The sequence below is a fragment of the Leptodactylus fuscus genome, chromosome 1, assembly GCF_031893055.1.
Source record: "Leptodactylus fuscus isolate aLepFus1 chromosome 1, aLepFus1.hap2, whole genome shotgun sequence".
In the NCBI taxonomy this organism is placed as follows: domain Eukaryota; kingdom Metazoa; phylum Chordata; class Amphibia; order Anura; family Leptodactylidae; genus Leptodactylus; species Leptodactylus fuscus.
This window is the reverse complement of record NC_134265.1, coordinates 88,931,558-89,065,643: the sequence shown is the minus strand read 5'-3', so window position 1 is coordinate 89,065,643 and position 134,086 is coordinate 88,931,558. Positions and strand designations below refer to the sequence as shown.

The window sequence follows — 134,086 nt, the reverse complement described above, 5'->3', positions numbered from 1 at the left end:
AGTTACTTCCGGACTTGTCACGCCTCACCCTTGCTAAGCGGAGAGCGTTGAAGCCTCTTCTGGAGGTTCTCACCCAGCATCAAGTGCCATACACATGGGGCTTCCCTTTCCGCTTGCAGGTCCGTCATGGCGGTCGTGTTGTCTCCATGTCTCATCCGGATGAACTTTTCCATTTCGCCTCTGCCTTGGGCCTCCCGTCTGTTCCTGCCCTCTCTTGGCCTCCGTTCCCTGGTGATCTCCTGTCGGCCCCTCCTGCCCGTCCTCAGAGGCGCTCTGGGAGGCGCCGTAAGACCCGCTCCCCGGTGGAGGCGAATCCGTCTCAGGCTGTTTCTGGCACTCCTACCTGATGGCTCTGTTTGTTTGGACGGACTTTACTAGTTGTTTAGACTGGACCTCTTTTGCGTCCCTGTGATATGTGTTGGGGGGGATAGGGATGTGTGTCGCTTATCTCTCACTGCGGTCTTTCCATCCTCTCCACCGGCTGGCTCCTTCGGGTAGCTTGCTTCCTTTGATTGTTAAGTTCTTGTTGTTCTATTTTGTTGGTCAGTGTTTAATACTCTGTTAGAAGATTTTTTGTTTCGGTGTTTTCGCCTGGGGGCCCGGGATGGGGCACCGGCTGCTATATTTGGAAAAGCCCGTTTCCCACCGGGGTCTCCACGCTTTCTTTGCGCGTGGTCTTTGGCAATCCTTTTCTTTGCCGTTTCCCCACCTCTCTGTGTGGAGTTTCTCTCTCCACCCCACTTAGTTGGTTTTGTCTCTCTTTGTCTTTTGTCCTCTGTGTTTTGTTTGGTCTTTTCTTTGTCTTGTTGTTTCCTCTTTTCTTTTCCCTCCTTTTCTTGCTTTCCTTTGTCGTTCTTTGTCTGTCTCTTTGTTGCCTCGTCCCTTTCCTTCTCCCTTGGCCATGTCCTCTGTTAACTTTTGCACCCTCAATGCTAGGGGTTTAAATGTCCCTCAAAAACGTAATCAGATTTTGTATCAGTTGCATAAACAGCGCTCACATGTCCTTATTTTACAGGAAACCCATTTTAAGAGGGACCGCGTCCCGGACATTCGCAGTCGTTACTTCCCTAAGTGGTTCCACAGCGTCAACCCTAGTGCTAAGTCCAAGGGAGTCTCGATTGCTATCCACCGTTCCCTGCAGCATGAGGTTCTGGACACCTGTATCGACCCTGAGGGTAGGTTTCTCTTTTTGAAATTGCGTACGGAAGGCACGGTTCTTACCGTGGCCGGCTGCTACCTTCCGAATCAGGGTCAATTAGCATATTGTAGGTCCCTTATCCGCAGATTGGCAGACTTCAGTGAGGGGGTAGTAATTTTGGGTGGTGATTTCAATTTTGTCCTAGACCCCCTCGTTGACTCCTCCCGGACATTCGCAGTCGTTACTTCCCTAAGTGGTTCCACAGCGTCAACCCTAGTGCTAAGTCCAAGGGAGTCTCGATTGCTATCCACCGTTCCCTGCAGCATGAGGTTCTGGACACCTGTATCGACCCTGAGGGTAGGTTTCTCTTTTTGAAATTGCGTACGGAAGGCACGGTTCTTACCGTGGCCGGCTGCTACCTTCCGAATCAGGGTCAATTAGCATATTGTAGGTCCCTTATCCGCAGATTGGCAGACTTCAGTGAGGGGGTAGTAATTTTGGGTGGTGATTTCAATTTTGTCCTAGACCCCCTCGTTGACTCCTCCCCCCCGCGTCCCCCCCACGCTCCCTCGCAATTGCGCCGTTTGTTATCTGCCCTTCATAACTCCCAATTGGTGGATGTCTGGCGTATTTTACACCCTCAGGATAAGGATTATACATATTACTCCCCGGCCCATAACTCTTACAGTCGCATTGACTTTTTCCTGACCAGCCACCATGCCCTCTCTTGGTCGCCGGAAGTCCGTATCGACTCGGTCCTTTGGTCGGACCATGCTCCGGTTCATTTGTCCCTGGTCATCCCTGGTTTGTCGCGTCGTCCATTTAACTGGCGCTTAAACGAGGGCCTTTTGAAGGACATTTCCTGTAGGGAAGCTGTCGGGGAGGCTATTCGGAACTTTTGGCTTGATCATACCCATGACCCTACTCCCCTCCCGCTACAATGGGAGGCTATGAAGTGCGTGGTGAGGGGGATCCTCATTCAGCATGGCGCGCGTCTCAAGAAGGAGCGGGCTGTTGGGGTTACTGCCCTTCTGGGGCGGATCCACGATTTGGAGATGTCCCACAAACAGACTGGCTCCCGTACGACCTTCATGGAACTTATCAATGTGAGGGAGGAACTCCGTACCCTTTTGGACGGGAAGTATCTACACTTCAGGGATCGTGTTAAAAAACATTATTACGAGTTCGCTGATAAATGTGGTCGTTCGTTGGCTCGTCGTCTCCATCCGCGTGACTCCACCGCGTACGTCCCGCGCTTGCGTAAGGGTTCGGGCGGTTTGGTTCATAATCCTACTGATATTGCCGCGGAATTCCGCTTGTTTTATTCCAACTTATATAACATTCGCGGTCACTATGCGGACCTAGATCCGTCGGCGCTCGGGGATAGGATCCGTCGTTATGTCACGGAGACTGCCCTCCCCTCCCTTTCTGGTTCTGACGCGGAGGTTCTTGAGACACCCTTCTCGTTGGAAGAAGTCGTGGCGGCGATTCAGGCAACGCCCGCGGGTAAGGCGCCGGGCCCGGACGGGTTCACAGCTCGTTTTTATAAATGCTTCAGTTCCCTACTCTCCCCGGATCTGGCACGGGTGTTTAATAGTATAGGGGAGTCGTCTCCGTTTGCTACGCAATCTTTGTCGGCTCTGATCACTGTGATTCCTAAGCCTGGTAAGGATCCTGTGTGCCCGGCGAGTTACCGGCCTATTTCCCTAATCAATATCGATGTAAAACTGTATGCGAAATTGTTGGCGAATCGCCTTTCTCCTTTCATGCCTGCTTTGGTTCACAGTGATCAGGTCGGCTTTATTCCGGGTCGGGAGGCGCGGGATAATATTTGCAAAACTGTTCTTGCCATCTCCGTTGCCCGCTCCTCTAGGGTCCCTCTTTGCTTGCTTTCCATTGATGCCGAAAAGGCGTTTGATCACATCCACTGGGGGTTTCTTCGGGAGACCCTGGTGCAGATCGGTTTAGGTTCCGGATTTTTGGGCAAGATTCTGGCTCTCTACGGGAATGCGTCGGCGCGTGTCCGGGCGGACGGAGTGCTTTCGGATCCTTTTTCTGTTCGTAACGGTACCCGCCAGGGTTGCCCCCTCTCCCCGTTGCTATTTGCTTTGTTGATGGAGCACCTGGCGGTGGCGTTGCGCCGCTGTCCGGATGTGCACGGTATACCTCTGGGGTCTCGTGTGGTCAAAGCGGCGCTATATGCTGACGACCTTCTGCTTTATGTTTCCGAGCCGCGGGTGTCGTTTCCAGCTATTCAGCGTGAATTCTCCCGTTTTGGTGCCCTCAGTAATTTCAAGGTTAATCTATCTAAGAGTGAGGCCCTTAATGTCTCACTTCCACCTTCCGAGGTTGAATTTCTGGCGCAGACTTTTCCTTTCAGGTGGCAACCTTCCTCCTTCAAATACTTGGGGATTCATATCTCCTCTGATCCTGCTTCCCTGTTCCACCTTAATTACCTCCCACTTTTGGATGCCATTGCTTCGGACCTACGCTCTTATGGTGCTCGTCTTCCTTCTTGGTTCAGCCGAATCCATGCCCTTAAAATGGATGTCCTCCCCCGGTTTTTGTATTTGTTTCAGGCCCTTCCCATCCCTCTCCCACGCACTTTTTTGGCTAGAGTTCAATCCTTGTTTGGGAGGTTTGTATGGGGCTCCTCTCGGAGCAGACTTGGGTTTAGTACTCTTGTCAGGCGTAAGTCCAGGGGGGGTGTTGGCCTCCCGGATGTGCGCCTTTATTATCGCGCCTCGGTTTTGCTTCGTCTGTTTGACTGGCAATTCCGTCGCCAAGATAAGCAGTGGGTGTCCATTGAATTTGACCTGTTATCATCTTCGCTTTCCTCTTGGCCATGGATTCCACCGCACTTTCGTCCCAAACCTCCTGGCCTCTATGTTCTCCCTTCGCACTTCCTGAGGGTGTGGGATCTGGTCTGCTCTTCTGGTCGCTTGGCCCGTGTTCCGGGCCCTATGACTCCCCTCTTCGAGAATCCTATGTTCCCCCCTGGGTGCTCAGTGGATCGGTTCCTCTGCTGGGAGAGAGAGAATCGTACTCGTCTTCAGGAGGTGGCGGGTGATTCTCCGCGCCTTCCTTTTGCCCAGTTGTGTAGCTCTCACCCTGACCTACGCCTCTCGTGGCTGGAGTATGCCCAACTCCAATCCTTCTTGACGTGGTTCTCTCTCCCTTCTCACCTCTCTCCTCCGGCTTTAGCTTTCGAATCCCTTGCTGGGCGACGGACCTCTCCCCCCGTGCTCTTTCGCTGCTGTATGATACTCTCCTTTCGGATGCCACGGCCGGACTCCCCTCCTATGTTGCTGCTTGGAATTCTGACCTTCCTGTAAGTCTGTCTTCTGCGGATTGGGACAGATCCTTTCTGCTTTCTCATAAGATGGCCCTACCATGTAGTGCTCAGGAGAGGAATTTCAAGATTCTGTCCCGGTGGTACAGGTGTCCGGTGCTTCTTCATAGGATTTTCCCTGCAGTTTCGGACTTATGTTGGCGCTGTGGTTCCGCTAGGGGTACTATGCTACATATTTGGTGGGACTGTGATGTTCTGCGACCTTTCTGGGACGCGGTGTTTTCATTGTATTCTACGGTCAGTGGGCATTCTGTGACTGTTTCTCCTCAGTTGGCTCTTTTGTCAGTCATCCCTGGCAAGCTGTCGGCTATTAAGGAGGACCTTCTGAGACATTTTCTTACGGCCACCAGGACTGTTATTCCAAGGCACTGGCGCAGCTCTACTCCACCCTCCCTGCTTGAGTTCCTCCAGGAGCTCCTCCTTATACATAGGATGGAGACCTTGGTAGCGGAAGACTCTCCCGCTTATTCCAAGTTTGAGCTTAGCTGGCGTCCTTGGATTATGTTCCGGGAATCTTCCGCTTTTTCTACTGCCTTTGCTTGAGTGTAACGTGGCCGCCTGTTTTCTTTTCCCTTTTCTCTCTGGCTTTTCCTTTCCTCCGTCTACCGTTCTGGTTCTGTTTGTGGTCTCTCCGTTCTCGTCTTGTGTTTATTTGTTTGTTTCTTGTCCTTTCCTTATTCTCTTCTCCTTTCCTTGTTGAGCTATTTTATTTTTGGCGTTTATGTGCGGGGGGGTCCTTTTTATTTTTGGCCTCCCAGCCTACTGATTCGTATGTTTTATCATTGATGCTCTGCTTGTCTTCTTTTTACTTGTATTGTATTATTTTCTTTGAAAAATCCTTAATAAAACCCGTTTAAGTATAACATGAATTAGCAACCATGTAATGCATGAACAGGCCAAGTCCAGATGAGTAGGCAACATTTGTACATATATATTCTGACTCATAAGATAAGAGAGACAATCCTTTAATAGTCCCACCGTGAGGAAATTTCATGGTAATACAGATACAGGATAATAAACAATAATATATTACAGAAGGAGACACATAAGCTGAGAAAAATACTAGGAGTCCATAGCAGCTAAGGAAGAAAAAGAAAGAAGGAAGACTTCAGGATCATTTAGCTCTCTCTCTCTTCGCTTGGTCTGATGTACACTCACCGGCCACTTTATTAGGTACACCATGCTAGTAACGGGTTGGACCCCCTTTTGCCTTCAGAACTGCCTCAATTCTTCGTGGCATAGATTCAACAAGGTGCTGGAAGCATTCCTCAGAGATTTTGGTCCATATTGACATGATGGCATCACACAGTTGCCACAGATTTGTCGGCTGCACATCCATGATGCGAATCTCCCGTTCCACCACATCCCAAAGATGCTCTATTGGATTGAGATCTGGTGACTGTGGAGGCCATTGGAGTACAGTGAACTCATTGTCATGTTCAAGAAACCAGTCTGAGATGATTCCAGCTTTATGACATGGCGCATTATCCTGCTGAAAGTAGCCATCAGATGTTGGGTACATTGTGGTCATAAAGGGATGGACATGGTCAGCAACAATACTCAGGTAGGCTTTGGCGTTGCAACGATGCTCAATTGGTACCAAGGGGCCCAAAGAGTGCCAAGAAAATATTCCCCACACCATGACACCACCAGCCTGAACCGTTGATACAAGGCAGGATGGATCCATGCTTTCATGTTGTTGACGCCAAATTCTGACCCTACCATCCGAATGTCGCAGCAGAAATCGAGACTCATCAGACCAGGCAACGTTTTTCCAATCTTCAATTGTCCAATTTCGATGAGCTTGTGCAAATTGTAGCCTCAGTTTCCTGTTCTTAGCTGAAAGGAGTGGCACCCGGTGTGGTCTTCTGCTGCTGTAGCCCATCTGCCTCAAAGTTCGACGTACTGTGCGTTCAGAGATGCTCTTCTGGCTACCTTGGTTGTAACGGGTGGCTATTTGAGTCACTGTTGCCTTTCTATCAGCTCGAACCAGTCTGGCCATTCTCCTCTGACCTCTGGCATCAACAACGCATTTCCGCCCACAGAACTGCCGCTCACTGGATGTTTTTTCTTTTTCGGACCATTCTCTGTAAACCCTAGAGATGGTTGTGCGTGAAAATCCCAGTAGATCAGCAGTTTCTGAAATACTCAGACCAGCCCTTCTGGCACCAACAACCATGCCACGTTCAAAGGCACTCAAATCACCTTTCTTCCCCATACTGATGCTCGGTTTGAACTGCAGGAGATTGTCTTGACCATGTCTACATGCCTAAATGCACTGAGTTGCCGCCATGTGATTGGCTGATTAGAAATTAAGTGTTAACGAGCAGTTGGACAGGTGTACCTAATAAAGTGGCCGGTGAGTGTAGATTATACAGCCTGACTGTGGTTGGGAGGAAGGACTTGCGATAGCGCTCCTCCTTACACTTGGGGTGAAGCAGACGGTCACTTACAGTGCTACCAAGTGCCATCAAGGTCTCATACATGGGGTGGGATTTATTCTCCCGCATGGAGGTCACCATGGACAGTAGCCTTCTGTCACCCACCACCTGTACTGGGTCCAGGGGGCTCCCCAGGACAGAGCTGGCCTCATAAAGGGATAATAAGCAATAGAGCAATAGCAATATTCCCTAGTAAATTATATTGACATGGGTTGTCTTGATGACATAACTTCTATAACAAATAATTGTCAAAGTGTAAGTCCTGTTTTGTTTTGTTTTTTGTTGAGTGTGTTTGGTGAACATTATTGTAATATACATAATTATCCTATCTAACTTCCTTAAAATAGAAAACAAGCTCTAAAATTCTCCGTAGAAATCCTCTGAGCGGTTAACATGGAAAATCTGTGCACATTTGTATTACCAGTATGTTGAGCTGTAGTATTTTTCAGGATCACTATAAATAAAAAGTGACTCTAGTATCACCATGGTCATGTGATGGACACACAGATGCACAGCTCAATACTAGGCAGATGCTGAATTACTGTACTGTGACTGTAACAAGCCGTGCAGCTGAGTGTCCATCACATGACCACTGGAAGTAAGTAATGAATGACCACAGGTAGAAATCTAGAAAACCATGAGGAATTGACACAAAAATTTTAGTGGTAAATTGTGTAACAGTTTCTCTTCATACTGTTCATCGTGGCATATAACATGCTGTTGTGCAACAAAAAGCCCACGTCTAGCCCTAGGTGTAGGTACTTTAATTTATTAAAGGATATGCCACACAGATAAAAGAACTTGGTTTAGGGACCCCCATCGCATGACCACTGTGAATTAGGAGAAGGCCAAACATGCATGGCTCTCTCCAAACAGCAAAAAAACAGCCAATTACGTCAGCGGAGTTGTTTTTCAGAGCTCCCATAGATGTAACTACAGGACTGGGGTCCCCAACCCGTCCTGGACATAGGTGTGGCTCTGCCATATATGTTTGAGATGGGAACCCCTTTAACATCAGTCAAAAATTGCCAAGTTGTCCATACTGCAAGAGATTTTTAATATCCTCTTGAAGAGTTAATTTAGACCACCAAACCCTGCCAATTCTTTGTGTGCACTATTCTAATACACTATATCAGAAACAAATGCAATAAATTGTAGCTTTCTAGAAATAACATTTTATTGATCACATTGCATTTAGGATTCTGCTTTCTCCAATAGTTTATTGCTTTTCCTGTGTACACTATCCTTACTGACAGTTGTATTTACAGTGACCCCTGCTGGTTCTCCAAACCACCCTGTAGTTTTTGTAAAGAAGAGACATCTGCCCAATGTTGATTGGGAAGAATGACACGAGCAAGACACACAGATATCATATTACAGGGGCAGACAATACTAGGTTTTTTTTAATCATTAAAACCTTATAAATTATATAAAACATAGGAATGAAAGGAGAAATATATACGATGCTGTGTGGAGAGTGTTATTATTGGTCACATGACACCACTAAGGACCAGAGGGGTGAGGATAACGCGTATATACAATCACCGATAACATTACCTTTGCTACAGTTCACATTGTGTACTTTTTTAATGGTGGATGGTACAGTATTATACAATGCTGACCTGGCGGCAATGCCCAGAATTAATTCCTGCACTGATCATTGGCATTAACCCCTCCGATGCAAAGTCATCTCTGGCCAAGGCACCATTTTCCGGGAAGGATGGCCATTCTCTAGAACAAGATCCAGGGGTGAGGATCCATTAGGGTCCATTCACACAGAGGAAAATGGTGAGGAATTTGGTGTGGAATTTCAGCGCTGAAAAAAAAAAGCCTCCCATTGATTTCAATGGGTTCCTTTTTTCTGCTAGAATGGACCCTTACCATTCAGGCTTTTGTATATGTTATAGTACGGGCTGCCCTAGACAGCATGTAATAGAAGTACAGCAATTCTGCAATACATTACCAAGTTCAAATCATTGCCCCTAGATCACATGTAAAAATAAATGAACTATTTAAAACAGGCACATTAGGTATCCCCCATCTATAAACTTCAAAAATATTTTTTCCATACTTCAGGAAAAAAGTTGAACTGCCATTTCCTCGCCCATGAAAATTTTAAGAAAAAGTGATCAAAACATCAGTCATTCCCCAAAATGCTATCAATAAAATGTATACCTGGCCCTGCAGAAAAAAAAATCTCCCAAGAATTTTTTTTTTTTTTTTCACATACACTCACCGGCCACTTTATTAGGTACACCATGCTAGTAACGGGTTGGACCCCCTTTTGCCTTCAGAACTGCCTCAATTCTTCGTGGCATAGATTCAACAAGGTGCTGGAAGCATTCCTCAGAGATTTTGGTCCATATTGACATGATGGCATCACACAGTTGCCGCAGATTTGTCGGCTACACATCCATGATGCGAATCTCCCGTTCCACCACATCCCAAAGATGCTCTATTGGATTGAGATCTGGTGACTGTGGAGGCCATTGGAGTACAGTGAACTCATTGTCATGTTCAAGAAACCAGTCTGAGATGATTCCAGCTTTATGACATGGCGCATTATCCTGCTGAAAGTAGCCATCAGATGTTGGGTACATTGTGGTCATAAAGGGATGGACATGGTCAGCAACAATACTCAGGTAGGCTTTGGCATTGCAACGATGCTCAATTGGTACCAAGGGGCCCAAAGAGTGCCAAGGAAATATTCCCCACACCATGACACCACCACCACCAGCCTGAACCGTTACCGATACAAGGCAGGATGGATCCATGCTTTCATGTTGTTGACGCCAAATTCTGACCCTACCATCCGAATGTCGCAGCAGAAATCGAGACTCATCAGACCAGGCAACGTTTTTCCAATCTTCAATTGTCCAATTTCGATGAGCTTGTGCAAATTGTAGCCTCAGTTTCCTGTTCTTAGCTGAAAGGAGTGGCACCCGGTGTGGTCTTCTGCTGCTGTAGCCCATCTGCCTCAAAGTTCAACGTACTGTGCGTTCAGAGATGCTCTTCTGGCTACCTTGGTTGTAACGGGTGGCTAGTTGAGTCACTGTTGCCCTTCTATCAGCTCGAACCAGTCTGGCCATTCTCCTCTGACCTCTGGCATCAACAACGCATTTCCGCCCACAGAACTGCCGCTCACTGGATGTTTTTTCTTTTTCGGACCATTCTCTGTAAACCCTAGAGATGGTTGTGCGTGAAAATCCCAGTAGATCAGCAGTTTCTGAAATACTCAGACCAGCCCTTCTGGCACCAACAACCATGCCACGTTCAAAGGCACTCAAATCACCTTTCTTCCCCATACTGATGCTCAGTTTGAACTGCAGGAGATTGTCTTGACCATGTCTACATGCCTAAATGCACTGAGTTGCCGCCATGTGATTGGCTGATTAGAAATTAAAGGGATTCTACCACTAAAACACTTTTTTTTTCTAGTTACCACGTCGGAATAGCCTTTAAAAAGGCTATTCGTCTCTTACCTGTGGAAGTGCTCTCCGCCGTGCCGTTCGTTCAAAATACCAGTTTGTACCGGTATGCTAATGAGTTCTCTCGCAGCGATGGGGGCGTCCCCATCGCAGGAGCAGCGATGGGGGCGTCCCCATTTAAAGGCTATTCCGACGTGGTAACTAGAAAAAAAAGTGTTTTAGTGGTAGAATCCCTTTAAGTGTTAACGAGCAGTTGGACAGGTGTACCTAATAAAGTGGCCGGTGAGTATATATATATATATATATATATATATATATATATATATATACAGTCCTATGAAAAAGTTTGGGCACCCCTATTAATCTTAATCATTTTTAGTTCTAAATATTTTGGTATTTGCAACAGCCATTTCAGTTTGATATATCTAATAACTGATGGACACAGTAATATTTCAGGATTGAAATGAGGTTTATTGTACTAACAGAAAATGTGCAATATGCATTAAACCAAAATTTGACCGGTGCAAAAGTATGGGCACCTCAACAGAAAAGTGACATTAATATTTAGTAGATCCTCCTTTTGCAAAGATAACAGCATCTAGTCGCTTCCTGTAGCTTTTAATCAGTTCCTGGATCCTGGATAAAGGTATTTTGGACAAACAATTCAAGTTCAGTTAAGTTAGATGGTCGCCGAGCATGGACAGCCCGCTTCAAATCATCCCACAGATGTTCAATGATATTCAGGTCTGGGGACTGGGATGGCCATTCCAGAACATTGTAATTGTTCCTCTGCATGAATGCCTGAGGATTTGGAGCGGTGTTTTGGATCATTGTCTTGCTGAAATATCCATCCCCGGCGTAACTTCAACTTCGTCACTGATTCTTGAACATTATTCTCAAGAATCTGCTGATACTGAGTGGAATCCATGCGACCCTCAACTTTAACAAGATTCCCGATGCCGGCATTGGCCACACAGCCCCAAAGCATGATGGAACCTCCACCAAATTTTACAGTGGGTAGCATGTGTTTTTCTTGGAATGCTGTTTCTTTTTGGACGTCATGCATAATGCCTTTTTTTATAACCAAACAACTCAATTTTTGTTTCCAAAATGAAGCTGCCTTGTCCAAATGTGCTTTTTCATACCTCAGGCAACTCTATTTGTGGCGTACGTGCAGAAACGGCTTCTTTCTCATCACTCTCCCATACAGCTTCTATTTGTGCAAAGTGCGCTGTATAGTTGACCGATGCACAGTGACACCATCTGCAGCAAGATGATGCTGCAGCTCTTTGGAGGTGGTCTGTGGATTGTCCTTGACTGTTCTCACCATTCTTCTTCTCTGCCTTTCTGATATTTTTCTTGGCCTGCCACTTCTGGGCTTAACAAGAACTGTCTCACAGTGGAAACTGACAGGTTAAATCTCTCAGACAACGTTTTGTATCCTTCCCCTGAACAACTATGTTGAACAATCTTTGTTTTCAGATCATTTGAGAGCGGGCTGTCCATGTTCGGCGACCATCAAACTTAACTGAACTTGAATTGTTTTGTAGAAAGAAATGGTCCAAAATCCCTTCATCCAGGATCCAGGAACTGATTAAAAGCTACAGGAAGCGACTAGAGGCTGTTATCTTTGCAAAAGGAGGATGTACTAAATATTAATGTCACTTTTCTGTTGAGGTGCCCATATTTTTGCACTTGTCAAATTTTGGTTTAATGCATATTGCGCATTTTCTGTTAGTACATTAAACCTCATTTCAATCCTGAAATATTACTGTGTCCATCAGTTATTAGATATATCAAACTGAAATGGCTGTTGCAAACACCAAAATATTTAGAACTAAAAATGATTAATATTAATAGGGGTGCCCAAACTTTTTCATAGGACTGTATATATATAACAATATATGGTATTGCTGTAATCATACAGATCCACACAATACAAGTGGCACATCATTTTGGTTGCACAGTGAAGTCCGTAAGAAAGTTGCGCAAATGCAGTTTTCTCTAATTCCACTCCATTCTGTATTTTTTCCAGCTTTCACCCCATGGAATATTAATTTGTACCTTTACGAAGTGCAATTTAAAAAAATCTGTGAATGGGTCATCAGTATGAAATCTCCATTTGGGGACGGAAGGGCTGGTTTCTTCCAAAAGCAGTTCGACATTGACACTTGTTCACAAGTAGTTTCCAGTATTGCAGCTCATTCCCATGGAGAGGTATTCCGCTATTTCTGGAAGTAGGCTGCTATATTTTTCTAGTCTTTGACAGTCCCTTATAATAAGCCACTTTGGGGCAGATTTAATATGACACATTTTGAACTTAGTTTGAGATCAAAATTTTCAGACTCACCTGACAAGTGGGTGTGGCTTTGCTGGAGAGAAGTGTGACTTCATGATCAATAGGTGTGACTTACATTTGACAAAACACACTAAACTGCACCAAAGTAAGCCAAGTAATAAGTGGTGTACATTAAAACTATACATCATTCAGCATCATTCACTATAATAACTCTGACACATCTTCATACTACCCTGTTTCCCCGAAAATAAGTCATGCCCCGAAAGTAAGACATCCCTCAATAATAATAATCTTTCTGCACAAAAATTCTATGGCTGACGCCGCTGCGATACGTTGTATCCACTGTTCCTGCTGCTGTAGGATGAGCTGGGAGATGCCCGCTGTGCATACACTAAGCATCGTATGCGGCGGGGGTCCACTCTCCCATCTCATTCCACAGCAGTTCAGAGTTCAGGCGCTGGTGTGAACCCAGCGTCATCAGCTGTGTCATGTGACTATTACTCTGACCCTCCAACTCATACAATAATAAATATCTTATTTTTGGACAGGAAAAAGTTATTATCATTTGTATGAAACTAAAATCAAGGCTCTGATGGGACTAATTAGAGAAACTAATTTCCTACATGAGAAACTATGCCACTTGAAGAGTCAGGGTTCTGGTTACATGGCACAGCTGTGGGCTAGGAGGGAGTGGATATGGCACCAGGAAGAAGATTATCTGCAATCCATTTGACATCATGTATCTTTCTAATAGGCCAGAGAATTAATATTTTTTGAGTGTGTTGTTTTAACTTTTGATAATTGAAGATTTATTTGCTCCTTGAACCCTTTACATGTTTACCTGGAATCAGCTGGTACTGTACTGTATGCCTTTGACTTCATAGTACTGACATGGGTGGCTGACACTTTTCCATTGCAGTCAACAGCGGACGGGTGTAAATTTATATACATACAGATAACAATGACCAGGACAAGTGTACCGGATGATGGATCTCGAGTGGTGAAATCTATTGACACTACATTGACATTTTTGGTTAACAGCAGAGAATTTATTAGCAATTTTAAGTTTAAAGATTTTAAGACAATTCTTGAACTTCTGTTATTTTGAGTAGATCTTTTACATTCAGGATTATACGACCCTCTAGATACAGTACAGGTGACAATATCTCACATTAGATACTACAGAATACACAATTATTAGTTCTATTATTACTCTCACTCGGCAGTCTTATAGCTAATATAGCTTCAGTAAATGCTTAGCATATGATATTCCTTAGAATTTTTTTAAGCATGGACTTGCATAGAAGAACCTCCACCTCTCCTTTATAAGTGCCCATTCCACATCTGGCTGTAACTCCTGTTGCATATCCAGCAGTTACAGTGCCACTCTGTGACCCCTTCTCTAATGTAAGTGAATGGAGTCACATTATGACCTAGAAGATTATGTGACATGACTTCTAGTCTCAAAGAAAAGTAAGCAGTGTTCGATTTAATTTTTTTTGTGGCTTCAAGTCGCAGTTGCAGTGTGTCTCCATTCACTTATACTGGTGAAGGAATAACAGGGAGACATGGCGTTGTTTGGGCGTGCGTATGCCAAAGTCACCATGTAACCCTAGTGTGTAACAATTTCTCTAAATGGAATCTGTCAGGTCTATATGGGACAGTGAACCATCTATGGGTCTTATTGACCGGCAGTTTAGTGTCCAAAACAGTTTTCCGTGACCGGACACCAAAGTAATACACCGTGGCTTCAATGCCCATGTGCTTGACCTCAGGTGTTGGAAGTTCCAGAGATGAAGCCAATGAGACTCATTGGACTCATTTCTAGATAGGTATAAAAGTGCTTTGTTTTTTTTGGGGGGGGAGGGGGGTTACATTGCGGCCACATTGTTAGCATAGGGCTATTTGGGATATAGGAACATCAGCCCCAATAAAATGAAATAAATAAAAAAATAAAAAAAAACTTCCTGAGTTCAGATCTCTTGTGAAGTCTTTCAATGTTTGGATGTGAGAGCAGGCTTCCATTCTGTCATGTAGAGGGATGACCTCCCCCCCCCCCCCATCCCATTTATGGCGTCCATATGGCCTGAAAAGTCAAATGGACAGGATTGTCATCTATTTACAATACTTCACCTAAAAAGCCAGCTCATGAAGAAATTGAAAATGCTCCTAAAGTATTAAATATAAATGAACAATATAAACTGGTGAATTGCAAATGATCATGACAATATCCACTAAAAGACCCCGATTTCACCTTTATATAAACCGTTTACATGACACCCTGTCCAGCACAAGCTGACAAATATTCCTCAGCATCACATGACTCAGTGGCAGGAAGGTAACGTGTCCATGTTCAGGAATCTGACGTGCATTTTGGTTTCAATATCAATCCCCTCCCAGATCTACAAAGAAAAAATGAAGAATTGAGAATTCAGATATCAACTGGAACACATACAAGAATTACCCTGTCTCCCCAAAAATAAGTCATCCCCCGATAGTAAGACATAGCAGAGGTTTTGTTGAATTGCCTAATATAAGGCACCCCCCAAAAGTAAGAAATTCCCCAATACGGTAATCTTTCTGTGCAAAGATTGTATGAAGAAAAACACTGCAGCCAGCTAAACACTGCGCAATGTTCCGTGTGCACATGTATGCCGGCTGCTGACGCCGCTGCGATACGTTGTATCCACTGTTCCTGCTGCTGTAGGATGTGCTGGGAGAGGCCCACTGTACATACACTAAGCATCGTATGCGGCAGGGGTCCAATCTCCCAGCTCATCCCATAGCAGCAGGGACAGTGAATACAATATACGGTATCACAGCAGAGGCAGCAGCCAGCTTTCCTGTACACACGGAGCACCGCACACAGCGTTCAGCCAGCTGCAATGTTTTTCTTCATACAGTCTTTACGCAGCAAGCACATCTCAGCGTAGCGCAGTGGTGGCAACAGCATACAAAAATAAAATAAGACATCCTCTGAAAATAAGACATAGCATGTCTTTAGGACCAAAATTTAATATAAGACACTGTCTTATTTTCGGGGAAACACAGTATGAGCTATATATTAGGCCCAGTTCACATCTGAATTCGGGTTTCATTTTGGAAAGTCCACTTGGGGACCCCCCGAATGGAAACCTAATCTACATAAAAAAGCGGTTACCTCAGGAAACCCACGAACCCCATAGACTATAATGGGGTCCGAGTGCTTTGCACTCGGTTTCCGAAGGAACAAATGCGGAGAAAAAAGTGGATATGAACCAGGCCTGAGAAAGGTGTCAACCAATAGCAGACACACAACAAACACATTATATTGTGGCAACCCAAAACCAAGTGTTTATGCTGCAGGTTTTCAGTTTCCTCCTATCTGGCATACCGTACACTCTCTAGAAGAGTATTTTTATTGCAATTTTAAGTGGTTGTACCGCAGAAATGAAACCCATAAAAAGTATAACACCTTTTTTCTATTTGCTACTGAACACCAATATGAATATACAGTCCTATGAAAAAGTTTGGGCACCCCTATTAATCTTAAACATTTTTAGTTCTAAATATTTTGGTGTTTGCAACAGCCATTTCAGTTTGATATATCTAATAACTGATGGACACAGTAATATTTCAGGATTGAAATGAGGTTTATTGTACTAACAGAAAATGCGCAATATGCATTAAACCAAAATTTGACCGGTGCAAAAATATGGGCACCTCAACAGAAAAGTGACATTAATATTTAGTACATCCTCCTTTTGCAAAGATAACAGCCTCTAGTCGCTTCCTGTAGCTTTTAATCAGTTCCTGGATCCTGGATGAAGGGATTTTGGACCATTTCTTTCTACAAAACAATTCAAGTTCAGTTAAGTTTGATGGTCGCCGAACATGGACAGCCCGCTCTCAAATGATCTGAAAACAAAGATTGTTCAACATAGTTGTTCAGGGGAAGGATACAAAATGTTGTCTCAGAGATTTAACCTGTCAGTTTCCACTGTGAGGAACATAGTAAGGAAATGGAAGACCACAGGGACAGTTCTTGTTAAGCCCAGAAGTGGCAGGCCAAGAAAAATATCAGAAAGGCAGAGAAGAAGAATGGTGAGAACAGTCAAGGACAATCCACAGACCACCTCCAAAGAGCTGCAGCATCATCTTGCTGCAGATGGTGTCACTGTGCATCGGTCAACTATACAGCGCACTTTGCACAAATAGAAGCTGTATGGGAGAGTGATGAGAAAGAAGCCGTTTCTGCACGTACGCCACAAATAGAGTTGCCTGAGGTATGAAAAAGCACATTTGGACAAGGCAGCTTCATTTTGGAAACAAAAATTGAGTTGTTTGGTTATAAAAAAAGGCGTTATGCATGGCGTCCAAAAAGAAACAGCATTCCAAGAAAAACACATGCTACCCACTGTAAAATTTGGTGGAGGTTCCATCATGCTTTGGGGCTGTGTGGCCAATGCCGGCATCGGGAATCTTGTTAAAGTTGAGGGTCGCATGGATTCCACTCAGTATCAGCAGATTCTTGAGAATAATGTTCAAGAATCAGTGACGAAGTTGAAGTTACGCCGGGGATGGATATTTCAGCAAGACAATGATCCAAAACACCGCTCCAAATCCTCAGGCATTCATGCAGAGGAACAATTACAATGTTCTGGAATGGCCATCCCAGTCCCCAGACCTGAATATCATTGAACATCTGTGGGATGATTTGAAGCGGGCTGTCCATGCTCGGCCACCATCAAACTTAACTGAACTTGAATTGTTTGTCCAAAATACCTTTATCCAGGATCCAGGAACTGATTAAAAGCTACAGGAAGCGACTAGAGGCTGTTACCTTTGCAAAAGGAGGATGTACTAAATATTGTCACTTTTCTGTTGAGGTGCCCATACTTTTGCACCGGTCAAATTTTGGTTTAATGCATATTGCGCATTTTCTGTTAGTACAATAAACCTCATTTCAATCCTGAAATATTACTGTGTCCATCAGTTATTAGATACCGTATTTTACGGACTATAAGGCGCACTGGACTATAAGCCGCATTGCCCATGAGCGCCTTATAGTCCGTCTCGGTTCATATATAAGACGCACCGGACTATAAGCCGCAGTCCGGTGCGCATTATATCTTATTGAAAGCGGCGGCAGGCAGACTTTGCCAGCGGCCGCTTAACCCCCCGCGTGCCAGCCGCTTCTATTGGAAGCGCTCGGCAGGCGAGGAGGGGCTCTATCAGCAAAATCATGCTGATAGAGCCCAACCGTAAACGTTAGGTTAAACTACTACACACACACACACCCCCCCCCCCCCCCCCGTTACAGCAGGGCTGCCGGACACTTCCTATTCATTTCTATGGGAGCCGGCATGCGAGCGCTCCCTATAGAAATGAATGGAAAAAAGCAGTCCATTCATTTCTATGGGGAGCGCTCGCATGCCTGCTCCCATAGAAATGAATAGGAAGTGTCAGGCAGCCCTGCTGTGACACCGCCGTCCTGAAAGAGAACGTGAAACTTACCGAGCGGTGCAGGGTGGGCGGGCATTCAGGCCTCCTCTTCCTCCGATGTTCCGTCCTCCTCCGGCGCTCGCAAGCTGATAATGGCCAGGGCACATGCGCAGTAGAAGCATTATGCGCATGCGCCCCGGCCATTATCAGCGAGCGCCGGAGGAGAAGGACGGAACATCGGAGGCAGAGGAGGCCAGAATGCCCGCCCGCCCGCCCTGCACCGTTGGGTAAGTTTCACGTTCTCTTTCAGGACGGCGGTGTCACAGCAGGGCTGCCGGACACTTCCTATTCATTTCTATGGGAGCAGGCATGCGAGCGCTCCCCATAGAAATGAATGGACTGCTTTTTTCCATTCATTTCTATAGGGAGCGCTCGCATGCCGGCTCCCATAGAAATGAATAGGAAGTGTCCGGCAGCCCTGCTGTAACGCCGGCGTGTACGGCTGTGATACACGCCGGCGTTCGGTAGTGTGAATGCACCCTTACGGTGCCTTTTATGTATGTATGGAAGCGGCACGCAGTCTTTGCCGCCGCTTCCATCCATATATAAGCCGCACCGGACTATAAGCCGCACTTACGATTTCTGAGGAAATCGTAGGTTTTTATGTGCGGCTTATAGTCCGGAAAATACGGTATATCAAACTGAAATGGCTGTTGCAAATACCAAAATATTTAGAACTAAAAATGATTAAGATTAATAGGGGTGCCCAAACTTTTTCATAGGACTGTATGTATTCTAGTGTGGATATCATGATCTATCTCTGAATGGGTGTAGTGTCTTAATCAGTATGTGTAAGCAGGCCAGCCCTTAGTACATAGGCCCACCCTGCAAGAATAGCAAGTACTGTAGCCTGATAGCAATATCACATACGGTATATACAATACCATTTCATTGTCTGCCACTCAGAGGAATTTTTCAGTGTGGCCAGGTTATCTTATCATATATGTGATATCCCAGTCTGATAACCTGTCCATAATAAATCAAGGCTGAGTTTCTGACAAGTCAAAACCATAGAAAGTTTCTACATTCATGGTTGTATCCATTGCCAACTGATCAAGACAATAGACATCACCAATGGGGGGATTAAAAATCCTTAAAGCTCTGAAAATTTTTTAATTATTTATATTATCAAAAATATTTTACTTTTCATTGTCTACAAATGTAAATATTGTTATGTACCAGGAAAAACCCCTTTACCCATTGAAGAGGCTCTATCATTGGGGATAGGCATTTTAAACTAAGGATAAGTCAGAAAGGCTACTCTACTCCTACATTGGGTTCAGTCCTGAAGAAAGCTGTTGTTTTTTAAATAAATCACTTTTTATATCTATGCAAATGATGATCAGGGGGCGTTCCCCCTGTGCTCTGAACACAACTTCGTCATGTCTTAAATGCCGCCTCCTGGGCTGTTGCATTACGCTCCCTGAGCAGTCCTGGTCCTCCTTTTTGTTGCTTAAGCTTATTATAAGCTTCGTTGCTTATCTTCTGTGGGATCAAAATCCTGTGCATGTGCTGTACACGAGCGAAGTATGCTCATGTACGAATAGAATAAAGATGGCCGCCAAGCATGGCCACTTCCAGATTAAGGTTTATTCTATTCCTATACAAGCGAATTGCACTCTTGTACAGCGCATGCACAGGATTTTGATCCCACAGAAGATAGTGTCGCTGCTTATGCAACAAAGAGGAGGACCAGAACAGCTCAAGGGAGTGATGTAACAGCCCAGGAGGCAGCATTTAAAGGGATCCTACCATTCAAACTCATTTTTTTTCTCACTAACAAGTTGGAATAGCCTTAAGAAAGGCTATTCTTCTCCTACCTTTCGATGTCTTCTCTGCGCCGCCATTCGCTTGAAATCCCTTTTTTTTGTTGGTATGCAAATGACTTCTCTCATAGCACTGGAGGTGGGCCCAAGCGCTCAAACAGCACTGGGGTGTCCCCAATGCTGCGAGAGAACTCTCCAGCGCCACCTTCATCTTCTTCAGCAACGGCTTCTTCACACATGTGGGCCTTGGGCAGAGCCGACTTGCGCATGAGTTGAATTTTGACCCCCTGCACGCCATAAGAAGACGTGTGAAGAGGACGTTCCTGAAGAAGATCGAGGCGGCGCTGGAGATTTCTCTCACAGTATTTTGGATGCCCCCTGTTCTGTTTGAGTGCTGGGGCCCGCCCCCAATGCTGCGACAGAACTCATTTGCATACCAACAAAAAACGGGATTTCAAGCGAACAGCGGTGCAGAGAATACATCGAAAGGTAGGAGAAGAATCATTTTTCTTAATGCTATTCCAATGTGTTAGTGAGAAAAAAAAAGGAGTTTGAATGATAGGATCCCTTTAAGTCATGACAAAGCTGTGTTTGGAGCACAGAGGGAACTCTCCATGTGCTCTCTGAACATCATTTGTACAGATGGAAAAATTGATTTATTTAAAAAACTGAGGCATTCAGGACTGAACCAAAGGTAGGAGTCAACTTTCTAAAGGATATTCTGATGTGTCCTTAGCTTAAAATACATATCCCCAATGATAGATTCCCTTTAAATACTTAGGACAGTATATACATTCAGTCCTTTGATTCAGACAATTACATTTTAAGACCAAATAAGTGCAATGATTACATCTAATGTTATATGTAAGCAAATAGAGTTATCACAGAAAGTGGGCGATAGTGAGTCTATAGATCCTATAAGCACAGAGCATTTACCTTCTACTCTCAGGATGCAGTTACAGTAGATCTGTCATGTTTGATATTTTTGTTTTGACCAATTTTACAGATTTGGTATGTAGGATTTACAGAGATATTCATTCTGTAAATTTAGTCAAATCTAGTTTCACATAATGCAAGTTCATCGGCTCTCATGTTACAATGGCCTAAGGATGCAATAAGTTTTTAGAAATCTTTTGTCTTTTTTGGTCCACTATACCTTGGAACTAGACTCATCTAGTGTTGAGCGAATAGTATTCGTTAAATATCTCGCCGGCATAGGAATGCGTGTAATCGGCCGAGCCTCAAGGGGTTAAAGGCATTGAATCTTTGAAGCATTTAACCCCTTGGTGTTTGGCCGATTACACGCATTCCTATGCTGGCGAGGTATTCGACGAATACTATTCGCTCAACACTAGACTCAACATACAATCCTTAGCTGGAGGTTCCACCAAATTAGTATGGCCATTTCACTAGTAAAATCCCTGTGAAGTGAATGCAATGACTGAGCGCTAGCGCCTCTCTGCTTTATAGTACAGTACTACATGTTCTGCACATCTTTTTACATGTGCCAGGAAGAGTTGTTCCTTTAGACACCATGTAAGAGCAGGTCCATGTTATTTTCCAGGTGCAGTATATATAATTTTTAGGATCCTGGAAAAGTTTCTGTCACTGTCATAGAACGTGATTTACAGCTTCTAGCAGCAGTTTCTGACTTTTATGTACAATAATTTTCTATATCTATATTTTGCAGTCTTCGGAACCAATTACTAGTTTCCAATAGAGGACCCAAGTCACAATGGTTTCAACTTATAATAGTCCAAGGACCAATTAATATTGTAACTCATGGAACTAGTGTATTGTAGCATTCTAACAAAATCTTTAGCATGCCATATCTAGCAACACAACCACTAAGTGGCCACAAATAGAGGAACAGAGTACCACGTTTTATTTTGCAACTGGACATATTACGCCACTTGTCTCATCAAATGTACAACCTATAGGATGGGAAAGGAGGGATACATCTTTATATAGTAGCTAATCATATACGATGAGATATGGAGAATACGATGTGCCTTTTGTAAATCTACCTCCTCAACTTCCTTGATCCACTGGGTTCACAAGATCCTATTAATATTATAAATGTGAAAGTTTGTGGGTTTGTGAGTTTGGATGTTCGGATGTTTGTTCCTCAATCACGCAAAACCCGCTCGACCGATTTAGCTGAAATTTTCCACAAACATAGTTAATACACCCGATTGCGCAATAGGCTACTTTTTGTCACAATAGCGCACATACGTTTGTGCCAGGACCCCCACAAAACCCAAACTCACACCACCATCTCTGCAATCTCACACACTTTGGACCATAGCAAGCCACAAAATTCATATTGCCCTCTACAGCCTCGCCCCTAACCCCACACAATCACATATACATAGACTTTACCACTTTGCCCCTCACTTTACCGATACTCCAGGAGGCTCTCTTTAACGCCCCGGAGCAGCCATATTTGCCGACCCCCACCGCTCTGACAATCCGCGACACCGCCCACCCATGTCAATACCCCTAGGCGGTCTAATAAATGCAAAAAAAAAGTTTAAAAAAGTTAAAAAAAAAAATACAAACAAATAAAAAGGATTAAAAATTCAAATCACCCCCCTTTCCCTAGAACACATATAAAAATAGTTAAAAACTGTGAAACACATACATGTTAGGTATCGCCGCGTCCGAAATTGCCCGCTCTACAAAGCTATACAAATATTTTTCCTGTTCGGTAAACGCCGTAGCCGGAAAAATGGTCAAAAGTGCCAAACCGCCGTTTTTTCACTGTTTTGATTCTGATAAAAATTTGAATAAAAAGTGATCAAAGCAATAACATTTCCCGAAAATGGTAGAACTACAAAGTACACCTGGTCCCTCAAAAAAGACGCCCTATACATCCCCGTACACGCACGTATAAAAAAGTTACGGCTGTCGGAATATGGCGACTTTTCAAAAAAAAAATTTTTAACACAGTTTTGGATTTTTTTTAAGGGGTCAAAATGTAAATAAAACTATATAAATTTGGTATCCCCCGCATCATAACGAAACACAGAATACAGGGGACATGTCATTTTGGTTGCACAGTGAACGCCGTAAAACCAAAGCCCGTAAGAAAGTCGCAGAAATGCATTTTTTCTTCAAATCCACCCCATTCTGAATTTTTTCCCTGCTTCCCAGTAAAATATATAGAATAAATAATGGTGGCATCATGAAGAAAAATTTGTCCCGCAAAAACTAAGACCTCATATGGCTCTGGGAGCGGAGAAATAAAAAAGTTATGGGGTTTAGAAGGAGGGGAGTCAAAAACGAAAAACGAAAATCCAAAAATGCCATCGGCGGGAAAGGGTTAACTTCAAATACTTCTGTCCCAAAGTCACTATGTAAAGTTTCTCACAACACCGTATATATAGCAGCTCAAATACAAATTACCTTCAACATAAAAGTCTCACGTACTCTCTGAATCAAAAACGAGATACAAAGTTACATTTCATATCCCATCCCTTATACACACTACGAAAACCTTACCCGCGCCTGTATATACCCACTTCTACAATCACCGCAGACGAAGTCGCGGGTACCAGCTAGTAGACAATAACATGACAATAGAGAAAACATACTGTATCACTCCATTAAAGACAGCATTGCTTCATTTTCTCATGAAGGTCTTGTAATCTCTTCCAAAACTCACTTTGTCATTGCATTCTGCCAATTGCATTGTTTTTTTTTTTTTAATTTCCATCTTTCCTATTCCTTTCCATTATAAATGTTGATCAGTTTTAGTTTGTTGTTTCTTATTTATTATTTTATTGATTATTATGTTTTATATTCTATAAAAGATTTAAAAAATTGAAAAATAAAGAATTTAAAAAAGTTATAGATGAAGAGCAAGAAGTATGTGGCAGATAGCTTATCTTGTGATGTACGGGAACATCTGGATTGGTTGGAAAATGAAACATGAGAAATGTAATGCTCCTTGAGAGTAGAAACTGTCTACAAAGCAGCGCTCTTTTGGAAGCATCTGCTGACACATAACATAAGCATACAAGGCCAGCTTTTCAGAGGCTCATTCCTTCTAAACAGTGCCTTTCTTCACAGCAATAAAATATAATCACAGGGTTTTCATACGCTTCCCTTTCCACCACTCAAAGAACTTGAACCAGTGAATTTCTGCGGAACTGATGACAAGAATGAAAAATCTAATGACAAAGTTACCTTCAAAAAGTCCTCAAAGGTGATTCCTTCATATATTTGGTCGGGTTCCTGTTAAAGGGAGAAATAAAATAGCTTGAGTATAGAAACACATACAAGACGTGATTCGTGATTGGCAGTGTGACCTATATCTCCTAGGGTTTTTTATCTGTCTTTGTCAGTTTTTCTGTAGCACTCCTTTGCTGCTGACCTTAAGCTATGTAGCCAAACATTGTACTTGCGGTCTCTGCTCCCTGACTGCACTGTAGAGAGTTGGATTCTTTTCTTCTGAAGACCTGGCCATAAACATTTTCTATTGTAAGCACCCAGTCGTTATGACGTTGTAAGGATGTGAAAGTTAGCCTCCTTAGTTTAGCAACATAACCTATAGATGGCCATCCCCGCCGGTCCCGCGGGGAGCGCCATCTTCCTGTGGACTCGACTCCAAAACTGCTGACTCTCTGCGCAGTTAGTGATGATGCTGGTGCTCCCCGCGGGTCCGGACCGGCGGCAGCTGAAGGCGGAGAGCAAGGAGCAGCTGCAACTGAACCATCACCAGCCTGGAGCTGCCGCAGGAGCATCCCGCTGCACTCCCCGTGGACCTTCTGGCTGGAGTGCAACCTACACCGTGCAAACAATACAGTGTCTGGAGTGTATATAACAATATCCCCCCTGCGCTTGACTCGAGTATAAGCCGAGGGGGACTTTTTCAGCACAAAAACTGTGCTGAAAAACTCGGCTTATACTCGAGTATATACAGTACATAGGACTAACGCAAGTACAATAAACTCAAAGCCTACAATCTGTAAGGGAAGGTAGACAGAGACAACAAGTGAGAATATATTACTTATATGGTGGCATATTGGCATCAGGGTTAATGAGTGTTGTATACTAATCCAAAGAAGTGGATCTTTAGGTTGGACTGAGAGAGTCAGTCTAGTGCATTGTGGTACCAGTTCCATAACATGTGGATGCACATCAGAGATCATGGAGGTGGTTGTTTGAACAGGGGAATTAGAGAGAAAAAGAAGGTCTTGTGCTGACTGGAGATTATGTGTAGTGAGATAATGGGAGATTAGGTCCGATGTAGGAAACATGTGTGACTTTATATGACATAGCTAATATTTTCAATTCAATTCAATGGGCAATGGATGACTGTGACTTTTATCTGGACGTGCTACACATGTGGACAAAATTGTTGGTACCTCTCACTTAATGAAAGAAAACCCCACAATGGTCCCAGAAATAACTTGAATCTGATATAAGTAATAATAAAAATTCTATGAACAAATGAAAGTCAGACATTGCTTTTCGCTTCAACATAATTTTTTGGGGAATTTTTATTTATTATGACTTTGGTTAGATTTAAGTTATTTATGTGACCATTTTTTTTTATTAACCCCTTAACGACCGGCCCATAGGGAATCTACGTCAGCACTGACAGGTCCTTCCTGACTGCCCTATAGGAAAACTACGTCGGGCAGTCAGGGAAGGATTCCCTGTCAGTTCCGACGTAACTGGAGCGGATCTTAGCTGAATCTTACAGCTAAGACCCTGCTCCATAACCCCCCATCTGAGGGGTCTCCGATGGGGGGGTTTTAACCCCTTCAGTTCCGTGATCAAACATGATCACGGAACTGAAGCGGTTCCGTGATGGTGCCGGCGGTATCGGCACCCCCCGCGGCGAGATCGGAGGGTGCCGATATACAAAACATGCAGTCTGGGGTCTGGCCAGTGACCCCAGACTGCCTGAGCCCCCCGTTACCTGGTTGATCCTGCCCACGTTGTCAGGAAGCCAAGCGATGCGTCTACATCGCTTGGCTTCCTGTTACAGACTGGAGACAGGTGCAGCCTGTGTCTCCTGTGTCTCCAGCCTGTAACACTGATTCAGCAATGAAATCATTGCTGAATCAAGTGTCCTAAGAGGGACACATAAAAAAGTGAAATAAAAAGTGAAAAATAAATAAATAAAGCTTTTGAAAAAAATGAATAAAGTTATAAAGCCCCAAAAGTCTCCTTTTTTCTATAGAAAATGAGTTATGTAAAAAAAAAACTAAAAATTAATAAAAACAATACATATTTGGTATCGCCGCATCCGTAACGATCTGTACAATAAAACTGAAATAATATTTAATGTATACGGTAAACGTCGAGGGAAAAAAACGGAAAAAACCCGCCGGAAGTAGTGATTTTTCACCATCTCACCTTAGAAAATATGCTATAAAAAGTGATCAAAAAGTCATATACACCCCACAATAGTACCAATAAAAAGCGCAGGTTGTCCCGCAAAAAATAAGCCCCCAACCAACACTGTCCACGTAAAAATAAAAATGTTACGCCTCTCAGAAGGTGGCGATGCAAAAATCACTGATTTATGTCCCCAAATGTGTTTTTGTTCTGCAGAATTAGTATCGCATAAAAAAATACTATAAATGAGGTATCGCCGTAACCGTACCGACCCGCAGAATAAAGGCTACATGTTACTTATACTGTACGCTGCATGGCGCAAAATTTAAAAGGGAAAACTCAATGCCAGAATTGATTTTATTTTTTTAAATCCAGCAAAAAAGAGTTAATAAAATGTACTCAATAGATTGTAAGCACCCAAAAATGGTGTCATTACAAAATACACCTCATCCCGCAAACAACAAGCCCTTATATGGCCACGTCACCAGAAAAATTAAGAAAATATAGCATCTAGTAATGTGAAGACAAAAACCCGCAAAAATCGCCAAATCATTAGAATACAACTGGCTGCGGCAGGTAGGGAATATATAAGCTGTGCGAGCGAATATCAGGGGACACTCCATATTTACACCTTATGAGGGAACGGACACCAGAAATGACCCCCAAAGTGACCCCCAGAGTGACTCCCCCAATCATAGGAGCTACTGGGACATAGTAGGGAATTTGGTGTTTGCAATGTTCTTCGCACAGCTTATATATTCCCTCTTCGCCATCCGCTGTGCAGTCACGTCTGGGATACTAATACTCACTACACCCCCTGATAAATTCTTTGAGGGGTGCAGTTTTCAAAATGGGGTAACTCCTTTGGGGAATCCACTTTTCTGGTACTTTACAGGCTCTACAAACATGACATGGCGTCCAGATACCAAACATCTGAATCTGTACTCCAAAAGCCGCATCGCGCTCCTTCCCTTCTGCTCCCTGCTGTGGGCCCAAACTGCAGTTTATGCCACATGTATGACACATGTATGACACTGGTGTACCCGGGATAATGGACGTAATGTCATATGTGAGTATTAACTGATATTAGGGCACAGCTGGACACAGAAGGGAAGAAGGGTTATTGGGTTTTTGGAGCACAGACGGTTTGGTTTTTGGATGCCATGACACTTTTGTAGAGCTGAAACGCCAGTAATGTGGAATCCCCTGATATGAGACCTTATTTTGGAAACTACACCTCTGAAGGATTTATCCAGGGGTACAGAGAGCATTTTTAACCCCCATGTGTTACTATAACTTATTATCCATAAATGAATACGAAGCTGATTGTGAGAAGTGAAAATACCAATTTTTCCAGGAATCCGTCATTTCAGTGCATAATATGTGGTGCCCGCCTTGTATCAGAGATGAACGCTCTAAAAGCCGTTGTGCCCGGGATACCCACTTAACAATTTTTGGAGTGTGTATCTTTGCTGACATAAGTTGGGCACAACATATCAGATACTGAAATGGCGAATCTCTGGAAAAATTTCATTTTTAACTTCTCATTGTCAGTTGCAATTTCATTTCTGGAAACTAAATAAATGCAACCCTCAAGGGTTAAAAGCGCTCGCTACACCACTTGATAAATCCCATCAGTGGGCTAGTGTCCAAAATGGGGTGACATGTCTGCAGATTCCACTTTATTGGCAATTCAGGGTCTTTGCAAAAGTGATGTCCAAAAACCAAACTGTGCGCCAAAAAACAAAATAGCGCTCCTTCCCTTCTGTGCCCGGCTGTGCCCAAACAGCCGATTCTACCCACATATGGCATTAAGTCCGTTATCCGGGGTACACCAGTGTCATACATGTGGGCATACACCGCCATTTGGGTACACAGCAGGGTGCAGATGTGAAGGAGCGCTATGTGCTTTTGGAGTGCAGATTTACATTGTTGGTGTTTGGACACCATGTCATATTTGCCGAGACCCTAAAATTGCCCCTACAAAATGGGGTCACTTCTTAGGGAATTCCAGTTTACTGGAACCTCCAGGGCTCTGCAAAAACATCATGGCGCCCAGAGGGTCCCTCTAAATCTGTACCCCAAAAGCTAAAAAGCACAGTGCTCCTTCCCTTCTGAGCCCTGCTGTGTTCCCAAGCAGCAGTTTACACCCACATATATAATTTTTTGACCCTCGGGATGGCCCACTTAATAGTTTTAGGAGTGCTGGTCTCTGACAACACAAAGTGGGTGCAACGTATTGGGCACCGAAATGGCAGATTTCTTTCAAAATTTCAATTTTCATTTTGTACATTAATTTTTGGGAAGCATTTTTAGTAGAAAAATATTCCTTCAGCACAAGAGGTCTATAGTAAAACTTGACTTTTATTGGAAAAATATAAAAAATAGGTACCAGACATAGGAAAAAAGATGTAGAAAAACTTACATGGTCAATTCCAAGTATGCATGTATGGTTGAAGACAGACAAGCTTGTCCATACATGCATACTTGGAATTGACCATGTAAGTTTTTCTACATCTTTTTTCCTATGTCTGGTACCTATTTTTTATATTTTTCCAATAAAAGTCAAGTTTTACTATAGACCTCTTGTGCTGAAGGAATATTTTTCTACTGGGTTCTTGCATTGTTCCACCCCAGCCGGGGGTGTATTTTTTCGTGCACTCTTGGTCTAGCTGATTCTCTTTAAGATTTATGGTGAGCTGTGGACTGTGTTTTTTCTTAAGCATTTTTAGGCTCAGAGTGATAATACACCTTGATACATTCTTTGATGGGTGTAGTTTTTAAAATGGGGTCACATTTGAGGGGTTTCCATTGTATTGGTACTTTAGGGGTTCAGCAAATGTGACATGGCACCTGAAAACTATTCCAGGAAAATCTGCCCTCCAAAACCCAAATAACGCTCTTTCCATTCGGAGCCCCACCATGTCCCCATACAGCAGATTATGGCCACATATGGGGTATTGCCGTGTTCAGGAGAAATTGTGTAACAAACTGAGGGGGGCTTTTTCTCATTTAACCCCTTGTGAAAATGAAAACTTTGGGGATAAAGGGACATTTTAGTAATTTTTAACCTACACATCCCAAGGTTAGTAAAATCTGTGAAAAGGTTATAGGGTCAAAATACTCACTATACTCCTCAATGAATACCTTAAGGGGTCTAGTTTATAAAATGGGGTCATTTATGGGGGGTTTCAATTGTTTTGGTAACGTAAATCTTGTTTGAATGTGCAATGGGCCTAAAATATCTGCAAGCAAAATTTGAGTCTTGAAATCCAGTTGGTGATCCCATCTTTTTGGGCCCTACCGTGCGTCCGTACATAGGATTAAGGCCACAAAGTGTACATTTTTGAACACGGGAGAAATGGGGCCATCTATTTTGGGGTGTTTTCCTTTATTTTCATGCCTTGTGTGCAAAAAAACTGCCTTTAAAATGACTCTTTTGTGTAAAGAATATGACAATTTTTTGTTTGACACAAATTCTTTTAAAACCTATGGGGTCAAAATACTCACTATACCCCTCAATGAATACCTCAAGGGGTCTAGTTTATAAAATGGTGTCATTTATGGGGGGTTTCAATTGTTTAGGTAACTCAAATCTTGCTTGAATGCGCAATGGACCTGAAACATTTGGAAGCAAAAATTGTGTCTTGAAATCCAGTTGGTGCTCCCTTCTTTTTGGGCCCTACCGGGCGTCCGTACATAGAATTAAGGCCACAAAGTGTACATTTTTGAACACAGGAGAAATGGAGTCATCTATTTTGGAGTGTTTTTTCTTCATTTTCATGTGTTATGTGCAAAAAAACTGCCTATAAAATGACACTTTTGTGTAACAAAATGACATTTTTTTGTTTGACGCAAATTTTCTAAAAACATATGGGGTCAAAGTACTCACTTTACCCCTCAATGAATACCTTAAGGGGTCTAGTTTATAGAATGGTGTCATTTATGGGGGTTTTCAATTGCTTTGGTAACTCAAATCTTGTTCAAATGAGCAATGGGCCTAAAATATCTGCAAGCAAAATTTGTGCTTTGAAATCCATTTGGCCTTCCCTACCTCTTAGGCCCTACTGTACGTGCATATATAGGACTAAGGACACAAAGTGTACATTTTTTAACACGGGAGAAGTGGGGTGATATATTTTGGGGTGTGTTTCTTCTTTTTGATGTGTTGTGTGCAAAAAAACTGGTTTTAAAATGACACATATTTGAAGAAAATGAAAATGTAATTTTTTTCATCATTTGTAATAATTCTTGCAAAACAATATTTGTTTGATCAAAATGCTCACTATACCCCTCAAAGAATACCTGAAGGGGTCTAGTTTTACAAATTGAGTCATTTAATGGGAGGTTCTGTCATTATGTCACCAATTCCTGTCTGCAAACATAGCTTGGTACAGGAAAAAATCACAAACTCAAAATTTCCAAAATTTGCTTATAAACTTGATAAACTTCTAAATTGTCTAAATTACTCAAATATGCTAAAATTATTTCAAATATGCTTGAAACACAAAAGGAACATTTGGAAATATATAACTAGTAACTTTTTTGCCCTGTATTATTGTGCATATGTGAGATATCGCAGCTGAAAATGGAAAACATTGTAAAAATTTAAAAATTTTCAGCATTTGCGAGTTTTTTAAAAAATTTACACAAGTTATATCAGTCTAATTTTACCTTCTCAGTAAAGTAAAACATGTCACGAAAAAACAATATCAGAATCGCTTGGATGCGCTATACTGTTACAGAATTATTCACTGATAAAGTCACACAGGGCAAATTTCCAAAATTTGGCTTGGTCATTAAGGTCTAAAATAGGCTGGTCACTAAGGGGTTAAATGAGGGGTACCAACAATTTTGTCCACATGTCTATGTCACAAAAGACCAGAGGCCTAGTCTGTAAGTATGGTAGGAAGCATTGCCTATGAGAACAAAAGTGATGCCCTTTGACTGTAGAGTGTAAACTCTAGGTTACATTCATCTTGTTATCTGCAAGATAGTAAAGTTTATGTTCCAGTAATAAAACAATGATGACCTAACAAGGGATGTTTTTTTACTATAATGTTATTGATGAGCTGTGAACCTGTCATAACCGAAATGGACTTCAGATCAATGCCTATAAGCCTATGATGGCACAAGGTAGTGAGTATTTTGAGATTTATACATTGTTCACACCTAGGTGAGTCCATGTGTGTCACTGTACACCACCATAAGCCGTTGTATTCTTTCCTAGAATAAGGTATGAGTTGCCGGTCGCCACAATTTTCTTTTATTACAAATTTATAAAGACTTGACAAAGCAATTACTTTTATACCATTTCCTATATTTATAGATGTCTCCGCCATATGGTTTTATACTTATAAATAGTTGTACTAGGGCATATTTAGTCGTAAAATTGATGAATAGGGTGTTTCTGAAAGTTAAGGTAGTCAAATGAATCCTGAGTCTTTCGGGTTAAACGGTAGGACTTCTCCGAAAACACATGATGGTGTAGACTCAGACATTAAGCTCCATCTGCCCGTCCATTCACATGTATAATTGGCAATAAATGTCATTGCTAATTTGTGTGAGGGACTGGTGCTAGGCTGTGGGAGATGATGGAAACTGCACATCTATTTCTTATCAAAATAACCTCAAAATCCCTTTGGCGCTTAACAGAATGTTCCTGTGAAATACACAGCCAGTCTTTTTCTATGTACTTCACATATTGCAGGCCCCCCCCTGCGTAAACTATATTTCCATGCTTCCTATATCTATCAGCTTTACTGCTGCTGAAATATACTGCACTAAAATGAAAAATATGTCCTTCCAATCTTCCACATTTACCATTTGTCATAATATTGCAATTTACTTTGCCAATATGTCAATCGCTGAAATAGCGTTCCAGCTTGACTACATGCCCAAAACTGATATACTCTAAACTTATCAAATACTGAAAAGGGTTGAATCCCCAAAAAACTCGAGCCTATGAGAAAACATGGAGTTGGAAAGAGTTATATTTTGCGTCTTGAAATATAGAATACTTTGGCCTCGATTGAAAATATCCAACCACATTGTGCCTATAATTCCTTCGTAGACCTAGATGTCTCCATAGTTCCAGACTACAAGCAAATCGTTGACAGATTCTGCAATTATACTTTAGTTTTGTTTATCCGCAACACTTTTTAAGAGTGTATGGATGGAAGGAGAAACAGATGACTGCAAGATCGTCCAGCTTAGGGCCGGTTCACACATGGTGATGTGTTCTGTCCGTAAGGAGTCCGCATGAGGTCCCTCCCGGACGGAATACAAGTGCAACTGCAAGCGCTTTGGAGTTCAAGCGCACGGGCCCCATATACTATAATGTGTTCCGTGGGCTTGCCGCGCACTGCCCGCACGAACGATTCGTGCGGGCAGTGCACGGCAAGCCCACGGAACCCATTATAGTTTATGGGGCCTGTGCGCTTGAACTGCACAGCGCTTGCAGTTGCGCTTATGTTCCGTTCGTAGGGGTCCTCATGCGGACCCTTACGGATGGAGCACATCAGCATGTGTGAACCGGGCATTACTTAGAATTTGCAGGGTTCCATGTTTTTACATTTAAAACCAAATATACTTTAGCCATTATCACCTAGGGATCACCTAAGGAATGTGTATCCAACAAACAAGCAGAAGTACCCCAAAATCCAGCAACCAGGAGAGACTCCAATGAGTTGAATTAAATAATACAATTTTGCAGCAATTTTTTTCTATAAGGAATGTGTAGCCTGTGTGATGCAACACTAGTCACTGCTGATAGGGGGCACTAATGACCAGGGCACCAACGTTTCACATTCTCAATCCCGCACTTAATGCCAGAAATTTTGGAATTATAGCTTAAGGGAATGGCACTATATTCCTTTTTTCATTGATAGTATTATTTGGGTAGTATATAATTGTGTCATTTGAGCTCTATGTGGAAGTCTATAAGGAAATGGCGTATACACCAACCAATTTGACATCTGGCCCACTTAAGGATTTTACTTGGGAAAGGCTATTGCAATGGGCTTCAGTTCATTATGTATTACTTGTTTTTTGGCTACAATTTTTATATACACTATCTAAAGCTATTATTAGTATTACGCTTTCACAGTAGCAAAACCATTACATTTAATTGTCTGATTCTCTGAAACCTGAAAAAACGTCCTTGACAGATATTCCTGCTTGTCAGAAATCTCATGGCTATTGTCAATTTAACATAGAAAAAATATGATCTCTGGTTTGACCTTTTATTGCAAATGTTCAGGCTGCAAAACAGTGTTTTACTTGTTATTGGTATTATTAGTAGGGGAAATATATTCATATATATACAGTCCTATGAAAAAGTTTGGGCACCCCTATTAATCTTAATCATTTTTAGTTCTAAATATTTTGGTATTTGCAACAGCCATTTCAGTTTGATATATCTAATAACTGATGGACACAGTAATATTTCAGGATTGAAATGAGGTTTATTGTACTAACAGAAAATGCGCAATATGCATTAAACCAAAATTTGACCGGTGCAAAAGTATGGGCACCTCAACAGAAAAGTGACATTAATATTTAGTACATCCTCCTTTTGCAAAGATAACAGCCTCTAGTCGCTTCCTGTAGCTTTTAATCAGTTCCTGGATCCTGGATAAAGGTATTTTGGACAAACAATTCAAGTTCAGTTAAGTTAGATGGTCGCCGAGCATGGACAGCCCGCTTCAAATCATCCCACAGATGTTCAATGATATTCAGGTCTGGGGACTGGGATGGCCATTCCAGAACATTGTAATTGTTCCTCTGCATGAATGCCTGAGGATTTGGAGCGGTGTTTTGGATCATTGTCTTGCTGAAATATCCATCCCCGGCGTAACTTCAACTTCGTCACTGATTCTTGAACATTATTCTCAAGAATCTGCTGATACTGAGTGGAATCCATGCGACCCTCAACTTTAACAAGATTCCCAATGCCGGCATTGGCCACACAGCCCCAAAGCATGATGGAACCTCCACCAAATTTTACAGTGGGTAGCATGTGTTTTTCTTGGAATGCTGTTTCTTTTTGGACGCCATGCATAACGCCTTTTTTTTATAACCAAACAACTCAATTTTTGTTTCCAAAATGAAGCTGCCTTGTCCAAATGTGCTTTTTCATACCTCAGGCAACTCTATTTGTGGCGTACGTGCAGAAACGGCTTCTTTCTCATCACTCTCCCATACAGCTTCTATTTGTGCAAAGTGCGCTGTATAGTTGACCGATGCACAGTGACACCATCTGCAGCAAGATGATGCTGCAGCTCTTTGGAGGTGGTCTGTGGATTGTCCTTGACTGTTCTCACCATTCTTCTTCTCTGCCTTTCTGATATTTTTCTTGGCCTGCCACTTCTGGGCTTAACAAGAACTGTCCCTGTGGTCTTCCATTTCCTTACTATGTTCCTCACAGTGGAAACTGACAGGTTAAATCTCTGAGACAACGTTTTGTATCCTTCCCCTGAACAACTATGTTGAACAATCTTTGTTTTCAGATCATTTGAGAGTTGTTTTGAGTAGCCCATGATGCCACTCTTCAGAGGAGATTCAAATAGTAGAACAACTTGCAATTGGCCACCTTAAATACCTTTTCTCATGATTGGATACACCTGGCTATGAAGTTCAAAGCTCACTGAGGTTACAAAACCAATTTTGTGCTTCAGTAAGTCAGTAAAAAGTAGTTAGGAGTATTCAAATCAATAAAATGATAAGGGTGCCCATACTTTTGCACCGGTCAAATTTTGGTTTAATGCATATTGCGCATTTTCTGTTAGTACAATAAACCTCATTTCAATCCTGAAATATTACTGTGCCCATCAGTTATTAGATATATCAAACTGAAATGGCTGTTGCAAACACCAAAATATTTAGAACTAAAAATGATTAAGATTAATAGGGGTGCCCAAACTTTTTCATAGGACTGTATATATATATATATATATATATATATATATATATATATATATATTACACAAATGAAACACTGTACTGATAGAATGGAACAGAAGCCTCCAGTCAAAAATTACCTGATGTTATAGGATCCCCAAAGAACGGAGACAGGAGACTGAATATTCGAAAAGCTGTAGACTAGTATTGGCAGCACAGAGAAGAGTATCTGCCATATCTTATTATTCCACAAAACAACCCTGAAACCATGTTGGGTGGTCAAACATAGATTAGCCCTACTGAATAGTTAACCAGCATGTGATACAGCAGAATTCTGACACTGGTGTAGGTGCTTGACAAAAAGGCAAAGTATCAGTAATAGACTCAATGCAGAAAATTATACAAAGTGGTACCAAAGTCCAGGAAAGTTACAACTTTCTGTAGGAACTATATTACAACTCACACATTGACAGGGAAGGCCTCTTCACTCCATACCATTCATTTGAATGGGACCGAGCTGGAGCGAGACCATGTGACCAATAGACATAAGAACATGAGCCTGAAAAAAGAAAGTGGCCAAGAGCTCTTTAAACAGCTGATCAGTAGGGGCGCCAGGTGTCAGACCCTCTCCGATCTGATATTAATGATCAATCCTAAAGATAGGTCATCAATACCATTGTCATGAATTCCTTAAAATGTGATATTTTTGATTGAAATATATCTTCTAGGTGTAATACTATGTTCATGACTATAGTAAGAAGTATATTACCATTTGCCCCACACAAATGCCGGCTGCTTCCATCATAGCCCCATCTGCTATAGACCTTGCTGTTTCTTTCTCAATGTGCAGATTCCCAGATAGCAATTCTTCTACCACCTGCACAGGATGAAAAGAAAGGTTCATTTTATACAGTAAACATCAAATGCTATATCAGTAAAACGTCATATTTTATACCATTGCATACATACATTTCTATATTCATCCAAGGTGATCTTGCTGTCATTGTCGGTGTCATACATGTTGAACAGAACTGAAATAAAGAAGTCCACAGTTTACCATTTACTATAGTTTTTGCTGTATTATTTGTATGACTATTTAGGTATGAACACTTAGAAAGAAATGATAAAGCGAATCAGGATTTCTGAGCAAAAAGCAGAGTCAATTCTGACAGGACTCCTAGGATAGACAGAGAGAGTCCTGCTTACCCAGCTGACACAGAATGATTGACAGCTCTCCCTGTACCAGTGTGTGCACATAATGCTGTCAATCAGTCTGTGGGGCTGGTTAAAGGGAGGAGAAGACAACTGGGTGTGATTCTGAGATTTGACAGCATCTGATTTGCATCACGTCCTCTTGTCTGTTCCTGTCTGATACCAACCACCTGAGAATAGATAGCATAAGTAGCACATCAGGCACCAAAACTAACTGCTATCATTGCCTGTGAATGGTAAAGGCTGGATATTCCAACTGTGCCAGACTCAAATGTTCGCACCGCATTATTAAAGGATACAAGGAAGTGGATTTTGTATAAAATGATAATTTACATTAAAATAGGGCTCCAAAGCTGAGTAACAGAGGCATATTTAGAAAATGTAGAATCACCTCTTCAAGGTACGGGGATTAGATTTATAACCAATTTACTGTTGACAGACTCCCTTTGAGGTGTAATATATGCTTATTGAATGTCAGCTGAACCTGACAATTGTGGGGTTAGCCTGGCCATCTAATGTGTAAGGGAAGTCCTGGCAGATGTTAGGGATAAGAAGGATTGCGCAGTTGGATTTTACCATGCCTTACTCTTTGAGAATTTTTGCTTACTGCTATTATCTGGCCCAGAATCACATACTGTTTTGCTAAGCAATAATAATAATAATTAATAATAATAATAATAAATTTTAGTTCTATAGCGCCAACATATTCCGCAGCACTGTACAATTTGTAGGGTTCAAATACAGACAGAAAGATACATTACAAAGAAAGCCATTTCACACAATGGGACTGAGGGCCCTGCATGTCAGAGCAGGATACTATAAGGCTAATTCCTATATTCTGCTGCTGTCTTCTGGCAAACCCCTGATCAGGTCATGTGGTGCCTGCTTGGGAAACACTGCTCTAGAGACCGGTTCCTATGAAATTGCATAACTTGGGTTCTAAATTGGTTATTTCACAACCAATGCAGTATGCTGTAGACTTAGAATGCATTAACCCTAAAAGTGAGGATAGCACAAAGAACAAATCTAAATAAGTAAAGCAGTGTCTATACCTGAACATATAAAACATGGGATCACTGAACAGCAAAAACACTAGGAAGATTGTCTTCTTTGGAGAAATAAAAATCAGGGGTAATATGAGATTAGGAAAAATCTGTGCTCAGAATAACAGTTCTCTTGTCTCCGATTGAAGCTCAGACCCATTTACCTGAATGGTGGAGAGCAGTAATACAAGACAAAACCCCTTGACAAATTGGCGCTGTGTCTGGAAGAAATCAGACACTTTATCTAATCTCTTACAGCCCCTTTCAATAATATTTGTTGCAATACAAGTAGTATCATGTTGGGTTCAACAGCCAGTCACCATGTAATGCAAAGCATTGAAAAACAGGTTGAACTTGATGATCTTGTGTCTTCTACTTTATTAAGTCACATATAATTATACCTTTCCATATTGTCCAGGACGGCAATGATGCCTCCACATTTGTAACATACATAATAATGTATTATTAACTCCTCTGTAATTATAGCCTTATCCATGCTGAGAAGGTACGTTGCATCTTACATTTAGTGTTTCTCTAGCTCAAGTTATTTATAACGTCCTGAAACTGAAAAAGGTTTATAGTATTTGCATAAGTTGTACATAAAACTGTATAAGGCTCCATTCACACGGAGGAAACTGGTGAGGAATTTGGTGTGGAATTTCAGAAAAAGAAATTGCTTTTTTATTTTTTATTTTAAATTGCTAGCAGAAAAAGAAACCCATTGAAGTCAATGAGAGGCTTTTTTTTCAGTGCTGAAATTCCACACCAAATTCCTCACCATTTTCCTCCATGTGAATGGACCGTAAGGTTTCATGCACACAACCATGTGCTTTTTGAAACCATGGCTAGCACACTGACATTATTTTCTATGGCCCCATTCACAGACCTCTGTATTATCACAGGTCTGCGTAGGGGGCTGTGAACCCAGGCTAAATCTCAGGACCAGTCTTCCTACCCGTTTTGTGGCTCAGGCTCGCTGGAGGAAATGAATGGATCCATGGAGTGCATGGACAGCGCCAATATCATCCATGTGCTATCCATACCGTTTTCCCATGGACCCTAGGAAGTCTTAAACTTGCTTGAAAGTGCAAGATTATTTGTAGCTATATGATGTTGATAGTATTTTACATTAATTACACTTAAATCATCATATGCTTATTTCATTTGGGCCAAAATTTTAGCACTTTTTAGAGGCTGAGGCCCCAAGTGGTATTCCGCAACAAAAAGGCACTGTGGGAAAACTACAGCGACAATGCATCGCGGTTCTTCCCACTACGCTTTAGACAGAAAGATCACAGGGGTTTGCTCTGCGGAGTTTCTATTTCAATTATAACTATGGGGAAACCACCGGCATTTCCATAGGTATAAATGGTATATTGTGATTTCCAAAGCCACGCCGGTTTTGAAATCGCTGCATGTCTGCAGTGCGGTTTTTACCGAAAAGCGGGCATGGGATTTGCTAGAATCCCATACACTTTGCTCTGACTGTAAAAAGCCACGTTTACACCTTTAAGCCACACCTCTTCTCCTCTAAGACACTCCCTTTTCTAGACATATAGAAGTTAGGCCTGGTTCACATCAGCGTTTGGTATTCCATTAGGGGAGTCCGTATGGGGTCCCCGAACAGAATACTGAACGCATTGGCAAGCGGTGAGCAATGAAACACCACAGACTATAATTGGGTCGGTGTGCTTTCCGCGTGGTGTCCGGACGAAAAATGCGGATAGGAAACTAGTTCATGAAGCACTTCTCTGTCCACATGTTCTGTGCAGATACCGCGTGGAAAACACACGGACCCCATTCTAGTCTATGGGGTCCGTGTGCTGTCATAAGCTCACCGCTTGTCAATGCGTTCGGTTTTCCGTTCGGGGGGTCCCCATGTGAACTCCCTGAATTGGTTTACCGAACGCAGATGTGAACTGAGCCTAAGAAGAATGAACCTCAAACTTTCTGAAATGACTGAAGGGACCTCCAATGCAAGTCTCTATTACAGATGATAATATAATAAGTATAATACAGAGGTGAGATCATATAAATAATAATAATAGTAACAAAGTAATACACGCTTACATGGGTATGTAATGACTTACATTTATATAAGCATGACCTGCAAAAATATACTTACATCTCAGCTTGTCTTTACGACATGAACTTATGTTCTCCTCATCCATTTGCCCACCCATGGGGCGGAAGTAAGACATAATGATGAGAAATTGTTCAAAGTTAATCTCACTTTCATACCCCTGAGACCCCGTCTGTAGATTCCTGCAACAGAACAAAAATAATAGGACAACCTATGACTGCCTTATAGCGATGTACAACAATGAGGGCACAGTATGACAAGACAGAATCCAGCATCATTAAAATAGCACATACATTGGGAACAAGCTCCGTTCTGTCCCCAATCTCTGGAGCTCGGCGTGTCCTAACTAAATACCACATGGGAACTCTGATTAATTATTCATTTGGGTCAAAGCCACAAACTATCTCTAACTGATGAAAACTACTCTAAATAGTTCAATTTTGATAAACTGGGACATGAGTGAGTGACATCAATGGGGATACATCTATATTTATCATTGTTATGATCCATGACATATGCAGAGTACATGAGAGACACAATTACTTCTATCTATCTATCTATCTATCTATCTATCTATCTATCTATCTATCTATCTATCTATCTATCTATCTATCTCTATCTATCTATCTATCTATCTATCTATGTCTCTAATCATCAATCTATCTACATTATCCTATCTATCTATCTATCTATCTATCTATCTATCTATCTATCTATCTATCTACAGTATCTATCTATCTCTACAGGTCAAAACCGATATACTGGCAGCATGTTAGAGGCAACTATCAGCTGAGGGGTTAACTGAATGGATGTGGTGTTAAATGATAAATCCGTCTCTTCGTATTTTCTAAATTCTGCACATTTCCCAGCTATATGAGATTATAGCCTATGGCAATGTACTAGTGTATGCAGAACGGATTTGAATCGGTTGACAACAGGCCCGGATTTCCAGTTCTGTGGTCTTATGGCATGAATCAATTGGCTTGCTAAGCTTCTCCTATCTTTTTGCACAAAACATTTTGGAAATGTTTCTGTTTGTTAAGCAGAGAGTGCCGCCAGTCTCCTCTCATGGTATCTTATATCTCTCCCATCATGTATACCAGTATGTAGCCAAAATGTGTGTTTTTACTGCAAATGATCATAGCTTTTCAATGTGGATACACTTACAATAATTTTTCTATCAAGAATCTAAATATATGTCTATTAATTTATTGTATAAATGTATATATAGGACTGTCAGCAGCCTAATACTAGTCAGACAAAGCAGTAAAAAATGATATGACTATTTATTGGCCAGAGAATCATTCATGTGCAAGCCTCTTAAACGTACCTTCTGTCAAAAAATGCATTTTTTATTTTGCCTCTAATAGGATTCTGCTCCAAGTCTGCAATTTTTTCCAAGTCACTTTTTCTGGAAAAAGGTAAAAATTAAAATGATTACATTTAATCCATCATCTAATAATACAAAAAAAAAACCCACTGAGGCTAAAGCCCCAGATAGCGGAAACACAGCTTTTTATTATTGTCAATTTTTTTGCATTTTTTGGAGCCAAAGCCAGGAGTGGATTGGTCAGAAAGTAAAAGTATAAGAACTTCCTATATATATCCCAATCCATTTGTAGCCATTCCTGGCTTTGGCTCAAAAAAATATGCATAGCCATTACACACTGTCTACCATAAGTATTTGGACACCATGCTAATGAAGATATCTGCAGTTGTGATGTACGTCACACCTTCCACTGTTAAATAGGAAACAGCATTGGCATTAGTGTATTGGCATTAGTCGCATGCAAGATGCCACGGAGTGCAGAGTTGTCCGATTTTGAGAAAGCGGTAATTGTTGGGTGCCACAGAAATGGTCAAACCTTAAGGGACATAGCAAGCAAACTGAATTACCTAAAATTGACAGTGGCCTATGTGATTATGAATACGAAGGTGAACGGTGATTGTCGGAATTTGCCCCGAGTTGGCAGAACCCCGAAACTGGGAGATAGAGACTGATGTGTGCCAGCCAGAGAAACCATTCCCAACTGATGGCTCACATACACCAGGAGATTCACCAGGCACCCGGGAGTATTGTGTCGATCAATACCATCCGTAAGGAAGAATCTGCTGGCTTCTATGAACTACTGAATAGGAATAAATGTTTTTCTATTCTACCACCGGTGTCCAAATACTTATTGGTAGACAGTGTAGAACAGTATGAAGCTGTACTCAGAACACAATGAAGGGGACTGTGTGGCGTACTCTCAGCGGGTTAGTCTCTATGTTATGCTAACCTGCTGCAAAGTACTAGATCAATGAAGTGGATGGATCCTAAATAAATCCCATTTACACAAAGTTTCTTACGCTGTAGGTTCACCCACAGTTTTCAGCAATTACACTGCAAAACTTAAAAGCCAAGGCCACACATTGCAGAAACACAGCTGAAAAAATTCTGTGGGGTAAAACATCTTTAATTTTTTTTATTTGTTTTGTAGCTGCATTTTGTTATGTGTGGCCTTAGGCTAGAGTCACGTGACCAAGGGTTACCTGCCTTAAACTTTTTTTTCCCCACAGGTGGGTCTGTTGCAAGATGTCTGCAGTGAACACCAAGGAGAGTATTTGACTTGTAGCCCTAGGCCTTATTCACATACCATGGATGGATGACTGTATGTTTGTTTTATTGACAGAAAAAAAGGTCAGTAACAAAGGACTTGCTTTATCTTTGTCCATTTTGATGGATAAATGGATCCAATAGAAATTAATTGATCTATTTTTAATAGTTGTAAAATAGACTGACATCTGAGTCATGCTGTTAAATGAAATTCAACAGCTTTTTATTGTCCCTTTGAAAAACAGATGAAAAAACGGATTGGAACGGATGCAAACAGGTGTTAGAAACGTCAAAAATAGCATTGTTGTGTGAATCAGATCTTAAGCCTCGTTCACATCTGTGTTGGTATTCCGTTCGGGAGAGAACAGGACTACTGAATGCATTGGCAAGCGGTATGCAGTGAAAGCACACGGACCCCATTGACTATAATGGGGTCTTTTTCCTTTCCACACGGTCTCCGCACGAGTCATGTGGACAGAAAAGTAGTTCACAATCTACTTTCCTGTCCGCATGTTCCCTGCGGAGACCATGCGGAAAGCACAGAGACCCCATTATAGTCTATAGTCCGCATGGGGACCCCCCGAACGGATTACCGATACAAATGTGAATGAGGCCTCAGTCTTACAGGTGTCATTTGATCTCAGAGATAACTTATCAGTAGGATATGCCATCAACTTACAACTTGAGGGGAGCTGACATGAGGGACCCCAAAATTACTGATAATAACTAGACTTGATTCGGCACAACAGTTCCTTCAAAATCTTTTCAGACTTTTTGCTATCCATCTGTGAAGGAAACTGTGGCCGGCCTCATTCGCACTTTATCTCCATATTCGTATCTCATATACTTTCATCACTCATCTTTTTTACTGATATTTGATCACCGTACTTAAGAGAGAGAGAATGGCAGATCTAACCCAAAATTGGTGTCTACACCCACTTTGTGATAGGAAGTATAAAGCATCCCTCTAATGTACAGGTAACCGAGCTTAAACTTTGGTTGGGGGGGGGGGGGCACACGGTGGCTCAGTGGTTAGCCCTGCAGCGCTGGAGTCCTGGTGCTCAAATCCCGCCAAGGGCATAAAACCATCTGCAAGGAGTTTGTATGTTCTCCCCATGTTTGCATGGATTTCCATCCCATATTCCAAAGACATACTGATAGAGCTCACAATGCACATTTTTCTCTATGTGGGGCTCACAATCTACATAAAAAAAAAAAACAAGCAAAAAAACTTTCGTTAGGGAGGAAATAAAAAAATTTTCAGCACGGATGAATGAGCCTGACTCCATCTGCAAACAGTATGTGCCTCTTATCAATGAGTGCAGAGGCCTATGTATACACTGAGCAGAGAGACGGGTGGGAGCCTTCACTTGTGGCTTACTTCTTATTTATTAACTTGTAAACTCCTGCACTTACTAAACAACTTTGGGTCTACAAAAATTCCAGAAATGCTAACTATACAAGTGAAAGCATATACAGTATACTGTAAAATGCCACGACCTTGAGAAAAGAAAATGACATTCTGTATTAGTAGATTCACAATCCCAGTACTCATAGCATTGCAATATTATACATTTACTAGACAGAACAGCGTGGGCTATATGGATACCACATTCTTTTTGAGCTTCCATTTGTATTGAATCCAACATAAAAAATCTCTATATATCTCTGTATAAAATGGAGGTGCGATAGTCAGAGCTTTAAGCTGAGTCCCCACGTTGCGGAAACACAGCTTTTTTGTTGCAGATTTTGATGCTTTTTTTTTTTTTTTGAGCCAAAGCCAGGAGTGGATTGAGCAGAAGGTGGAAGTATAGGAGCTTCCTAAATGTTTCTCATTCCTTTTGTAGCCATTCTTGGCTTTGGCTCAAAAACATGCAGCAAAATCTGCAACAAAAAAGCTGCGTTTCTGCAATGTAGGGCTTCAGCTTTTGATAGACTTTCTATCGACCGGGGCAAGGTTAATTTCACTGCCTTTACTCTGTATCTAAATACATAACAGTTGCTTTTTGGCTCCCTACTGACAAGCAGTACTCAGGGCACATGTCCCGATTACCCCCCTGAAGTAGTGGCCTCATGTTACTATATGGCAATCCAAGTATCGATACAAATAAAATAACATTTCTTTAAACGTGATTTAGGGATTGCTCCAAATTAATATTGAGTAATTCATGGTAGGCGTTTAATAGAGCCACAAGTTCCCATATGGGAGTGAATAGGTTACTACATGCAGTGTGAAATCTGTATTAGCTGCATCTCTGAACATTCTGCTAATTAGCACACCAAGGGAGCAGGAACATGATTGAAATAATTAACATCTAATGAAGATCAGTCCAATCTTCCTGATGAGATGTAATTAGTTAAACATATGAGTGTGAGGAACATGCTCAAGATAAAATAGTGAGTTGCGAAATATTCCCATATATCCCCATAAATAAGACATATCACGGTCAATCCCCATGATATGACCGCAACATGCGAATATACTGTAATATATCATGAAGGCACTCTAGCTACAATAATACTTACTTTCCAAATGGATCTGGCTTAGTAACTGATGTTAAAAGTCATAATTGTAAGCAGAGATGCGGAGTTGGAGTCATGGAGTCAGAGTTTGAGTTGAAGTTAAGAACAATTTGGGTGGAACCAGAGATAGAAAAGTTTCTGTCACTGGCTTCAAACTCAATTATTATCAGTTATTTTTCAATTATATTATACAATTATTAATATTATATAATTGCTTAGATGCAAAGTTAGTTGTCTTATGGGAGTTAAGCTGTGGAAAAATAGATTTACCAATGCCACAGTCCTGATGGTAAGTGTCCCCATATTCTTATTCTTGATCTCACATGGCAAAGGCACAATGAGACGGAATCGACAAAAGTGGGTACATGAGTATATGTATAATTCCTGTAATATTCTCCCTAATGTCCCACACAATTTAATGCCTCCCTTAATGACCCCCACACAAAGTATACTGTGTCCCCCATCACTGACCCTGTACAGTAGAATGGCCCCAATCAGTGACCCCCATACAGTAAAATGGCCCCATCAGTGTCCCCATACGGTATAGTGACTCCCATCAGTATCCCAATACAGTATAATGGACCGCATCAGTGTCCCCACACAGTGGTGAGTATTAATTCAGTACTTGTCACTCATTGTTCCCAAACCCACACTTTCCACAATAGTGCAGGGAGGAGTTGGAGGAGTAGTCTGGAAAGGCAAGGTGAGTAATAAACTGACATTTACCTCTTACCCCCCTCCAAACATGTAGACCACAGGGTCAGAACTGATTCTGGACACATTTACTTCGTGATTCCCCAGCATTTTGAACAACCAGATTGCCAGAACTGGGGAGAACCAGCTTTATCCAAATCCTTGTTAACTAAAGTTGGTCTTACACGGCTGTAATGTAAGTCCACAAATGGTCCACAATTGAGGGTTTTCAATTGCGGACCATTTGCGGACACATTATATTCAATGTGGCCTCTTACACCACCGGATATTTTATCCGTGGTGTGGGCGGGCCGCAACTGTGGTCTGCAATTTATAGAACATGTCTGTAATGGCCGTGAATTGCGGCACTGCACGGACTCGCCCATAGAACTCTATGGGCGAGTGCGGCAGGACACGGACGTCTGCGGAGTCTATGTTACCGATCAGCAACTAGTGTTGCTGATCAGCAACTTGCGGACCGTACATTCAATATGGTCATGTAAGACCAGCCTAAAGCCTATAGAGTCTATGATGTAGCTCTTGGTTTTTTTTGCAATTTTTCTGAGCATTGCATGGAAAGTCCTGGGAAGGTCTTGAATGTTTTCCACTTGTGACAAATCTTTATTGTAGAATAATTCTAATTATGTGGGAATGGCCATATAACCCTCCCCAAATTAATGAGCTGCAACAATTACCTCTCTAAGAACATTGTTGATGTCTTTCCTCTTTTGTATTGTGTTAACACATTCCTGAATGCTCCAGACCAGCAACCTGCTGAAACTTCTGCTTTTATAAAGGTTGCTTATGATCAATTAATGAAGGACATTTGATTAGCAGCACCTGACTGCTATTTACCATCTTAATTCCTATGTAAGCAGTAAGGATGTACTTCATTTTTTTTTTTTACATGTGCTACTGCATTTTTGGCCTAAGTTTTGTAAACGCTATAATAAATGAAGACATTCCATAATAACAGTGGTATTTTTTTCCCAGGCACACAATATACATAAAGACAATTTTACTCTAGTATTGAAAGGGGTATTTCTGCATTCATGGTCGTATCCATTGACAACCATTCAAAACAAAAGACTGTCACCACTAAGATGGTTAGAGAAATTTTTCAAAACTCCACTAAATTTTTATTGACTTATAATTACAAAAAACATATTTACAAACAGAAATATGGTGAGGCTCCGGAATGCATACCTGAGGACTGGCTTGTCACCTGTTAGGTAGATGAAGCGCTTGTGTAGATGCTCAATTTGCTCTGCAGTGACTGAAAAGACAAAAGCATAAGATTAAAAGTTAAATTTACCACAGTCAGTCAGGCATTTAGATATTGTTGTGTCATGAGTTTCTTTGGCATCGGCAGTACCAGTATGTCACAATTTTACAGTTTCCAATATCAGCCGTAGGAGATGCTCAGTGGGGAATTAAATCAGTAATGACAATGCTGGCAAATTGCCTGAATTTAATAGAACTGCCACGCATTTCATGGCAAGTGCCCAAAAGAAGTCCCTAGAAAAAACCTCAAGTATTCAAATTCATTAGAAAACTTGCATTTGTCTATTATTTAGGCATTGAAAGAAGTATAAAAAATGTTAATCGCGTAGTATGTAGGAAATGTGCTCTATCTGAGAACACCGTAAAATGTTAAAATGTATTCCCAACTCAAGGATTCTGTTTATACTGATAGTTTATGCAAATTCAACAGTTTTCCTAAATACATTGCTTTAGAAATGCTGCTTCGTGTACCTGCTATGGTAGATTATTCCTCGCCATTGTTCACACAATGTTGTCAAGGAACCTGGCCTGTTATCTGATCTCAAGTCAGATGATTTGACTCAATGCTCTCCGAGGGGAGGGGGGGATGAGTTCTCAGAATCAGGCTTGCTCTCAGAACTGTTATTCCCTGCTATTAGGTCCTGGGGGAATCAGGTACGATAATTGCAGTTTGCTGATAAAGGCTTGGATAGTGTCTGTTATCTCTATATGTAAACAGAGAGAAAACACTGGGTGGATATGTGGTTTCTTGTTCCTCTATTTATGCATGTGTGTGTGTGTATAATATATAGGCATAGGAGACTGCAAATGTGACACTAAAAAAGCCAAAAAGCCTACATTTGTCTACCCCTGCCAAACATAATATCCGACCCTCTGATGGAGTAAAGAGCCACAATGAAATGAAGTGTTTCTATCCTCTTTGTAAAGAGAAAAAATGGACGGCACAGCTATATATAGACATTAGACTTAGGTCGTTTTCTTCATCCTCTATTAGACCCTCTATCTGGCAAAAAATTCCAGTTGCACACCGCTGACGGTGGTGCTCAACAACCCCTAGTTCATAGCAAAAAGCATTGGTTGAGCATTGGTCAAGCATTCTTTCATGCTTGAAAGAAGACCAATAGGAGGAGACCTTATAACCACGCCCATTTCCTCCGAGGACCAATAGAAAGAACGCCTATTCGTACCATTGTACGGCCGATGGAAAGGTGCATGATCGCCACGCCCACTTTTCTTCTCAAGCTAATAGGAAGAGCGCCTACTGACACCCCTCTTTAACATAGTTCTATCTATCATTACAGCCAGGTTTAGGTTCTAAAACCTGGTCGGACCTGAATGAAAACCTCTACCTGGAAAACGACCAATAGAAGGGGACTTCGTGACCACACCCATTTTTTCCTAAGGGCCAATAGAAAAGACGCCTATTCATACCATTATAAGACGTAAATCTGTCTATATTCAGCAACAGAACATGAGCCATAAAGGTCCTAGCAACTCGCTGGACCCGCCTATATTCCATAATAGCCAATAGAAAGAGCGCCTACCCAGGTAAATCTTAACCCATCACATACCTCCACCAGCCTATTACAACAGGCGTTTAAGGCGGGACCTGAACCACACCAAATTGCTAATGGGCCGGATTTCTGGTAATGCCGAACCTGATTGGCGTATTGTGTGACCGACATATGTGTTCTCAATAATAGTAATTAGTGGAATGTATTTAAAACCTGTTGTGTTTGATCTATGGTATTGCATTTCTGGCTTGAAAAAGCGTCAGATTAGACGCGAAACGGCTGTTGCCATTTTTTTGTGCCTATAATGCTTTTTCTCCCTCCCTGTATTACTATTTTTATTTACACTTAATAAAGGACTTTGTTTTTATATACGAGAAGTGTCAAGTACCATCTGCCGACTATGGAATGGTGAGTGCCCACCCCGATTTTTTTCTATTGTTTCTATCCTCTGTTTCAATGGCACAAAGCAGTATCAGAGGAATTAAAGTTGAATATGTAGTGATGGTAGGGATGATATTGTTGTGACCCTAAACTACACCTGCATAAGGACACACTGGTGGTCTGGGGGCACCCGAACCTGCTTACAGGTTCCTTTTAGCAATCTGTCTATAGAGGACAACGTAAACTTATTTATAGGTGATTTTCTTTTCAGGGGCACTGAAAACCAGGATATATAGGTCACCTATGCTGTAGAAAGTGCTGCAATTTTATATTTTTGTATTCTATCCGCATTCTGCCACTCATTCATCTTCATAGGAAAAAGATCACAATAAAAGCAGGAACAAAAGTGACGAGACACTGCTGGCATATTGAGGTCACCATTTTCAGATGCTCACACCATGTAAAATGTTGTAGCTATACAACACAGTAAGACTCCAGTTAAGGGCAGATGATGTTGAATAAAGTGTACAAGTACTATAGCCTCAGGAAAATATCTGTCAAGTATGTACGGAAGAGAAATTGGATCTTGCACAGTCACAGGTTGGTGAGTAAATGGCATGCACGCATGGAAGCAGTGAAAAGACGTCATCCACATCCTATCCTAACGTTGCAATTCTTTAAGCCCACGCCCTGCTCTAACAAAACACATACAAATAATGCATGGTGGGAGATGGTGAGCCCTGGAAACATTTATCTAAAATGCTGCTCATTCTCTGTGCTATGGCTCGGTTCAGACATTGGTGAATCTACACACATATATTTTAGGACTGTTCCCTAATATGGTGTTATTACAGTGAGAACGTTCTTATAAAAAAGCGTGAAACATTTTAATTGGCCTGTAAATTTCTTAGAATTTGGCCTTTTATTGTTAGACTCCACTAACATTCTGTTGAGCTGTAAAAGGAAATCTACATTTTTTGGAATCTCACAAGACTATGGGAAAATCCCAGGCGCGTGGAAGTGTCTGGGGAGGACACAGTGTATCGAGACCCAAGGCAAAGATGTTAAAAGATGTGCTAATCCCTCAAGGCATATGAAAAGTCATAACACTGCAAGGCCATGCAATTTCTATTTTAAGTCTAAGCTCTGAAATACATTTATCAATGGTCTTTAAAGTGACCTTCTAGGCTTGTATAAACTTTTCATTTGTTACAGAGAATTTTCATATGATAGGTTTAATGTATAAGGATATACACAGACTTCTAGAATGAAGGGGTCCCCATTACAATTCTGGATCTTCAGCTAATGTAGATGGCTGGGTAATAAACCTGAACTTCTAAACACAGCCGAGCCACTTTTACGGACCCAATATCTATAAAAAACAGCCATGTGTATCGATGCCAGTCCATGGATGGCACTTGTTTACGTGGCAGTGAATAATGATCACTGCTTACATTCACATAGTACTACTAATGTACGATTTGGAGTACAAAGGTAATGCATGTCAATTTTTTTGACGGTAGTGAAAAATGGACATCAAAAGAACAGACATTTGAATAGATACATTACAAGTCGGTTGTATGTGTGACATTGCAAAACCAGTTGTCACATGTTTTTCACTGTCATGTGAATACGCCATAGGCTAGTTACACATAACTGCACTAACAAATTGACGATGAAAAACTGTTGAAACATTTTGCATCTGTGCTGTACTCATTTCCCCTGATCCCTCATACATTCATTAGTCCTATATTTTGCTGGTGAGTATTAGCGGTCTGTTAAATAAGAATTGGATGTATGAATAATAATCTCACTCTTTCCTTGTTCTTAAAAATGGCGACCATTAAAAAAATGGCAATTGGATCTCAGCAAATGCAAACTTCTGACATGCCAGATATAAGAACTGAAGGGTTACTTTAATTATTCTGCTGTTTCACTATAGTTTTTTTAAAGACATTATTAAAGTTTCTAGTAACAATCAATATTTTTTTTTTTTTTTTTTTTTAAATGTAGATTGTGAGCCCCACATAGAGCTCACAATGTACGTTTTTCCCTATCAGTATGTCTTTGGAATATGGGATGGAAATCCATGCAAACACGGGGAGAACATACAAACTCCTTGCAGATGGTTTTTTGCCCTTGGAGGGATTTGAACACCAGGACTCCAGCGCTGCAAGGCTGCAGTGCTAACCACTGAGCCACCGTGTGGCCCCTCAATCAATACAGTCCTATGAAAAAGTTTGGGCACCCCTATTAATCTTAATCATTTTTTGTTCTAAATATTTTGGTGTTTGCAACAGCCATTTCAGTTTGATATATCTAATAACTGATGGACACAGTAATATTTCAGGATTGAAATGAGGTTTATTGTACTAACAGAAAATGTGCAATATGCATTAAACCAAAATTTGACCGGTGCAAAAGTATGGGCACCCTTATCATTTTATTGATTTGAATTCCCCTAACTACTTTTTACTGACTTACTGAAGCACAAAATTGGTTTTGTAACCTCAGTGAGCTTTGAACTTCATAGCCAGATATATCCAATCATGAGAAAAGATATTTAAGGTGGCCAATTGCAAGTTGATCTCCTATTTGAATCTCCTCTGAAGAGTGGCATCATGGGCTACTCAAAACAACTCTCAAATGATCTGAAAACAAAGATTGTTCAACATAGTTGTTCAGGGGAAGGATACAAAAAGTTGTCTCAGAGATTTAACCTGTCAGTTTCCACTGTGAGGAACATAGTAAGGAAATGGAAGACCACAGGGACAGTTCTTGTTAAGCTCAGAAGTGGCAGGCCAAGAAAAATATCAGAAAGGCAGAGAAGAAGAATGGTGAGAACAGTCAAGGACAATCCACAGACCACCTCCAAAGAGCTGCAGCATCATCTTGCTGCAGATGGTGTCACTGTGCATCGGTCAACTATACAGCGCACTTTGCACAAATAGAAGCTGTATGGGAGAGTGATGAGAAAGAAGCCGTTTCTGCACGTACGCCACAAATAGAGTTGCCTGAGGTATGAAAAAGCACATTTGGACAAGGCAGCTTCATTTTGGAAACAAAAATTGAGTTGTTTGGTTATAAAAAAAGGCGTTATGCATGGCGTCCAAAAAGAAACAGCATTCCAAGAAAAACACTTGCTACCCACTGTAAAATTTGGTGGAGGTTCCATTATGCTTTGGGGCTGTGTGGCCAATGCCGGCATCGGGAATCTTGTTAAAGTTGAGGGTCGCATGGATTCCACTCAGTATCAGCAGATTCTTGAGAATAATGTTCAAGAATCAGTGACGAAGTTGAAGTTACGCCGGGGATGGATATTTCAGCAAGACAATGATCCAAAACACCGCTCCAAATCCTCAGGCATTCATGCAGAGGAACAATTACAATGTTCTGGAATGGCCATCCCAGTCCCCAGACCTGAATATCATTGAACATCTGTGGGATGATTTGAAGCGGGCTGTCCATGCTCGGCGACCATCTAACTTAACTGAACTTGAATTGTTTGTCCAAAATACCTTTATCCAGGATCCAGGAACTGATTAAAAGCTACAGGAAGCGACTAAAGGCTGTTATCTTTGCAAAAGGAGGATGTACTAAATATTAATGTCACTTTTCTGTTGAGGTGCCCATACTTTTGCACCGGTCAAATTTTGGTTTAATGCATATTGCACATTTTCTGTTAGTACAATAAACCTCATTTCAATCCTGAAATATTACTGTGTCCATCAGTTATTAGATATATCAAACTGAAATGGCTGTTATAAACACCAAAATATTTAGAACTAAAAATGATTAAGATTAATAGGGGTGCCCAAACTTTTTCATAGGACTGTAAATTTGACACTACAGATTTATATGGGAAGGAAGAATACAAAGGAATCCCACAATTCACTTGTAAGGCACTTTTTTTCCAGGGCTGTGCATTCAGTAGGTAAAGTACCGACTCCGACTACTTTATTTTCCCATAACCTGGCTCCAACGTCTTCGCCAACTTCATAAATGGCTGACAGTTATTCTTAAAGGGATCCTATCATTAAAACACAATTTTTTCTTACTATAACGTAGGAATAGTCTTAAGAAATGCTATTCTTCTCCTACCTTTCGATATCTTCTCCCCACCGCTGTTCGGTAGAAATCCCGGTTTTCGTTGGTATGCAAATGAGTTCTCTAGCAACACTGGTGGTGGGCCCCAGCACTGAAACAGCACTGGGGGCGTCCCCAATGCTGCGAGAGAACTCTCCAGCGCTGCCTCCATCTTCTTCAGGAACGGCCTCTTCACACGTCTTCTTCTGGTGCTGGGAATCAAACTTGTAGGCCTCGGGCCTCAGGAAGAGCCGACTGCGCATGCCCGTGGCCACAAGAAAAATGTCCGCTTATACAGTAAGTAAGCGGGCATAATTCTTGTGGCCTGTGGGCATGGGCAGTCGGCTCTTCCTGAGGCCCGAGGCCTACAAGTTTGACTCCCAGCACCGGAAGAAGACGTGTGAAGAGGCCGTTCCTGAAGAAGATGGAGGCAGCACTGGAGAGTTCTTTTGCAGCATTGGGGACGCCCCCAGTACTGTTTGAGCACTAGGGCCCGCCCCAGTCCTGCAAGAGAACTCATCTGCATACTGACGAAAACTGTGATTTCTACCGAACAGCGGCGCGGAGAAGATATCGAAAGGTAGGAGAAGAATAGCCTTTCTTAAGGCTATTCCTACGTGTTAGTCACAAAAAATTGCGTTTTAATGATAGGATCTCTTTAAACAAGCCATACATCCAGTCTATTATACAATATTAATAATTGTATAATAACATTTAAAATAAGTAATAATTCAGTTTTTAAGCTGGCATCTGTAACTTTTTTCCAACTCTGACTCCATACAAATACATACATATAGCTTGAATTCTACTTCACGGCTCTGACTCCACACCTCTGCTTTTTTCATTGGCTTTCTGCTGGTTCAGTATTCAGGATAAGATCTTCAATGATTAATTCTCTGGAAAATCTAGGTAGTAACTATAGCGATAAAGACTTTCAGTAGTAAGTGGCTCTGACTGCAGCAAGGAACACAATCTTGAAAGGACGCTGAGGTCAAGTTGTAATGAAAAGACAGAATTGCATTGTCCTGGCAGCGCTAGGCCGCAAACAGCCAATGGCGTTAAGAATCATATTATGTCTAGTTGAAAAGAGGTGACTGGTCATAAGAATACAACAGTTTGGCAAGTGCATTACCTGAGAACGAGGCAGGAAAATAGAAGGACGAAACCATTACAGAAATGACATATAAAAGGTTAACATTCAGAAAGATATTAATACAGATTTTCCCACTACATCTGGTACTAGATGGTTGACTGGAAGTGAAATTTGTAAGGCAATATCAATTTTGACTGACCAGAAGGGAGAATAAAATGTATATATACCTCCTGATATAATGGCCTACTGTGTTCTTCTACAGGGCTATAGTACACAACAATACCAAACACTCTATATGAAGGATTCTTAGGACAAGATGTCTACGAGTCTACCTGTCTATTATAACTTGGGAACTTGGGAAAATATTGAGTTCACATACTGTTTTTGCACATAAGGTCACCTATGACCAACTCTGACTAGCGAAAATATTAAAAGTTCCACCAAGTCATCCTAATTCTTATTGACATACATAGTATTTTGTTACAATTGATTGATATATTATAGTGTTTAGGTGTATTTTGAGTGTATCGGTGTAAATTTAAACCTCCTTTTGCCCTGGCTATCAAACCATTGGCCCTAAGAATCCACCAAAATTCAATATTACATTCGAGTGGGTTTGGAAAGCAGGGAGAATAGAACGGGCCTATATACAGACAACCTGCTCCTTTTTATGTTTGAAGTTGACTCTAATCTACCCAGGGCCGGTGACTTGTGGTGAAACTTTTGGAGGAGCTTTTTGCTTAAAAGTTCAAGTCATGAAAGACTCTTTCACTGTTCACGGCTGGAGGACATAATTAAATTAAATTGATTTTACTTCCTATGGGGTTATATCAACTAAAGAATGCTAGTGACTCAATCCCTAAATTATTTTTTTTCGTAAAGAATTCTTTCTTATAGGCCAACTCCTTTAAGAAACTGGTTCTTCCTGTTCTCCAGCATCCCAAGTCCCATGGGGGAAGGTCCTCCCAGATATTTTCTTAGATTTTTTTTTTTTTGCCAGACAGCACATACATTTGGCCTTGTGAGTGGCGTTTGTCCTAAAGTCGCAGTCAGGATAATGGTGGGGTAGAGCTTTGGGTCTTGCCTTTTGGATCTGCTAAAGAGTTACAGGGTTATGAGGATCTGACTGGCCACATATTCAAGTGGGACACCCCATGTTCCCCCATTTGCATGTCGCATCGGGGGAGTGTTTTCCCTACCTGATTTGTATCTTGCTAACATTCTTATGTCCTTTGTGCAACTACAGGAAAGGTATGACTTGCTTTATGTCTATATCTTTAGATACCAAGTTCCAGAGTAACAGATGCCAAAATTTGAACCATGTCAAATGCTCACCTTGGGGCCCCGCCATTCCTAGTTATGCCACTGCATTTCATTATATGGTATGTTTTCCTGTGTTAGTTTCCATTACTTCTGTATATATGACTTGGTTTGTATTATTTCCCATAATAGCTTTGTAAGTCTCCATATGCCTGTAAAGGTGCTCTCTCCTTAAGGAGTAATATTATCCCCAGAACTTAATTTGTATGTTCAATTTCAAATGTAGAGTTCAATAAACTGAGTTTAAAAAAATGTAAACCCCCAAGTCAAGCATTCTTTAAAACCACAGAGAACAAATATTGGATCTAAGAGGTGACACAGACAATTGACTTTTATGTGCAGATGTTTGTAAGGTGATCCAGGGGACATTAAAATTCATGAATAAAGATGGGCCCTAGCTCAGGTGTGTGTTACCATAGCACAATAAAAGGAAGTCAAGCCATTCATGCCTAGAGGCTACGAGTCTACTCTGATTAACCCAAAGAACCTCGGCTTTTACATTACTCTCTAATACTAGCTTGTTTCTACTGTTAATATCAATTATTTTCAGTGATTTTTATATTCTATTTTACACAGACTATAATAAGATAATGTCTAATATGATTATTTTACCTGTTCTTTCTTTTATAACATGGCAAACATAACTTGCTCAGAAATAATGAGGATTTTCCCAGTTCAGATATTGTATTTCAATAGCATCTGCAAGCAAACAATTGTGATATAAATTAATCACGGCACCTTGTAGGATGGTTGCACAGCTTACACTGATGTGATTCTTACTCATGACTCCCTTTTGCTCTATGTAAATTAGCAGAAATGTCCTTTAGGGGCATTTCTTTACATCTCTAGGCTTTGCTATCTGCTGTTCTTATTCGGCTCCTAGCTCTGTCCCCCCGTTGATTAACATCTCTTTCCTTTGGGCTCATCTTCTGCCTAATCTTAAGACAGGCCTCTTTTCCTTCTAGGTACAATGTGACATCATCGGACATACACAGTACAGTTAGTAATGTATGTTGTGGCCAAGACAAAAGGTTAGCCCAAAGAAGAGAAATGTCAGTCTACTAGTAATGCTGGAGCTACACTTTGGTTAGGGACGGCAAATAGTGAAGCCCACAGTTGTAAAGAAATGCCCCTAAAGCCCATTTCTGCTCATCTGCATAGGAAAAAAAGTGTGGTGACTAGTGGTCATGAATAAGAAATACACCAGTGTAAACTATGCTAACAGCCCGACAAGGTACTATATCACAATTTCCTGCTGACAGGCTTCTTACCGATGCAAGTCCCACCTATCTCAAGAAAGTCTTATGGCAGGTGCCATACATGCGCAGCTCTCCCTATTCACATAAATGGAAGACATAAAAACGGTAAAGCATTCTTAGTCTGTTTTGGACAGCCCAATGAAAAGAAGAGAGCCAAACATGGCAACGCTCCATGGGGGAACTGTGGATATGTTATGAGTGTCTGTGATATGAAAGCCCTTTAAAGGGGGATTTCTATTTCATAAACTAATGCCATCATTTTATGACAAGCAATTGGATCTGAGAATAAAGGACCTCAATTATGTGATTTCAGTTTTACTGTAGTCCCCCATGATTCTGAATGGAAAATTCCTGTGGGGGCTCAGTGCTAAAGTTCCATTCTTGGGAGTGATGGGCGATCTGGGTAGTTGGGACCCCACCAATCAGAAAATGGCATATGTGCATGTAAAATTATAAATTGCCTATCATAGCTTTAATGCACACAAGCTGTAAAGCCTTTTACAGGTTTTTATGGTAGAGATATTGGGATAGGTGCACATTGTTCAGTGCTACAAAGATATGGCACAATTTTCTGTATCGTTGATGGGAAAGACTTACTCATAGTCATTGTACAATCAAACATGACAGAAGCTTTCAGAGCACTGTATTTTTGCTCCCATGGTTTTACCTATGAATGGTTTTGTACATCAAGGCTGTTTTTATCCCCGTATAATATGCTTTATTCATATCTCCGGGACTCACCTACTGTGTTTTAGGGAAATAGGGCCATGTCTCTCACAGCTCATGTAAGGTCTGCTCTGCACAATACAATCATTTACAATGTATGACAGGGTTGCCATTTACAGAAAGTACAATTATAGCTTTATAAATAGTAAAGTTGTTAAAGATCACATGCTATGAGGACTCATATATAACAATGGGATGCTGATGGTAAATGCGAATAATTACACAATACCACATGCTTCTGGCTAAGCATTTCTACAGAAAATGCAGGAATTCTGAAGGACGACTGAAGGAAATGTATTATACACATAATGGTGCAAGTCACATACCAAGGGGAACTAGTATAAAATGTTATTCATATACATATACAAACACCCTCAGCAGATCGGCATCCCCAGTTACCCTCAGACACAGTCATTAAATTGTATCACTTTATTGTTATAGTTACACCTGATTCATTGGGAGTTTTTTTCTAGCAAGTGTTTTTATGCACTGAACTTTATAGCACATTTAATACCATCACTCGCATTATTGTCTGGCTAATTTAGAAGAACTGAAATGTAATGACCGGTGAAGAACAAGGATATTGTCAGACTTAAAGTTAACCCATTGAGTGATTAATTCTGCCCTACTAAGAGTAGAATATCATAGTGGGAGAACAGCAGAACTTTTAATATATAGGATTATATGATTTTGATCAGATTAAATTCTTACAGGACACCTAGGAGAGACAGCAACAGTCCTGCTTAATCCGCCCACACACATAATGGTTGACAACCTCCCTTGTATTACATTGGGAAAGCTGACAACCATTGTGTGTGTCTGTGTGTATGTGGGGGGAGGGTATCAGGACTCTCAATGCCTCTTATAGGCATCTGAAATCTGAAATCCTGTTCCAAATCACATAAATCTATGTATCACATATCTCAGGTTCCCTCTCTGCACTTATATTCTCAGGCTAGATTGAAATCTGTGCCGAAGTCTCCATTGGAGATTCTGCCAAAGAAACCTCCAGAAATTCAGAGAAAACTGCAGCATGGAGGTCTTTTCTTTTTGCCAGCTTCAGTATATAAACAGTGGACCCTGTCTATGGGGTCCATGGGTAACTGCTGATTTAGCAGTTCGCCTCTCCGTTGGACCTCTGGATCCCCAGCGGATCCAAACAACTGAGACATATGCGCAGATGTGAACTTAGCCTCAGACGGCTCAGAACAGAACACCTAATAGTAATCTTATCAATATATTATGACTGTGTTAACACTCAACAAAAACCTCCGATATTGGTCTTTCATAGACTTTTAGTAACTTGTAGACTTAGGTACTAACCCAGTGAAAGCTAATATGTGACTACTCATGAAATAGCTTCTTCTATTGTTATAAAGTGATAAAGGTAAAGAGTAAATACATTTTCTGGACAAAGATTTGTGAAAAGACTTGGTAGTTATCACATAGCCCAGCAGGCAGTAGCTGTTATAGTGCCCTCCAACTGGGGAGGGGGGTGGATGGAGAGGGGGGTTCACATGGTAATCTTCTGTTAGTGATCAGTGTAAAATGCTTTAGAAAAAGAAAGAAAATAAAGACTTAAAATAGAATGTTAAGTAACGTCAAAAAATTAAGAAAAGATCTATGAAGTGTCACAATAAACAATAGCACAGTTGTGGTGCATTTTTCGGTCAGGGGGATGAATAGCTGGCATATTCTGGTTAGCTATGGGCCAGGATTTACAGTTGTTGTAGTAGACAATTCTATTATTATTAGGTGAGGCAGACATACGTTCCTACCAGCAATTATCTTAATGAATTTTATAATTTCTTGTAGAGATGGAGTGCGTTGCTCCTTCCAGTGAAATGCAATTTTCTTGCCTAGTTAGTGCAGTAATATAGAAAACTGCAGTACTGTAAAGACTAAAATAAGTCATCTAGGTTAACAGAAAGAAGAGCTAGACCTAGACCAGGCCCAAGCTGGGAGCCAATTCATTCTGATATTAAAAGGGGTATCCAAAATGAGAAAACATGGCTACTTCCTTTCAGAAAGAACTCTACTTCCTTTTCTCAGGAAGTGACAACACTCAGTAGACATGATATCACTTCCGGAGAAGAAGACGTGGACTGTTTTCCACTCGTTTGCTACTGGGTTACAAGTTCATCTTACAGGTAGGAGAGAACCCTCATGAGTTGCATATTCTGCATGTCAGGGTTGTATTTGGAAGAACTGAGGAAGTTTAGTAGGGTATAGGTGAAATCTATACAAGAGCTTCTCATATGCCAAATGGGACATTACACATGGCTTTTTCCTTAGGTCATATTTGCTAACCTTATGGTAAATGTCTTCCCTTTTCTTGACTAATACAAGGAAATAAAGTTGAAGGATTTGTCGATCTCCCTACATGTACATCCTCTCCTTGGCTCTGGTGAACTTGATAGAAATGTGTCTTTTTTCATCCATACTATCTACAGTAACTATCAATAAACTACTGCAACACATATATTAACTAAAGTCATTGCAAGATATTTAACATTACGCAACAAAATGTCCTTGTTCACAGGTGAGATCAACCTGCTGGACATGGTATATATCTCTGAATATACTCTCTGGTTGAAGGACACATCATGTCTTATCTGTTACATCAATAAAGCTAAATAATAAAAAATAAAGCTATACTTTGCACGTCGCTTCCCTGTAGTTCACCACTAATATTCTATATCTGACGATAAATGGGTTTTAACTCAAACCACAAAAATACAAAAGTTAACCTGAGATACTTTATAGAAAGACAGAAAGTGCTGATACATTATATGATCATAAGAAGATCATAGCTAAATAACTAATACTACAGTAAAGAATGTGCTGCAAAAGATGGCATCATAAGATAAGGTGAAGGTTTTCAGTTATCACCTTCAGTTGTTCATCTACTGGAGCGGTCCATGTTGGAGAAGACAGCACTGCATGTGTTAGGGGCTGATGTGATAAGTGCAGTTAAAGCATACATAATATTCCACTGAAAGTTTTTGACTGTTTCTTTCCCAGTCCCTATGTCTGATCCAACAAAGCAGTTCACATAGAAGTTTGTAATCCAGCAGACATACAGCCATTGTACTGCACCCCACATACACTATGTGATCAAAAGTATCTGGACACCTGGCTGAAAATGACTTACAAGTTGGTGGCGCCCTCCATCGGTAATGCTGGAATTCAATATGGTGCTGGCCCACCCTTAGCCTTGATGACAGCTTCCACTCTTGCAGGCATACGTTCAATCAGGTGCTGGAAGGTTTCTTGGGGAATGGCAGCCCATTCTTCACGGAGTGCTGCACTGATGAGAGGTATCGAAGAAGGTCGGTGAGGCCTGGCACGAAGTCGGCGTTCCAAAACATCCCAAAGGTGTTCTATAGGATTCAAGTCAGGACTCTGTGCAGGCCAGTCCATTACAGAGATGTTATTGTGGTGTAACCACTCCGCCACAGGCCATGCAGTATGAACAGGTACTCGATCGTGTTGAAAGATGCAATCGCCATCCTCGAATTGCTCTTCAACAGTGGGAGGCAGTGAGAAGTGTTTAAAACATCAATGTAGGCCTGTGCTGTGATAGTGCCACGCAAAACAACAAGGGGTGAAAGCCCCCTCCATGAAAAACAGGACCACACCATAACACCACCGCCTCCGAATTTTACTGTTGGCACTACATATGCTGGCAGATGACATTCAACGGGCATTCGCCATACCCACACCCTGCCATCGGATAGCCACATTGTGTACCGTGATTCATCACTCCACGCAACATTTTTCCACTGTTCAATAGTCCAATGTTTACGCTCCTTACACCAAGCGAGGCGTCGTTTGGCATTGACCTGCGTGATGTGTGGCACCCAATCACCTGACCACGTTCGAAGTCCGTGAGTTGCCCAGAGCGCCCCATTCTGCTCTCTCACGATGTCTAATGTCTACTGAGGTCACTGATAAGGAGTACCTGGCAGTAGGTGGCAGCACAATGCACCTAATATGAAAAACGTATGTTTTGGGGGGTGTCTGGATACTTTTTTTTTTTTTTATGTAGATTGTGAGCCCCACATAGAGCTCACAATGTACATTTTTCCCTAACATTATGTCTTTTTTGGAATATGGGATGGAAATCCATGCAAACACGGGGAGAACATACAAACTCCTTGCAGATGGTTTTATGCCTTTGGCGGGATTTGATCACCAGGACTCCAGCGCTGCAAGGCTGCAGTGCTAACTACTGAGCCACCGTGTGGCCCCGTGTCTGGATACTTTTGATCACATAGTGTATACAAGTGGCTGTATATGTATTGTATGTCTTATGGTAACAGTGAACATGCCACATAATACATACAGTGACAGTATGTGGCTTGTGGAGGTTTGTAATAAGATTGATCCAGCACACCTACAGCCAATTATATAGGAAATACACTACAAGTGGCTTACGACTGTAACTGCCACCCCCAACAAATGAATGGTATGACCACTGGAAACATTAAAAAAGCAGGTAGTAAACCAAAAGATTGCAAGAGAAATCAGAAGTTTATTTCACTACTTGAAGCAGAAGCTCAGGCTCTCTGAGCAGACAGGAACTGATAAGAATCGACATCTAGTCTGTCTCAGCCTCTCTGCTGCTAGAGACAGACTGGACGAAACAACAAGCAGCATACAGAAGACTGAGTGGTAGTGAAACCTCTTTTGGCCAGGACTTTAGACAACATTTTCAGATGGAGGATTTAAACTTTTTAAACACAGTGGCCCAAATTCAGTAATAGTTACACAGTGCAAAGTTAGATAAAACAGCCTTAATATACACTAGTTTTGTCATAGTAGCTGATTCTATATGGTAAATCTTGTGTGTAGTTACATGGTTAATTCAAGGTTTCTTCCACCCATTAGTTGGCCTATGCCAAAATGTTTGGCCAATCTTGCATATGTTGTCACATTAAAGCTATGCCTCTTTCCCACTGAAATGAGTCACACCCACTTGTCGAGCAAGCTTGAAAAAAAAAAAAAAATCGCTCCCAAACTATATGTGCCATTGTATACCAGGGCTGAGTTGAGTTAATCCCAATAGCAAATTTGACCCTGTGATTTACAACATTTGCTAGTAATGGCTCCTACTCCTACCAATTGTCTGAAGGTTATAGACCTTTGAAAACAGGAGTGAAATGTGAACTGAGCAGAGCTGTGAAACTTGCATGCTCATAGAGTTCAGATGAAATCTTTGTACTCAACTTATTTGCATGTCAAATGCAAAGCTCAACACCCACGAGCCACAAGTTTCATTTGACCTGACTTAACAATTAGGAATATGGGGTAGTAAGCACCTGGAAACTTGCCAGGGTTGTCAACACATCCCTTTAACCATGGACACATGCAAATTAAATGACTTTAACTGATAATTAAATCAATTACATAAAGAACAGCGCTATAATTTCTATCATATATCATTATATGTAAAGGGAAGGGGAAAGTATAGGATGGGAAGTCTGGTTTCTTCTACTGTATAGGCAACATTACTATTTTTTTTAATAGTTTTGTATTTTAGATTTTATTAATATTCGGCACATTTAGCATTCAGTTACAACTACAGTATCAAGAGCTGGCAATAATACCCATATATCACATGGTGTTGTGATGACACATTGGAGGTGTCATCTCCTAACTCCTACATATGCTGAAACTAAAGGGGTTGTTCTACTCACATGTTAACATAAGCCACAATCTACGCCAGATCTACTGTATAAGGAAACATTGTGGTTTCCATCACTTTGATCTGCAGGCTGTGGTATTCTTGCTGCTCATATGTAACAGGGCTCCACCAGTCACGGATGCCTGAGTATTGAGATGACTGTGCTTGCTTGTATCAGCCTTTTATATAGGGCAATATACAGTAGTGCAATCCTTCCAGTACCATTAAGTTGTATTGATATCGACTGCACATACCTCATGATAAAAGATACAGTCAGCGAACCAGCCAGTGTTTGCTCAATTATTGGATGATCCTTTTAATGGGCCAATTCATATTGTCCCTGTAAATGAACCTTAAGATAATCCCTTTGCCGCATGCAAAAACACAACAAACCTGCTAGAAATATAAGTTGTATTGTTGTATTTCTCCTGTATTATCTGATGTTAACTAGTTCCAGGTATCTTCTTACCTTGACCCTTATGATCTGAACACAGTATATTTATCATGTGCTGATCATGGGCGATGAGAAAAGAGTAATACATTATACAATGAAGGCATAAATTCAGGAAAGGGAAAAGTGTTTGGAACTTCTCTGCACAAAAACTTTTTACAAAGGTTTGTCAACGAATGAACTCTTATTATGTAACAGACAGGTATATAAAGATCATTAAAAGATGTCTGTGCTAAAAAATTGTACACATAACACAAATGGTTCACATCTAAAAAATGTTTCCAACGTTAAACCCTAAATATTCCTTTTTAATGTACAATCCCTTCCGCTTTCACCTATTGTTCCATTTTCCATATAACTCCATATGATTGCCCTCTGAAACACTGTCGGTCAAAACTTTAAACAGCATTTCTTATAGTATGTGGGCTATATAGTGATTTTTATAGAATGAAAACTACAAAATGATCTTATTGACCTTTAGCGCAGCTACCTGGCGTTGGTTGCTACAGTTCCACATTTCAAATAAGTTTTCATATTAAAATAATCCAATTTGAGTCGACTTAATACCTTTGTTTTTTATCCACGGAACAGAACATTACATTACTATAACAAAAGTATTTTGGGATATTCTCCAAACATTTTTAATACTGTATTTATTTTGCTTCTATCCTCAAGAGAAACTCATACTTAGTTTATACATTCCAAAGTCTGTGCTGTTTTTAATCTTTTTATGGACATCTCCAGGGAAAAAATGAATTTTCCACAATCACTTTCCAGTGCAGTTACCAAACGTTTGACCTTCTCATATCTTACAGGATAAAGCGTTTTCTCACAGAATCAGTGTTACCCCAACACCAAACTTAAGTCTAAAACTAGTTAAGGAAGACTTCAGTATGTAACTAGAGATGAGCGAGTAGTACTCGATCGAGTAGATATTCGATCGAATACTACGGTATTGGAAATACTCATACTCAATCGAGTACCACTCGCTGTTCGAATGTAAAAGTTCGATTCAGAACCAGCATTGATTGGCCGAATGCTATACAGTCAGCCAATCAACACTGGTTCTTCTCCTTCCTTCTCCTTCCCCATGAGTGAGGGTCGGGCTGGATCCTCCGAGAAGTCTTCTCCTTGCAGCGTCCCCACGGCGTCTTCCAGCTCTTCATTCACTCTGCCAGGCATCGGGCCTGCGCAGAGCCTACTGCGCATGACCACTTGTAGTGCCGGCATGCGCAGTCGGCTCTGCCCAGGCCCGATGCCCGGCAGAGTGAATGAAGAGCCGGAAGATGCCGCGGGGACGCTGCAAGGAGAAGACTTCTCGGAGGATCCAGCCCGACCCTCACTCATGGACTTGGTAAGTATAATTTGATGGAACGTTGCCTACCCCTGAAACGAGCATTTTCCCCCCATAGACTATAATAGGGTTCGATATTCGATTCGAGCAGTCGAATATTGAGGGGCTACTCGAAACGAATATCGAACCTCGAACATTTTACTGTTCGCTCATCTCTATATGTAACCTTACAATTCATCATATTTCACATAGCCATATTTGTTATCTACTGGTAAATAATAAGATTTGGCAATGGGCTATGCCATGAGGAAGAGTTTATTTCTCTAAGGCACAGTTTCCACCAGGTTTGCCAATTCCACTCATCATACACAATGGTAATATAGATTGAGGTATTTATTATGTTTCCATAGATTTCTATAGACCAAATGTATGCCAAGACAGTGTCCTCTTAGCATGGGCTGTATTGTTTATTCCTTTTTTTAAAAACTTTACTGCAAATTTAGTTGTCTACAATTTATAGTACAAGACTTCCATCTTCGCTCTAATCTTATCCACTCTTCACACAACTGTCCCCAAGACTTCTCCTGTGCATCCCCCATACTCTGGAACTGTCTACCATGATACATAAGATTGCCCCACACAATCACAACCTTCAATAGGACCCTGAATACTCGTCTATTCAGTACGCATCCCCAATGAATGTTTTACTGAAAATGTTACAAATATATTTTTCCATTCAGCTTCTACTCAGGATTTTGGAAGTCCTTGAATTGTGAGATATGACATATGGTACATTGATCAGGGTAGTCATCAGTCAATCATATCCCCATAACAGAGCCTTAGGCCTGGTTCACATCTGCGTTCGGTATTCTGTTTGAGGAGTCTGCATGGGGACCCCCCGAACGGAATACCAAGCACATTGACAAGTGGTTAGCTTATGAAAGCATGCGGACCCATAGACTATAATGGGGTCCATGTGTTTTCATTGCTCGCCACTTTCTAATGCGTTCGGTAATCTTTTTTGGGAGTCTGAAGGAAGATCCCCCGAACAGAATACCAAACACATTGACAAGTGGTTAGCTTATGAAAGCACGCGGACCCATAGACTATAATGGGGTCCATGTGTTTTCATTGCTCGCCGCTTTCTAATGCGTTCGGTAATCCGTTTGGGGAGTCTGCATGAGGACCCCCCGAACAGAATACCAAACACATTGACAAGGGGTTAGCTTATGAAAGCACACGGACCCCATTATAGTCTATGAGTTTTCATTTCTCGCCGCTTTCTAATGCGTTCGGTATTTCGTTTGGGGCGGTTTCTCATGTGGACTCCCCAAACAGAATACTGAACACTGATGTGAACCAGGCCTTAGAAGAAGATTATTCTTTCTACTACAATGGAGAAACCGGTCTGAGACACGGTATTATATCACATTACTATTACTATTTAGCCACACGATTTCAAACAACCAGTTTGTTTCTGTCTCGTGTCAAAGAATTTAAGATTTTCTGTTAAACCAACTTCATAAATTCAGAAAACATGAATGATAACAGTAGAAAAAGAAAAAAAATGGCCAATGCCTTATACAGAACTGTACAATAAATTGTGAGGGAAAGAAAATACAAAATCCACGCAGAAAAGATATACATGAAGAGAAGCCTTCCCTAATCTTACTTCCCCTTTAAGACAAGGATTACAAAAGGAAATAAACTGTTATTAAGGAAGAAGCGAACAATAGGCCTGACCGCAGATACACTTCTCCTGGACAGTAGAAGCACGCAGGTTTTTGTAACTCTCAAACATTAATGTGTTATTTTGTCAAGAACCTGGGCTGTCTTTTCCTACTCTTCATCTGATACATGTCCTACAGTTTTGACAGGCACCAAATAAGCTGAACTTAGTCAAACAGAAGTATATAAATGTAATGGTGTTGATCAATAAGAGCTATAAAAGTGAGCTATATGGCTGATTCCTGCAAGAAACATTACCAATCTGGTTGTACAGATGAGTCTACCTATAATTTGGCTCCAGTTTAGATAAGAATGGAAATGGGACTGGGATTCCGCATGGCCAAGGGACTCACATATGTGATATTACTGCCTAAGAAGAGGAAGTCAAACTTTTTTCAAAGAACACAACATGTTTTCTATCTAATCCTGGATAACTCCTTTATGGATTTCAATTTCTCCTGAACCCAAATCAATAATAATGTGACAATGCTATCAAGACCCTTGAAAGGCTGCAGTTCACATCTCCACCACTAGGTGTGTGCATAATTGCATATACAGCAGTTCACTTCTTGAAACAATATCGCATATCAACATTGTCTTGTAAAGTTAATAATCTTGTGATTCTCATATCTGAACATTTGTAGCCAAGAGGGAGGGTAAGGGAGGACACATCTATGGTGCCCCTCTAATTCATATAGCCCCTTATTTATTTCACACACAGTATGATACCCCCTTTACTGGTCCTCACAATATATTATTCCCTTTTCTCACCCCCTCACAGTATAGCATCCCTTTATTAACACTTACACAGTATATTGTCCTCTTTACTGGTCCCCACGCAGTACATTGCCCCCTTTTTTGGTTCCATTACAGTATATTGTTCCTTTTTTAGGCCCCCACATGTAACACTGCCCTCTTTTTTTGGCCTCTACATAGTATATTGTATATTGTACTATATTGTACTCTTTTAAAGCCCCACACATAATATTGCTTTCTTTTTTCGCCTTCACACAGTATACTGCCCCCGTTTTGGCCCCCAGTCTTAGGTTTGTAAATTCTCAAAACATTTTGAGCTTGGGCTACATCCAAAACTTTTGGGGTTCTTCACCTATGAAGCGCTATTATACTCTGGGGTTTCCTCAGACCCTAGAGTATAATAAGATGTGGCACACCTTACTTCATCTCTCCTTGGCATCTTGGCATGGCCAGCAGTATCCAATGTCTTCTTTAGGCTTCTGTCTGACATAACATACAGCAGGGGTCACTGCTGAGGCCTGTGGTTAAGCCTCTGTGGTCACATGGGGTGTGGTGAAGTCTGCGGCCAGCCAGGAGAAACCAGAAGAAGATGCTGTGGGACCACTGGATTCCCAGGAGAGGTGAGTATAACTGTTGTTTTCACTCTTCTACCGCTGCAAAGGTTCAGCTGCTACCTATTCAATTATTCCAACAGGTAGCGGCCAATGCTTTACTCACTGATCCTCGCTTCTGTTATGCCTGGCCTCTACTTCTGACTCCAAGGGGCAGACACTGAAGAACGCTGCAACACCCTCTGGAGAAAGAAGTAGAAATCGGAATGGACAGTGGCAGGGATTGCTGAGTAAAATATAGGCCTCTATATACTCTATATACCTCTTGGAATAATCGAAGAGGTAGCAGCAGATTAAAGAAAATGCCATCTCTCAGATTGTGCCAGGTGGCGCCGCTGTACCAGGCCCCCAACCATAATGTATTGTTTATAGTACTGATCTCCTCATATGGGAAAAGAGACATCTTATGGGCCCTCTAAGTCTCCAGGACCTGGGTGCATTTGCACCCACTCAAGTAAACTATAATACTGTATTATTAATGTTTAGGAATGAGAGTGAAAGTCATTTAAATCATTATACCAATCTGTAACAAGAAACAGCCCAGGTTTTACAAATGCAGTAGCCGTGGCCAAAGTCCTCTGCCCTTCACTGCACAATAGCGGACATCCAAGGAAGTATTGTCTTCATTTAATACTTATGCTGCTTTTCTAAATGTTACTCGCTCAAGGACTGAGGCTAAAGGCAGACAGTACGGGTATCCAAGGACATTATCTCTACTACTTAGAAAAATGTGGTACATTGGAGGGCTCCCCAATATGATCATCAATCGCACCCCACACCATTCCTGCAAACTAAACAGGGAAATACATCTGTGAAAAGAAAGCGACTGTAACATTATCTTGATGCAGAAAATGGAGAGCTAGGAATGAACAGAAGCTTGTCCTGTCAGTGTTCTTTTGGTGAATACTTCATAGTCCTCAATTAACATTTTCATGGCCAGGTACAGGTGAGTAAACTATGAATGGGGCACTGAGAATGTCACTGATGGAGATCTATATTGGTGATGATGAGATTATTGAGGACGTTATTTATGGGGGTGTAATATCTGCACACGTTGATGGTAGTTTAGTTATGCAGAAAATAACCATCCAATAACTTGTATACTGGAACCATACACAGTAACTGGTACTGATCAAGAAAACAACCACCCAAGTACTCTTCTAGACTGTCGAGCACAACACATTACAGCACTCCAAAACAACCATTGCATTTACTAAGAATTTACAGTACATGAGGCGACAGGTAACACCCCTGTTCCACACTTATACTCACAGACTCTGTTTTTTCCATGTTTTGTAACACGGTAAGTTGTTTCCTTGGATGATACAGACTGCACAGACAGGGGCAGAACTAAGAATGACTTGGCTCCATAGCAAACTTTTGACGGCTTTCTCCCCATTACACCCCGTTTACCGGTGCCCACACAGTATAATACTCATTATATTGGCTCCCACATACAAGAACGCCCCCTGTACTGATCTCCACATGATATAACATCTTTGATACAACACCTAGGTTCCACAGCCACAGTTCCACCTAACACATTACATCGCATTACCAAGCGATGATACCATACTTCTGAACATCAGTACAGCAATAAAATATTGGTCAGTGTACTAAGCATAACACCAAGCATATATTGGTAAACAAGGGGTGTTAACATTTTTTAAAGTAGGGACACAGTATATGGACAGCAACAGTCATTCACCTAAGATCCAGGGGAATAATGTGAGAGAGTGAAGTTGTATCCAGGCATAGGAGCCTTCAGGGGCCCATAAAGTGTCTCTTCCCAACATAAGGAGACCAGTTCTTTAAATTTTACATTATAGTTGGGAGGGCTGGTACAGATTTTGCACTGGGGTCCAAGAGCTTCTTATTATGTCTTTGCTGAATGTCTTAAACCCTTATATATTGGCACTGTGGCTGGTGTTTGTTGGGGATTGTGCTTATATGTGCCTAGTGGCAGGAACTCACAGGAGTACAGTGACTGTCATGGTTTGGGAGCATTGAGAAGTGCTGCAGAATATGATAGCGCTATATAAATATAATTAGAATTATTGCGGTTGTCATTGTTCATGGTTTTCACTATTTGGAGGCTTTGTAGCTGCCAATTCGTTTGACAGTATTTTGACACTGCAATGGATAACTTCAACAAAAAGACATTATTCTAAACCGGGTTCTCACAGTAATTAAAGATAATATTGAGATGGCGCAGGACCAACTTCAGCAGCCCTTCAGGGGAAATACAGTCATACATACCATTCAAATGTAATACATGGAAGAGGCAGAAAAACATTGCCCAGTGAGGGATGTTCCATGTAAATGGAAATTCTAACCATATACCAAAGTAAGGCCTATGTCAAGAAATTATGATAACACTTTAATATTTTATCTGCAAATTTTGTTTCTGGGGATTATTTTAACCCTTGTTATGTTGACCCTGTAGCAATGTAAAACTAGAAAGGAAGCTGAAGCTTTCTGTTTATCAACAAAGCTTCATTCTTGCTGCTTCTCTTTGATAGTGTTGGATTATTTCTATAAATATGATGAGCAGATACTGGAAGCCTTGAAAAATATGTTTTCTGTTGGCAAATAAAACTATAAATAGACATTGCTTTGTAGAGCTGAAGCAAGCATCTACAGCAGGTAACAAACAAACTGCAGACATATACAGAATACAGATACTGCCTATAGACACTAAGCATTGTTGCTCTGTTTTGTTAGTGGGCTTATGATATTTTATATTTTAAGGAAACAGGGTGATGGTTTTCTATATTGCACTTTGAAAAGCTTAACCAAGAAGCTCAAAAAGGTTGTGTTTGTTACTCTACCCAAAAGTAAAACAAATCTAGATAATGCACTGCAAGACAAATTATTCCAATCTGTATTCAAGATCTCATCCATTATCTCATCCAGTTTCCTCCTATTAGTTATCCTAGAAATAAAATATGCTAATGGATATCTTCTAGAAAAAAGAAATTTATATATATATATGACTTCACAGATTTTTGCTCTGTATTCATAAGCTCCAAAATATGAAAGAAATTTGTTCTTTGATAAGTATATAGGTTTTCTTCCTTCTATACTGAAGCATTAAACATCTTTTCCCCATGGAGCATTGTCTGAGGACTTCATACTTTTCAGCTAATTCTTCTCCTATATTAAACTTTCTGTCCCACAGATGCACCAAAATAAACCTATTGCACAATCTACTAAGTGGATGAGTAAAGCTCCAGGGCCAGGCACAGCCACCTATGGGGATGAGATGGTGTGACTATTTTAACAATGAATAGGAGGAGACTGAACCACCACTGATCAAACAGGTTTGACTAAGATATGTTGTAATAACCACAAATCTCTCACATGATTCAGAAGTGTATAAATATAAAGAATATATAAAGTTTTAAATATATAATATAAAATGTATAAAGAAAGTTTTACTGTTACATTACATGCTAGTAATGTGTGTGATCTCTCTTGGTCACCGCTCTTTCCTTTGATCTAAGATGAGCTGTCTAAATTATAAATCTTATAAATGGATCTAGTCATCTCTGCACTTTACATCTCCCATATGGTGAAATGATGGTGTAGTTCACAAAACTTTCCCCTTCGTCACCAGAGGGAATCGGTCACCTGGTTTTTGACTGACTTGGCGAGTAGCCAGGAAAGAAATCTAGGCAGTTCAGCAAGGTACAAGGAAGACGGTGTCCTATAATGCTCCAAGATACTGAAGGAGAACCCAGAGAGCAAGCACTGATTTTGTATCAGAGTATTGTGAGCCATTGAGCAGGTCCGGGCAGAGTGCAAAAGACAGAGAGAGTACCTGTCAGTGGTTGTGTCAGGCTTTGGTTAGGCCATGTAGACAGGAACGGTGCCATCTTGGCCCATCACGATGTGCAGACTAAGCAGCAACAAATGACAAGTGAGAAGACAGAAATACCAGAACCCAGAAGGATCATAGTGAGATAGTAATTTGAGAGTGGCATCCTTGTTAAACAATGTCTTACAGATAACAACTGCCTTATTTCATGTGTGTTGCTGCTTGAATTTCTGAGGGTTTAATAGTCATCCTTGTTCACTCTGTTAAGAGAAAGGCTGTTGCTATTGTTGAGAATCATTATTTGCAAACCGCTGAATTAAGCAGACTCGGCCAACAACGGTGACCCCGGGAGATGAGGGGTGATAGGGAGGCTCCTTCCCCACTGGTGTTGACTCTTGAGTAACTACACAGTGTAAGTTATTTGTGTTGGTTGCTCAGCCTTGTCTGCTGTTCAAGACATTTCAGTACTCAGGAGTTTATCACTAGTTTTACACACTATTACAAGGATACTATTTCACTTTCTGCTTCAAAGAGCAGAAATGATTACATCAATCAGATTTACCCAAAATGTAGACTAATAGCTGGTGTTCACTGACTCAGTTGCAAGGAAACATGAAAATGTAATGAGAATTGAAAAAAAAAAATCACTGCAGCAGCTTGTCTGGGACATTTCAAGCACATTGGTGTCTGGGGAAACAAATATGTCTATTAACTTGTAAGGTGGAAGTACATGATGGCTTTGGCCAAGGTTTTTGTATTGATTGTGAAATGCGAGGAAGTGACTGTTCCTCGATGCTTTATAAATAAGAGATGAGTGTCAAAGCAGCGAGGATGTAACTGCTATCTATTTAGTAGATCTGACATGGTACCAATGTAAATCCTCATTGCATAATGCTGGTCATAATGAAGAAGTCAAAGGGTTATTGAAAAGGAAACTTTACCCAAATGTATCAAGTGCACTTCTTTCTAACTTTGCATATCAGGTATAGATATCTAATTGTTGGGAATTTTCCACATTCCCAGTATTGTCATTTCAAAAGAGAACGTAGTGCCGAAATGTGTGTCAGAAGCGGTGTCAAGCCCGCTCCGGCAGGGGTCTCTCTCTCATGAGTATGTTTACTGAGGATATGTCATAAACTTTCTTTATATTGAGGATATGCATTTAGGGTATAGACAATGGCACTTTAATGTATTCTCTATGCATTGTTACTACATCTCTTTGGAGTCCACATATATTACATAAGAATATGCACGTGTCCGGTTGCACACAAGGTACTATAGTGACCAGTCATAGTGAATGTATACATATGTGCAATATTGTACTGTTTATTAAGCATGGTGCATTTTCAGCACACTCGGCTTATACTCGAGTCAAGCAAATATAAAATGTTTTGGTTTTTTGGGGGTGGGGGGGGGACTATGACCAGCCTCAATAGTAATGTATAGAATCTCCCGTAAAATTGTGAAAAAAAGAAACTTTAAAAGAATATAATAAAAAAAAATAAAGTAAATAAAAGTTGTAAATTACTCCTTTCCCTAGAATACATATAAAAGTAGAAAATGACTGTGAAACACATACACATTAGGTATCCCTGTGTCTGAAAGTGCCCGGTCTACTGAATATAGGGGATCTGCAGCGCTCCTGTTCCAGCGGGAAGGGGTTAATAGGAGCACTGCAGATACCCTATATTCAGCCAGGCTGAATTCCAAGTGGGGGAAACAGTATATGACTTCATTGACTCCCTGGCTTGGTTTTGACATCTACATGTATTGTCTGATTCATCTTGTAGTTTATCTACAGCAATTTTATATTATTTATTTGTAATAAAATTATATTTTTTATACTTTGGTAATATGTTGAGTGTATAGGCTCCATTTTTGATTTTGGTCTTTTTTTTGCTAACATAGATTGATGTTGCCAACAGGGGGCAGCCCTGACGAAGCCATTTTCTGTCTGGGGAAACGCGCGTCGAGGTGTTTGCGTGCCCTGTTTTGCAGTGACTTTCTGTTATATGTTCTTCCTCTTTGATATGTATTCATATTGTTATATTGTTATTTATTGACATATATTTTCAATAAACTTTTTTATATTTTTCCATATATGGTATTCTGCATAATTCTGCACCTTGAATAGTGGCAGAGCTACTTCCATTCCAACCCTGTCCTGGGTCGTGGCTTCTAATCCAGACGCATCCGGAGTCGGTGTCGGTATCGGACTCCATTGTTTGCACACTGATGACCTATCCTGTTGATAGGTCATCAATATAAAAAAAACTACCTAAGGGCCGCAACGGCTTTGCAAATCGCAGCGTGTTCGCGCTGCGATTTCTTCCGCAAAGTGGGCATGGGATTTGCATGAATCCCATCCCCTTTGCTTGCACTGTAAACGCAGCGATTTTTCCCGCAGCGTCTCCGCAAATCGTGGCATTTACGTCCCGTGGGGCCCCGGGCTTAACTGGTCTTATCTTAACTGGTTTTATCTGTCGACAACTTAGATGTACAAGAACTCCCTACCCGGAGGGTTGAGGTGAAAAGACCTAATGGCTAAATAAAGTTAACTAAAAACTGGATTTGCTACATTTTTTTTCATCATCTGTCTTAGTTGCATATGAATGTGATCTGTCTCTGCTTGCACAAACTCCATCTACGCCATTGCTTGCTCTTTTTAATTATTGAGAAATTCACAATTGTTTGAGTGTTAAGCGGGACTACCTGAGGCCAATGTTATCTAAAACCGTACACATGACACCTTCTCTAGCAAGCCCCCATCTCTAACACATGAATAATGAAAACCCCTAATTGTTATATACCAGAAGGCATCACCTCCAGCACTTCACATGATATTGACCTTATATTCTAATAAATATTGTATAAGTGCGGAGGGCAAAATCTACACTTAAAAGACTGACACACAGGAGTTTAAGGCCAGGTTCACACCCGCTCACACACCGTATGTCAAAATGTACTAATCTTTAAGTTATACAAATAAATGTACCAAAAAAGGTTATGTACTTGTTGCATGGTTGGTATCTGTTTACTTGAGATACTTTTTTTTAAAGGGTAGCACAGTTTTTTCCTTTATCTTTAAGGCTAAGGCCCCACATTGTGGAAACCCAGCTTTTTTTGTTTTAGATTTTGCTGCTTTTTTTTTTTTCAAGCCAAAGTCAAGAATGGTTACAAAACAAATGGAAATATATAAGAAGTTCTTATACTTCTACCTTCTCTTCAATCCACACCTGGCATTGGTTCAATAAACCGCAGAAAACTCTGCAACAGGCTGAGGCCACACATTGCGAAAATACAACAATTTGGCAGCGTCGGAAATGCAGTGGCAAAAAACATGGTGTTTTACAATACCTATAAAGTGAATGGGATTTTGGCTAATGCCATCCACACATTGCTGCAATTACAAAAACCGCCATGTTTTTGTAAATCGCAGCATGTCAATTATGTCTGTGAAACACTGACAAAAATAAGGCAAAAAACGCAATGCGTTTACCAGTGGTCTTTTCCGCAGTGCTTTTTGGCTGCACCTCACTACGTGGGGCCCATAGAGTTTTCCCTCAAACATAATAATACTTAAATTTTTACACAAATAAAAAAAATAAACATTTTTGCAAATATAAGTTATTCAAAAGTTAACTGTTTTAAAGATTTCCTCTAAACATCTCAGCGGTGACAGTCTGTTGTCGTGATAGCGTATCAGTGGATATGAATGATGAATTCAGGAACTTTCAATAGTTTGGCACTTTCCAGAAGACCAGTCATGATTTCCTTATTTTGGCTGGGTTATCTCCTTATACATGTCACTGTCTGATAAGCTGTCCTCAATAAGGAGATCATGACTAAGTTTCTGACAAGTGCCAGACCATAGAAAGTTCCTATATTCATGGTCGTATCCACCATGAATGCAAAATCTTTAAAGGGATGATCTTACTTTTTTTAAATGCTTATATGTGCTGCATATGTGACCAGTAAAATAAAGTCCTCCGTTTTCAGCGGTCCATACAGTTTTCTTTACAAATTTTTGGGGTTCGCCAATCACAAACCACTATTGTATTCTGGGGTCTCTTCAAACTCCAGAGTATAATAATAGAATTCTCCAGAGAGGTGTTTATACATAATAAACAGTGTTACTCACCTCTCCTGAGTTCCAGCATAATTCTTTCAGCTTCTTCTGTTCACATTAATGTCATGAGTAATGTCAAAGACCACTGAGAACTGTCACTGGGCCTCAGCGGCCACATGAACATCATGACGCCAGCACCATTTTGCATGAAGGTGCCAACGTCATTCATGACGCCACTGTGATCAGAAGCCAGAAGACCCACACCAGAGCCCAGGAGAGGTGAGTAACACTGTGTATTATATTTACTTCCCCTGGACCTCTGCTTATTATATGCTGGGGTCTGAAGAGACCCCAGAATATAGTAAAAGTTTATGGGTGGTGAGCCTGCAATAGTGCCAGCTTGATTTTCACTTTCTAAGACACACTGACTTTTTACCCCCACTTTGGATGGAAAAAAAAAGTATGTCTTATAAAATATGAAAAATATGGAATGTTATTTTTGTGTAGCTTAAAATATATAGTAAAATTGAAAAATTGTAAAACTGAACATAATGTACATATTGGGGAGAATTTATCAATCCCTGTTCGCCAGTTTTCTGGCATAGAGGTGATATTGTGGCGCATATTTGGCACAAGGCCCATAAAACGACAGCCTTAATAAATCTGCCCCAATTAATTTGTCGTAATGAGAACTCCCCAAAGAAGAGGCCAAAAGAACAGTGAATGAAAAAGCTGAAAATACTTGTATGAGAACATCAGCAGCATTTACTGTGAACTGTAAAATTCTGATAAATGCAATAATCTGCACAGACTTCTCCAGCTTCAGAAATAATCAAAGACTCATCTATTTTTATCTATTTTTGCATTATGACAAAATTCCATTATTTTTACAGTCTGTTAATAAACCGCTGGTAACGCTGGTTTATGAAGTATTGCTTCTCTTAACAGCATAATATCATTCATGGTATCTGGGTCAGGGTAGAGTTGGGAAATGCTATGTCCACCTTTATAATATCCGACTGAATTTAAAATAAAAAATAAGCAGCTCAGAGTTTGCTTGTTGTCTGTTAGGCCCAGTTCACATCTGCGTTTGGGATTCCGTTTGGGGAGTCCGCAAGCAGCACTTTTCTCTCCACATGTTTCATGCGGAAACAATGTGGAAACTACACGGACCCATTATAATCTATAGGGTCTGTGTGATTTCTTAGCTAATTGAGCAATGGTGGACATAGCCATTATATTATTTTATTTATTCCAAGTTATATTTGTTTTGCTTTTACTTTCATTTTTAAATTGCAAATTGCAGTGCATTGGATGAGTAAGACCTTCAGGTCTTAAAGGGGGTCCAAAATGTTTCCCAACCCAAAAATGCTACTATATACAGGCTTTTAATAGGAGCAGATGGCCACAAAGGTATGTTTATCCTTGTTTTACGGATATGAAAATCAGCCTGCAAGTGCAATGTGAGCAAGTGTGACTTGCCAAATTTACCCATAGGCAACAGCAAGTGCTCTGGCTCTTCTCTGGAATCACCGCCCCTTTACCTGTGAATGATGTCAGTTTCATGTACATTCAGAAAAGCAGAAAGACCCAACAGATTTAGCCATTAGAGAGCTATCCTGACAGATTTAAGACAGAATGGCATTCTGCAGCTTGCTATGTGTTGTAAGGGTGCATTCACACGGAGTAACGTGCCGCGTGATGTGGCACGTATATGGTGTGTGAGACTTTGCGCACCGTAAAAGCTCCCATTGATTTCAATGGGAGCCTGGATCGTATACGCCGCGGTATTTTGCGGCCGTGATCTTGTGGCCGTGATCACGGCCGCAAAATAACGCGGCGTATACGATCCAGGCTGAAATCAATGGGAGCTTTTACGGTGCGCAAAGTCTCACACGCCGTATACCACATCACGCGGCACGTTACTCCGTGTGAATGCACCCTAATACATGTATAATACCATTCAAGATTTTTAATTTAAAAAAAATTACAAAAATATTTTTTTGGCGCATGAAACATACAATTCAATAAGGAAGTGATACAAATGTATCCATAGTCTTTCAATTAAAAAAAATGCAAGGGATAACATTGGTCTTAAAGTGTTAAAGGAATTGTAAGGCTAAGGCACCATGGGACGGTGTGCAGCTAAAAAGCACTACGGGAAAAAAAGCGGCAGCAACACATCACGGTTCTTCACGCAGCTCTTTAAACAGAAAGTTTGTGGAGTTTTCCTCCACAGACTTTCTGTTGCAGTTACACCTATGGGGAAACAGCTGGCGTCTCCATAGGTATAATTGACATGCTTCGATTTCCAAAACTGCGCCATTCTTGGAAATTGCGGTGTGTCCGCACGGCGGTTTTTACCGCAAAATGAGCATGGGATTTGTTAGAATCCCATCCACTTTACCTGTACTGTAAAACGCCACGATTTTTCCCTTGGCAATCGCGGCATTTCCGTCCTGCGGGGCCTCGGCTTAAAGGGGTTTTCCCTTCTCACTTTTTCAGCAGTCTGGCTGCAGTTTCTTCTTCTCACTTCCTGTGTTAACCCCCAGCCCTACTCTTGCTGAATCACAAGACTTATACAGATCAGATAATATGCACATACTATTACAGAATGGACTCAGTGTTATCTGTGTGATTACATAGAGAGATAACAGACTGTATCTTTCTTTATCTATCTTTATTAGCAAACTGCAATTAGCTGAACTGATTGTCCTGCAGCACTGAGTGATGTCACTTGTCCTATCTCACAGGTCTGTGGTTATAGCAATGCTGTGTAAACAATGGGAGGAATAAGTTAACATAACAGGCAAACAAAGCAGAATTTATAAAGCAATACATTTACGAAAAGTTTTCAATTTACATAAGCTACCAGTATAGACAGGATCCTTGAGATGGGAGAATCCCTTTAAGGTTTCAAATTTTCCTATCTGCAATATTTGGATTTTAAAGTAAAGAACTGTCACCAGCTTTAAAAAGTCTGTTCATAACTTGATTTATTTTCACCTGTCAACGCAAATATATAGTTATGTACAGAGACACATCCCCTGTCCCAAAATGGTTGTATAACAAGGCAGATTTGTAGATGAATGACTAGTGGTTTTTAACAACGCAAAAGATTTCTGTAAAAAATGGAAAATTTATATAATATCCCTTCTAGACTACAGTGTAATTGCAGCAAGATGGTATATGACTATACAGTAGCATGTTACTAAAATCAATCACGAGGTCATATGACCAAAGGTAGGCAGTATCTTAGTGAATGAGTACAATTTTAACTAAATTTATAATAAATATATGACATTTTTCTTTCTTTTTATTTCTTACAGATTTGAGGCATTTGGGGGAAATATACAGTACCTCTAGCATTTAACGGGTTGCATAGTCTTGTATACATTATTCCTTTAAAGGGGACCTTTTATGTTCTCAGGCACATGTGGTTTTACATACTGCTAGAAAGCCGACAGTGCGCTGAATTGTGCACATTGTCAGCTTTCTTGTTATGTGCCCCGGGCCAAGAGATATCGGTCCATTACCGATGTCTGCCCACTGTCAGAACGGGGTTCCTGACAGTCTTGCAGGGCTGTGAGGAATGCCCCTGCTGACAGTACTCGTCCATAGCTCTGTACTGTCAGAGGGGGCATTCCTTACTGCTCATCTGTGACACTAAACTGTGAGGAACACCACCCCCTCCCCGACTGTACTGGTTCATAGACTAGTACCGAAGGGGCGTTCTTCACAGATTAGCATCATGGCTGGGCAGTAAAGCATGCCCCCTCTGACAGTACACGGCTATGGACAGTACTGTCAGGGGGAGCATTCCTTACAGCCCTGCTAGACTGTCAGGAATGCCCTTCTGACAGTGGGCAGAGATCGGTAATGGCACAATATCTCTTGCCCTAGTGTCAGCTTTCTAACAGTATATAAAACCGTGTGTGCCCGAGGACATGAAAGGTATAGTATCAAATTATCACCTATATTACTGCTTGCGTATTTCACTTTCTTTTAGCAGTTCTTAGCAGGTCTAGCAGTGTTGACAAAAAGGTCTTAAAATACAGACTGGAATGCTTTTGTTTCATGTCTGCAAGCAGAGATCTTGAAACTGGTAAATACAAAGTCTACTGTAACTATTAACTATGCAATATTATAGTAATATATATAAGCATTAACAAAATCTTTAGTTCTCATTAGAGAAAACCGCCCAAAGCAACCCACAAACTAATAATTGGGACTTTTATTTTTAGCACTTTAAAGCAGTTGGCAGGCTTTTCCTTAAATTTGGAAATGCCAAAGCATGGAAAGGAAACAGTAGCTTTGCTTATATCTTGCTTTCAAGCATCAAGGTCTGAAAAAAATCATCTCTTGTGTATTGTAAATATTGTATTGTAACAAGTACTAGTATGTGCTAATAAGGGGGCGTTCACACTACCGTCGGTCTCCGACATGTAGTGTCCGCTCCTAGTGTCCGCTCAAAATCTGTCACGGACACTAGGAGCGGACACTAGATGTGTCCGTGACACCTGTCATTCAAATGAATGGGCATCGGGTGCGTTCTTTTGCACTCCGTGCCCGTCCTTCCCTGTCCGCAAGAGAAGATGTCCGACTTCTCAAGCGGACAGAAAAGCCCTGCATGCAGGGTTCCTCTGTCCGCTTGAGAAGTCGGACATCTTCTCTTGCGGACAGGGAAGGACGGGCACGGAGTGCAAAAGAACGCACCCGATGCCCATTCATTTGAATGACAGGTGTCACGGACACATCTAGTGTCCGCTCCTAGTGTCCGTGACAGATTTTGAGCGGACACTAGGAGCGGACACTACATGTCGGACACCGACGGTAGTGTGAACGCTCCCTAAGACTTGTTTTAATAAATTGTTGTACAATATAACAGCTGGTGATTATTATAGAGAGCTTAGATGCCATATTCTGACTATTCATTGTATCGTAAATGAGTAAATATGGTCAAATATAATACAAATATTTATAGAAGCCATAACAAAATAAATGTTAAAATAATAGTAAATTGTTAAGGCGTTATTAAAGCCTTGGACGTTTGTGTTTCCCCATGACATCATGGCAGCTAATTTATTAAGACTGGTGTTTCCTACTTCAGTCTGAATCAACTCCCTGTCTGGTGCAAGAGGAACCTGAATTATTAAGAGGCTTCGGTTGTTTAATAATTGTGGCATGCTCCAAAGTGACAGTAGGGACAGCTACACCAGTTTTCTGGCGAGTTATAATAAATTTATTGGGACATCCTGGCCTGCCCTGGTCTCCACAAACTTTTGTAAAAAGTGGTAAGTGGGATGCAGATATAAGGTCCGTGTGCCACAAATGCGCAACAACTATTCCCATGACACCAGATATCTGATGTAGAGGGAATAGTAAATCCTCCCCGAGATCTTTGAGAAGGAAATTACATTTTAGCACCTAAAACTACCAAACTAGTCCACCCACTAAGTGCAATGTCACCCATCAGGTTACATAATATAACAGATTCATTCAGTAATATTGTATAACCCTGCTCAGACTGTCTGCTTATATGGGAGGGTTATACTGGAGAGCTAAGCACTAGGCTGAATGCTGTGGGTGTGTGCTGATGATTGCTACATGCCATATCTCAGCCACTGGACCATGTGTGCTACTTACAGCCCGTCTTCTCGATAAGTTCCGGACTCACTGGAGATCTAGACTGTGACAGCCCCATGATATGGTCCAATGAGGAGAGCCCTGGCCTCAGGATTTCCTTCACTAGTTTCCAAAGACAGGTGCCTTTTGGTGCAGTTCAATAGAGATTCCCAACTTCCCAGGAGAGGAGACAGGACATCATTTGTTTTATTATCTCAGTATGCCAGAGATAAATGTGAAGTTCTTCTGTGCAATAGAGGTGACACACCTGGGGCAATCTTGTGTTACTATATTCAGCACAGTAGGAGCTACTGGTATAGTAACTCTAGTACAACCTGGTGTAATCCTATCCTTTACAACAGCATATCCAGTAGAAGAGGTGCTCCAGGATACCTTCTTGTGTTATTATATTCAGCAGGACAGATGCTCCAGGTATAGGTCAGGTATTACTACCTAGTAGAGGAGTTGCTCCTGACTACAGTCACTGGGTGAATATTTACAGCAGAGGAAAAGATCCATGTGCAGCCCTTGTCTTACTGTGTCCAGAAGAGGAGAGTCTGGTGCAGATGATGAGTTACTATATCCAGCAGATGAGTTACTATACCCAGCAGGATAGCAGCTCCTGGTGCAGATGAGGAGTTACTATATATATGAGCATCAGACCCTGGTGCAACAGATGAGTTACTATACCCAGCAGACCATCAGACCCTGGTGCAACAGATGAGTTACTATACCCAGCAGAGCAGAAGTTCCTAGTCCAGCAGTTGAGTTACTTTACCCATCAGTTCCTAGTCCAGTAGATAAGTTACTATATCCAGCAGGCAGCAGTACCTGGAGCAGCAGATGAGTTACTATACCCAGCAGAGGAGAAGTTCTTAGTCTAGCAGATGAGTTACTTCACCCTTCAGTTCCTAGTCCGGCAGATGAGTTACTATATCTAGTACAGCAGCAGCCCCTGGTGCAGCAGATGAGTTACTATACCCAGCAGTCCCTGGTGCAGCAGATGAGTTACTATACCCAGCAGCAGACTATCACCCCTGGTGCAGCTGCTGAGCTCCTTTGCCCTGTACACTAGCAGGCGCTCGGAGCGGTGCTGCTGCAGTTCCTCTCTGTTATTCTATAGGTTTCTGTGTCCAGGAAGCTTGCTGTACTAATTAGAAGAGACAGATAACACGTCCCCTGGGTCCCTGTGCCTGCCGTGTTACATGGCTCCTTCTCCAGACACCTGCCTGCCTAAATCCACCCGAAACGAGTGTTGTGCTGAAGGACTAGTTACAGGGAGGGGGTGACAGGCAAGTACACAGCAGGTCTATACACGCCGGCTATACGGCATGTCCGGAGCTATAGGCGAAATACTGTCAGCTTCAGTCTGTGTGTCAGGGGATTGTCTCATACAGTATTATATTCCAGCGATGACAGGCTGTGGGACCACATAGCCAGTGTCACTACCCGTATGCATAGATGTAACGTGCTGGGTCTATAGGGCCGTATATTCCTTTAAAGAAACAGTGTGTCAAGTATGGAAAGTCATCGTGTGACACACAGAAATATCTATGAGGAATCCTCACCCAGCCACAAGAGAATGCATTCAGCATAGCTGGGCACTCCTACATGAAGATTACCCGGAGATTCGGAAGAAAATGAAGTTTGTTTCACCAAAAGTCTACAGAAGTAAAATGTATATCAGTGACCCCCAAAAGGAAACCAGTGCCCCCCCCCAAAGAAAATGTATATCAGTGACCCCCAAACGAAAACCAGTGGCCCCCCCAAAAGAAAATGTATATCAGTGACCCCCAAAAGAAAACCAGTGACCCCCCAAAAGAAAATGTATATCAGTGACCCCCAAACGAAAACCAGTGCCCCCCAAAAGAAAATGTATATCAGTGACCCCCAAAAGAAAACCAGTGACCCCCAAAAGGAAATGTATATCAGTGACCCCCAAAAGAAAACCAGTGTCCCCCCAAAATAAAATGTATATCAGTGCCCCCAAAAGAAAACTGGTGCTCCCCAAAAAGAAAATGTATATCAGTGACCCCCAAAAGGAAACGTATATCAGTGACCCCCAAAAGAAAATGTATATCACCAACATAAGGTACGAAAGAAACAAATCACACTGAGTGTATACAAATACAGTAGAAGTTCTCATGTCAGGGAGCACATAAGGGGTTTCTAAGGACAATGTGAATGAGGGGGTAGTTAAAGGGGCTCTATCAGCAAAATCATGCTGCATGAGCCCCACATATGTGTGAATAGCCTTTAAAAAGGCTATTCAGGCACCGCTAATGATATTCTAACCCCCCGTTTTGAAATAAAACCGTAAAAACATATATGCAAATTATACTTATCATCATGCACGGTGGGTGGTGATGCACGGTCCAACGTCATCTTCTGGCACGCCTTCCTCTTCTTCCTCTTCTTTCTTCTTTCGCCGACGCCCTCCGGTCCTGGCTCTTCCCTGGCTTCATCGTCCTCTACTTCTGGCGGGATTGGTACAAATCCAGCGCGTGCGCAGTAGCACTCCCTCCAGAGCGCTACTGCACACGCTTCGGCGCCATTTTTCTCAATGGCAGTACGCTCACGTCCTTGAGGCAAGCGATAATGCGCATGCACCGGATTTGAACCAATCCCGCCGGAAGAAGAGGACGATGAAGCCGGGGAAGAGCCAGGACCAGAGGGCGTCGACAAAAGAAGAAGAAAGAGGAAGGCGTGTCAGAAGATGACGTCGGACCGTGCATGACTGCCCACCGTGCACGAAAGGCTATTCACGCATATGTGGGGCTCATACAGCATAATTTTGCTGATAGAGCCCCTTTAATGGTATTTATTCTTTTATGTGGGGAAGGGGACTCTGTGGTCTGCTGTCACTATTCAGGTACTGTAAGAGCTATATGGACGCCATAATCCACTATTTATATGTGGCAATCAGTGGACTACTCTGCAGAGTCCGAGCTTTCAGTGGCACTTTGGCACTATAGACTATAGAGGCACAGGCAGTAATAAATGGCACTATGTGTTCATACATGGATACTCCAGGGTTCTACTTAAAGAGGACCTTTCATGTCCTCAGGCACTTGCGGTTTTATATATCGCTAGAAAGCAAACAGTGCACTTCTACTTTCTAGCGGTATATAAAACAGCATGTGCCTGAGGACATGAAAGGTCCTCTTTAAGTGACTTATGTTGGTTGGTAAATCTGGTGTATTTTTACAATGTCTAACTTTATTTATAGCACCTTTTAGGGCTAGTTCACACGTGATTACATCGCAGCTTTCCGCTCTGGATTAGGCTCAAATGAATGGGCCTAGTCTGGAAGGTGCTGCGTCTGAATCAGCCGCGGAATCCGCCTGAAGAAAGGGCAGCTCGCTAGCAGTCTACATAAACCACCATTGTGAGGGGGCGGATTATGACGTGGATTCTGCGCCTCATGCCCTGTGTAACTGGTGAACCTTAGGCCTCGTTCACATCTGCGTCGGTAATCCATTCGGGGGAGTTGATGGGCACCCCCCGAACGGACTACCGAACGCATTGGCAAGCGGTGTACAGTGAAAGCACACGGACCCCATAGACTATAATGGGATCTGTGTGCTTTCTGCACAGTCTCCACATGGAAAGCACACGGACCCCATTGTAGTCTATAGGGTGCATGTGCTTTCACTGTACACCGCTTGTCAATGCGTTTGGTAGTCCGTTCGGGGGTCCCCATGCAGACTCCCCCGAACAGATTACCGATGCAGATGTGAACGAAACCTTAGTCTGACATGGTGGTAGACCATTACAAGGTATGACTAGTAGTAAGATCCTTATCCTATAATGATGGAACCCCTTTCCTTCCTTTTATAAATGACTAGCCTCTGCCCACGACTTCGTCTACGGGTTGTTGGCGTTGATGATCGGTCTATATTCAGCAAATTGCTGCCATCGATGGTTTGCCTGCTCCGCCATTTTGGCAGCTCTCAAGCTGTTCTGCTGCTTACCTTGTTCCTCACAGCGTGCCTGTGATTGTTCCAATCTCAGCAGCTCGCTGGGACGCCACATAATGAGCGTGCTGTTGGTTTTGATGATCCACCTGCTCCGGCGTTTTGACAGCTGTAAAGCTGGCTTGCTGCTGAACTCGTTCCTCACGCTGTGCCCGTGATTGTTGCGGTATCTCAGCAGGTCGCTGGGACGCCATATAATGAGCATGTTGTTGGTGTTGATGATCCGCATGTTCCTGCGTTTTGTCAGCTCTCAAGCTGGCCTGCCACTGAACTTGTTTCTTGCACCGTGCCTCTGATTGTTCCGGCATCTCAGCAGCTCACTGGAATGTTATATAATGAGCGTGTTGTTGGCGTTGATGATCGGCCTGCTTCGGTGTTTCGGGAGCTGTCAAGCTGGCCTGCCGCTGAACTCATTCCTCGAGCTGTGACCATGACTGTTCCGGTATCTCAGCAGCTCACTGGGACACCATATAATGACCGTGTTGTTGGCTTTGATGATCCCCCTGAGCGCCGATTGAGGAGAACTCTGTGACTACTGGCTACCTTCATAACTCTCGTATGCAACAAATTAGATTTTCTTTTTCCAGGCATGTTGAAAATTGGCAAACTGCCAATTTGGATTAAAGGTGTTTGGCCATGTCAGTTTTTCAGCAGTGCCTGGAGCAGATCAGATAATATGCAAATGCATGAACACTAACCACTGAGGGTTAAGATAAGATAAGATAAGATAAGATAATCCTTTAATAGTCCCACCTTGGGGAAATTTCAGCGTGTTACAGCAGCATAGTAATACAGATACAGGATAATACAGAGTAATATGTTACAGACGTAGACACAGATAAGCTGAGAAGAGAAGATATACTAGGAGTCCATGGCAGCTAAGGAAAAACAGAAGAGAAAGAGGAAGACCTCATGGTCATCCTCATAATCATTAGTTCTCTGTGCGGAGAGCTCTTCGTTTGGTCTTATGTAGATTATACAGCCTGGTCGCGGTTGGAAGGAAGGACCTGCGATAGCGCTCCTTCTCACACTTGGGGTGAAGCAGACGGTCGCTTACAGTGCTGCCAAGTCCCATCAGGGTCCCATACATGGGGTGGGATTTGTTCCCCCGCATGGAGGTCACCACAGACAGTATCCTTCTGTCACCCACCACCTGTACTGGGTCCAAGGGGCTCCCCAGGACAGAGCCGGCCCTCCTGATCAGCCTGTCAAGTCTATTTCTGTCCCTGGTTGATATACTGCTTCCCCAGCAGGCCACACCGAAAAAGATGGCTGAGGCAACCACAGAGTTGAAGAAGGCCCTAAGAAGTGTCCCCTGGACTCCGAAGGCCCTCAGCCTCCTGAGCAGGTAGAGTCTGCTGTGGCCCTTTCTGTGCAGCGCCTCCAGGTGATCAGCCCAGTCTAGTTTGTTATTGAGGAGCACGCCCAGGTACTTATAGGTCCTGACTATCTCAATACATGTTCCTTGGATCTCCACCGGGGTCGGAGCACCTCTCCGTTTACTAAAGTCCACCACCATCTCCTTGGTCTTCCCAGCATTAATCCTGAGCTGGTTCTGCTGGCACCATTCAACAAAATCCCGGTTTAAGTCTCTGTATTCCCTATCATCGCCATCAGTGATAAGGCCGACTATAGCAGAGTCATCGGAGTACTTCTGTAAGTAACAGCTGGATGAGTTGTGCCTGAAGTCAGCAGTGTACAGTGTGAAGAGGAATGGGGCAAGAACTGTACCTTGAGGTGCCCCCGTACTACAGATCACAGTGTCAGACACACAGTCCTGGGCTCTCACATACTGAGGGCGGTTTGTCAGGTAGTCTAGGATCCAGTTGGACAGGTGATGGTCCACACCACCAAGGTTCAGCTTCTCCCTCAGTAGCCCTGGCTGAATGGTGTTGAACGCACTGGAGAAATCAAAGAACATTATTCTCACAGTGTTCCCGGGTTTCTCCAGGTGAGAGAGAGCTCTGTGAAGAAGGTGGATGATGGCGTCATCTACCCCAATGCCTGGCCGGTAGGCAAACTGGAGGGGGTCCAGAGCGGAGCTCACTAGGGGGCGTAGGTGTGTCAGGACCAGTCTCTCTAGGACCTTCATTAGGTGTGATGTCAGTGCTACAGGTCGGTAGTCATTGTAGCCCATCGGGTTGGGTTTCTTTGGGACTGGTACCACGCAAGATGTTTTCCACAGTTGAGGTACCACCCCCAGCTTCAGGCTCATATTGTACATGTGCGTTATAATACCACACAGCTGGTCACTGCACATTTTAAGAACTCTTGCGCTTATACCATCAGGTCCCCCCGCTTTGTTCGCTGTAATATTCTTCATTTCCTTACACACCTGAGACTCCTGCAGGATCAGATAGTCAGATTGCAGTTGACCGCAGGTCGGTGGGGGTTGGGTCTTGGTGTGTGAGGGGAGGGCGGTTAGCTGACATGCTGGTGGAGGGAGCATTTGCTTGGAGTCGAATCTATTGAAGAATAGATTAAGCTCGTTAAGCCACTTCCTGTCCCCTACTGTTCGGTGCCTTGTCTTTTCCTTGTGTCCTGAAATTGCCTTAAGGCTGTCCCACACCTCAGAGATTCTACCCTCCCCCATCTGTAGCTCCATCTTCCGTCTGTAGTTGGCTTTCCCTTCCCTGATCAATTGTCTCAGCTGTTTCTGAACCGCCCCCAGGCCATCTTTGTCCCCAGACCTAAAAATTCTCTTTTTTTGCTTGAGGAGAGTTTTAATCTCAGAGTTAATCCATGGTTTGTTATTGGAGAAACACCTCACCTTCCTAGTTGGTACCGTGCTGTCCACACAGAAATTAATGTAGTCCGTTATGCAATGTGTGAGTCCCTCAATGTCCTCTGGAAATGAGTCTTGAAACACTTCCCATAAAGTTATATCAAAGCAGTCCCTTAGAGACTCGACACTTCCCTCTGACCAAATCTTCACGGTACGGGTAACCGCCGGTTCTCTGCGCACCAGTGGAATGTATGTGGGTCGCAGATGTACCAGGTTGTGATCTGATCTGCCTAGGGGTGGTAGGGCAGATGAGTTATATGCATCCCTTACATTGGCAAAGAGCAAGTCCAGCGTCTTGTTGTCTCTTGTATGGCAGGTTACATACTGTGTGAAGCCTGGTAGAGTGGATGCTGAGACATGGTTGAAGTCTCCAGACACTAGGAGCAGGGCATGGGGGTGAGATGATTGCAGCTCACTCACAACAGCATGGAGGACTTCACAGGCAGCGTCAGCTTTAGCAGAGGGGGGGACATAGGCAGCTAGTACAATAACATGTGATAGTTCCCTTGGCAGGTAAAAAGGTCTCATGCCCACGGCTAGCAGTTCAATATCCTTTCCACACAATTGTTTCTTAACCACAATATGTCCTGGATTACACCATCTCTCATTGACAAATATTGCAATTCCTCCGCCTATTCGCTTACCGCTCTCCAGTGTTCTGTCCGCCCGAAGAAGTTTGAAGCCCTCCACGGAGGCAAGTATGTCCGGAGTGATTTCAGTAAGCCAAGTCTCTGTAAACAGCATCATACTGCACTCACGAAACTCCTGTTGATGTCTGGTCAGTGCTGTCAGTTCATCCATCTTATTCACAATTGATCTCACATTCCCCATAATGATGGACGGGATCACATGCTTTTTGCGTTTTCTTCCTTCGCGTCTCAGTATGCCGGCTAGTTTTCCGCGTTTTCTGCGTTTTCTAAGTCTCCTTATTAGTTCGTGGGGGATGGTAAGAGCATGCTTGTCCAGCTTGTCCTGCAGCATGCTTCTAAGGTGTAATAGTGTCTCCTTAGTGTAAACCAGTCTTCCTTGTCTGTGTGGAGGCATGCTTCAGACAAAAAGGCTCAAAAAGGATTTCTTTATAAGAGTTTCTGCATCAAATTCCAGCCCATGGTAAGTTCTTATACTAATACTCCTTATAGTAATAGAAAAAAGTGAACAAAAAAGGACGGGATAGAGAAAGATCAGTTTAGTTTCAGCAGCTGTAAACACATGCAGCCACACTCTAGGCAGGCGCAGGGTGAAAAAAAAAAAAAAAAAAAAAAGGAGTTAGTGTGTGTTTACACAAAGAGATAACAGCCCTGGCTTTATCAGAAGGTAGGATAAGAGCAGTGTAATATAGTATGTGAACAAAAATTCATAACAGTCGTGAAGCCATGTCACTTACTGGGATAAAAAGTAGCCTATATTTTATTCGAGGTTACAATCTATCTATGTTCAGAATTTCATTCAAATCCGTTCAGCTGTTTTTTGCGTGATTGACACGCAAACATGCAAATACACAAACTTTTTTTTATAATATAAAGTAGTATATGTCCTATTGTACAGTACATGGCTAGTTCATGTGCCAGGGAATCTCTTTACCATGACTAACAAAACCAGTCTTTCCAGCTTTTCCGTAATTGAAAATACTATAGTCTGAGATCTCACTAAGGCAACATTTTCTAAGGAAGACATAGTGTAAGGGTATATTCACATACCGCAGATTCCTGTAAATCAATTCTGTATATCTGAATGTTGCTGTGTCTGCTGCCAGTGCATGGATTTCTGCAAACCTTATTCAGATACGTGAGAAATTTCTGCAAAAATGTTTCATTTTTATGAACCTACCTGAACATAATTTGATTCAAAAAGTGAAGCTTCTCCTGAGCTAGGTGATGGACTGTGACTTCGTATAACAGTCTTAATAGATTTTCCCCGCCGATGCATGTTGTGACTGAATTATTAAGAAGCTTCAATCTCCTCTACCACATCTTGCGAGGTCCTATGTGCAAAAATTGAAATCTAGATTTTGGGTATAACTCACCCCAGTTTTCTGGTGTGAGTTATAGTAAATCTTTTGGGCTGTGGAGCCCTAATAATCCAAATGTGAAAGATAATGATGTTGAATTCTATTCAAACTAATACATCAGCCACCAAAAGGAATAGAAAAATAGAAAAGCTAAAAAATTTGGGCAGATTCCCACTCTCCTTACTCTTATCCCCCTGTCTAAGCCATGACCATGTGGGATGAATGGTTAGACTATGTATGAGTGAGTATGAGTGGTTTATTGCTCAGTGTTACATCTAAACCTCTTGCCTATATAAGGCCTGTCTGTTTTGAGCACCATTAACCCCTGAGGAGTCAGTGTGGTTTGTTTAAGCTTTATCCCGACGAAACAAGCATGTTGGGTGGCATGCTCAATTTCTTTACTCTATTTTAAACTTTTCCTGAGTGTCTCACAGGTTTTTCCATACCTCCCAACTTTTGAAGAGCCGAAAGAGGGACAGAATATGCGGCACACACCACGCGGCAAATTTAGCTCTGTCCACTTTTATGTTGACTCCGCCCATTCTCATTCATTTTTCATGTGCCCCCACACAGTATAATCTTCCTACAGTCATCTGTAAATTATATTCCCCCTCCATCTCTCCCAGTTTCATATAACCCCTTTATCTGCCCCCAGTTTCATGTCCCCCCATCTCTGCCCCCAGTTTCATGTCCCCCCATCTCTGCCCCCAGATTCATGTCCCCCCATTTCTGCCCTCAGATTCATGTCTCCCCCCTTCATCTGCCCCAGTGTCATGCCTTTCTCCCCCCTTCATCTGCCCCAGTGTCATGCCGTTCTCCCCCCCTTCATTGCCCCAGTGTCATGCCGTTCTCCCCCCCATATGCCCCAAGTTTCATAGGCCCCCTACATTACGTTCCCCTCAATGTTTAACACAAATACTTATACTCACCTTCCAATGCTCCCCCGCCGTTCTCTCACTCCACTCACATAGTTGTAGGCCCGATGTGATGTCATCACATCGTGCCTACACACGCCGAAGCCGGAGCGCAGCAGTAAGGCAGGAGCTGAGCTGTGACAGCTTCTGCTTTACTCGCTTATATGTTCAACTCATCGGCGTCAGTTGAAATCGGGACGGTTGGGAGGTATGGGTTTTCCTACAGGTTGGCCACAATATAGGGATAGGTTCCCGTCAGGTCATTCACCATTAGGGTAATGTTCCTGAGTTAGGTATATAGGGTTTTTATAGGATTACATCCCCTTTATCATCCTCTTTAGTACCCTGTATCTCTCCCCCCCCCCCCCCCTTTTGCCTATTTACCCTTGGCCTCCACCACGTTTGGTCTAACCTGTTTGTGTACTAGTGTGTTACCAGTAGCTACCTCCTTTATGCAACTTCATGCAACTTCATCTGACTGGTGAGTGCAACTGGTTTATTTTTCATGGAGGCCGCCATGCCAGTGTAATATGATCATTTGATTATACAGTATGCACTGGTCCACTTACTTACCTTCCCCGCCTATTTTATAGATGGATATTAATGCATTTTTATTAAAAGTTATATTGTAGCTTTTCTATTTTTCTATTCCTTTTGGTGGCTGCTGTGGAGCCCTTCCCGGGCCGGGCCCACCTTTATATTTGTCCTGTTCTGCTCATTTTTTGAAAAAGTGGTGGTAGGTTGGAAAATGGAGAAGGTGGAACATTTCCAGCACAGTTTTTGGTGCAAAGAGTCATGCACCCAAAATATCGCTTTTGCTTCAATAAACTGACTAGTCTATTTTAGAAATCCCCCCCACTATGCTTCTCTTTGAGGGGACAACCTTTTTATCATCTCCTCTCTAGGAGCCTCACAGCAATACTTGATGAGCATCACAAGATGGAAACAGGATTCTGCTTTTAGTAGGCCGAGGATCTACTCACTTGCCGGGTTATAGTAACCACTTCCAGTTTTATTGTGATTGCTGTGGGTGAACACCATTGATATACATAACAATGAGGTTAATATGGTATTTATATTTCATAACAACATCAATAGCACTACTAGGAGCTTCAGTGCCAGGAAGTAAAAGAAGATCAGATTAGATGAAAAGGTGCCAGTCTGCAGAGTTGTTCTAAAGGAGGCGGAGGAGGCATCATGCCCATGACTGATAGCACTGCCATGCCAGATGTTATCTAACTTCATGTCAGGAAATACATTCTTTGCTGTTTTTTCTCTACAGGCAAAAAGTTGATGACAATCTGTAAAACCCAGCAGAGGAATTTGCAATAAAAGGAGGAATGTGTTCAATACCAGGCAAACATTTAGTGTACTCAAATGGGTATTTTCAGTAGGTAAGTTGGTCATTGTGGCAAGTTTGTCGTCCAGGAACAAAATGTTAAAGTATTAAAAGCTGAGCTAAAGTCAGACTTTATCCCTATAAAATGGTTGAGAATTTTTTGAAGATCTGCACCTCTCCTGAAATGTCAACTGTTTTGAACACACTGATTTTTCTAATAAAATAATGACACTGGGTCATCCTTCTTATAATTCTGCATTGTGATGTATTAATAGATTGACAACTGGGTATTACCATTGCCCTTGTCAAAGAGGTGTATTCCTATATAGACATTAGCAGTTTCTGCAGGGACACAACCACTGGTAATATCCAAATGGCAATGTATTCCTAAATATCTGCAAGGAATAATAGAGGAACAGCACAGAGTTAGGAGGATCACTAATAGGTTCACCTCCAGGACTAGATCACTGCTTTGAATCCCAGAATGAGTAGAGATTAAAATGAATAAATACAAGTTGTATCAAATCTTTTACTAGAAAACTATATATTAGTTGGCTTATCTCCTGCATGTTCATAGTGACAGGCTTCCTTTAAGGACAGGACCCCAAGTAGCTCAAACACAGTGATTTGGTTAGAAGTAAAACAAGGAAACCTTTGTGAACTGGGATGCACCAAAAAAGGTGTAGGTTCTCATGACAAGAACATAGTTATGCATCTATACAAATCACTAGTACGGCCACACATAGACAATTGCACACAATTTTGGGCCCCAATATACAAGAAGAACATATCTGAACTAGAGAGAGTGCAGAGAAGGGAGATCAAAATGATTAGGGGAATGGGTGGACTGGAGTACAACGATAGATTAACAAACTTGGGGTTATTCAGCTTAGAGAAAAGATGTCTACGGGGAGATCTAATAACAATGTACAAATACATGAAGGGACAATACAAAGAACTTTCTAAGGATATTTTTACTCCTAGGCCAGTGACAGTGACAAGAGGACATCCTCTACGTCTGGAGGAGAGAAAGTTTCACCTGAAACATAGAAGGGGATTCTTCACAGTAAGAACAGCGAGGCTCTGGAACTCTCTGCCCAAGGAAGTGGTGATGGTGGATTCATTAAACAAGTTCAAAGAGGGCCTGGATGCCTTTCTTGAAGAGAACAATATTACAGGTTGTAGACTCTAGAATTTAAGGACACGCTGATCCAGGGTTTTTATACTGACTGCCAGATTTGGAGTCGGGAAGGAATTTTTCCCACAAAATGGGGCAATTGGCAAAGGTGGGGTTTTTTGCCTTCCTCTGGATCAACACTGTATAGGGATTGTATTGTTATAGGTTGGACTTGATGGACTGGTGTCTTCATCCAACCTCATCTACTATGTGGTGTCAGCACAGCAGAGACTTTAAGTGGTTTTACTACATTGCTGATATGGGTATGTAACGCTTTATATCGTGTGCTGTGATTACACGTAGGAGTTATATTTGTGCAATAGCAGAGGTTACATGATCTGCATTACTGTTGTCCTTGTGATATATGTATTTAACCACCTGTAACACTACTCCCCGTTTACTCTACCACACATCATGATGTTTTTGATGTATTATTTCCTGCACGAATAGCATATCCATCCAGACTCTACCTTTTATATGCTGACACCAAGTTTTTGTACTGTTGTTTCTGTCTTGTCTTTCTATGCTTATATGTTTTTTAATCATGTATTCAATAAATTTTAGCTATTATTATTATTTTGAGTGCTTCCTTATCCTCCTTTTTTGTTCTTCTGTAAATTTCCAGTAGTAAGAGCATGCATATATAGGGCTTTTATATATATATTTGGAGATAACACTTGTTCTAAGAACCCTCTGTGAGTTATCTCTCCTCTGTGTTGTACTATGTATTTTTCTAAGTTGTAACTTTCTGTGAAAAGCATTTAGTAAAAACATGTTGTTTTTTTTTCCACAGCTCTTTTTGGCAGTGGCTCGCTTTATGGGGCCTTAACCCAAAGAGGTTTTCCAGGCATTTGATATTGATATCAGATTGATAAATGTCTGACAATTGACAAACCCACCGATCAGATGTTCTCAGCAACCACTGGCACCAGAACTATACAGTGGACAGAGCTTGAAGTAGATGGCTCATTGAACTGGATAATAGTTGCAGATTTCCCAAAACCCTGGAAAACCCTCTGTAAGTAATTCTCTTTTGTTCTACTGTATTTGTACAGATTCTAAATGACCCACAGATTGTAAGCTATCACAAGTAGGGCGCGCACTCCTATTGTTTGACATTTTTTGTCACCTTGTAATATCAAATATTGTCTGTTCATGTGTCCTCTGATTTTATCAAGTGCTGTGGAATATGTTGGTGCGATATAAATAAAGTTATTATTATTTTATTGCACTCCTGCAGACTCCATATTTATAAACTTTGGCAAGAAATGTTTCAAACTCATATGAACATATTCTTTATGACACCTAATAAACTATATGGAGAAAAGTATTGGACGCATTTCTTAATCAATGGATTAAGGTGTTTCGTTCAGTCCCATTGCCACAGTTGTACTGTATAAGGTCTATCACCTAGTCATGCAGTCTGCCCTTAGACGGGGCTTACGGTTTTTATTTTTTTAGTTAAAGGGATTGTCCAAGAAGATTTATTTTATATACAAGCACCAACATGTTCTCTCTTCTCCAATTTTCACAAATACTTACGTATATTATGGGGCTGGTAGACTGTAGTAAAACAGGAGTAGGTGAAAACAGGAGAGGAGGTAGGAAGCGCTAGTCCCAAATAAGTGACCTGGGATCAGATCTAGTCCGGACCCGCGAAACATGTCCTATATGTGTCTATTTTTCTGCCCTACTGGACACAATACAAGTCTATGGGTTCATATTTAACCCTTTAAGGACACAGGGTAGTTTGGGCATTAATGCTTGGCAACTTATTTCATATTTTCCATCTACACCTTCAAAAATTCATAACTTTTTATTTTTCTGGTGACCTAGCTATGTGATGCTTATTCTAGCAGTGACAGGTTGTTTATTTGGCACCATGTTGGGGAACATATAATGATTTGATTCACTTTTATTAATGTTTTTGAAGGGGTCTGTGTGAAAAAAAAACCTACAACTTTATTTTTTGCATTTTGTTTTTACTAAGTTTACCCTCCATTAACAATGATATGGTAGCTTTTTGTGGCAGGTCATTACAATTATGATGATAGCATATTTATATTGGTTTTATTATATTTATGTTATTATTATTCAAATGAAGACATCCATTAACTAATCCGCCTGTAAATACAGAATTGAGTATCCGCTGTGTAACCGTTTGGATTCAGTTTTTGGATCAATACGCTTTTTAAAACGGTTCAGCAGCAGACAGATAATAGGTGCCGGTGTGAACCTAGCGCGACCTGGTATGGGATCTTAACTACAGGTTGGAATTTCTCTTCTTCACAATTAATACCTCCTTTTTTTTTTTTTTTTTTACATCTGGTTAGAACAGAAAACTTTTATTACACAATCTTTTTGAGCTGCTCAGCTTTCCAGTAAAGGGAGTCTACCACCACAAAACCACTTTCAAACCACGTATATACTGTTATAGGGGATTTTACTGACATACTGCCCATACCATCCTTGTGTCAAAGTGTAGTCTGTTGTTCTGAAGGCAAGTATGGTGAATTTGTAGCAAGCATGAGAAATGAGTGTTGCGCACAAACCCCTATACGAACTGAGCTGTCAAGGAGCATCATGATATTATCATTCTCACGCTATGGAAGTGTTCTTTTCCTGTTGAATGGACAGCTGATGTTGATCCTGGCTGTTTCCTATTTTTGAGTAACTGATGTTAAGCTGTGTTGTGCTAAACATCATCTACCTTGCGTAGAGTATTTCTTAGCTGCAACATTACTACACTCAAGAAGTGGGAATCTGGATGTCCTGTCCTTGGGTAAGTCAGAGTAGAGGACGGTGAACCCAGCCTAGAGTTACTTAGTTGATGTAGACGGAGTGAGCTGCAGACCCCTGGCCTCTACACTACTTAAATAGAGTTGGCCTTCCACTCACATACTTTAAGTTCACATAGAAAGATAACTGTCAAGTTAGACAAGGAAGGAAACTATAACAACAATCCATTTATTAGCTTGAAACAACCGAGATACTGAAGGAAACCAGGCTGAGAAACCATGATAAGAGCTCTAAACAAAGCTCCCTCATATGTTAAAGAATATGACACATATATTAACAAAGGTACCCATGCGGTAAGGATAGAAATTCTTTCCATAGAACTAACGTGGAAGTCAGGGCATTCAGATTTATACATTTCATGAACGCATCAGACATATTGGGTAAATTTCTATGGCAATTTCTTTATGATGAAGTAGCACAAATACACTTCTAATTCACCATACAAACCACATATATAGACACAAAGTATAATGACCAATATCTATAACATATAAGATACTTCACCCAACCTAGTTCAGCAAGAGCCTCACACTCCACTTGTATCGCCCACATCCTTAGGCTTCCGCAGGGGACATAGTATCTGCTATTACTGCTTATAAGATCATATAGAACAATAAGATAACTCCTGCAATACAGACACACTCATATTCATTAAAGGGGTTGTCCCATCACAAGGATCCTATCTATACTGCTTGTTAATGTGGATGTAAGACTTTTCCTAAATACACTACTTCAGCAAAACTGCTTTGTTTGTCCACTATCTTACTTTATTCAATTCTTTGTGGCCACAGCCCTGACTTAGCTGCTCATGAGTCAAGTGATGTATCAGCTGCTCTCATGGGGGAGGGAGGAGGGGCTAAGTGCAGGGAGCGAGCCTGTGTATCTAGCTATTCCTGTGTCTACACCACATGACCTAGCTTCCTGTTAGCAGATAGAGGAGAGGAGCTGCTTTCATTTCTTCTGTTCTCCCAGTTATCAGGCTAGCTAATTCAATTGTGTTCATTATGGCAGAGACAGGCAGTCTCTGTATGTAACACAGAATGGAGTTGCTGCTGCCTGTACTTCATAGTCCAATACAGGTGGGCGGAGCTACACACGAATTTGGGGGCGGAGCTAAACGGCAGGTTGCCTGTGAAACCCCGCCCTCCAAATGATGCAAGAAACCAGGAAGAAAGAAGATTTTACAGCAGTAAAGACTGTTGAGTATGTGAGGTGGGAATACCCCTTTAAGTCATATACTCATTAATACACTTATTAGTCTAGCAGATGATATCTTCTCAGTTATACAACAAACATGGCATAACATTCCTACAGAGCAGCATAAGTCTGCGTTCACATCTGTGTTGGAGGCCTCTTTGCAAGACTCTGTCACACAGTCCATCTAAATTTGTAGGTAAAAAAAAAGTCATGCTTGCAGGTCTTTTTCTTCCAGTGAAATGATGGAAAGCATAGTAGATACCCAACAGAGCCCATTTTAGTCAATTTGGTTCTGGTGGTGTCCATGGGTAGTAGGATCTGTCTTTTCTTTTTTCGGTCCATCCTTGTGTTCCTATAACACAACAGAAGAACGGACTTATAAACATGGCCTAACACAGCATACCATGATAATAGTAGTAATAAGAAGAACATATTTAATACAATAATACATACATATGCCCTGACACACTGGAAGGACTAGGTAGGATGGGTTGCCAAGCATATGTATGCTGAATGTGAAATAATTGCAAATGATATTGCCTTGGGCATTAAATGGGAGACAACACAATGTTTTAAATATTAAAAATGTCACGATCTGCCAACATCTGAAAAATATATTTGTTAATGTCACAGGGAGCAGCTTATCCTGTATAATCTGGCGGCCTAGTTGGGGTCTGGTGACAGCATTGCTGAATCACTGTGACTGTCACTACATGTTGTCGCCAGACTCACTGATGCCCTTCTATTAATCTTAGTGCTTTATACTTACTATCATTTTATTAATTATCTGCTTTTTTTCACAACTTGACAGTTCTCAAATACAAATCACTTCTTGCAGTGACTTTCATTCTGACAATCTGCTACTATGTCAAGCTGATGTCAACACCAACTGCAATAATACATTGCTGAAGGGAAAAAGTACACAATACCATTATTTAATATGTCACTTGTAAAGAGTTTCATTCTGCATCAACGCTCTTTGATATTATAATGATTATTGAATGTAGAAGGTGTGATTATGTTTAAGTGCCTGACCTTACAATGTAGCAAGGACAACTTCTGAAACTATCCCATGCTTGGCATTCTAGCTGTGAACATAGGGATCAGTGCTTGAAGCTGATCTGCAATCCTCTGACACCTGCTGGTACAAGCATGTATATCTAATATAATAACACAGAATAACACGGTGGATAACCAAAGGAAATCTTACTGATCTATACTTAATCCTAAATGTATGGTTATTATGCCTGAACATAATCTATAGTGCTATATGTAGATGGCGATCAGTCCTTTTTACATTGGGGGATCACTATCTAGATTCTAGATGTAATACAACTGTATGCATGAGGCCTAATGTTCATATTGACTACTTCCTCTTGTTACTCATACAGTTTCAGGAGGGGTAATGCTATAGTGGTGCAGAGGTAGTAGTCACATGGCTGAACCCACTGCCAGAGCGAACTCGAAAGGGCACTGCGCCACATGCGATGATACCGGTTTTACAAATGACACCTGAAAATCTTTGAAGGAATTCCCTGAATTTGGAATGAAGATTTTTATGCACATATACCATTCATGTATTTATTGTGTCCCAATTTATTTTTAGAAACTCTCCTGCAGGAAGCCACATATTACCAATAAGATAATTGATTTCTTTATTATTTTTCAGGGAATATTGAAGTCTTAATGATATTTCCGGCAAGTGATTTCACTGAGTTTACATATAGGGAAAACCATTTATAGTTTTGACAGAAATAACTTGTTATACATCAGTACATTCCAGTCAGTGACTTATATTGATGGATATAAGACTTAGTTTTACTGTACGCCAGTGTTTCCCTTAAAGGGGTATTTCCACCTCACATACTTATCAGTCTTTACTGCTGTAAAATCTTCTTTCTTCCTGGTTTCTTGCATCATTTGGTGGGCGGGGTTTCACATGCAACCTGTCGTTTAGCCCCACCCCCAAATCCGTGTGTAGCTCCGCCCACCCATATTGGACTATGAAGTACAGGCAGCAGCAACTCCATTCTGTGTTACATACAGAGACTGACTGTCTCTGCCATAATGAACACAATTGAATTAGCTAACCTGATAACTGGGAGAACAGAAGACGAGTTCAGAAATGAAAGCAGCTCCTCTCCCCTATCTGCTAACAGGGAGCTAGGTCACGTGGTGCAGACACAGGAATAGCTAGATACACAGGATCACTCCCTGCACTTAGCCCCTCCTCCCTCCCCCCTGAGAGCAGCAGATACATCACTTGACTCATGAGCAGCTAAGTCAGGGCTGTGGCCACAAAGAATTGAATAAAGTAAGATAATGGACAAATAAAGCAGTTTTGCTGAAGCAATGTATTTAGGAAAAGTCTTAAATCCACATTAATAAGCAGTATAGATAGGATCCTTGTGATGGGACAACCCCTTTAATATATAATATGTAGATCACTACCTATAAGCAGAGATGTAACTTGAAGCTCCTGGGCACCAATACAAAATCTGTAATGGTGGTGTCAATATTGGACATTGCTTATTTGTAAGATTGTTCTCTTTTCACTGCTTAAATAAGGATTTGAAAAAAAAAATCTGTAATGCATACCTCCCAACTTTAGAAGAACTGAAAGAGGGACCCACTTTTATGTTGACTCCGCCCATTCTCATTAATTTTTCATATCCCCCACATAGTATAATCCTCCTACAGTTACCCGTAAATGATATGTCCCCCCCTTCATCTGCCCCCAGTTTTATGTCCCCCTCAATCTCTGTCCCCAGTTTCATGTCCCCCCATCTCTGCCCACAGTTTCATGTCCACCCATCTCTGCCCACAGTTTCAAGTCCCCCATCTCTGCCCAGTTTCATGCCATTCTCCCCCCCATTCATCTGCCCCAAGTTTCATGGGCCCCCTTCATTATGTTCCACCTCAATGTTTAGCACACAAAAAACACTTATACTCACCTTCCAACGTCATCACATCACGCCTACACATCCACTAGCCGGAGCGCAGCGGCTAGTGGATATATTCAACTTGCGTATGTATTCAACTCAGATCTGCGTCCTCTGGACGCAGATCTGAGTTGAAATCGGGACATACCCCCCAACGACCAGGACCATGGGACAGGACATCGAATCCGTGAATGTCCCGTGGAATCCAAGACGGTTGAGAGGTATGGTAATGGCGCCCCCACTTATCATACTGGTGTTTACATATGTTGTAGAGAGGTCTTGGGCCCCCTGAAGCTCCGGGCCCAGTAGCAATTGCTACCTCTGTATAACCTAGAGCTACACCCCTGCTTTTTATTTCCTTCGTAACACTGCTGCTTTAGGACACAGCTTTGATCAGTGACTGCAGCTTTTCATTGCATTGTATGGAAGGCGTCTGATATTCTGTCTTGGTTTTATAAGTCAAATAAAAGCAGTCGGCTGACCTATAATGATTAAGGGCCCCCAAGAGCTATTAGCCTGGGTGAGCTGACTGAGGTGCTATTTTGGGGTGAGTTGCCGCCTGCCAGCGCTTTTTTTTTTTTTGCCATGACAGGCAGGAGCCTATTGAAGGCTCCCTGGTTTGTCTGGAATTAACATCTATTACAGGCAATGGAAGTGCTGTCTTTTTGCAATGCATTGTGTTAGTGATCAGACCCCATGGGGTGGGTTTATGAGTGAAAATAAAAAAAAAAAGTCCAAAAAAAGGTAATATATATATATATATATATATATATATATATATATTTTAAAAAAAAAACTGAAAAAAAATTTAAAATATATGCACTTTGGGCACTTATGTGTTTCTTAATAAACCATATGTAACTTCAGCTTTTGCAATAAGCATGTGCTGTGTTTTTTTACTATACTGATATTCGGGTTGGAGAACGTGTCCACAGAGCACAACAGTGTATAAGAACGCGGCACCAGGTCTATGACAAAATCTTGTCACAATCTGATTCTTCAGGTTCCCACATATATAGCAGCCATTGACAGAACAGTGACAAGAGGTGACTGAATCACTAATCCTATTCACAGGTATATTTGCGTTTCTGAACATGGGTGTGTGTTTGACATACATACATTGGTATTATTAAATATCTAGCTTTACTTTATCTATATGTTTGTCAAAGCTCTTTCTATATATTCGTTATTATTTCTATCATGTTCAACTTTTATTTAGTTCTAGATTTTCTATTGGGAAACCATCAACAAGCAGCTGCTGATGGATTTTTTTTTAATCAATGTTCATGTAAATAAAGGCAATCCAGCTCATAAGAGCGCTGGAAGCTTAGTATCTACAGCGTTACATCGAGTGCAAAGTATAGCTATGCACAAACTCTTATACTTCCCCTAGTGGTCACTGCATAATGTTCAATGCAGCGATGCACTCAGTACTAGTATGAATGCCACAGCCCCCTCAAACAGCTGATCAGCAGGGGTCTCAAATGTTTGACCCCCACTGATCTCTTATCTCTCCTATCCTTAAAATAGGTCATCAATGAAAATGCATTGTCCATCCCCTTTAAGGAGAATTTAGAACCTATTTAGAAAAACAGTAGGCGGAAATTTACTTTAAGGTTAATACACCAATCATAAGAATACCTGATTCACAACAGCACATTATACAAAGGACGCCAGACCCTTTCTTGCGCCAAATATTAGCCTGAAGCCCCGATCCCTGCCTTGCCCAGCACATTCAGCTACTGTATGCACAAGATAGCTGATTTACTAAAACTCACCCTAGTTTCCTAGTGTCAGTAAAATAGAAATCTACAGTTTCTATGTGTCATAGATTCCCATTCTGGCTTCCGGAACTCAGGCAGATTTATGAAGAGGCCTCTTCATGAATCTCTCACTCCTTGCACCAGTCAGGGCCTATATTAAGACAGGTGTACGATAAGTCTTAATAAATTTGCCCTAAAGTGTCAAAAACTAATCCATCAGCACTAACTGGTTGTCAGGTTTTATGTACCAACAGAAGATTGGAAAACAAAAAATTGCAATGTACAGCACTACAGAATGATGACAGGTCCATGGAAATAAAAACCTTAAGGGTGCCTTCACACGAAGTTTACGCTCTGTGTATTCTGTCTACGCTCCGTGTATTCTGTCCATTTTACACATGTAAAAATACATGCGTAAAATGTAGTTAGCCATTGAGTTCAATGGCTTTTTCATATAATGCGCTTCTTTGTGCGCTTTATACGAACAAGCCATTGAACTCAATGGCTATTTTTACACGTGTAAAATGGACAGAATACACGGAGCGTAAACTCCTTGTGACGGCACCCTAAAAGTGCCGACACCCTAAAAGTTCTATCACTTACAAACTGTAATACATAGCCTTAATCCCCTGCTATCTCTATATGTACAGGTTAATCTAAATATTCACTTTAATAGTAAAATCCTAAAAGATCTGGCATGTACACTACAGCTTCGCTCTAGTGCAGCCTGTTTCAGCAGGTAGCAGCATTCATCGCAGTTACGACTACCTATTTAGCAGCATGGATAGGCAGCTATAATGGCATAGAGCCCCACATAAACAGGCTTTAAAGCCGGTTGCACACGACCATATGCTAATCGGCAGCTATCAATGCATGAGAGACACGCGGATGTCACCCGCTTGCTGCCTGTGCACTGGCCGTGGTTCCGCGGCCCCCTTCATTAAATGAATAGGAGCCGCGGAAGCAAGGCCGCAAAATCGGACAGCAATAGGACCTGTTCTATATTTTGCAGCCGAGACTGTCGGTCCACACATGTGACCGTATCATTCACGGTCATGTGTACGGGCCCATAGAAATGAATAGGTCAGTGTGTTATCCGGGTAAAACCCAGACAGCACACTGACCATCCATGCAGTTGTCTGCAAGGGGGCTTAGTCTTACTGGAATATTGCACAGGTTACTAAGCTTTTCTTAACTTATATAACCATCCAGTAGCTGAGGCATTGAAGTGAAAAACTGTAACTTCCGCAGAGTGTGTTTTGAGCCTAACCACCACTTGATTTCATCACTTTTTTCACAATCCAGCTATAATTTTGACACTATTAATCCTTATACAGTATATGGACAAATAGGTTACACATTTAATGTGAGAAATAGGAAGTCTTTGCAGAGACAAGTAAGCTATACAGAAACCTCAGTCTCAGCTGAAAACTTGTCTCAACTTCCCGATACGCGGATGACTACTTTTTAACATAAGTGCTGCAGCAACTCCAACCTCAAAGGCTTGCAGCTGTAATTGCAACGAAAGGTGGTTTTACAAAGTATTAATATAGGGGGCTGAAGACTTTTGCACGTCACACTTTTGAGATTTTTATTTGCTTAAAGTATTGAAAACCATTTGTCATTTACCTATAACTTCACAATTAGCTGCTACTTTGTGTTGGTCTATCACTTAAAATCTCAAGAAAAGACATTTAGGTTTGTGGTTGTAATGTGAGAAAATGTGATAAAGTTTAAGGGTTTTGAATACTTTTGCAAGCCACTGTATAATCGAAAAGCTATATGGTTCTCCAATGTACTTAGGCATCTGCTTCAAGTGGATAAAAATCAGGCCATGGTCATATGATGGACAGACAGGTGCACAGCTTGTTACAGTCACATTATAGCAATCACAGCCATGCGCCAGTGTGTCCATCACATGACATTGGTCCGACCAGAACATGACCATGGACTCATTTCTATCCATTTGAAGTAAACAAAGAATGACAGCAGAGATCTAGAAAATCGTGAGGAACTGATATAGAAAGTATATTGGGAAATAGGATTTTCATTATACAGACAATAACATTTATTTGCTGAAATGGACAACCCCTTTAAATCTAGGGAGATGTATATATGATAAAACAAGACATAAAACAAGTGCAATAAACATGAACTAATTCAGTGACTGAAGACTAAAAAAAGCTAAGTGCTTATTCACATGACAGTGAAAACGGCCATGACTTATTTTAAAATAAGGGCTCGTTCACACGGGGCAAGAGGGGGCGGATTTTGGCGCTGAATCCTCCTCAAAATCCGCACCCTCACAATAGAGGGCTATGCAGACCGCTAGCATTCTTTTTTCTGCTAGCGGTTTGTTCCCGCTAGCGGAAAAAAGAAGTGAGCTGCCCTTTCTTCAAGCAGATTCCAAGGCTGATTCAGCCGCGGCGTCCGCCTTGCAGCAGCGCCCTCCGGACTAGGCGCATTCATTTGGGCCTACTTTGGAGCGGGAGGCCGCGACTGTTGGAAGCCACAACAGTCGTGGCAGGCGCCTTTTGGTCCTATTCTGACGCGGCTTCCTGTGTCAAAATCAGGACCAAAATACACGATCCCATGCCCCGTGTGAACAGGGCCTAAGGGACAGAAGAAAAGTCAGTTACATAATCAGACATGTTCTTATTTTTCCCATTGAGGGACACATGAACCCAATAGAAATCAATGGGTCTGTTTTTTTAATGGACATAAAAAATGGATTGACATCCAAGTAATGTCTGTTAAAAATGGACCAGTGGGTTGGGTCAAAAAGGACCAATGAAGTTAATCATTTTTTAATGGTTCAACAAAAACATATGCAAAAGAGACAACATTAAATGCAGACAAACAAGTACAGAACACATGCAAAATTGGTATAAAACGGCTGTTAAAACAGATTGGTTTGGGCATTTTTCACAGGCAGGGTAATGTGAATACAGCTTTACAATTTAGAAGGGAGAGATAGGTGACATAGAAGCTGCTCATGTGATAGTGTACTGGGAGCAGGGTTATCTTAGGTTGTAACTTATTCAGAAGGGATGGGTTTTTAGGTTGCTATGTGGTTGCGTTCACACGGAGTAACTCGCCGCTCATTCTGACATGTAAACACGTGTCAGAGTGAGCGCAGTAAAACAAAATCCCTTTGACTTCAATGGGTTTGGTCTTACGCACGCTACCCATTGAACACAATACGCGCGTATCATATTGAAAGCAATAGTTAAAAAAGCCTCCCATTGAGTTCAATGGGTAGTGCGCATAAGACCGAACCCATTGAAGTAAATGGGATTCTGTTTTACTGCGCTCACTCTGATACGTCTTTATGTGTTAGAATGAGCAGGGCGTTACTCCGTGTGAACGCAGCCTGAATGTACACCAGAGCAGGAAATACAGTCCAGCAGACGTCACCTATGGTCACTCTTGAACCTATAACCTAATGCTGTAAGGCAGAAGTAACCATTGCTTTCCACAACTAAATTGTTGCAAACTCCCATCAGACCACAATAAAGTAGCTTACCAAGTATTTTGTATTTACATGAACACACTTTTTTGCCTAGGATGACCAAGTATTTTGTTTCACAATAAAGTAGTGTTCCAGTTCCTCTTTTAACCTTAGTGAAGTTTAAAATAATAAACACTATATACTCACCTCTCTGGGCTGGGGATCAGTGCTTCATCCCCTCAGTGGCTGAGAGGTGATGTTCCATTGACTGATGCGCTCTCTTGCGGGCCAAAGAAGATCAGAGACTTGAACAGAGACTTCCCCTAAATCCCCAGCCTAGAAATGAAAACCGGTTCAGCCCTTTAATCTATCCTTCTCAATTGCTCCAATTATAAAAATCTACCTAAGGCCCCGTTCCCACGGAGTAACATGGCGCTCAATCTGACACGTAGACTCGTATCAGAGTGAGTGCTTCAAAACAGAATCCCATTGACTTCAATGGGTTCCGTTTAACGCGCGTAACACATTGAAATCAATGTGATTCTGTTTTGAAACACTCACTCTGACACGAGTTTACGTGTCAGATTGAGCGCCGTGTTACTCTATGGTAACGGGGCCTTAGTCTGGGGCCTGTGACAGGAATACTGCTGAAAAAACCCTGCAGTTTACAGCGTATCTCACCCCCACATTGTGAAAAAATGCACAGTAGCAATTTTGGAAATTGCAGCATGTCAATTATGGAAATGCTGGTGGTTTCCCTGTATCAAAAACCAATAATATGATAACTAGAGAGTGCCCTTCTTGAATATGAAAACAACAACAGATTAGCTGAGAAATTCATCTAGAGGGAACAGCCTAAATAGCTATTATTTCTCAGCTAATCTGTTTTGGATATAGAGAAAGATGGCAATTTGTAGGGAATAGCCAGCATATGGCCTCTTATCTTTCCTCCTATAAATACCCTTTGTTAGACATCCATGATTAAGGGATAAGTTTCTAGCTGAGTTTCCATATAGGAAGAATAGGTTTTGAGTTGGTTTGATGAAACTAGTAACCACCTCATCACTCCTGACTAAAGAGTCTGAATTTGTTTGCCCCCTGTTCATATACCTTGGGTTGGGTTTTTGATAAAATTTCCCTGTTTCTGTGTTTGCTGGGGATACCTGGCTTTGCTAAGGGAATAATTCAGGCCATTGTTTTTGTCCACTGGCTCACCTAAAGGGTAAGTTCACACAGAGATTTTTGGTCCTGAACCTGAGGCAGAGTCTGGCTCAAGTTCTGGACCAAAAGCCAGGTAGTCGCGACTGAAAGCCGGTGCACTGCACCAACATCCAGCCGCACACTCCACTCCAGATTAGGCCCAATGAATGGGCCTAGTCCGGAGGAAGGAGTGTCTTCAGGCCGAATCACGAGGCAACTCAGAAACTTCAGTCCTGAAGAATGAGCATCTGGCTTCTTTTTTCCGGGAGCCGTTTCTTCCGGCTCCCGGAAAAAACTCCTGAGCAGCTCCCGTTGATTTCAATGAGAGCTGTCTTTTTGGTCAGGATTTTGAGGCGGATACGGCCTCAAAATCCTGACCAAAAAACTCTGTGTGAACTTACCCAAATACATTTCAACATAGTGTAGTGGGACCGCTGTTATATGTTAATGTGTATTCAAGTCTATGTGATAGGTGTGAACAGTGTTTTACTATTATTCACCAGGGTGCACATTTTTTACGTCTTTGGGGACTACTTTGAAATAAACATTTTTAACTGGTAGACACATAAAGTTATTGGTTTTAATATATGCCCTTGTTAGTGGTTTTCAGACTTATCCAACCATTTTTGTTGGTTTTCCTATATGTACAAAGTCCTCTGCGGAAAAGCACTGCGGGTAAAACTGTGATGCATTGCCGTCGTGATTTTTCCCTCAGTGCTCTTTTGCTGCGGCCCACTATGTGGGTCCTTAGCCTTCGACCTGAAGTGCCTGTGTGGGACTGAAATTCTTGATGTGCCAACCATCTTATGCTGGAGAGGGTACTAAGCCCCATCAGTATATAATTGATAGCTCACAGAATCCTCTATGAGACAAATAATTTTATGCGATCATGTTCACCATCTAAAGGGTTAACCTCAGTGAGAAGTGAGCTGGCGGTATTTGACAGCTGCAGGTTTTTAAATCATTATTTGACTTCTTTGTTCTCAGAAAATTGCAAGAACTGCGGCTGATCAGCTGGCGACTGGAGCATGATGACAAAAACATGACAGGCTGCGAAGAGAGGAAGCGATACCGACGAAACATCACAAAGATAGTCAGGATGCTCTGACAGCATTTAGGAGAAGTCAAGGGTTAAACTGGCATAATGTGCCACCATGTGACAGTCACAAAATACACTTGACTCACAGCACCTATCTTTTGTCATTTCATCCTATTTTTAGTACTTCATAATTTTCTTTAAGAATGATCAGTATTGTACAGTAACTATTTCCAGCTCACATACTTAAAACCGAAAAGCAGATTAAAATCTGAATTTTTTGGGATTTACTGTTTACCATATTATATAAAAATCTTGTATTAACGGACTTTATAAACCTCAGACATAAATTATTTCAATCTAATTTAAAGGGGCTCTATCATTGGGAAAAGTCATTTTTAACTAATCACATCCTTGCATAGGCTTTAGAAAGGCTATCCCACACCTACCTTTAGTATGTAGATTGCCTCAGTGGTTTCTGAATAAGTCAGTTTTTATTCATATTCTAATTAGTCTGGTGCACGATACATCGTGCACTCCTCTCATATTGTTTCCTATGGGAGGCTGATGAGTATGATGACTCAGCTTCCTGTTTGCACACAGACATAGGAGATAATAGCATAGACGAGTGCTGCTGGGAACTTCCTGTGCTGACTGGAAGCTCATTAGCATATGAACAGTGCCGCACCTCCCATGAGGTGACCTGAAGCGAGCGCTTCAGGCGGCACTATGCCAGGGCCTCAGGGAGGGCGGCATTTTTGCTTCCCTAAGCCAGTCCAGGACAAGCTGTCCTGGACTGGCTTATCACCGAGCGGTGGTTTGGGGAGGCCACTGGAGCAGCGCTGCTCCAGCAGCCTCCCCTCACGCTCAGGCAGAGAGCAGGCAGTCTCCGGGCCTACTCTCTGCCGGCGAACGGGGCTAAGCCCCACCCCTTCACTCGGCCATGCCCCCGATCCGCCCAGCCACGCCCCTGATCCGCCCCCTCCTCCGGCGGGGGGGGGGCGGCTTTCTGCAGTTAGCCTCGGGCGGCGAAAGGAGCAGGCTCACCCCTGCATATGAATAAAAACGGACTTATTCATAAACCACTGAGGCAATCTACATACTAAAGGTAGGTGTGGAATGGCATTTCTAAAGGCTATGCAATGATGTGATTAGTTAAAAATTACTTTTCCCAGTGATAGAGCCCCTTTAAAAAGTTATTTCAGATGACATGTCCACCTGAAAATCACTGGAGGAAAAATCCCTGCTTGGAGATGACCAACCCCGTTATAGGCAATGGGGTCCATCAGACTCCATGTGTTACTGTTATTTTATAGATCTTCTTCTCCATTGCCTTGGCCCTCCAATGGACTGCAACAATGGAGAAGCGATGCTACTGTGAACCTAGTTTCAGCGACCATGTGTGCACATCAGGAGTAGGATTATATCTGGACATTACATGAGCTTTATAAGACATTGTTCCCTTGTTCCGCCTCTGCAGAGTCCATCTATAAATTGTCTGTTTTTCCTGAGCAAGCAGGAGGAGATTAGCTGTTAGAAGAGGAGATCCTGCTTCCTAACTCTCTCTCACCCACTCAGAAGCAGCAGCAGCATGAAGGACATTATAGAGAAGTACTGAGCGGTATAACTGAGTATACAGCACTGGAGGTAAGACCTAACCTTCATGGCATGAAAATGTAGACCCAATTAGCTCTGCTGCATCCTGACATGTATCTGTCTCAACAGCCCCTCTCTAGCGAACTACCCCCTGGTCACTCACCTGAAGCCTCCCTTACCCGTTTTTGTCCAGAATTTCAAGCATCCGTGAAGGTTCCTGTCAGCTTCTTAACTTTGTGGATTCTGCAAAGACCAGTGCCATCTTTACTGTTCTGGGCTCCCTCCGCTGTCACCAAATGTGGGGATTGGTTACCTGGCTCCTGTCTTGCAGGCCACTGTCTTTAAGAGCATACAGCACTGTGCTGAGGTATAAACCAGAGCACTCTCTCTCCATGTCTGGGCCTCTGTTCATCTCCATAATTTCCTCTTTCCTTCTCACCCCTCCCTTTTCCATAGACTTCTATGGGCAGCATACAGCCAGTTCCCTCAATGCAGTGAAACTCTTCTTCATCTCACAAGTCTGATTTATCAGTGAATTCAGAGTGAGCTGTTTAGGAAGTCTGGGGGAGTGGGAGTAGGGGAGAAAAGAAGCCTAGTAAGTGAAGAAAGAAGCATTTTGTTGAGGCAAATAAAATAGTTTTCCAGTTCTAGCAAATAAAGTTTGTTAACTGTAAAATGAGATGTTATAAATGTAGTAAATACTTTTTCTGTGTCTTTTTCTAATTTTGTAAGCTCTCTGGCTGTAGTCAGTAAACCCTCCAGAGGATAAATATCTGCCCGAGTTATATTATGGACATACAGATTTCTATTCACTGGAATTCAAGACCAAAGTAAAATATTCAATGACAATGAGCAGAGATTTTAGAAACCAGGAATATATTAGTATTTCTTATAATAGGAATATCGGTACATATTACAAGTAAGGGTGTCACTTCAACAAATGCTGACTCTTCAAGCTTCAAACTCATTCCTGGGTTATTCAGCAATGTAGTATATGGTATATACTTTGCATAATATCCAGCTGGAAGTTTCCAGTGACTGTTGTACAAAGGAGCTATTTTTTAATATTGAATAATATCTAGAATACCCAGCTGTCCCTATTTACAGAGACATTTTTCATCCAATGTTTATGGAGAACCTTGGCGGCCACTCTTCATTGAGGATCAGTCTCTGGCACTATTTATGGGGAATTCTGACTGGCACTGCTTAAGAAAGAAATATTCCAAAGAGAACTTTAGCTGCAGATATTTATGAGTGTTCCCTGGCTGGCACTGGTCATTGAGGAAATTCTGACACTGTTTAGGGGCACAACAACTCATGATACAAGGTCAGCTGTACTACCGTATTTGTGCCATATAACAGAGCACTTCTGCAACATACAGTCACATATCACTGTTGTAGCTATCTCATCTGTGATACATACCTACATAGGCTCACTGTATATTCTTTGCCAAAATAATGACATGATGGAGGAACTTTGCAAAACATTGCCATAAAATGCACCCATAACTTCAGCACCAGCATCTTGTGACAGTGCTAGAGTTATACCTTATAGAGTTATACCTAGTGTTACTACTTACCTAGGAACTGGCCTGGCGACTTCTCTTCTTTGTGTACTATGAGACATATTTCTCGGATGACTGCACCTATTTTCAGCAAGCAGTAAGCTGATACACACCTTTATTTCTTTGTCTATAAAATGCATCCAGTTTATTAAACCTTAAATCTACTTTTCAATATTGATGGCCTATCCTTAGGATAGGTCATCTGTATTAGATCTGCAAGGGTCCTATACTCAGGATCCTGACAGATCAGCATCTTTGGGACACCGTGGTACCATACAGGTACCATACAAAGAATAGCAGAGGCTTTAAGTACTGCACTGCGGCCCCATTCAAGTCAAACCACCATGACGTCACGTGCACCCCATGTGATCGCAGAGGTAGAATGACTGGCCTAATGGTGACTCCAGGGTGCGTGACATCACCCAGAGACAGAAAGAGGCCACAGGGATCAAATCTGCTTTAATCCAAGCTAGTTTGCTCATCTATAATGATGGGCTTTGTCTGTACAACATGGATCCCTTAATGTACATGTGTATAAGATCTCATACTCACCCCAGCTGGACATTCTTTGTGAACCTCTGGCCTGCACCTAAAGCTCTTATAATATAGCACATTGTCCACCACTGATCTAACATTATCTGGTTTAGATAAAACCTGAACACATCTATGATAGGGCTGCGTAGATTTTTTTTGACTCAAAGATGCCTGAATATTGCTGATGATATTCATCATGATATTCATCATCAGAAATGAATACTGCTTAGACTTTGAGAAAAAAAAAAAAGAAAAATCAGGACTGCAACAGATTATTTTTACCTTAATAAATCAAGAGAGGATTTCGACAGATAGTACATCAAAAATTGACATAATGTCAGTGTGTCCCTATTTCATTATTGGATAGTTAAGTAATGGTATCTGACACATGTCCCTTAGCCAGCAAGCATAAAACCTCTGAGTGATTCATTTCCAGGAGCATAACAGATTTATTACACGGACCAGACAGGGTCAGTCATAGTGGAAGGAGAAAAATACAAGAGGGTAGTGCAGATTGAAAAGGTTTTGATAAATGGCCCGTAAGCTCCGAGCGAAGTACGGTACCATATATTTAGTCATTTCTAGGTTCTGTTAGGTTTAGTCCAGATTGTTTTACTTTGTAGTATGTTAACTTATGTTATAAAGTTTGTACAGTATGTGTTTCATATTTGCACATCATTTAGAAGTTTCCACTTATTACGCGTGTTATTGTATGGCCCAGACTGTTTCTGCAGTAGCTTTCGGCTGGTGCTCATTTATTTATTTATTTTACTTTTATAGTGCCATCATATTCTACAGCACTTTTATAGACATATAGGGCCAGTGGTGAACCTAGCCTCTCTGCTGCCTGCTGCCTGCCCCCTTCTTTTCATAATGTCCCCTAATGAACGCTCTTATAAATGTCCCTTGCATGTGGAATTATGCCCCACCCCGGCCCCTACAATCTCTATTATGCCCCACAGCAGCCCTTGCAACCTCTTTATGCCCCAGAGTGGCATAATAGACTGTGGGGCATAATAGAGGTTGCAGGGGCTGCTGTGTGGCATAATAGAAGTTGCAGGGGCCGCTTGGGGCATAATAGAGTGTTCAGGGGCCACTGTGAGGAATAATAGAAGTTGAAGGGGCCCACCCAACCTCTATTATGCCCCACAGTTTCCGCTTGTTTTATATATATATATATATATATATATATATATATATATATATATATATTTACTACTACTATTTACAGCAAAGAGACGTCTTTTTACATAAGTTGAAGAGACCCTTTAAGGCTGAGGCCCAACATTGTGGAAATGCAGCATTTTTTGTTGTTGATTTTGCTGTGTTATTTTATTAAGCTGTAGAGTGACCTGAAAAGGAATGGAAAATATAAAGGAAGTTCTTAGACATTTCCTTTCCGTTACATCCACTCTTGGCTTTGGCTCAAAAAACCACAGCAAAGCCTGTAACAAAAAAGCTGCGTTTCCACAACGTGAGGCCACAGTCTGGGGCCCCATTTGGCGTAAATGCTGTAGTTTGCAAAAAAAAAAACCTGCAACATTTTACAGTCCCTGCAAAGTGGATGGGATTCTAGCGAATTTCATCTATACATTGCAGAAAAATATCACAACAAAAATGCTGTAATTTCCAAAACTGTTGATTTTTTTGGAAATTGCAGCATGTGAATTATACCTAGGGAAATGCTGGCAGTTTCCCTATATGTATAATTGATGCATAAAGAGGAAAACTATGCAGGCTTTCTGTGAAAAGCGCTGTGGGAAAAGCCGCAATGCATTCACTCCGTGGTTTTTCCTGCAACCCTTTTTCACTGTGGCCGGCTACGTGAGCCTTAGCCTAGAGGAGTTTATGCCATGAGAAATATTTAACCTCTATCCTTATGATAGAGGATAAATACCTGATTGATGGGGGTGTGACCGCTGAAACCCTTAGTCCCGGGGTGAGAGGACGGAAACTACAGACTGGTTCTGGGTAGACATGGAGAGTTTTCCCCACTGTAGCTTGGGCTGTGTCAGGTTATTGGTGAGTTGACCTGGCTAATGGTCGCTATGCAGTTGATGCAGATGTTATGCAGATGAGTGGGCAAAGCAACAGGAGCAAGGATGAGGAGGTGGAGCAGCCCAAAAGGCGGTCAGTGTGAGCTGCAGGAGCTGCTGATGTGTGAGTGTGCATTGCTGTGCTGCAAGAATATTTGTCTATACACAACCGAGCTCCCTTTATGTCCCCTCTCCCGCCTGCACTTGTACACCAGCCCAGGACAGGTCTCGCTCAGCGTTTTTTTTTTAAAAACGGCCTGTCTTGGGCTGGTTTATGTAATAAAACAGCGTTCCAAAAAGCTGCCCCCTAGTTTTCCAAAAGTTGGCCACCTGAGGCAGCCGCCTCAATGAAGGTGTGCCCTTGTATAGGGCTCACAATCCACATTCCCTATCAGTATGTCTTTGGAGCGTGAGAAGAACCATACAAACTCCTTGCAGATGTTGTCTGTAGGAGCATTTGAACTCAGAACTCCAGCGCTAACCGCTGAGCCTCCATGCTGCTCTTTGCATATTTTCCATAAAACCCAGTATACTTTAGGTCACACTTTAAACCTCTAAGCTAAACCTCTAAGCTCCATGTACATGAATGTGTGCTGCATCAGAGTGCAAGCCATGTTTTTAATGACTAGAACACTGATCTATTATATTCTAATGGCCCCATATACATGATTGTGTATTATCAGAGTTCATATATAGGGCTACGACTAAACACAGGAAAGGTCCTATTTCAGTCTGTTTTTTTATTTTTTAAATAAATCCCTTATTTGTATCAAATATACAAACAATACAAAAACAGTACAGGTCCAAATTGCAAGGACCTGTAAACATATCAAATAACAGGGAACAGGGGCAGTGAAGTGAGAAAAGAACACAATAGCTGAGCCAAGTCTCAATAACAACGGGCCGCATCGACAAAGGGGAGGAAAGAGAAGGAGAGATGGAGAGAGAAGGAAGAAAGAAAGATGAAGAAAGAAAAAAAAAAAGGGGGGGGGAGGGGGAGCAGGTAGTGAGAAGAAAAGAAATTGGGGTGGGGTGGAGAGCAAAGCAATCGGCCTCGGCCCCCAACCACAGGTGGACAGTCTGTGGACCAGAATTAACTCACCAGGTCTCTATAAAGTGTTGGCCAAAAGTATTGGCACCCCTGCAATTCTGTCAGATAATACTCCTTGTCTTCCAGAAAATGATTGCAAGCACAAACTCTTTGGTATTAATATCTTCATTTATTTTGCTTGCAATGAAAAAGCACAAAAGGCAATGAAAAAAAAAGTCAAATCATTGATCATTTTACACAAAACTCCAAAAATGGTCCGGACAAAAGTATTGGCACACTCAGCCTAATACTTGGTAGCACAACCTTTAGGGCTCGTTCACATGGTGTAACGTGCCGCGTGATGTGGCACGTGTACGCCGCATGACCCTTTGCGTGCCGTACACGCTCCCATTCATTTCAATGGGAGCGGGGATCGTATGCGCCGTACTAGTTTGCGGCCGTGAATAAATGCACGGCCGCAAACTAGCGCGGCGCATACGATCCCCGCTCCCATTGAAATGAATGGGAGCGTGTACGGCACGCAAAGGGTCACGCGGCGTACACGTGCCACATCACACGGCACGTTACACCATGTGTACGAGCCCTTAGACAAAATAACTGCGAACAACCGCTTGCGGTAACCATCAATGAGTTTCTTACAATGCTCTGCTGGAGTTTTAGACCATTCTTCTTTGGCAAACTGCTCCAGGTCCCTGAGTTTTGAAGGGGGCCTTCTCCAAACTGCCATTTTGAGATCTCTCCACAGCTGTTCTATGGGATTCAGGTCTGGACTCATTGCTGGCCACTTTAGAAGTCTCCAGTGCTTTCTCTCAAACCATTTTCTAGTGCTTTTTGAAGTGTGTTTTGGGTCATTGTCCTGCTGGAAGACCCATGACCTCTGAGGGAGACCCAGCTTTTTCACACTGGGCCCTACTTTATGCTGCAAAATTTGTTGGTAGTCTTCAGACTTCATAATGCCATGCACACGGTCAAGCAGTCCAGTGCCAGAGGCAGCAAAGCAACCCCAAAACATCAGGGAACCTCTGTCATGTTTGACTGTAGGGACCGTGTTTTTTTCTTTCAAGGCCTCTTTTTTTTTTCCTGTAAACTCTATGTTGATGCCTTTTCCCAAAAAGTTCTACTTTTGACACATCTGACCAGAGAACATTCTTCCAAAACGTTTTTGGCTTTCTCAGGTAAGTTTTGGCAAACTCCAGCCTGGCTTTTTTATGTCTCTGGGTAAGAAGTGGGGTCTTCCTGGGTATCCTACCATACAGTCCCTTTTCTTTCAGATGCCGACAGATAGTACGGGTTGACACTGTGGAACCCTCGGACTGCAGGGCAGCTTGAACTTGTTTGGATGTTAGTCGAGGTTCTTTATCCACCATCTGCACAATCTTGCGTTGAAATCTCTCGTCAATTTTTCTTTTCCATCCACATCTAGGGAGGTTAGCCACAGTGCCATGGATTTTAAACTTCTTGATGACACTGCGCACGGTAGACACAGGAACATTCAGGTCTTTGGAGATGGACTTGTAGCCTTGAGATTGCTCATGCTTCCTCACAATTTTGCTTCTCAAGTTCTCAGACAGTTCTTTGGTCTTCTTTCTTTTCTCTATGCTCAATGTGGTACACACAAGGACACGGGACAGAGCTTGAGTCAACTTTAATCCATTTCAACTGGCTGCAAGTGTGATTTAGTTATTGCCACCACCTGTTAGGTGCCTCAGGTAAGTAACAGGTGCTGTTAATTACACAAATTAGAGAAGCATCACATGATTTTTCAAACAGTGCCAATACTTTTGTCCATCCCCTTTTTTATGTTTGGTGTGGAATTATCCAATTTGGCTTTTTGACAATTCTTTTTGTGGTTTTCCATTGAAGACAAATTAAATGAAGATAATAATACCAAAGAATTTGTGATTGCAATCATTTTCTGGAAGAAAATGAGTATTATCTGACAGAATTGCAGGGGTGTCAATACTTTTGGCCAACGCTTTATGAAAGAAGGCCGATGTGTAAGAGAGGGGGACCAGGAATATATGGCCAATCACCCTGTGGACACTGTCCCAAAAATTCCTCAGCTTAGCACACCCCTAAAAAATGTGCAAAAGTGTCCCCTTCTCTAAGCCACAGCGCCACAAGGTAGAAGAGGAAGAAAGGAAAAACTTATGTAATTTGGATGGAACATGGTACCATCTGGTCAAAATCTATTTCTGTCCATTTTGGAGCCTGGGCTAAATTTTGGGGTCTGAATTTATGTTGGTATAATCTTATTATGTGTTATGGAGGCTGGTGTTAGGAACCCACACAGGAACAGATGGTTGAGTGTCAGAGAGCACTTTATTCCTTGCTTTTCTCTATTACTCTATCTGTACAATCCTCCTCAACTTGCTCTGCACCTCCCCCTTATATTTTAATGTTGCTGAGAAGAATATGAAGATGACTGAACAACAAACACGAGTGCAAAATAAAACAACAGGAGAAGATTAGAGCAAATCTAACAAGATCATAGTTGGGATTTGGGTTCTAATTTAATAGTAAGGTCTGGTTTGACAAGTTGATTTGTTTAGAGATCTGAATTCATTTTAAAGGTCTGGTCTGGAGTCCTGTCTGCACAATATATCATGCACATATGGAAACATATTATATATCTGGATGCACACATGGGATCATAGTATACGCCTGGGGCCAAGTGTGTACAGAGTAATCTGATTATGCTGATTTCTCAGATTATACAAGGAGTTTCATGTTTGCAAATCTGAATCTCACTCTGTCACTTTTGTAACATTACCATGGAACTGGTAACTGTTCTGAAAGGGACCCCAAAAAGAATTTTAGGGCTCAGTAATTTCAAGTTATAAACACATTAGACACAAATGTCAAAACAGGGTGTAATATAATCATGCTTTTGTGTAGAGGAAAGGTTTGTAGGAAGTGATCGCGGTGGATTGGTATAAATGGACACTAAGCCAAACTGGCCTAAAACAAAAAATCACCAATCACCAGTTGGATGCTTCTGTATTTAATACTTGTAGCTCAGTTGTACATATCTATTATTAATAGCATAATTCAAGCATAGATTACAATTCCACTAGCCTCCATAAATGATCCAGGACTAAAGATCCTGGGCACAAACCCCAATACATTTATACTGAATTACAGTCCCTCCTTCCAGCAAAATTACAATAGTCCTGATCATATAGTCGCAGAAAAAATACAATGGCTCCAATCTTCTCTGTTTCTAGTCATTTTCTTTCCTCATCTTCTTCATTAGGCCCAGACTACCATGAGTTCTTTTTCCAGCCATGTAGAGTTTGTCAGGCATTGAGCCCTCAGAAATAATAGTGCCCTTCATCGTAATAATGCTCCCCCAGTTGGCCCCTTTAGTGATAGTTCCCCACAATAATAATGCGCCTCCAAAATGCCGTTAATAATTGTGCCTTCCACAGTGTCCCTTTAGTAATGGTGCACCCACAGCAATAATACTCACTTGGTGTGCCCCAATAGTACAAATGCCCACAGTATGCTTGGTTCTATAGAGAGCTACACCAAAATGGCTCTTGGACATGCGCAGTACCACTCTGAGCGGAGCAGTACTGCGCATGCCCGAGAATTCAAATGTAGCAGTGCAATCTGGACAGAAGAGCATCCAGGGAGGAGGAGGGTAGACGGGGCACAAGCAATGGAGGGACGTGAATAAATGTATGACGGGGGGTGTGGGGGGTGCTTAGAACGCCCAGGGCGCTCGGTGGGCTCATTTACATAAAGAAATTAATTAGGATTACAATGGAACGGTGGGGAGAATTGAAAAAAGAGTAGTAGTAGAAAGGCTATCTAGGAATGTTTTTATCTCAAAACCACTGACACCAATGATAGAATCTCTTTAATATCCCAATAGCAATAATCTCCTCCATGTAATAATGTTTCCCCAGTGTTCCCCAGTAGAAATGCTCAACACAACCCCATTAGTAATAGTGCCACCATCACACCCAAATAGTAGTAATGCTTCCCCAGCATTCCCCACTTGTAATAGTGCTCCCAATAATAATAATGCTACCCCAGCGTGTCCCTATAGTGCCCTGTAAAGAAATATACTACCTTAAAGAGGACTTTCACCACTTTTGGGCACATGCAGTGCTATATACTGCTGGAAAGCTGACAGTGCGCTGAATTCAGCGCACTGTCGGCTTTCCCGATCTGTGCCCGGTGTAAAGAGCTTACGGTGCCGGTACCATAGTGCTCTATGGTCAGAAGGGCGTTTCTGACCATTAGCCAGAGACGTCCTTCTGCCTCGCGGCGCCTATCGCGCTGTGCTGTGGAGCGGGGAGGAACGCCCCCCTCCCGCTCCTGATAATACTCGTCTATGGACAAGCTGTGTGAGCAGAGGGAGGGGGCGTTCCTCCCTGCTCACACTGTACAGCGCGATAGGCGCCGCGAGGCAGAAGGACGTCTCTGGCTAATGGTCAGAAACACCCTTCTGACCATAGAGCACTACGGTACCGGCACCGTAAGCTCTTTACACCGGGCACAGATCGGGAAAGCCGACAGTGCGCTGAACTCAGCGTACTGTCAGCTTTCCAGCAGTATATAACACTGCATGTGCCCAAAAGTGGTGAAAGGTCCTCTTTAATATAAAACGAAAAACAAAAATCTCACCTGACTCTCATTTCATGCCAATGATATGTGATGATTTCTTCTATCTCTTGGCATGAGCTGTCTATGGTCCATTTGGGCAGCTGCGATGATGTCATTGTGCTGCCCGCCCTACTAATCCAGGCTGCCATTGGGTACACAGTCCAGAATTTACCTGTGTCATATGAGGGTGTAGTGGGACAGGGAGACTTAGTCAGACATAGTTGACTGTAAGGTCAAGGGACAATCTGGGCACTAGACAAGAGATCCACGCCTATGCCCTGAATCTTTTGTGCAAGTGATGCCCCTGACAGACCTTTACAAGCAATTAGCTGTGGTCTTAGAGATATGAGCCAATGACCCGACTGTCACAAATTTACTAGACCTATCTTTATAGAGAAACATGGCTACTAGATTGCAGAAACAGCATTTCTTTTGTCAATAGTCCATTTACATGAATAAGCCTGATCTGTAATATCAGACCTAGGCCAAACACATATGTGCAGCTGTATTTTGTAATGACTTACAACCCCTTTAAACAAGAATGATTTTACCCATGATGTGTATTTTTCAAGTCTGAAATCTGCAAGTTAGCCAGACATATAAGATACCATGAGAAAGGGCGTTTAATGCCATTTTGTAACTGTAGTTTATGATTAAAAAGAAATGTAATTTGGAATTGTAGCCAAGAATGTAAGTGCTCAGGCACTTAAAATGCTAATATAGTATTCATATAAGTGTATAATGGAGCTGGCTGCTGCAGATAACTTAAGATATTGCTTAGGCTCTTACAGTATACCTGGGGCAGACAATGCTGCAAGCTATATTAACACTTTACAACTAGAGGTGACAGCGATTTCTGTAATAAATGGGTGCTAGATACTAAGATACAATGGTCTTAAGTATTGTCCATGCCATTGTTGCTGTACTACACAGACGGGCTCTGCAGCAACTGCTGGATCAGATTAACCCTTTAGATGCTGTAGTCAAGGGCAACTCCAGCATTTAAGGTGATTGAGGGAGGGGACTCCTCCTGTCTCATCAATGGCACCCCAAGCTGATGAATTGCTATGGCAGTTGGGGCTTAACAAATACACCCCTCGTGCGCAATTGGCCATGGTCCTAATAATCTTTTGTTATACTATATGAAATACTATGTATTTAAAAAAAAAATGTTCGTTGTTGTACCGTGTTAGCCAGTGGGTTGGAAATATAAAAAAACACGAAAACTTGGTGATCTTTAGTAGTTGATACCTTTTTAATGGCTAACTCATAATGATGACAAATGGCTAACGTTTCGAAGCGCAAGGCTCCTTTGTCAAAGCAAATTTAAAAACATTTTTGAAGGATGCATATATATATATATATATATATATATATATATATATATACACAGAGCAGGCACAAAGGGTGTTAGATTTCAGGAGGAGAGGGGGGGGTTGTTAGTAGTTGGTGAGACAATGTAAGCAATTGGTGGAGACATTTGGTCGAGACAATGTGGTAATTGGTGGAGACAATATAAACACTTACAGGTCCTTGTCAGATCACACGCTACTGTAAAAAGACATGAACCCCTGTGATGCATTAATCCCACACTCTAGTGTCTGAAACAGTGTCATGAATTTATATTCATGTATGCGTCTTTCTCTCTTAGATCTGAAATTCCCTCTCAAAATCAGAATTTTCATGTCATTGGTGATGTTGTGGTCCCCCCTGCAAAAATGTTTTGACACGGGAAGGTCAGATCTTTGTTCTTTAATAGTATGGCGATGTGAGTTCATGCGCAGTCTAAGTTGCTGTCCGGTCTCTCCAACATACAGATTATCAGTGGAGCATTTGGTACACATAATTAAATACACTACATTGGATGTGCTGCAGGTGAAGGTACCTGGAATGTTATATTCCTTGTTCGAGTTTGGTATCTCTATCCTGTCAGTGGTCAGTATGTGGGGGCAGGTTTTGCACCTCTTATTCCCACATGGAAATGTTCCTGCGTTGGTTGGGGATGATAGTGAGCTACTGACCATCATATTCCTGAGGTTTGGTGGCTGTCTATAGCACAGGAGAGGGGGGTCCGGAAATATGGATGTTAGACGGTTGTCTTTTTGTAGTAGTGGATGTAATTTGCGTGTGATACCAAACAGGAGAACAACCGAGTGCCCCTGGTTTTCACTTATAACCCCCACCTGGAGGCGCTGAGAGGTAGCCATTAAAAAGGTATCAACTACTAAAGATCACCAAGTTTTCGTGTTTTTTTTATATGTATTTAAAAGCATTGTACAACCGATCAAAAGATCAATGGTTCCCTAGTGGGACAAAAAAATGGAAATGATTTTTAAATGGTTTGTCCTTAAAAAATGCCTTTGATACCAATGTGATGATAAACACACCATAGAATAGATATAACATATTAGAAAAAAAATGACAGATTTTTTGTTTCACCCACTCACTCCCCCCCTCCCCAAAAAAAAGTGATATATAAAATTATATGTCGTCTGAATTGTTGCCAATGAAAACTACAATTTATGCTACAAAATAATAGTCCTCATATATGTAACTAAGTTAATGGAAAAATTAAGTTTTTGTTATAAAAAATAACTTGTAAAATACACATATTTGGTAACACTGCATTTGTACCGATATATAAAATAAATAATGTTAAACCCCAGGACAATGCTGAATTCCCTTTTTTTGTGGAAATATACTGTATATACTTGAGTATAAGCCGACCCGAATATAAGCCGAGGCCCCTAATTTTACCACCAAAAACTGGGAAAACTTATTGACTCGAGTATAAGCTGAGGGGGGAAATGCAGCAGCTACTGGAAAATTTCAAAAATTAAAATGGTCGGAGTTTTTGGGTGCAGTAGTTGCTGGGTGCTGGGAAAGGGGGAGGAGGTGTTTTGGTTGCCTGTCTGCCCCTTCCCTGAGCTTGAGGACTGTTTTTTTCCCCCACTTGGAATTCATCCTGGCTGAATATAGGGTATCTGCAGTGCTCCTATTAACCCCTTCCTGACGGAACAGGAGTACTGCAGGTACCCTATATTCAGTAGACCGGGCACTCTCAGACACAGGGATACCTAATGTGTATGTGTTTCACAGTCATTTTCTAGTTTTGCATGTATTCTAGGGAATACATGCAAAACTAGAAAATAGGGAAAGGGAAAGGAGTGATTCAGAACTTTTATTTTTTTATTTTTCCTAATCTTCTTTTTTTTTTTTTTTTTTTTTGCACTATTTTATGGGAGATTCTACACATTGATATTGTGGCTGGTCATAGACCCCCCCCCCCCCCTACGAAAATAGTATAGTATCTCTTCTGCTCTATAGATCACCCGGCCAACAGGCTATTATACACTGTGGTACTGCTGTGTGAGTTTGATACTGTAACTGTATGAAGACAAGAGTGGCCTCTGGAAAGGATGTGGGTGTGTTTATGGGGGGGGGGGGGAGGAAGGTCTAACTAGGCCCGGTTCACATCTGTGTTCAGTATTCCGTTCCGGGAGTCCGCTTGGGGACCCCCGGAATGGAATACCGAACACATTAAAAAGCAGTTAGCTAAGAAACCACATGGACCCCAAAGACTATAATGGGGTTTGTGTGTTTTCCACACAAATCATGCGGAGAGAAAAGTGCTGCTTGCAGTGCTATGTACAACCGTGGAAGAGGTTGCCTATTAAGAGTGAGCACGATGAGGACCAAAGCAGCTTCTTTGCCAAGCAAGGCCTGGTGTGTGGTGCATAGAGTGAACGGGAGAAGAATGCCATCTCCCATGTTACATGTTCAATTCTTTAGTTGGGCAAGAGGCTACATACCTGTCCCTACTAAAACAAAAGGGGGAAGATTGTCACTTAAGATTGCTGGAGTCCATTTTGTAAGTCTAGTTATTTGTACTCTATAGGATTCCTTCCTTTAGTTTTGTGGGCAAGAAGTAGCTGTATAAGAATTACTATTGCCATCCATATTGTTGGCTGCAGCTGCTGTTATTACCTGGCTGCCTTCTCTTAGCACTCCATGAGTAGCACAGTTAAAGCAGTAGGGTGCCCTCTGTAATCTAAGGGGTTTTCTGTTGGAAACAAGTACGTTTTGTTCATTGATGCAACATCAGCTTTCATTCAGTTTACACACAAGTACCCACTCCTGGAGTGTTTTGTTGAAAGTCCTGGAAATATACATAATGCACATATGCTTCAAGTAATGGATGACGTAGTAGATGGAGGAAGTTGATCTTTCCAACAACAAGAGACTGCTCTTTGCCCTTCTTTTTCAGCATCAGTGTGCTGAGAAATGAATGAGTCATGTACAGTGCAAGTCTGTAAGTATTTCACAGTATGGATCACATCACTTGAATACCTCTTCAAGGTTCTGAGCCTAAAAAGCGAGGAAATTGCAATAAACAAGTGTTGAGCTGAATAAAGCTAAATGCTGGTTAATACATCTCAGTGACAGCTCTGTACGCTCATTCTGTTAAGGATAGCGGAAAAAAAAAATCTCTTTGTATAAAGCTAGAAGCGTCTGAACATTGAGATACATTGGATAAGACTGAGTCAGCAGATCTGTTCTTCTGCCAACACAGTTTCATTACACAGTGTTCTCCTTCCAGACAGCTCTGCTGCATTATCTCCAACATGGATGCTTGTCTCTCCTGTCAGGGATTTGCTTAAAAGTCAAATTTTATCCATCCGAAATGTTATTTATTATACTGGAGGCAAGTGCTTAAATCAGATTAACATAAATCATAAGAAATACCAAATATGCAGAGTTCGTGGGGACCTGAGAATAATTTTACAGTGAAAAAATGTGAAAGAATAACCAGCTAAAGACCGTACTGAGACCACAGACCTTGTGTATAGGGTTTTATGGGGTGCACCAACTTGAGAAAAATATAACTTCATGCTTATTCTGTTGGTGTTTTATGAGATTTCTATACATCATGCTTTACCTTGCTTTTGAGCACTTACATAAAATTATGGTAGGCCCCCCAAAAATGAATGACCCTAGTAGGTGGTAGGTAAATTAATAATAATAATAAATTAATGGTAATAATAAATTACCATAGAGGCAAAAAAAATTAGCTTTTTTTAACACTATAGATATTTTTTTTGTTGTGAACAGTTATAGAATTATTAATATAACAAATAATCAAACAGAAATAGAAAAGAAAATATGCTCAATAAGTAACAGAACAAAAAACAATACGCTACACCCTACCCTGGAAACAAAGGGGAAGGAAGGGACAAGAAAGAACACTGACAACCGCTATCTCCATACTATACAGCATCCAATGGAGTTTGCTGGGATTCCTTTTTATTCAGACTCCACATTAAAAAACAAACAAACAATTAAAAAAAAAAACAAAACCATGATGATGCTCCAAGAATCTTGAACGTATCACACTGCACCTTCATTCAGTGTCTATACAATGACTTTGTACTATGTGAATAGTTGATTTGAGGGTCCATATTTTGAGTTCTCATATAAAAGTAGCTTGTATCCATTAAACCCTTTCTGCCGCAGCCATTTTTCAATATACTTTTTTGGACAAATGAGCACTTTATTTTTGGGGGACAAATTGTACTTTGTACTATTTAATGTTCCATTCGGTGCAGTGGCGTAACTAGGAATGGCGGGGCCCCGTGGCGAACTTTTGCCCCCCCCCCCAAACCGACGCCGAACACCTAGACCGACCCCCTCCTCCGAACTCTATTATGTCCCTTGGTAAGCCCTGCACACAGTATTATGTCCATTAGTGGCCCCTGCACACAGTATTATGTCCCTTAGTGGCCCCTGCACACACTATTACACCCCATAGTGGCCCCTGCACACAGTATTATCCCCAATAGTGTCCCCTGCACACAGTATTAACCCCAATAGTGTCCCCTGCACACAGTATTATCCCCCATAGTGGCCCCTGCACACAGTATTATCCCCAATAGTGTCCCCTGCACACAGTATTATCCCCAATAGTGTCCCCTGCACACAGTATTAACCCCAATAGTGTCCCCTGCACACAGTATTATCCCCCATAGTGGCCCCTGCACACAGTATTAACCCCAATAGTGTCCCCAGCGCACAGTATTAACCCCAATAGTGTCCCCAGCGCAGAGTATTATCCCCAATAGTAGCCCCTGCACACAGTATTAACCCCAATAGTGTCCCCTACACACAGTATTATCCCCCATAGTGTCCCCTGCACACAGTATTATCCCCAATAGTGTCCCCTACACACAGTATTAACCTCAATAGTGTCCCCTGCACACAGTATTATCCCCCATAGTGGCCCCTGCACACAGTATTAACCCCAAAAGTGTCCCCAGCGCACAGTATTTACCCTAATAGTGTCCCCAGCGCACAGTATTAACCCCAATAGTGGCCCCTGCACACAGTATTAACCCCAATAGTGGCCCCTGTACACAGTATTATCCCCCATAGTGGCCCCTGCACACAGTATTAACCCCAATAGTGTCCCCTGCACACAGTATTATCCCCAATAGTGTCCCCTGCACACAGTATTATCCCCAATAGTGTCCCCTGCACACACAGTATTAACCCCAATAGTGTCCCCTGCACACAGTATTAACCCCAATAGTGTCCCCTGCACACAGTATTAACCCCAATAGTGTCCCCAGCGCAGAGTATTATCCCCAATAGTAGCCCCTGCACACAGTATTAACCCCAATAGTGTCCCCTGCACACAGTATTATCCCCCATAGTGTCCCCTGCACACAGTATTATCCCCAATAGTGTCCCCTGCACACAGTATTATCCCCAATAGTGGCCCCTACACACAGTATTATCTCCAATAGCGTCCCCTGAACACAGTATTAACCCCAATAGTGTCCCCTGCACACACAGTATTATCCCCAATAGTGTCCCCTGCACACAGTATTAACCCCAATAGTGTCCCCTGCACACAGTATTATCCCCAATAGTGTCCCCTGCACACACAGTATTAACCCCAATAGTGTCCCCTGCACACAGTATTATCCCCCATAGTGGCCCCTGCACACAGTATTATCCCCAATAGTGTCCCCTGCACACAGTATTATCCCCAATAGCGTCCCCTGCACACAGTATTAACCCCAATAGTGTCCCCTGCACACAGTATTATCCCCCATAGTGGCCCCTGCACACAGTATTATCCCCAATAGTGGCCCCTGCACATAGTATTAACCCCAATAGTGTCCCCTGCACACAGCATTAACCCCAATAGTGTCCCCTGCACACAGCATTATCCCCCATAGTGGCCCCTGCACACAGTATTATCCCCAATAGTGTCCCCTGCACACAGTATTATCCCCAATAGTGTCCCCTGCACACAGTATTATCCCCCATTGTGGCCCCTGCACACAGTATTAACCCCAATAGTGTCCCCAGCGCACAGTATCAACCCCAATAGTGTCCCCAGCGCACAGTATTAACCCCAATAGTGTCCCCTGCACACAGCATTATCCCCCATAGTGGCCCCTGCACACAGTATTAACCCCAATAGTGGCCCCTGCACACAGTATTAACCCCAATAGTGTCCCCTGCACACAGTATTATCCCCAATAGTGTCCCCTGCACACAGTATTAACCCCAATAGTGTCCCCAGCACACAGTATTATCCCCAATAGTGTCCCCTGCACACACAGTATTAACCCCAATAGTGTCCCCTGCACACAGTATTAACCCCAATAGTGTCCCCTGCACACAGTATTAACCCCAATAGTGGCCCCTGCACACAGTATTAACCCCAATAGTGTCCCCTGCACACACAGTATTAACCCCAATAGTGTCCCCTGCACACAGTATTATGTCCCACTGTGGACACCCATAAACAATTATTATACTCTGGGGTCTTTTCAGACCCCAGAGTATAATAATCAGAGACCCGGGGGAATAAAAACATTAAAAAAAACAGAGACAGTTGCTTACCTATCCCCCGGCTCCTAGGCTGTCGGCCGCTGCTCTTGTCCTGCTTTAATGACATCGGACGTCACATGACCCGGGAAGCAGACCCGGGTCATGTGACGTCAGAGACATCAGACATGAATGACGGAGGCCTGGCAGGATTGTGGAGAGGTAAGTAACACTGTTTGTTATGTTCCCTTACCTCTCCCGGTCCGCTGATCATTATACTCGGGGGTCTGCAAGTGAATAGGGCCCGTAACGGACTATTTAAAAAAAAAAAAAAAAAAAAACACCCCACAGCGGTAGCGGCTGGCACGGGGCCACTTATGGCCCGGGCCCTGTGGCAGCCGCCTCCGCTGCCTCTATGGTAGTTACGCCACTGATTCGGTGTATTTGGAAGCTGAAGAAAAATTGGAATTGGGTGGCATTAGAGAAAAACTGTGTTTGTGCAACTTTCATTTGGGCTTTTTTTTATGGTGTTCACTGTGCAACCAAAATGACATATATTGGTTGGTAAGATTACGGCAAAACCAAATTTCTAGCTGTGGCACTTCAGTATATGGGAAAAATATATTTATAACTCTGTAGACTGTTGTTGTACAAAGGAATACCTAATAAGTATATGTTTCACTTTTTAAAGTATTTTTATTTGTGAATTTTTCCAAACAATAATTTAATTATAAGATTATTCACCAATAATTTAGAAATCCAAATAAGAATAATCATTAAAACATCACTTTTAATGCACAGCAATAAAACCACATGAACCAATATAATAATTAATTAAAATGGCTTCATCAGGTAAACAAACAAATCCATTGATCCAAACGACTTGAGACACGGCGGTCTCCAGAAAATAAAACCATATGACTCACCAATTGTTGATATAGGGTGCGTAAGATCCGTCGTTGTGTGATTCAAGGATTAAAATCACAATAGGATAGAGGGATGTTGTATATAGAGTGATTCAGATAAAAAGTAATTCAGGTATATCACTTGTAACCCTATATCAACAACTGGTGAGTCATATGGTTTTATTTTCTGGAGACCGCTGTGTCTCAAGTCGTTTGGATCAATGGATTTGTTTGTTTACCCGATGAAGCCATTTTAATTAATTATTATATTTATTGGTTCATGTGGTTTTATTGGCGTGCATTAAAGGGATTCTACCACTAAAACACATTTTTTTCTAGTTAACACGTCGGAATAGCCTTTAGAAAGGCTATTCGTCTCCTACCTTTGGAAGTGCTCTCCGCCGCACCGTTCGTTCAAAATACCGGTTTGTACCGGTATGCTAATTAGTTCTCTTGCAGCGATGGGGGCGTCCCCCATCGCAGGAGCAGCGATGGGGGCGTCCCCTTTGCAGCTCGAAAACCGACCGCAGTCGCCGCCTCTATGGTCTTGGGTATCCTCCCCTTCCTTCTTCAGCGTCCTGTCGGACGCCTGCGCAGTACACTCTGTACTATGGCTGGGACCGCAATTTCGCGCATGCGCAGTACGTTCGGCAATCTTTGTATAATACAATGATCAGCTTGTAATAGTAGATATATAGATAGTAGATATAATAACAAGCCTGGGAGCCTTCAATACACACACTGATTACATTGTAGTGGAACACCAGCCTCTGATCTCACTCTCCCAGCGCCCATGTGCTGCCAAGAAAATGGTCCCTTACACAGCTTTGACCAAATCATCAGGTAGGTTAATAACTGTGATCAGTGTAGGCACTGATTGTGGGCATTACTGCCAAGTCCCTGCTGTATAATACAGCGGAGACCCATTGGTTATGGTGGCAGCCATATTTAAATACACGACATTCACTGTGACAGTACAGTGGATCTCAGGAAAGGGTTAAAGAAGAACTCCAGTATTTATTCCCTCCATATTTGACATATTGTTTAGTGTAATGTTAGTGAATAACTTACTGACAGCTTTATCTTGAACTCAGACCCTTTTTGGCAAGTCCTTTCCATTTGTCAGGGAAGGGGAAGAAACTGTTAGGAAGTTTCTAATGACACAAAATGAGAGGGAGTCAGTGCTCCTGAGGGGACCACATAACTTTACAATTAAGTTGCCAGTAAGTTATTGAACTTCATTACTCTACACAGAGACTTATTTCCAAATGGAGAAATTTTTCTTATACTGAATTACCCCATAGCTGTTTTCCATAAGCAAAAAGTTCCTGCTTAAGAAGTGAGCATTTCAACAAGTAGATATATATGGGTTTAGATTCCCTAACAAGGGTATAGCTTTCATTGGGTCATTGTTTTTGTCTGCAACTTCCAGTATGCCCTTGTGTAATGTATAGTCTATGCCTCTTCAGCTCATTCACCAGATTTATCTACAAATGCAAAATATCCCGGAACCATTTAGTCTTATGTAAATTATCTCAGGGTAAAATTACCCTAATTTATCAATACAAATGTAATTTCATAAAATGATGAAATAAGATATATAAAATGCAAATAAATAAAAGAGGAAAATGCATTCTAAATGATGATCTATGAGAGTCAAGACCGTACACTATAAAGATATGCATTACGTTACTTGGACGGCGTTTTGCAGAGGCCAGCACATAAATAATGAAGTCATGGACACTGGAATTTAATGAAATTCAGCAATCTTCAACTTATATTCTCTTTACTAGAACCTTGAAAATAAATTGTTATACTGCTGTCATAATGCACCAAATCCATTTCTAGAGTTGTGGCAGCTAGCTTAGCCAAATCCATTTATCTCAGTGCTTGGCGTGCCCACTGCAGACCCTTTTTACTGGAAGGAAGTACTTGGCTGCTGTATAAAGCAGGCTCAAGCAGTTTAGACATTGACAAGGCAAAGTATGTCTGTAGTGAAATCTGACCTGCGAATTAGGACAATAGCAAGTGTAGTAAAACTCAACAATAGTACACAAGACAGGCTGTAAAGCAATGAAAGAAAAAATAGACAAAATTACTGGTGGGGATTCCTCAAGACTGTTTTTTCTCCAGCACCACATGATGTCCCCCACTCCTTATCATGAACCATGCACTGCCTCCGGGAACTCTTGGACCTAGGCGCAACTTTAACGGAGACCTGGGTCTGTCATAAATTCTGCCGACATTAGAGTTACTTTTGCGGTGTAAAAGTTGAATGATATGGTGTGGGCGATAGTTCTAACATACAGTCAAAATATAGATGATACTCTGTTTTTGTCCATTTTACCATATTCCTTCATACACTGCAATGTATGAGGGATCCGTGTTTTCACCCATGGTTGTCTGAATGTACGCTCAGACATAGACTTATTTTGATTTATTTTATGGTTCAGTCACAAACTTGATCTCTTCTGCTGAATCTCTGCTACATGTGACCTTTGGGCTGCGGTTATGAATGTTTCACCTACGGACATCTACTTCTGCTATATGTCTGCTATCTTTCTACGTGTGGCCTACAGATGTCTGCTATACCTCTTCTACGTGTGGCCTACAGATGTCTGCTATACCTCTTCTACGTGTGGCCTACAGATGTCTGCTATACCTCTTCTACGTGTGGCCTACAGATGTCTACTATACCTCTTCTACCTTTGGCTTTCAGGTTTCCATTAAGACTTCTGCGACCTGTGGCCTTTTGGCTTCTGTTAAGGCTGAGTTCACACGTGAATAGGGGGTGGCGTAATTTGGTCTGGGAAAAAAACACTTCTGGATTTTCCGGTTTCCGCCTTCCATTCACTTGTATTGACTTCCTGAGGCGGAATCCGCCTCAAAAAGGTCATGTCGCTTCTTTTTTCCTTTAGCGGCAAAAAAACGCTAGCGGAAAAATGTACGCTAGCGGTCTACATAGACCACTATTGTATGGGGCGGATTTAGAGGCGGATTATGCGTCCAAATTCTGTCCCACTGGCCCCATGTGAATGAGCCCTAACAATTTGCGGTCTACAGGCTTCTTCTATGCCTTTGCTATCTGTGGCCTATGGGCATTCTGTTATGTATGTTACAAGTCCAGTTTATATTCTGTATTCACACTGTTTGTGTCTGATACAGGGGTGCAATGTACCATACTCCCTGACCTCCTGGTCAGCTGATACCAACAATCTGTTACATGTTACAGCAACAAAAAGTGCTCAAACCATAGGTTTACTATTATCACCCTTTTTAATAACCCCAGGGTATTACCCAAGAGTCACAGTCTTAGATCAAGAGGAACTGTAGATGTAAGGACTCATTTCAAGTGAATAGTAACATCTACCCAACATCTGCAGTGTTTGGAACATCTCCAAGAGAGATTAGAACATTGGTCTCAATCCCTTCTATAAATTTTGTAATGGAAAATGGCAGAATAACATAAATTAAGAAACCTTATAATTATATGGACATGATCTATAGATATCCAATATTGGTTGCAATAACCAATACAAGAAATAAAATGTTGAAAACTTATTTTTTGGAAATAAATTATCAAGACCTTACTTTCCTTGAAGATATATAAATGTAAGTTCCAACCACAGAAAGACCCATTAAGGGGGTATTCTGGTCACAACAAGTTAATTCTTTTCCAAAGATAACTTGCTTATTGATGGGGATCCCACTGCTGGGACCCTTACCACTATATAATGAATGGCGAAGCGGATTGTACTTCCAACTTGTTACCCCATTCAGATTTGAATGTACCCTAGTTCTCGTGATCGGAGGGGTTTCCAGCAGTTGAACCTTCACTGATCAGCAAGGTATTCCATATCCTGTGGATAAGAGGCATTATCTGGAATACCCCTTTAAGTCACTAGCCTGCAGCCACTTCAATGTTAACATTGCACTATATAGTGGTTCATTTTGGGCATTCAAATGAGTCTGGTTATTATAGTAACTTCTCAAAAACTTTAAATATACGGCATGGAAGCCATGGGAGCGTGTAGTCTCACTGAGGGACACTACACACAACAGGGCTGCAGAAAAAAGTACAGGAGTGGAAGAGCGTCTGTCTGCACGTACATACATGTCTCCTGCTCACTATGTCATCTTAATCTAACTAATTGGCACTGGCAGTAAGCACCATTATCAATGTTTACTAAACTGCTCAACAGGCTTATCTCTAGCACTATATTGCATCTTGCCAGCATCTCAATTCCTGTATCTTTTATGTTGAGTACAGTACATTGTATCCAGCAGTGTCAGAGGTCAGCGACTGGTGACGCTTTCCACCGTGAAGTCCCATCATTTACTCCTGTTTGTAGATACAGCCGCTCAGACAACACATTCCTCTCTGACTACGTTAATAGTTTGGTGGTTGTCTGCCAGAACTGCAGCTGACAATCTTAGCTGTGGCTTCCACCCGGTACTCGCACTGAGTAGGAATAGATCATAAGAGAAGAAGGAATAAATTATAAAGAGAAGAGAGAAATTTATCCAGTATAGAACTGTCCTAGATTTCTTGTAGAACTCCTGCTAGGTTTCTGATGTGAGTTATAATAAATATGTCAGGCCAAGGCATACCCCGCGCCCTGGCTTGCTCAATTTCACAAAAAAAGTTGCATGCAATGATCAGTTGATAAATCCCATGCTCGCATGCATACACACTACGTATTGCCAGAATGTTCAGGTGTAGCAGCCGCCAAAGAGGGAAGAAACTTCAAATAGCTGTATCTCTGGTTGTACATAACCTAGAACAGATCTCAGCTTTCATATGACACCAGAATCTGTTCTAGATGGTGTGCACCTGGAGATTCAGATGGGTGTAGATGTGGGACAATGGCTTTTTTTTTTTTTTTGTCCCAAAGATTCGCCACTTCACTCTTTCTGACCTCTGCTCGCTTTGGATCGAGTTAGGCGCAGATGCCTCACCAGACAAATTTACTACAATTCACACCAGAAATTTGAGACAAGTTTAGATTTCAGTTCTGGGTCATTGGGGCCCCAGTAGTGCGCCAGAATTATTAAGATATCAGAGCTTCTTAATAATTCTTCGATGATAGAACGTTTATTCCAGCACTCCAAGCCCAGCACCAGACCACTCATCCCAGGCTGATGAAGGTGCAATAAACTGAACCATCCACTGAATATATCCTGAATACCTTGTATTATCTATACCTCTGCTGCTACACAACAATAAAGCTACTTCATTTTGAATTGAATCCACAAAGGTGTGCTGTGAGATTTTGTATCTTTTACCACTTTTACAAATATGGCATCACTTTTTGAAAATTAACAATTTTCATGGGATTCTATATTCTGATGCCTTTAACTTTTAGGGATCATTCACATGGGGCACGAGGGGTCGGATTTTGACCCCGAATTCACCCCTTCACAATAGAGGTCTATGTAGACCGCTAGCGTTCTTTTTTGTGCTAGGGGTGTGTTCCCATTCGCGCAAAAAAGAAAGGAGCTGCCTTTTCCTCATGCGGATTCCGCTGCTGATTCAGCCCCGGCGTCCACCTCGCGACCCCTCCCGACCAGGCCCATTCATTTGGCCCTAATCTGGAGCGGAAAGCTGCCAGAGTATCCTCCGACTCCAGCAGCTGGTCCCGGCCCTCAGCTGTGTAACACAGTCAAGTGCCGGAAGTAATGCTGCAGGCGCGGAGTGTTAACTATATACTTAAGAGGTTAAGGTAAACTTGCAGATTCCTTTATAGGGTTTTAAAAGTTTATAATTTGACTTTTCAGTAACAGAAAGCTTAGTGGGGGCTACTATAGGTCAGTACTTGATACTAAACATGTTGGGGTAAGTTTAGAGAGGAAAAAAAAAATACCTGACAGGTTCTCTTTAAGGCTTCTCAATGAAACTCATAACTCTCCCCCCTCCCCCTCCACAATACTGCAACACGATAGTACTATAAATCCAAACATTCAGGGGTCTCCCTATACCAGGATTAGAGATCCATTACAGAAGAGAAAACATCCTGGTGAGCAGAGCCTTCCATAGTTTACGCATGTACTCATTTTTGGCTTCATTCATAATGGGAGAAAAGATACATCTGTAAATAATGTAGTAGTAATATGGTCCTGATGTGTTAACCTTTTATAGAGGTTTTTCTGGAATTTTTCTCTAGTTTATGTAGCGGTCACCATGATACAGTAGATGGCAAACTAACTTAGGTCACGGTTACTCTGCGACCTTTTGTAGCGCTACTGATTGATGTTAACTATTGAGTGACAGCTGCAGGAAATAAGATTGTATATGACTCAATGCATTCATTTGGACTGCAACTCTGGTCCAACACT

General features: G+C 41.7%; 1 protein-coding gene across 2 annotated transcripts; it reads right to left on the bottom strand.

Moving 5' to 3' along the window:
- Positions 1-14,756: 14,756 nt before the first annotated feature.
- On the bottom strand, positions 14,757-82,331 carry TESC (tescalcin). Of its 2 annotated transcripts, XM_075262455.1 has the most exons (9): positions 81,851-82,331; positions 81,041-81,641; positions 46,520-46,589; positions 40,832-40,912; positions 39,544-39,683; positions 36,133-36,194; positions 35,933-36,040; positions 24,100-24,147; positions 14,757-15,060 (listed from the first exon to the last, which is right to left on the bottom strand). In XM_075262455.1, the coding sequence occupies exons 2-9, from the start codon at positions 81,096-81,098 to the stop codon at positions 14,983-14,985; spliced, it is 645 nt and encodes a 214-aa protein (XP_075118556.1). In that variant the 5' UTR covers positions 81,099-81,641; positions 81,851-82,331; the 3' UTR covers positions 14,757-14,982. The 2 variants fall into 2 exon arrangements, with proteins under 2 accessions (XP_075118556.1, XP_075118557.1); XM_075262456.1 differs by lacking the exon at positions 81,851-82,331 and having other exon boundaries at positions 81,041-81,656.
- Positions 82,332-134,086: the final 51,755 nt, after the last annotated feature.

Excerpts from the sequence above, each read along its gene's own strand:
- TESC (XM_075262455.1), bottom strand. The coding sequence starts at position 81,098 with ATGGGGCTGTCACAGTCTAGATCTCCAGTGAGTCCGGAACTTATCGAG. Across the intron at positions 36,195-39,543 it reads TCGTAAAGACAAGCTGAGAT|TTCTGTTCAACATGTATGAC; the intron begins GTAAGTATATTT and ends TCTTTATTTCAG. Across the intron at positions 15,061-24,099 it reads CCTTTGAGGACTTTTTGAAG|ATCTGGGAGGGGATTGATAT; the intron begins GTAACTTTGTCA and ends TTTTCTTTGTAG.